Source organism: Furipterus horrens, unplaced genomic scaffold (genome assembly GCF_987537825.1).
Source record: "Furipterus horrens unplaced genomic scaffold, mFurHor1.1.pri manual_scaffold_12, whole genome shotgun sequence".
Lineage (NCBI taxonomy): Eukaryota > Metazoa > Chordata > Mammalia > Chiroptera > Furipteridae > Furipterus > Furipterus horrens.
The window spans coordinates 75,105,846-75,250,024 of NW_028327182.1; the positions used below are offsets into that span (position 1 = coordinate 75,105,846).

Genomic DNA, 144,179 nt, shown 5'->3' on the forward strand with positions numbered 1-144,179 from the left:
ATACTATACTCACTATGACATTCTATCTACATCCATGTGTGTTATCCCATTTGATTCTCAGATGGACTGCTCGTCAGGTTTGATACCCAGTTTGCATAAGAGGAAATCGAAGCTTGGAGTGCTGAGGACACCTATCCAAGGTCAAAACGCCTTGTCTTCCAACCGTAAGTCCGAGGCTGTGTCTACTTCCTGGATGTATAAAGACCTGAAAGCTATAGAGGGTACAAGAGGACCACATGAAGTTCTCGAATCAAAGACGTACAGATTGGGTTTGAAATGTGGCAGACGACATGGACCAGCAACAAACTACCAGCACTGTAGAGGAATCCCTGGATTTTATCAGGCTCAACCTGGATGAGTGAATTTCTGTGAAAATGAGAAATGACAGAGAGCTTCGAAGTAGATTACATGCTTATAATCAACATTTAAATATGATATTAGGAGATGTGGAAGAAACTGTGGCTACTATTGAAACTGATGAAGAAACATATGAAGAGATATACAAATCAACAAAATGAAATGTTCCAATGTTCTCTGTCTGGGGAGATGGTGTTGGACTAGTTGGCCCTCCATTGAGAGTTGGCTGAAACAAAGAATTTACCTTGTATGGAAATGAGGAAACTTTGTATAATTGTGTCTTTAAGTGTAGAAGGTATCCAAAAGAGAAACCTGCATAAAGCTTGATATTAAGAAATGACCAAGGATTCTTCCACTCCTGAAATGAGCTGATTTGACACAAGTAACAAATTGTTAAGCTAAATGGCATTTTTATTTTTCACCAACCCTTTCAATAAATGTTATCACTAAGAAGCTGCCCTCTTTTTTAAAAAGATGATTTGCTCTGTTGATTTTTTTCAGACAACTTCCAATTTTTAAAATTTAAATTAAATTTGACGTTTTCTTTTTTTATTTTTTTTTTTAAGACACATGATCAATGGGTTCCAATGCATGATTACAGCAAACACCATTTTTCTTGGTGTGGTTTCTGCTGCTTTGTAACTGAAGGTCAGTGTCCCTGAAAGGGGCAGACATGCCACAGCCAGACATACTCTTTTAGGCCATTTCCCAACCACATGTGAGGACAGGACTGAGACATTCAAATTCCCAGGGCCTTTCCTGGACATTCCAAATCAGCTGGGCAGCAAGTGACCTTGGAACGTGCCTGGTTAATCAGTGCCCCAGAGCACTGGGAGCAAACAAATTTGCCAAACAGTGATTTTAGAAGCCCAACTCCATTTAAATCCTAGTGTTGATCATAAAGACATTCATTGGGTTCTGTAGTTTTTCCTTCTCCCACAAGTGACAAAGATTCAAGAAGTCAGGGAACGCAGGCTGCAGAGCTGGAACAAAGCTGCAAAAGGTCTGGGCATCCTTCCCAATGAAAGAGGGGGCGATGGCGGGACCCTCAAGGTTTCCCATGGCCCCTTGGCATCAGCCCCGTGGCATCAACCATGTGGCTGTGGCATTTGTGGGAGGGTCTAACATAATCACACCTCCAAGGGCTCTTGGGAGAGACCCTGCTCTAATGAATTTGCTAAATCACTGCCGCTATGTCCTGGAGAGGAAAGCAACGTTGCACTTGCAGGTCTAGACTTAGCTCTGCTTGGGCCGGGACCATCACGTGCCAAGGTGGAAACAGCCAGGGCAGGGCACTCTGTGCCCGAACTGCAGGGTAACTGTAAAGTACAGTGCATTGCTCAGTGAATGGCAACTTCTACCCTGAGAGTGGGAAAAGGGTGCAGTGTGCTTCTGTGGTTTGGCTTGCCTGGCACTGATCCTTGCCTTCCTCTGGTAATGTCACCAGACTTTTCTAAGGGGAAACAGCCCTTTTGCCATGTTTGATGGATCTAGTGCAGACAGGCTGACCCCACCCCCAAACCCAGGTGTAGATGAGTGACACAGTCCTAGGCCCATCTGTGAATGCCACCTCTCTGGTCATGTGATAGGTTAGTTCAGGGATGGGCCCAGGCTCACTTCCAGCCAATGAACCAAGGACCCAAGTTGTTCTCAGTAGCATCTCTCTTCTTCTCTAGCTGGAGCTTTCTTTGGCTGCTACAGCCATCTTGCCACAATGAGGGACACCTGCCTGAGAAAGGAAGCCAGTGGGAAGAAAAACAGATCTGGGAGATAGAGGGAGAGCAGGATTGAATGGGTACCATTGCTTCAGGTCCAAACCCAGCCTTTTCAGGAGACAATGAAACCTTTTTGTCTTGAGTCAGATTGAGTTGGGTTTCTGTAATTTATAATAGAAAATATAAAGTAAAAATATATACCTTGTATATCTAAGTTAAAAAAAAAAAAACCTCTTTTTTTGCTTATAAGCTGGCTCTCCCAGGGATCCCACAACATGGGGACACAAGGGGGAAGGGAGCTACCCTGAGTTAGAATTTCCCAGCATTCTCTTCCCTTGTAACCTTGACCTGAGAGTTCGGTCCTACCCCTTCTCTCCCTTCATGCCCCAGCTCTCCACCCTTAGCTCAGATGGCCAGGTTGTAGTGGGCCACCTTTAGAGGCAGAAAGGGACTGGATTGTTAGTTCTGATTCTTGATCAAATTCCCGATGAGACAGCACCTGGCTCTCCTGGAGAGTGATGCTGCAGTTCCTTGGAGGGTCTGCAAGCTCAGGCTGTTTAAAAGAAGATCCCTGGCCTATCTGCCCCACCCCCAGGGGTGAGGAAAGCCTCACCAGTCCATAGCCCTGGAAGAGCCCTGGACTGGAGCGACTTGGCCCCTGGCACCTCCATCAGCTGCCAGCGCTGTTCTGAGAAGAGCCTGCAGTGGGGCTGGGTCCTTCTTGCCGTTTAAGCTGTGCTGCCCCTACAGTCCCAAAGCGGAAGCTGCTCGGAACAACCCTGTTCCCCCTTACAGGTCTAGGAGTTTCCTATCCCAAGGTCTTGCTCAGGGCATCCTCACTTTTCCTGATGCTCCTCTGTGCCAGAGCCCCACCTCAGAAGCCCTGGCCTGTCCCCTCCAATACTACTTGTCCCTCTTTAAAGCAATGAACCAAAGACTGACCCTTCCTTAGGCAACACCAGCCTTGGGTGCAAATGGGGCGAAGACCCTGATTGTACAAGTGGGAAGAGAGCTTCAGGTGACAGCCAGGGGGAGGGGCCCGCTGGCTTCCAGACCCCGGTGTGCAGGTCTACTGAGGTGTCCTTGTCAGTAATAACCCTCTGGGACGGGGCACAAGTAGCTCATTTTCTTTTAAATGTTTCTTTCCTCTTGTTTCTTCCAGGGAACAGCACCTGTGCCTGGACAGGGACAATGACTTTGGAAGTGGTGCAGGAGGCCGCTCTTCCTGCCTGTGGAGCTTTGGCCTGCCTCCCCCACCCCCTGCAGCCAACCCAGAGGGCATGCATTCAAAAGCCCCTCATTAGGCCTCTCTTTACAGGCAAACAAATATCATTAATCTTGGTAAAGTGAGTGAAAGCACATTCACCTGTCCAAGCAAGAGAATTAATGTTGTGTCAATAGGAAATTAGTGTTTACCCCTGCCCTTTACATCGCCCCTTTGCTACGGAAAGCGCAGGGCAGACCGGCCCAAATGTACAGCGTAGTCAGAGGAGAGAAAAATACCCCATCCCGCGCAACACAGGTGCAGGCGTCGGGGGTGGGAGCTGGGGATGGGGTGCCAGGGGACGGGAGAGGCCCTGATGCAGGGAAGGGACAGGAGTCACCCCAGGCCTCAGACAAGGTGAGTGACAACAGCAGAGCCTCACTCAGAGATTCTCACTGGACCATGAGCCCTAGGGAGACATGTCCTCCAGCCCCAGGCAGTCACACAAAGGTGACAGAAGACTCCCTCTCCTTTCCGGGGCAAGTGGCCATGATCTCTCGAACCAGGCAGGCTGTGCACGGAGCTGCACAGGCTGAGGGGGTGATGTTACTGGCACAAGCTGCTGTTTACTGAGCACCCACTAAGTGCCGGGCTCTGTGTGTGATGACTGAGAGGCAGTCTCTAAAAAGCCTATGGAGCAAGTATCCTGCCCTTTTCTCAGATAAAGAAGACACTGCAATGCAGAATAATTCCATAGCTTAGCTCAAGGCCGTACACAGGGAGGAGGTGTATTTGAACACAGCCTGACTCCACAGCCACACACTTCCACACCAGGAAGGATCAGCACGTGAGGTCAAGTGCAAAGTCAGGAAGTCTCTGAGAAAGCCCTTCTGAGTCTTTCTCCACTCCCCCCCACCCACCGGGAATGACTCCCAGTGGGAAGGTCAGGGAGAGGCAGGGCTGGGCGGCCAACTCAGAGTGTGAGGGTGTGTGTGTACGAGCCTGTGTGACCCAGGAAAAGAAACCAAACAGGCCGATAAGAGCTCTTGTTTCCAGAGCAAAGCACCAATGAAACACAAGGCAGATGTAAGCAAATAAAGCTGTGGCGTCCAGAGAGAAAATCAATACTAGATTATAGGTCCTAGCCCAATCATATACCAATTAATACAGAGCGGGTGGGGCTGCAGGCTGGGGAAAGGTGGGTCTGGCTTGAGAGCAGGAGCTGACCTGCCTGCCCCCAGTTTCCCTACAATCCGGGCTGTCCTCTGGTTGGGGGCTGCAGGCCCTGCTTCTCTCTGGGGGAAACCTGTGTGAACAGTGAAGCGGGGAGGGTTGGGGGAGGAGGATAAAAGGAGCTTCACCTCAATGATGTCGGCATCTGGGAGCCGAAGGCAGAAGGGCAAGGTGAATGAGAGATGCTTTGGAAGGCTGGTACTCACTGGAAAGGAACAGACAGCCCAGACCAGACAGAGAAGCTGCTTGATATTTAATTTGCTACAGAAACAAAACAAAACAAATAAGTAAATAAATAAAACAAGGGGCTTGCTTTTAGAAAGTGATAAAAAAAAATTGGCAAAAATGGGAAAACTGGGAAACAGATTTCTACCCCCAAGAAATGATATGGAAGCCTCTGGTCATTCTGTCCATGTTTTATTTAATTCAGAAAGTACAGCCAAGAAGTTAATAAATAATTTTCAAGAGAAGTGGTAAAGGCAGCACAGGACTGGGTGACCGTGGGGATGGAGTGGCCCAGAACCTTCTGTGTTGGGCCTCAGCCTCATCACTCGGGTGGCAGGGGTGAGGCACAATGACACACAGCCACCTGCCGACAGCGGCCAGGCTGAATGGATCTCCAACCCAGGGAGGCGGCTCTGCCTCATCAGGATAAGTCAGAAGTGCCACTGACCAGAGAGAGGAAGTCTGGCTGTGGGAGCGAGGGCCCACGGGTCCGGAACGAGCACGCCCTTCCTCTAAAATCCCCAATACTCTTGGGGAAAGGAGACCCAATGTTGTTCGGGAAGCAGAGAACAGAAGTGGAAGGAAAGGTGGCAAATCAGTGAAAAGAAGGGCACCTGCTCCCATTTTCCTCCCACAGGAAGTCCCCCTGGCCAGAGTCCCTCCTGTACCCTGGCTGCTCCTGGCGCAAGCCCTGGCGCAGAGGCCCTTTCCACGTGGGAGTCCTGTGGGCCAAGGACTGTTGCGTGCCAAAGAAAAACGAAATTTGCTAGCCGAATATTTTTTAGACATTTTGCAAGATGCACGGCCTCCCTGACAATTTTTAATGTACTAACTGCCTGGTCCAGTGAGCTGATTAATTGGTGCTGGAGAGATCAATAAAAAACAGAAAATTAAAACAATTTTAAAGTGATTAAGTAGTTTAACACCTGTCTCCCGTCACGTCAGCGCAGGAAGAAAAATAAAGCAGGTGTCGAAGGGGCCTCCTGAAGCAAGAGAAAACAGCGCCTGCCTTGGAGAAATGACAAATCACAGCTGGTGGATCAATCTGCGTGCAAGCAGCCCTTCGTCGGGCCCGAAGCAGCGGGAGCCAGGGACCCTGAGTCTCTGGGCACCTCCCTGGCCACTCTTGTAGCACTGCTCCTCCAGCCAGGGAGGCAAGTGACTGTCCAGATCCTGAAAAACAGGGCGGGGAGCAAGGTGAACCAAATGTCTTGGCCTAGAATTCTGGATGGGATCAGATGTGAAAGTGTTAGCTAACCTTCTGACCTCATTTGCAGCCGTTTGGAACTCAGTCTGCAATATGTGGAGAGGTTCAAGTGCAATGAAAACGCATTTTTGGAGCTGTGGGGGCAACAGAAGGAAATAGTCATGGTTCTCTAGAGTCACCAGAGCCTTGGTTCTGGAAGCTTCAGGTCTCCACCCCTACTCCCAAGGGAGACAGAGCCTCCCAACCTCCACCTTCCCTCAGCCTCCTGCAGCCTGGTTGTATCTACAGGTGGAACAGGTACCTGCTAGATGATGGCCCAGATGCCCCTTGTGACTCTTTTGTGCCAGCCTCACTCCCCTTGCCCCCACCCCCACCACCAGCAGCTATCAGGAAAGCTGCACAGCCAGCGTCCCTCCTTTCCCATAGTTTCATGTACGTGACTCATTCACTGGAAGTCAACTCATAGAGTGCAAGCAACTCTAAGAGGATTCCAACTTCCCAGCCAAAGTTCTAACAAAGCAGAACGAACCTGGGCAGGGGAAGTGACGTGAGGGAGAACTGACGAAGGGTAGAGGTAAAGCCCCAAGGGAAGCATTTCACAGGTCTCCTGTTCATCCGTGGAAGTGGACTTAAATTTGGCATGGGTTAAGTGCAGAGCTACTTAATGTGACTCGTGTGTCAGAAAGCCGAGCTGTCCTGCGGCTTCCCTGCCTGGTACACCACTGCACCTCCCTGGGCTGGGGGGTGGGGATCAAGCCTTAGGAGAAAGAGCTGGTCCTTGACCAACTCCCTGCACACTGGGACGGAACGGGCCAAGCTCCAGAAAGTCGCTCTGTTAATACTCACCTGCTGGGCAGACAGTCACACGTTTGTTTTCTGCTCTCCAGCGTCCTGTTCCCCTTCAAGGCCCCCTGATGCAGCAGCTTTCACCAAGCCAGGACAGAAAAGGAACTCCAAGCAACAACACAGAAACCTTGCGGCTGGTCTACAACATGTCGTTTTAAAATGCGATTGAAACATTTAATAATGTGAAATGCTGGACAACGCCAAAGCCTCTCGGCTGAACTTACTAGCACTCCACTTTGAAAGCCCTCCTGTCACACTAACTGTGAACGGAAGTCATCGGCCGAGGCCTGCAAAAGGGCAGGGCCAAGGAGGAGTTCCAACTAGTGTTAGCTTTAATAAATACTTTAATAGCCAGAGTGTTTCCCTTTCTCGGACTTCCCTCTGGGAGCTCTGCTTCTGTAGTTAACGCTTGGGTCACTTGATGTTCCTGTTTGGGGCCATATTAGTCTCATCGAAAAGGTGTCAAAACCTTTATGGACAATTTTATGCCAGTGAGTCTCACAAAAAAAGATTTCCAATCTTTGGCTATTGGCTCGCTTCTTAAAATAATCCATACAGCCGAATTTCCACGTGACAAAATGTAGTCCATCTCTTGGCATTTCCTGCCACAAGATGTCACTTTGGTGACTTGGTTAGGAAGCTAAAAGGCCCTGCAGTCCCACTTGTCTCACGGATCACAAATGTCCCTTTGCCAAAGGTACCATTACCAGGGCGCACCTCTCAGCCAGGGGAGGGCTGGCCAGTGGCCTGTCTGCTGCCCAGGTAGGGCCTGAGCTACCTAGAAGGCAACAGACCCGGACTGGCGGCAGTCAGGGTGGGGCAGGGCCCAGCCCAGGAACCTCACCACTCTCAGAAGCAAACACAAAGTTCTTGACACGGTGCCCTCAGGCCTGCTGCTGCTCCCCGTAGAGTAAGCCTCAGACTGACGGAGATAAAGTTTCCCCGGGTCCAAGTTCCAAACTCGGCTGTTTTGTTTCTGTTAAAATGCAATTGTTTTTCTCTGGAGTGTGTGGTGACTGCTCAGCGTCAGGAAGATGTATGAAAACCTCCACTTCAATTCAGCATCCCTTTTCTCCCAGACAAACACGGTCGGATTTTAATAAATCAAAGAGCCACACTGTTTAATAAAAATTTATTGACTTACAAGTGATTATTTATCAAAAGACCATTAATAGCCGGTACTGAAATGATGTGTTACTGGGTGGTGCTGGGAGACTAATAGGAAATCAATGCAGCTGGCCAGCCAGAATGCATATGAGAAGCCCACCCCCCGACAGCTAACGCAATCTCACCAGCAAAATACACCAGACGCTACCCCTGGTGCAATGAAAAGTTCCCCCTTTTTATTTATCGTTTACAAATGAAATGATCAATACTTTTAATCTAGAGCAAAATTTATTAACTTTCCCATCGGAGAGAGACATATTGACTGGGGGAAAAGGGGGTGTTAGTGCAATGGAAGATGGATGGCCGGATGGTCGTTTCTTAACCTGTCCCAGAGTCAGTGCATGCAGCTGCCCCTTCAGCCCCAACGTCCCAGGCCACACAGGGCAAGTGTGACTGGAGAAACCAAATCTGGCCACCCCAGCTGCGCAACAGGCAGCTGGGGACCTACGACACCGGGGACTCATGTATCAGGGACCGTGGAAAGCACGATTCCTCAGACCACTGTTTTTGGTCAATTCCAGGAAGAAAGCGGCTGGATCTGCAGTCCCAGAAGACCTCCGCGGGGCAGCAGAGCCCACCATTGATTGGTAGGGAGCTGCTGTGAAGGGTAACGCCAGATGGTGCCTGCGGACGCGCCACGGGCCTGGTTCAGGTGTTCAGGACTCTGCAGAGCTCTCCCCATGACCTCACATAAAGCCCTTTTTAATCTCTGATGGGCAGCAACAGGGAAGGGGGTCTGGCACAGTCAAGAGCCAAGTTCCAAGCTGTTTCTACTATGTCACAAGGATATCATCTCAAACCGCTCCATCAAGCTTAGTGTGCTGAGCACTGGCCTGGCTGACAGCCTTCTATGGAGCTTCTGCTGGCTGGGGAATTTTACTAGCCTTTGTGGAAAGTTCCTTCTCTTACTGGCTAAAAAAAAAAAAAAGTCTCACGTTTGAATGTAAAGTCTTCCCAAGATTCACAATCAAACCCACCCATGCCCACAATCACCTAAAACACTGGGGACTCTGCTTCACACGTGGGACAGCCTCTAGTGGAACTGAGTTTCACTAGCCCCATTGTTTTGAAGGAAGCAAATCATTTTAAACTGACTTCTCTTATTTCTGAACACAGATGACTTGAGAGCTTAAAGCCAAAGCTTAAATTATGGGTTTAAAACTTACAGAAATTGCAGAAATGAAAAGGGCTTAGTTCTGGATGAAGGAATAGTTACAGAGAAACAGTCAAAACAGCAAAGGCGACATAGCAGGTTTGGAAGTGACATGAGCTGGCCAGTGATATGCCACTAATTAATGCCACATGGTTTTACTCTAAGAGCATCCTCATCACTGCTGGGATCAGAAGCGGGAGCGTATTTTGTATTTTACACGCTTCTCTGTTGTTACCCCTAAGTGCCATGAAGTTTTACCACACAAGACCAACTTAAATTATCCGAAACCAAATATTGACTTATGGATAACCTGGGGCCTGCAGGGTCCCAATTAACATGATGCAGCAGTCTGATGCATCTGCATGCTTATAACAAGTACTAAGTTAAAATTTTAGAGATTTTATTTGGGGGCGGGGCTGTGATTCATAGCCCCTCTCCTCACCTAGTAAAGGAGGAAACTAAACATTGCTTAGACCCCACAAGTATTCCTTTACATAGCAGTGATTCTAAACCAGGTTGTTCTCATCTTTTGTTATCAAGTAAACATTTGTTGAAAAGAATGAGAAACATAAAAATATTAAATACCTATAAAAATAATGAAATAAATGTATTGATCAGGTTTTTTAAAAAAGGGAGTTTAAAAAGGGAACGTGGTCTTCAAAATCAATTTTTAAAGATCTCTGAAAGCTTCAAAACTGTAAATATTACTTCTTATAAAGGCTGATAATCCCTTTGTAAAACAGTTCATAAGAGGCTGTTCTTAACAGTTGGAACAAGTGTTTTTGTTTCAGGGGAAAATGCTTCACTGGGTAAGCAGATCAGAGGAATGGAAGCTATCCCGGGAGGCCGAGCAGCGCGAAGGCTGTTGGGGCGAGAGGCATCCTGGTGTCAGGCAGGACAGAGTGCTGCCCACGCAGGAGCCAGCTTCATTCCCACATCCCCCAGTCGCAGCCTGGAGGGTGGCCTTGGAGAGGTGACACTTACCATGGCTGCTGCCAAATCCTGCACGGTGTGCGGCCTGTGCCACATGGATGGAGGGGAGGGAGAGACGGATAAATAGTAGAGGTGAGGTAACCCTCTTCTGAGGAATTTGACATTGGTGGTGGCCCCTCGAAGCAAAAAGCTGCGAGTGGGGCTTGGCTTCGATTGGCCTTCGGTGATGGTAGGTGGGCGCAGGGGGCCACGAGAGCAGCAGGCTCCCTCTGGCTGTGTGGAGGCCCCCGGTGCATCAAATACCCACTGCCAATCCTGCCCCCTTGCTCACCCTCCCAGGGCCTCGGCTCCTGCCTTGCCCCATGTTTCCACGCGGATTTCTGCTGTCCTTTCAGACGGCCCTGCCACACGGCACTCTCTCCCCCACCTCAATACACACCTCTGACACCCAGGCACCTACCTGTGTAAAACCCACATCTCTGCCTGTGCGGGGGAGTCTGAATTAACCAGCGACAGGCAAGAAAACATTGGATGTGACCACTTTACCTTCTTGGAACAACACTATTCCTCATAACAGAAGTCAAGCAGACACCCTTCAGCCCCGGGGTTCCCTTAGGTAGCTTTGATAAGAAGCACGTTGCTTAGGGCTACATCTAGGGGAGAAGGAGTGAAGGGAAAAACCCCTCTATTCATTCACCATCAAAGACAAGTTTATTTACTCACAAAGCAACTCCGAAGCCCTGGGCAGCTGCTCAGAGCTCAGACCTCGTCCTGCCACAACTCGGGCCTGTACACGAACCCTGAGCTCCACTGCCCTTTCCCAGGAGTAGCACTTCAATCCCCACAACAACCCTGTGAGGTAGGTATCACCGCCCTTCCCCCCTCTGATCCAGGTCACAGATGGGGAAGCTGAGGCACGTGCTAACAAAGAGCAAGTCACGCGGGAGTCTGAGGTGCACACTGGCACTGGAACGTGGAATGACTGGGTTCCCACCACACGCTAGTCACTGGTCCATCTTGCCTCGTCCCTCCCCTTTGGTGACTGCCTGAGAATTTAGAACTTCTTTTGCAGAAAGCCCCTGCAGACGAGTTTCCTTTTCATCAGGTCTGCAGAGCTCCAAGGCTGGGGCGATATTCAGGCAGGCAGGCCACATCGCCGGGAAGTGCTTCTCACGAGCAGGGGCCCTCCCCCAGCCCCGTCCCTGGCACGTGGGTGACTGGAACAGGCTAACGTGCAACTGGCCGGAGCATGGGACCACAACCGATTCTTCCCAACCACTCAGCCCCTTTGTGCACAGGCACAGAGTCCACTTTAATGGCATTCCTCCAATGGACTTATTGTAAAAAAAACAGGAAGTCAACGTGCCCTGGGTCGCGACACTCCACAGTGCTCTGGACGGCCAGCCCAGGGGTCCAGGGTGGCTCTGAAGAAGCTGACATCCTGGGACCCAGAGCAGCGGAAAGACCGGAGCCTGGAAAGAATGCAGCAGAGGGGGCGGTGGCAAGGACTCCAGCTGGCCCCCGTGTCAGGATCCGGACGCAGTGGCTCCAGCAGCAGGAGGCACGGGCTCAGGACCGGCTCCTGTCCTCATGGTTCCCAACAATCATCTTGCTGTACAGCTTCTGCTGCTCCTCTTTGAACGCATCCTTCACCTTCTCCCTCTTCAGGCCACCGTCCCTGTGAGAGAAAGGCTGCATGTAACAGCGAAGAAAGCTTCCCGTCCACTCTCACATCACAGCCACACTCCCTGCAGCTCAGAACCAGGAAAAACCTGCCAGACACAGGAGCTCCTCCACAGCTCTCCCATCAGCGTGAGCTCAGGGGCACCTTCCCACCTCCGAACTCTCACGGCTGCCCGGGGTCAGAATTCACGGCTTGTGTTCAAGGCTCTCTGTAATTGCTTAGACCTACCAAGGAGATTAAAATTCTTTCTACTCCAATATTTGTCCTCACCTTAAAAAAGATAAAGGAGGTATTCTTGCACCATGGAAAGTGCACCCAGCTTTAAGAAATATTGAGACTTATAACAAATCTGTAAAATGGATCTGTGAAGAAAACCTGTAAAATTCAGACCTAAGAATTTTCCAAATTCATGCAAACAATAAACACAAGGGGAAATACGTGTTCTTACTTCTTCTATGTGCAGGGATGGTGCTGGGGGAACCCCAGCACCTCCCTTCATCTTCCCAGAGAAACCCTCTACACTTGGTTTGCTCCCACCCACCCATCACCCCAACTCTTTGCCTACAGGCTAGAATTATCCTCATCTTCAATGACTAATGAAAACCCACGCCCAATTTCCATCTTTTGTGCCTCCCACCCTTTCGGTGTTCTGGGGGTGGCAGCGGTGGTAACGCCCCTGAAGAGCCCCAGCGCCAGGCAGACCTTACACTGAGAGACCTGACGCTTGGCCATGCCCTTTCAAATCCACAGCAAAGGCATCCTGTCAAAAGCAGCCACCTCATCCTCAGGAGGCCTCAGGGAGAGGGAACTTGGAGCAGTGGCTAAACATTCTAGTTCCTCAGGCCAGTCAGACCAGAGTTCAAAATCTGGCCCCAATGTTTCTCCTGTGACTTGGGGAAGCAGGTGCCTAACCTCTGAGTTTCAGTCTGTCATCTGAAAAATGGAAGTAACAGATTCTGTACTTCATGGACCTCCTCTGACCATGAAGGAAGGTCACTGCACAGAGCACCAGCAGTACTGTGTCTATGTGACTGAGGGCCACGCTATTACCTAAGAAGCCACAGGTCAGCTGAAATTTGAATATTCCGACTTTCCCCACAATGCCCACTTCAGTCTAATGTCCTCCAGAGCCGACCCCTGCGCCTCAACTTGAAGGACCTGAAGACGCTGGGGTCGTTTCCCCTGAGCCAGTGTTCACCCCCAACCCCTTACTGAGTGTGACTATCTCACTCTGGTATAAGGGCCGGTAGACTGGCCACAGGCCAAGTCCATCCTGACACCTGTTTCTGTAAATAAAGACACACTCATCTGTTTATGTGGTGTCTCTGCATTTGCTTTCAGGCTACGATGGCGGAGTTAAGCAACCGTAACAGGTGCCACATGGTCCGCAACATCTAGGATGTTTATTAATTAACTCTACAGAAAAAGTTTGCCAATTCCTGCTCTAGTAGATAATGCTGTAAATGCAAAAATAGAAACTTTGGCCTTTCTAAGGATGATGCAATTTTGTCAAATATATGAGATCAGAGAGCCCAACACTCCTGTGAGGCTTGCAGATCAGCAGCAGGGCTCCCCGACCTAAGAGTCGGGATTGCCTGGGTGTCCTGGCAGACTGGGACAAACCCCAGGGAGGTTCAGTTCCAGCCTCCTGGGCTCCATGTTTCCCAAGATCAAGCTAACAGCGGGCATGTCTGAGTTGGAACTAGGAGACAGCAGTCAAACTGCTCCCTCTCCAGGGCTGGTGAACTGCATTCTCTACACCAGGGAGAGCAAGAATCTTTGTGACTGGAGTCAACAGTTCAGCATTTCCTTCAGAAACTCACAGTCTCCTAGGCTCAGCTGGTTAGACCTGGCTCTTGACTCACCACAGCAGGTCCACGAGTCCTCCCTGCCTGGCAATGGCGGATTTCACCCTGTTTGCAAACTGGACGGCATCTTCATCTGTCTGCAAGGAAGTGAGGGAGACCACTTAGCCCAGGCTCGTGGTCAAACCGAGCTGGGTGAAGACCTCTGCATGTTGGGGCACCCACCTCTCTGGTCATGGGAGGCAGGTACCAAACGCTGCAGACAATGGCCCAGCTGGTCATCATTCTCAGCAGGTATGTCACCATCCCATATTTGCTGCTGTTAAAGAAGGCATCACCGAATTGAGGGTCATACTGAAAAACAGTGGAAAGCTGATGGTAAGAAGTCAGCAGTTCGAATAATGACTGCAGTCCCTAGGGCAGCATCAATCACAGAAAGATGCTTCCAGACCCCTCCATGAACACTGCTGAAGTAACACTACGCCCAGGCAGTTCGGACCTCTAGGAATGTTAACCTCCCTAATCCAAAATACTGCTGCAGATCCTTGGGGATGACAGCCTTCCTCAAACAAAAGTGTCCTCCAGCTTTGATCAGTTTCACACCTTGCTCACTTATCAGTACATATATTCTATTACTTAAGTTTTCAAGCATATCCCAAAACACATTATCACACAGGCTAATATAGACTGCCATATACCCACCCCCCAGACTCACAGCACTTCACCATACTTGGCGCCTCTACCCTCTTCCCCTCTCATAAACCCTACCTCTTCACGCTCTTCACTCATAGAGAGATGTGTACCTCCCCCAGGTAAAGACATTTTCCTACATAACTACCCGCAGAAAGCTTACGATATGCTTCTGTACCTAGGCTCCCAAGGAAGCTAATGACCCGCTGAAGCAGGCGGCTTTGCTCTGATAGAACACGGTGCGCGTCACTGAGTGGATGCATGTCGCCAGCGCAGGCTCCATCTCACCGGTGCTGCACTTCCGGCCAAGAAGCGGACTTACCAGATACCTTCGTTTGCTAACGGCTCTCATGGAGGCCACGGGCTGTACTTCAACAGCATTTTGTGGGAAACGTGGCCAAAGCTGTGATCCTCTTTCTCACCAAACAGAATAATAATTTAAGTGGCAGATAAGCACAGTGCGAGAGACTCTGGGCAGTGTCATGGGACTGTTATCAAATGTTTGAAAGGCTGTCATTACAAATCATTAGACTGACTTTGTGTAACTATAAAGCAAAGACCTCGGATCAGAAAGAAAAATAAAAGGAGACAGAATTTCAAGAGCTGGACCATGGAAGCAAGCTGTCACCAGCAGGGATGATGCCCCTGGCCTGGAGGAGCTCACAGGATCACAGGTGGGAGGCTATGGTGGGGACTCTGGCACTCAAGGGGGTGAGTCTGACTTGTATGATCTTTTAGGCCTTTCAAGCCTGAATTTTATAATTCTCAGAACTGGAGTTGGATATTTATGCCTAGTTGAGAAACTGACTACTGAAACGAAGACGTTTAGATTTAATTACAGAAACTAAGACATTTAGATGTAACTATAGAAAGGGTTAATGACTTGTAATACCCAAAGGAAATAAGGGAGACGAATGAGTTTTAAACAGAAGCTAATGGGTATGATTTGAAGAAAGTGTTCCTCTATTTTGTAAAGCACTATATAGATTAAAAAATGTGATATTTGTCAGAGAGTGAGAGTCCTTTGTTTGGGGCTAATTCTATACTCCATGCAGGGCAGACCCTACAGAGAGAAAAATAAGGCAAAAAGCTCAAAATAGCAATAAATTGCTCAAAATTAGATACTGACAATTTTAGTGGAAATGTAGTAAAAGTCATGAGGTTGCTAAGGTTATCCAAGTTTGGTTACCAAAAACTTTATAAAAACTGGAACAGTATCTGTGAAGTAGAAGTTCTTAATCTTATGTAGGCTTTAATTTGTGAATGGAATGAAATTATATGTAAAATTTACATGCCTTTTCCTTTGGAGAGGAGTCAGAACTACCCAAGGGCCTGGGTTCCAACTGGCAGGGTTTGCACAGTGACCAGCAGCAGCAGCAGCAGCAACAGCACCCAACAAGCCAAACACCTGCCCGGTCACAATCCGTCCAGGTGATGCTAACATGGCTAAGATTCAAGAACCGTGCTCTGGAGTGAGCAATGAGGGCCTCTGTCCAGTAGTTTGCTTTTAATAAACTCATACAGGAAAACACTGGACTCTCAGGACATTAAAATGCAGGATGGCGTGCATGTGGCACAAATGCCACTCCTCATTCCTACACCCACAGCAGACACTGCTCAGAGACTGTTCTCTTTTTTGTTGTTTCCAGACAGAGCACCACAGTATCCCCACAAATCTCTCACGCAGCCCTGACCCACAGCTCAGTTACCTGCAGCCACTATTCACCAGCCATCCCTGCCCTGGTGCTTTGCCCACCTGGTAAAAGCGGAGGGGCCGCTAAGCCTTTGCTCAACAAGGAGGAGCACCCCCTCACCCCTCACCAGCTGTGCTGGCGAGATGAAAATAACTATTTCCACAGAAGGCTCTGCATACAACAAGCAGACCCTTGCAGAGGTATGGAGACTAAATTCTAAGCACAGCTTTAATTTACGTACTCCCTGTTTAACCCTGATTTCTACCTAAATACTTTAAACATACTGACAATAACCGCGCCTTTTAGACGTAATAGTGTAACAGCAAGCTTTTAGAATAATACTAAGTATTTATAAAAACAGATGAATGTGAAGGGGGAGATGGAGGAAGGATAAAAAAGGGAAACTGAATGGCTAACTGAATCCATTTCTCTAGGTAAGTTGAACGGTTACAATTTCCTAAAAGGTGGCGGGATAGACCAGACAAGCTCATGAGGTCCATTTCACTTTTACAGGGGCCCCTCCCTGGTGCACAGACGAGACCACGGCCCTAATCAGTGGAGCTGTTTCTTCCTTCAGGACTAAGGACACATCTGCACCCATCCACCGGGCAGCCGCACAGCCCCTTCCTGCATAAGTCACCTCTCCAGGTGGCTCACCTCACATGCCAGTGAGGTTTACGAAGACAGAGGAAATAATTAGGGGTGGGGGGGGGTAAGGGAGTGCGGTATACAAAGCTCAAAAGTGGACTCCACTTCCTGAATCTGGTGGCGGTGGGGAGGTGTGGGTTGAAATCTGGCCATCCCATGGTCCAGAACTCCCAGTCCTTCCTCACAGGTCATGAACAACGTAACGTTCTCCTCAGCAGTCGACCCACACCAGCCCAGCCCTGCTGCTCTGCTGGAGGATCAACCCGCTGATGGTGACACCAGCTGCTTCCCCATCTTCTCTCGCTGCATCCGGGGTGCGGCAGCGGCCTCAATGACCAATGTACCCTCGGTGGTCTGGTACCTTGATAGCAACGGGGTAAACTGTGGCTCCAATTTCAAAACTTCCCTTTTTGAACATCATCACTGATGTATTATTGATGCAGGTTCCTAAAATGCAGGAGAGAATAAAATGCTATTTCTTTTGGTCCTTTACCCCACAGATTAGGAGTTTAAGGACTAAATACAATAATAACAATTCTTATGATTCTTCAAACAGGATAAATCTTTCATCTTCCTGATTAACCCATGCCAGCTGAGACGAATGGTCAGAGACACTCAGCAGACTTGGCAGGTTTCGGTAAGAATGCTACAAGAAGCTGAAAGACCCTGTCAACACTAGAGAAGAGATTTCTTCGTTGGTCAAGTTCACACGGTGGCACTTAGTACGATTTCTAAACTTCTATGAGTTTTAGTCCCACGACCAATCTGAAAGAACCTAACATTATCTAGTGAAAATGCACAGCCCCAACAAAGGTTGAGGAGCTTGGTTCCCAGGCCACACCAGAGTCCCCATCTTGCATGGTCTCCCCCACAGCAGCTCTGTGGGGGCTGGCACCTTCTTACCCTCTGGGAAGATGAGGATAGGTAGTTTGCTTTTATCCTGCACGTGCTCAGTCAGTCTTTAGAAGAGAAAAAGAAAACAAAGGGTCAGACAGCCTAATGTCCCTTAGCACCAAAATGCATTTATAAATAACCTACAGAGATGCGACACTAGATGTTGTATAAAAACAAGTGAACAAATATGACCCTATCTTTTATAAACCCAGAATCTAAGTCTCACAATGACACAACTTAAAAGGACAGGGAAAAGCAGATGACTACTATTTTGTTTGTGCAGTTATTCAATCAAGTATCAATGTCTGTGTACAGAGAACACTGCTCAGATCTGGAACTGTCCACAGGACACGCCTGCCACAGAGCACCCTGAATAAGCACCTGCTACCGAACTTCCTAACTGCCTTGCTGGGCTGGATCTACAGCCCACCCAGCTTCACACTCTGTCCCTGAGAGGTGCAGCAAAGGGACTTTAATGGCAGGTTCATTTGTCCCCGTGGAAGACGGTCTCGGTTGGATCTGGATTCCTCTCAATTATACTGCAAAGCTTGTGCCATTACTTGCATGATTTATCCTTTTTTCAAGCTTGAAAATAGAACACTTTGTTACCGTGCCTAAAGTTTGTTTTTGTCATATGAATTGATTTTGAGACTTCAAATGGCAAAGTGCATATCTTGTTTGTTATAATGGGTACAAGAAATAAGAGGATTGAGTTTTGGCCTGCAATCCAAGTGTTGCTGGTTTGATTCCCAGTCAGGGTACATGACCAGGTTGCACACCAGGTCCCCAGTTGGGGGCACATGAGAGGCAACCACACAGTGATGTTTCTCTCCCTCTCGTTCTCCTTTCCCTTCTCTCTAAACAAACAGATAAATAAACAAACAAACAAACATATTTAAAAAATGCAGACTTTAAAAGAAAAAAAAGAAATAAAGGTTTAAGAACACTACTAACTTGGTAAATAATATTAGTGCTTCCATACTTTTCATATTCCATGTTTTACAAAAAACGTTTTTATTATGAAAGCAGTACAGGCTCAGTGTAGAAGACACTATAATTCCACTGTGGGAGGGATAACTACCTCTAAAATGCATACCTTCTCTGTTATTGGTCATATAAACAGCATTTTGTTGATTTACCTTTTAGCCACCAGGTGGCGATCTTTCACTTCAGACCGCTCAAACCAGACGTGAGGACAGGCCTTCACCATGGCTCTCTGAATCACACCCATGAGTCCCCCGTGCGCTTGACCCACCTAATCTCAGACAAAGGAATAACTGGTGGTGATGCCAACCTCACACAAACCCCCCACTCTGTGGAGAAAAGCCCAGATCCCACAAGATAAACACCCCAACCTCTCACACTCTACTGCTAACCACAGGTTTCTTGCTATTAAGAAAACTTGAATCTTAAATTTTATCTGTTTAATCAGTGATACCAGAGGTGTACAATGTAAAACATAGTTGAAAATCCTAAAACAAAATAATGAAGCTGAACAATACCTTGTGTAAGAATGCCCGCACTCCTGCCCTGGGCAGATTCTCATAGGCCCTTGAACGCAGTCCTTTCAAATCCTCCTTCCTTACCTTCACCCCTTTCCGTGTCGCCTAAATATCCAAAATCTAACCTTCAACCACTCTCAATTACTCTGCTCAGAATGTGCTGTTAAAAGTCCCACGGAGTTCTCAAAAGCAACAGAAACAGAGGCAAAAATCTAGGCTGGGGACCATACATTAAAACATGTTTACCTGTTTATACCTTTAACAAAGAGCTCAGGGAAGGGTCCCAAAGCCTCCCAGCCCTGACCAGTCTCTGAAGTAAGAAGTCTCGCCCCAAGAAAGCAACAAAAAGAAGTCTTACCATGGCATAATAGCCATCACTGGCCAAAATGATGACATCAATAGGAGAGGTATGATTGGCCACACAGATGCCACCGTTCCTAGGCCTGTTTTTCCTGTTCAGAATGTATGCAAAGCAACAAAAATTTGTGTGAAATGATTCTTTTGAACTCATCCCTCACCTCAGCTTCATCACCTCTAGCTGAAAGCTCCGAAGAGCCCGGTTGGCCGTTTGCAGCTGGGTTATGTTTTGCCAGCGCCACCTCCCTCTGTATCGTCCCAAGTCGCCTCACCTGTCATGGTAGGTAATGATGGCTGTCAGGGCTCGCACACAGATCCGGTAGCACATTAAGTGAACATGTTTACTCATGAACTCCTTACACCTGCAACAGCAAGACAAACATTTTTGGTTTTATTTTACATGTAGGAAGACAGGAAAAATTGCTGACTCCAACAATTTATCAAAGCCTACAGTCCTTTACGACTGCAAAATATTTTTATAAATATTAGTGTATATGGTAAAACCCTGCAATTATTAATATCTTTATGCCTACATGAGGAAACAAAGCAATAATGAGAATTGCTGAAACTCACATAAGTAGGTGGGTTTAGAATTCATAGCTCTAGAATTTCCTGCACAGGTGAGTCTGCTAGATTCCTCTCCCTTCTAGTCTACACCTAGAGGGAAGGCAAAGGCCAGAGTCCAACCTCCTAACTACCTTGGGCAGAAGAGATGTTGGCCTGCTCCGGAATTTCCCAGAAGGAGCAAATTTCTCCTTCAAAGAACAAAACAAAGAATCCCTACCTACATTTCTCATCCTCTTACCAACTTATCAACACAGCAGAATGCTCGAAACTAAACAACATGTTGTCAAATCTGCTCGCCTTGAACTCCAGTTTGTGGTTTCCCCCTTTTGTCTTTAAAATGGGAAGCGTGTGAGGGCTGGAGGGCAAAAAGGACAGTCATAGATCAAGATGGGTAAAAAAATAAAAGACTTGAATGCTGATGCCACTGTTACCATGGGGTTGTTTCATCTGTGGTTTGGCTGCACCCAGAGAAGCACCTGGCCTTCAAGGATCAGAGCCCCCACTGTGGAGCCCTTCAGACACGGACACTCCTGCTCAACTCACCTCCCGTTTGGCAAGTATCCCACCATGGTCGTGCCCACCACCAGAAGGCTAATCCCTGTGAAAGCGAGAGCTATCCTGTAATAAGAAGACAAATTAGAACACAGCAAACAAATCCTTGCACTATCTATAGAACTGACTGTATGAAAATGAAAGTGGGCATCATGAAAACACCCCCAAGACCTGATCACTTAGGACAGTGGTTCTCAACCCATGGGTCGCGACCCCTTTGGGGGTCGAATGACCCTTTCACAGGGGTCGCCTAAGACCATTGGAAAACACACATATAATTACATTTTGTTTTTGTGATTTATCACTATGCTTTAGATATGGTTGGGCGTCACCACAACATGAGGAACTATATTAAAGAGTCGCGGCATTAGGAAGGTTGAGAACCACTGACTTAGGACCTAGACTAGAGTTCCAGCTAGAAATGCAAGCAGCCCCATGAGAGCTGGAGATCATTTTGATTCCAAACCAACCACCACTATGGATCTGGCTCTCAGCTGACACCATCTCCTCAGGCATCAGGCAGCCAGGATGGAAAATCCTAATGCTGGCTGGTTATTCTGCCCTCAGGCACCTGCAGTCCTGCTGTTACCCTGCTTGAAACCTGGGCAGAAGCCCAGCTTCTCTGTGAAGCAACAGGAAGTAGAGCCTGAAGGCACCAGCATCTGGCAAGGCCCACTGAGAGAGCAAAGGCACAGCAGGACCACAGCAGGGCCAAGAGATCAATGCTGCCTCTGTAACAGAGTGGGAGAGAATTAGCCCTGCCCAGGGAGGAGTGGCCAGAAAGTGCAACGTGTCTTCTGTCCCCGTGTTTAGTCCATCTAGACAAGCAATTCGTCTTCACAACCTAAGTACTTCTGTGTGATATATGGAGAATCTAGGGCCTTTAAAGGACAATCCCAGTGTTAGTGTACACTTGCAAGGGTCAAAGGGCTGGCCGATGAAAGGGTCATACTATCCCTCCCAAGATAGGCAGACCATGCAAGGGGCTCCAGCCCCTTAGCCCCCTTGGGCCCTGCCCTCACCTGAGAGGCAGGAGGAAGCAATACCGAATCAGCACTCCTAAGCCCCACAAGACAGTGAGCCGGAGGCTGATGTACTGGAAGTTGTAATTGGTTCTGCTCAGCAGGTTCCAGGACTCCAACTCCTCTGCTGAGAATCTCTTTGTCACCTCATCATCCATAATGGTTTCCATTCCTTTCCGGCAAAAGTAGAAAATGTCAGAGAGCTCAAACTCTGGAGTATTATCCAGAGCCTTACTGCTACCACTTCGGCGAATTTCTTTGATCTCTTCTTCTAGTGAAGTGGGATCTTTTGCAATAATTCCTGCAAAAGAGAACACGCTGTCAACGTGGAAGAAAACAAGTTAAACATACTCAGAGTACATAGCCTACCTTTTATATCGTGAAGAGTCTGTGCGGAATTAAAAGCATTCAGAAACATATTTCAAATGAACCTTTTATGATGAGGATCAAGACCCAGTCTTACCGTTGGTATAGGGCTTGTAGAGTTGGTGGTTCTTTTCTTTGGCTCCTCTCTCCATTCTCAAGGTCGCCCACTGCAGGGGGGAAAACGGTAACAGTTAAGAAGGACCACCTCCGTTTCCATTCTGTGAAAGCCTCAAGGCCTCTCTCATCTGAGATCAGATTGTAGCCAAGAAAGCACCCATTCTGAAAGTCAACTCAAAGCTCTCTCCTCCTAGAGCAGCCCCCCTCCTTGATAACCTAGACCAAGAGTTAAGTCACCTGTAGTAAACAGCTGGAAACTGAGGAGCGTGGGTAAGCTTCTAGCTTCTCACTGCCTAACACTCTTGGTCTCCGGTTCCTTAAGGAACTCCCTAGCTGACATCACATGGATGTTCTTTCTTTGCTACCAAATAGCAGCTATTCGCAAACAGCAAAACCAAGCATCCTTTACGCTACTATCTGCCACCCAATGCTGCCCACCTCCCAAATTAGTCCAAGAAAGTGACTATTGTTTTCAAGTAAAAGATTTAAATAATATAGATGTCTAGACTGTCCATTTACCTCTAAGTAAAACCTTTCAACGGGAGAACCCTAGTTGATATAGAAAGTCCTAAGTGGCTTGGTGTTAAAAAAAAAAATGTTAGGAAGAAAAGAACACTATTTGGAGATTTAAAAAAAAAATCTAGGTTCGACATGGGCGCGCTGCAAGTGGCTTTGCTGTGGCTGATGAGATTTTCCAAAAAATAAAAATAAATCTAGGTTCAAATCTCAAGTTTGACACTTACGTCCCTTAAGTAACTCATTCCAACACTCTGAATGTTAGTCTTTTCTATCTACAAAGTAAAATAATGATATGTCAACCTTCTACATCACAAGATCACTCAAAGTCAAATGACGCTATGTATGTGACAGAACTTGGGCAAGTGCATAAAACCCTAACTGTAGCACTGGCTGATGTGGCTCAGTGGATTGAGTGCCGGCCTATGAACTGAAAGGTCGCTGGTTTGATTACCAGTCAGGGCACATGTCTGGGTTGTGTGTTCGGACCCCAGTTGGGGCACATGTAAGAAGCAACCAACTGAAGTTTCTCTCCCTCTCTCTAAAAATAATTTTAAAAAAATTTAAAGAAAAAGAGAGGCTCTTCCTAGAGCCTCCCCTTCCTTCATTAAAATCCTTTTTATTAAAGAGAGAGTCAGAGGCCAGGGTCTCCCACTATTAAATACTGAGAGGTAAATACATGACTTTATTTATTACCTACTGGAATATGTTACCACCAAAGAAAGTTGTGCCCACAGTGATCAAAGAAATAGAACAGTTATCTTAAAAGGTGTCTTTTCAAACTTGTTCCATTAAACAAGGTGGGAAAACCCTATCACTCCATGACACAGCAAAGTCCACATGGCCCAAAGCATTTGGTGTGTTTTTTTCTGGTAGAGCCTGAAGTATTAGCAAGACTGCTCTGCATGGTCTAGCAGAACCAAAGGCAGGACACAAGTTTAATTAGTAATCTGACCTCATCTAGAAATTCCTTCAAACTCCACTGCCTAGAAAAAACAGAAGGCAAAGAAAGGTCTAAGGCAAGAAAACTCACAAATACCCATTTTCTGTATTTCAGATACTTAGCCATTCACGTCTTTTGGCTCTAAGCACGGATGATCTTCTCTAGAAGAAAATGTAAATATAACTCCTAAAATGGGGGAAGGTGAATTTCATCTGGGAGCTCTATCCAGGGAAGAGGCGAGTAAGGGGCTAGTGAGTTCACAACAAGCCTGGCATACAGACAGGGAGCTCAACGAGAGTTCGGGGCTTTCCGATTTGACCAAGACTCAGTGTTAGCATTACAAGTGTAGTCAGAACCAGAAAACAGCACACAATCAGAATTGGTTCTGTACTGACAATTCTGATCCTTAGATTAGGACATAACAGGTAGGTACTATATGCCATCAGGCCTCCTGGATGCAAGACTCTAAGACTGTGAGGGCTGCTTTGCTACGCAAAGTTTAAGACGGCTGTGGATTTCTGTTGTCATTGGACCGGTACTGCTTAGATGAGACTCTATGTCTCCTAGCTCTACATGTAACAAAGCTGTCGCAAACATCCCCTTGCCTTCCTGCTTTACCTTGCTGAATTTCAGGTACATTACAAAATGCTTCTGTGTTTGAGAAAGAACTGTCCACTCACAGAAGAAAAGAGGGCAGGGTTGGAGGAAGCTGGTTGTTAGCCGCGACAGCCTGCTCAGGCATGGCCAGGCTGCTTCGTCCCCGTGCAGAGGACTGACCGAAAGGGTTGCTGCACATCAGCAACGCCACATAACTACACAACTGGCTTCTCTGCGCTGTCACTTTAAGAAGTACAGCGCTCAGATATCCAGAATAAAACTGAGAATCCCAGGTTCAGAGTTCATTTCTCTATAAACCTCCTCTCACTCACCCCGTGAGATGCCATTTACTACACTGTCCGTATCAGATCACTAAATTATTCCCTTTTCAGCGTCTGCCAGACAGAGAAGAGACCACTTAAGGGCATTAGCAATGCTGCGCTCTTGGGTAACATTAACCCAACACACACCTTGGCAGGTGAAATGCAGGCCCAGCCCTTAGGAATGCAGATGGTTTGATGGTGCTTTTAGCTATTCATTCTGTTGGACACTACAGTTTAGGAACTAATCACACGATTAAGGTCCAACAGTCTTAGCAACGCTAATCTCAGCAGAAACTGCCCTTTCAGCCAGCTTCCATTGCATTTTCCCATGAACTAACTAGATATACCCAAAGAATCAGACCCATTAAAAAACTTGGCTCCCAACATCCATGACCGTCTATGTGCCAAGCGAAGGCTACGTCTTTTAACAACTTTTTTCTCTCCCCGCTTCAGTTATAATCTCTAAGTAGCTACTGCCAAATCTACAAATCTTGACTGTGCCAACCTCACATTTCCAGTCACCCGCTGCTCACCTCCACACCAAGTCCAACCAGCCCTCACCATCCAGCAGGCTGGGGTTTAAAGGCAACATGCCTTCTTCCAGCCTGCAGTGTGCACTCCACCCTCTGGGCCTCCTACTGTGGCTCTGGGATCACTCTCACTCTGTCATCCAAGCTTTCAGGCTTCCCATCTGTCAACAACTCCTATTAATCTTGCCCTGAAGTGGCTGTCTTTTACTGCAGTCTCTGCTGTCATGCCACTACCTTCGTTCCGCACTTCTCCTGCCCATACTATTAATGCAGCAGCTTTATTAATTGTTCTTTCCTTCCTCCAATCCATCTGAACATATGCTACCGATCTCACCATGTCACTGCCTTGCTCAAAAGCCTTCAATGGCTTCTCAATGCCTAAGGAAATATTCGGCTTTATAGTCTACCTCATTTCCTCCGTGCACCCAATGTTTTTGCTCTACAGAACTACGTACTATCTCTAAACAAGACTGTATTTTCTCATCTGCACTTCTAGAATGATTTTTGCTCTTTAAGATGCAGTTCAAATGCCAACTCTTACATGAAAAGTTATCTACCCAATTCCTGCATTCAGAATTAATCTTTGTATATTTTAACTGGCATATTATGAATCAGTTATGTAAGCATATATTTGTCATTTTGACTAGACTATAAATACCTTGAGGGGTAGGAGCCAGAACCTACCCATATTTGCATTCCAACCTTGCACTTAGTAGGCAGTCAATAAGGGCTGCGTTTAATTATGTTATTTGGGCATTTAGTGCTGACACATTATGGTGGGAGTAGGTGATTTTTGGAAATATGCGCACAAATTTTGTTTTTACGTAAAATCACTATAAATGAAAAACTACTTCGAATCTTTTAATGAAACTTTGATTTTCTTACCTTAGAATGTATTCTTCATTATTATGAGAGATAAAGGCATTGTATGCAGATTTTACGAAAAACGTAATTTTACGTGGCCTGTCAACAATGTGTTAACCAATTGAAGGTTCATATGAAAAGATAAAAATCTAAAATGATAAAACCTAAAACTACTTCCAATCACCTTCTCTGTTACAATCACATTCTCATCTTCTTCATTTCGTCCTGTAAGCTACTCCAGGTTATGTTAAAATCACCCTTCTCATGGGGGCAGAAAGGACATATCTGATTCAAATGAACTCTTTCACTTATAATCATGAGATAGTAGGTACTACTATTCCAATTCTCTAGATGAGGAAGCAGACTAGAAAGTCTGATGACTTCAGTCGAGTTTTGGAGCTGGCAGGAAAAGCCCTTGATTTAAAGCTGAGGGCCACTTGACTCAAATCTCATTCCCATCCCACCACATTTCCCCTACCTGTACAGTCTACTCAGTTTCCTCAAGGCTCCTATGACTCTCCACCAATCAATTCTGCTTTGGAGGTTAGCACCAAATGACAACTCTCCCATGTTCTCAAACCTGACCTGATCAACCCTTTTCATATCAGGCGAGAACACTCAGGCCACTTACTTTCATCTTGGTCCTTTATAACCAGACTTTCTTCTCTCTGCCTTCCCAAACCATTCTCCACCCAGTTTCAAGCCCACTCCTAGCAATTCTACCCCAAATAATACCATGACCACTGTCTTGAGGTAAATCTGAAGCACAAACATTAAGAAAACTAAAACTTTCAATAGCATGCTGCCCTCTGCACATATTTTCTGTGACTCAGAATTAACAGGACCAGCAACTGAGTTAAGTCTTCCAGGAAAGGGAACAGAAAAAGACACTGACCCACCCATATTCCCTTTATACTCCTTCCTTGGCAGGTATTATATCAAGGTTCCTTTACATAGAAAGAGGAACTAATCATGGGAAACTAGTTGTTATGTCAGGGCTTACTGAGGTCCACCAAAAACACAGGTATACAGACTATTAGATATCCAATTTTAATAATCTTTCTGAAGATTATCTAGTACAATGCAAAACTGGCTGATAAAAATACAAAATTTTATGAACATGCTATTAGCACAACCATAAAATATGAATGTGTATTGTTAAAGGCTGAAAGGTAATGCAAAAAAAATTTAAGGTGTTGTAAGCTGGACAACATGAATGAATGTTTAAAATTCTTTAACATTATATTGTCTGGTTATCTATTGCTACATAACAAACCACCCCATTAACTCAGTAGCTTAAAGCACTATCATCATTCGTTTTGCTCAGGAATCTGCAAATTGCAGAGTTTGGCATCAGCTGGGTGGCTCAAAGGCTGGGGGCCGGACCCCGCTGAAGGCTCGCTCATTCCTGCGTGTGGCGTTGATGCTGGTTGTCAGAATCTCATTGGGGCTATGAGCTGGAACACCTACCCGTGGCTTGGGCTTCCTCACAAGATGGAGTCTGGGTTCCAAGGGCAAGCATCCCGGGAGTCAGACAGCAGTTACACTGCCTTTTTTAAACCTAATCTCACATGTCACACAGCATCACATACACCACATTCTATTTGTGAGCAACAAGTCATAAGGCAGATCCCCATTCAAGAGGAAATCAATCAAACTCCATCTTTTGATAGCAGACATAGGAATCACTTGGGGAGTTTAAAAAAATAATGCCCAACCAGACCAATTAAATCAGAATCTTTGGGGACACTCTAGTGCTCCCAAATAAGTATTTTTGAAATGCTTTCTCAGGCGATTCAAATGTGCAGCTGTGAGAGAGAGACACACAGAATTAAGATGCTCTCTGAGCTTTCTTCCAGCTGCAAAATTGTACCTGTCAACCCAATTCAGGAGGTGAAGAAGAGGCTTAAAAAAAGGCAAAATAAAGATCGGTCCTCTACTAAAATACACCGACCAGAACAGGTGTATTTTAGATGTTTACACGGATATACAGATGTATGCTTTCCAAGACCGAACACAAGCTTGGCCAAATCCAACTTATAGCTAATACTAGTACAGTAATGGTTAAAAATAGTATTCAGTTCTTACTGTCCATTAAGATCTACTCAGAGCAATAACCCTTTGTTAGAGGGTGAGAAGAAATAGAGCCACCCTATGTCCTTGCTGGTACATATCAGTTCTTCCTAGCCTACCCCTTACCCTAGCTTGTTACCAAGTAGTAACTATCCATAGATGCTCAACAGGGCAGAAGGCACAGAGCCCACTGAATGCCTGACACATACCTCTAGGTAACAAGATGTACAAATCTAGTTCCTGAAATTCTAAATCTTGAGGTCAAAAATGAGCACTTTACCATGATCACTTCTAAAGTACCTGTGCCCCAACCCGGTGATTTTCAAGATGTAATCACAGTCTCTGATGGCTTAAGATTACCTGTCCTATGGATTGTTCCCACAATATATATTTAATGAAGCTTCCATTATAATCTACCCTAAAAGTTGCAAGAATGTACATTTAAAAACATAGTTCCAATAAGAAGGATTTACCTGGCTGTGAACTTGAAAATAGTAATCTTGGGGGATATTTTCAAAATGGAATAGGGAATCATACTTGGATTCCAGGCCTCTGTCCCACCCAAAGTGATCCAAGTTAAAAAATTTTAGCTACTATAGAAGAACCCTAGGCTGATAACTACTATTCCTATGTTTTAAAAAATGAAAATTTCCATAGGTCTATGAATCAATCACTTGCTTATAAACTTGAATAAAAGCTGGACATCGCTCACTGTTGTGTCCTGGAAGTTTGTCAGCTGTTCTACTGATTCTGCACTGTGAGATATATAGTCCACAGGAACCCTGGGATCTACTGAAGATTTTCTTGGACTGAAATGTAAGAAAATTAGGTTTCCCGATTAATTAAAATAAACACTACACATCAGTAAAGCAACTAGTCCAATACTGATTAAATTACCACTTCTCAAGCTCTAATGTGCATATAAATCACCCGGATCTTATTGAAATGCAAATTAAAATTCAGTAGTAGGTCTGGAGTGGGCCTGGGACCTCCATTTCTAACCAGCTCTTAGGTGTACTCATGCTGCTGGTCTCCAGACCTCTCCATGAGTAGCAAGGAACTAGATAACCCAGGAGACCATAAGTAGTGCTCAAAAACCATACTGAGAACAGGTACTCAAACAAGTGAATATATACACAGCAGCACTATTGACAATAGCCAGAAAGTGAAAACACTCTATTAATAAATAAGAAAATTATAGTACACACAATAAAATATTATTCAGCCATTAAAAAAAGTACTGAAACATATTACAATGTGGATGAAACTCAAAAACTTTATGCTAACTGAATGAAGCTAGTTGGGCACAAAAGAGCACATTTTATATTATTCTATTTATGTGGAATATCCAGAACAGGTAAATCTAGAGACAGAACAGACTCCTTCCTGGTTACAGGGAGTTGAGGGAGGGGAGAAGGGTGGCAACTGGTTAATAAGTGTGGGGTTTCCTTTTGGAGTAATGAAAATGTTGTGGACCTAGGTAGAGTTGAGGGTTGTATAACACTGTAAATACAGTAAATGCCACTAAATTGTTCACCTTAAAATGGTTAACTTTATGTCAAGTTCACCTTAGTTTTAAAAATGTAAAATAATCAATTTTCATAGAAACATTAAATAGCAGAAGACAGCACCCAATATTCAATAATATACATAAAAAAATTTCCCACTGTAATGCAACATTTCATATAGCTCACCATCCTTCTGAGTCTTTATACCTTCATTGATAAAATGTAGGTACCCTGTCCACTGCAGAATTATAAAGAACCAAAGGAAAATGAATAAAATTATTCTCTGAACCATTAGATACTATATGAATAGATAAAACTGTGTTGTTTTAAAAGTACCTAAAGATCTGGGGATGACTGAAAACAGATATTGCTAACAAATGACCAAATCTTTGGACAGATATTAAATCTTGGAGCACAGATCAGCTTCCAGGAAATATACTTCTCACCCATTTCTTTTACATTATGACCAGTTTAGTTCAGCAGTATAATTTCTTAGGTCCTGACACATGTTAAGAAATTTATTATCCATCTCCTCTAAGAAAATAAAACAATTCATCAAATGCCCTTTTTCTGTTAATTAATTTCGCCTGAAATGCAAGAACCTATCTAAGATAAATGTTTGAAGGAGAGAAAAAAAACTCTCCCACATGTATCATAGGACTATTTCAGCAGCTGCTTGTGTCTCAATATCTATTACATAAAAAGTGGGTTCTGGCAGTTCTTTTTTCCCTTCAGTTTTAAGCCCCTCTCTTAGAAATAAAGATGGAAGATATAGTCATGGACTAGATTCCTTTGCTGAGATGAATCAAACATACAAGTGCCTTGGCTCAAAAGAAAGACTTCTAAAGGGTATCACACATGCACGTTTATTCTTTTTACTCAAAATGCCACTTCCCATTCTCCCAACTTTCCTCATATCCGATAGAGGTAATAATCAATCACAGAAACACAACTCTTTCCCGCCTCTGTGAAGCAACCATTTGGAAACAGCACAACTCACCGCAAAAATTTTTAACAAAGTTTTCATGTAGAGCTTTCGAATACCGAAGGAGACGCCAAAAATAGCGGGCACTATGATGAAAACGAGGAGGAGGGTGAAGAGGACAGTCAGGGAGATGCCCAGGAGGTTGACAATCAGGCTATCAAAAGGCAGCAACAGGAACATGGTGGAGGATCCAGGCCAGGCCAATGCCTCCTCCCCAAGAACAAAGCACAGCCTTCAGATGGGCCTCTCAGACAGTACCAGCCTGGGAAAGGAAGCGAGTTCCCAGCAAAAAGCAGACTCCATTCCAAAGTTCACATCATTCAATGGCTTGAGAGTAGACTGACGGCATAAAGAGCCACAGCAGGCAGCCCCCAAAACACCCGATCTCCCAGAACAGATGGACTTTGGGGGTGAACGAGGCAGGATCAATCTTCACTATGAGCATTCGAGTCCAGGCTGCCTTTATGTGACCGAGTAGTGAGGAAGGGATCTCTGCTCGGCTACCCTTATACTGCTTCCAGAAGTTTTACTTTATTTTCCTGCCCATGAGCATTTAGCAGATAAATCTGTCTTGAATATCTGTCATTGCCAGAAGTACCAAGAAGAGTTCAACTTGGTGCCAGAAAAATCCTGATAACTCCTGTGGAGGGGGTGTGACTGCTGGCACTTCACACAGAAGGCTACTGAACTTGCATATGTGGAAATTAAATAAATGTTTTACTTGAAATTCCTTCATAAGCTGAAAACTGTGTTCATTGTAGAACGTTCATATCTGGCCCCATCTTCCTCTAGAGGCTTCCTGGTGCACGCTGCTTCCAGGACCCTCCTACCTGGAGAGCTACAGTCTTTGCCAGGAGGACACAGATGCTGGCACGGAACGTCTCATACTGCCTGTGGTGAGTGTAATTCCAGACGCTCCTGGCACTGGTTTCCTCTGGAGAGTCTTCTCCCTAAGGTTCCCTTTCTCAGCAGTGACTGGAGTTCTTGGCAGAAGTTGCTTACATGCTGCCAAAGCTGGAGGTGGAAACAGAAACACCATCAGTCACAGAAATCAAGAGGACAAACAACAATATCCTTTGGGGGTGGCGGACTGTTTTAGGGTAAGCCCAGAGTCAGTGCCAGCTTCTCAAGAAAGCAAGGTCAATGGGACTGGGCAGAGCAACAGGTAGCAGACACAAATATGGGAGGAAAACACACAGGTGTTTCGTAAGTTTTCAATTCCGATGATATGATCTGTGGCCACTCAGGCTATAGAAACAGAAATCTATGGATACAGGACACATCTGAAAAGATAAAGAGGATATACTGTGAAAAGTAAATTTCCCTCTTACTTGTCCCCCAGCTACCCAGAGTTCTTGTCTAGGTACACTCATTATTACCAGCTTCACATTCTTCCTGCTATCCTATGCTTATACAAGTAAATCATCATCGATCTTTCCTATCCCCCACCTTCCAGTCTGGCCACAACACTGATGGCACACTATGAACGTTGTTCTTTGCCTTGCTTTTTGTTTTGTTTTTAGTTTAACACATCATGGAAGAGTGTTGAATCAACACATATGTAGCTCCCTCACTTTTTACAGGTACATAATTTTTAACTGTAAGCATGTGCCATGATATAGTTAACTGGTTTTCTGAGGTTGGACACCAATGTTTCCATTTTTGTGTTGTTATAAATAATGTAATGAATAACCATGTGCATCCATGATTTAGCACACAAAATGAACAAGCAAATATATTAGCAGGATAAATTCCTAGAAAGGGAATTACAGGGGAAAGGAAATACATAGTTTTAATTTTAAAAGATATTGTTACATTTTCTACAGAGATTAAACTACTTCGGCTTATCTCCCCACACTGGCCACTATTTATTTTTTTAAGACTACTTTTTAGAGCAGTTTTGGGTTCACAACAAAATTAAGAAGGAGGTACAGAGATGTACCCCACTGGAGAGGTAGATTTATTACAATTTATGAACTTATATCAACATACCATAATCGCCAAAAGTCCACAGTTTACATTATGACTCACTCTTGGCGTACATTCTATAGGTTTGGACAAATGTATAATGACATGTGTGTCCATCATTACAGTAGCATACAGAACATTTTCACTGCCCTAAAAATCCTGTGCTCTGATTATTCATCCTTCCCTGCCCCAACCCCTGGTGATCAATAATCTTTTTACTGTCTCCATAGTTTAGCCTTTTCCACAATCTAGTTGGAATCACATAGTATGAAGCCTTTTTAGACTGGCTTCTTTTGCTTAATATAGCCACTCCCTTGTAAAATTCCACTATTTCATATATCTTTCAAAACTATTCCAGTTTTATAATACCATCCCTAATCACAATTTACCAATGCAAGTCCTGAACTTGGGAGCATCCTGACAAACATTCTGGCTTCACACATGTCAACTTCTGGTTCTGCTCCAATACATTAAGAAGGTCAAGGAGAAATAAAAGGTTACTAACTTTACTTTAAATTTTGTACAATGCTTTTTAGAACTCAAAGCCCTTTCACATGCCCATTTTACCATTAGGAAACCGAGCAAGGTAGACACATATCCAGTTCTGACTCCTAACCCATTACTGCTCCCATTATATTCCCAAACATCTAACAATCAAGAGACATGATAGTTCAGTGGCACCAAGTCAGAAATACCAATTTCTGTATTTGATCCTCGACATCTTCCACTTTAACATTACCATCATTATTGCTAACATTTATCGAATATTAACAATACTGTGGACACTGAGCTAATATAGTAAGCATTTTATATTATACTATACTCACTTAATTCTCACAACAACCCTATGGTGAAGTTGTTATTATCATTACTATTTATAGGTGAGGAAACTGAGGCTTAGAGGATGAAGTAAGTTACCTATGGCCACAGCTAGTAAGTGGCAGAGCAGGAATTTGGACAAGTATATTTGTCTCAGAGCCCAGCTCTTTAACCATTATGCTCTCCAGCTCCCAGGCTACCTTGAAATCCATAAACACTTCCTTCCTGCCAGTCCTGCTCTACAGAACTTCTTGTGATCAGAGAAAAACCACAAGGCAAATCTGGACTCGTGTGTCAGAATCTGGTGTTCTCAGAATCCAAGGGACAAACCTGCTTTCATTTTTATAAACTAGCCAAACGGATTATACATGCCAGATTTCTTACTACATCCCAACAGAGGTTCAGGAAATTAGATACATTTCTGAGACAACTTAATTTGCGGTCTGGGTTACTGGATTCCCTAAATCTGTGTAATTCTAGTCTAATTCTTGGGCCACACCTCGGTTCCATTCTTCCATCCCAGTTACCCTTGGCCAGCTCTCCCATGGGAAAGAGGCAGCTTGATGTCTCTGTCCCACTAGACAGCTGGTGTCACACTGGCCAAGGTTACCTTAAGTTGCATGGAACCAAGGTGACTGACAGTAGGGTCACTTTGACATCTCACGCCAGAGTTTCTTTGGATTGCAATCATCTGAGAATTTCTAAAATTATGCTGGATTCATGTCCCCAAAACATTAAAGTAAACACTTTTTAAGAAATCAACTAATTTCTTCACCTCGTTCAGAGGTTGGCAAATCATCAGGGCCTATTGGCCAAATCTGGCTATGGTTTTTATAAGGCTCACGACCTAGGGACGGTTTTTACATCTTTAGAGTTGTAAAAACAAAGAATAATACGTGACAGAGATCAGAGTCCGAAAAGCCTAAAATATTTACCATCTGACCCTCTACAAAAGTAAGTTTGCTGATCCATGACCCAGCTGCTCTTCCTCCTCTGAAAGGTAGTGAACTTACCCTTTGTCCCAGCCCACCCCTGAGTTCTTGCTTACCAGTGCCAGACTCCAGAACAGAGAACAGTAAAACTAGCCAAACAAGTTATCTGGCCAACACTAAACAATCCTCATATTAATTCTTAAAAGCAGAGAAAAAGCAAGCAAGCTACAGTTATCAAACAGGATTCCAAAACATCTTGCTGCATGAGCAAAGCAGTCATTAAAGCCAGAGGTATTAATAACCGTACCTTAAGGGCCCCTTAACACAGACCTTGATCTCTAGAAATATCTGAAAATTGCTCATATCAGAACTCAATCACACCACAATTTCTAGATAACTGCTCATTTAGGAGAGAATATCACTTTGTCTCAAGTAAATATAACCATGACTCCTTAAGCATGAGGCAGGGGAAGCCATTAACTACAACGAATATGTATTCTTTCTCTTCCACAGCTTTCAGCCAAATTCAATGAGTCATTTGGACCAAAGTTCCCCCAACAGCCCACGTGGTCCAGAGAAAAACATAAGAACCAACTAGTTCTGACCTTTCAGGAGGGAAGATGGCTTAACTCTAGGGATGTGACAGAGCCCATTGCTAAGCTAACTAAGCTCTTCAACCCTCTGGGCAATACGGGCTTTTAGGCCCCCAAATAACCCAATCTCCAGTATACCTCAGTTCTCAGACTGACTAGTTCATGCATTTAACAAATACTTACTGGGCACATACTGTATGCCACATATTAAGTTAGGTGTTAGATACTTAGTGGAGAACAAATATGCCTAGAGACAAGTATTTAACAAATAAGCATTCACATAGTCATAATTTCATATAATGATTAATAAGGAAGAGAGGCCTGGAAGAATAAATAACAGATGGAACTTACAAACACTGATGTGAGAAACATCAATCAGTTGCCTCCTGCAACCAAGCATTATCCAGCAATCAAGGTATGTGCCCTGACTAGGAATTGAACCTGCAACCTTTTGGTGTTTGGGACTGAGAAACTCAAGAGTTAAAAAGATTTTAGCTTTAGTTATAGCTCACAGGCTTAAGTGATTAATGCATGTGGAAAGCTGTTATTCCAGGAACTGAAATGTATGACCTATGTGACTCCATGACTCCAGAAGGTCAACAAACAATCCAACCTTTTGTACCCGACAGGGTCTGCAAGCTATCAAGACGTTCCAGGCCCCGTGACACAGATAAAGAATTGTTGATCAGCAGATAAAGAAATACTAGGAAAATCACTGCAGGACTGCAACTCTTATCCAATTAACCTTCTTTCCAACCCCCTTACCTACCTTTTCTTCTTATAAAAAGGTCAGCTTGAGATGAGATGTTAAGACAGTTTTTAGGGCACATAACCAACTGTCTTCTCAGATCACTGGCATCTGAATAAAGTGCCTATAAAGAGTCAATCCTTGTCTCTACTTATTGGTTCTGGTAGTGACAGGCAGCATGAACACATGGTGACGGGTGGTATACCTTTGGAACCCTCCAGTGTGGGTATTTAGTGGGGAGTCCCATTGGCTGCCTGGACTAGCGGGGCCTCAGGGTGAGGATTTGGAAACTCCCTAGCCAAGTGATTTCACTTGGGGACTGTCCTCAGATTCCTGACACTCCCTGTTGCCTTCAGTTTCAATTGAGTCACTGTGCTTTCTGGTTCAGGATTACAGTCCCAGTTATAACTTAAAACAGTTGTCAGAAATTGAGGTGCTTTCTGTTTTGTGTGATGTTACAGAGCTCTGTCTGGTACAACGGGTGGGGAGCCTTCATTCCAGGAAACAGTCCTTTGGGGTGAGTTCTGGCTGATTGTTTGACCAATGCTTATGAACTTATGACTAAAAATGAAAATTTTTTAAATTGAAATACTGCTTGGCTTATGTATAATCTGGACTCAGGAGAGCACTGACCGCTGAACAGGACTTTAAAGTACTATACTATACTGCAGTTAGAGTTGTTTTGTCAAAGATCAGGGAAATGGGATGAAATACCTTATGTACAGGTGTTTATAACATTACATAATAAAGATGCAGATGCAGGCTTAAAAGGAAATAGAGTGATGGCCCAGTGAAAAGGGAATGTACTTCTAGTAGATAGCAGAAGCTCTGGAGAGAGGGATCAGGAAGATCAGAATGCCATGGCTGCTGCGGGCATCATCAGGATTCCCACAGCCCCTCTAGCCCTGCGGGATCCTCCTCCTTACCTCGCTGAGGGAGCCAAAGGAGGTGAGGCTGAACTGAACTCTTCATCTCGAACCCATCAGGTGACCAAATTTGGGGAAAGACAAGCTCCTCCCAGGGTAGGGCAATGTCCCCTGCAAAAACTTCCAGTGGAAGTAGGGCCAGAAGGCCAGTCTGCTGGATTTTACTGGGCACACACTCTGTTTTCTACATCATATATATTAAACTGGAAAAACTCAAATCTTTCTTTTTTCTTGAATGTGCTGTGGGAGATATGGTTTTAACTCATAAATTTTAATATATTCCTAAGTGTCAAATTCCTCTTCTGAGAAGGGACTTGCTGTCAAAACTCTGTGCTCAGATCACTTACTTTCCAGAAGAACAGCAGCTCCACCTATAGGTCCCTCCAGAGCATGCCTGGCAGTTCCTTATTAAACCATGGGAAGAAATACAACAACCCTGGCCAGAAGAAATTAAGAATCAGGTAAATACCATTGTGTGGGCTGCTGGAAGACCAGGAAGGGCTGAGTCTCAACTGTTAAAGGTGAGCTCAAACCGGGAGTGGGGACTCCCAATGAGGCAATATCCCTTGCAAAAAGACACCCTAGAGGAATACACCCAATTTTTCAAAAGTTTCAGGTGTATGGATTTATTTGGCCCTGCCACTTCCCATACAATACACCCATATTGCATGTTAAGAAAAACCACTCAAGTATTGATTTATATAAGATTTAAGGGTCATAAAAGACATTGTACAGAGCATTCAATCCACTGTCCCAAATCCTTATACTTTGGTGAACAGTATACCTAAGACAGCCTCTGGTGTTCAATATTGGACTTAAAAGATGTCTTCTTTTGCATCCCAGTTGACCAAGACTCTCAGCTGTTGTTTGCTTTTGAATGGCAGGATCGGGAATCTCAGGTCAAGACTCAGTATTGATGGACATTCTTACCACAAGGGTTCAAGAACTCCCCCATGACTTTTGGGAAGACCCTGAGCCAGGACTTAAAAGAGCTGAAACTAGGAGAAACTCTGTTACAATATGTAGATGACCTCTTAATTACTGGGGCATCATTTCAGCAATGTTGAACTAATACTGTATGCTGTTTGCCAGAAAAACAACCCCAGACAGATCTCCACCAGAAGAGGGGAAACAATACCAAGGGGGGTGGCTGTTTGATGACTGACAAATAAGAGTTTACCCAGATGCCAATGGTCCGAGGATGGAAATATTTGTCTTTGTTGATAGTTTTCAGGATGAACAGAAGCCTATCCTACTAGAATGGAGAAATGCTTGGAGGTAGTGAAAGTCCTACCAAAGGAAGTAATTCCTGGCTTTGGCCTACCCAGCAGCATCCAGAGTGATAACAGCCCTGCTTTTGTTTCAGAAATTTCACAGAAAGTTAATACATTTTTAGGAATCAGATGGAGAAGCATGGAGACCTCAGGCTTGTGCGAAAATAGAGAAGATGAATCACACCTTGAAGAAAAATACAGCCAAACTGTGTCAAGAAACTCACCTTCATTGGGATCAAGTTTTACTTACTGTCCTGCTCAGGAAAAGGGTGGCTCCCCAAAGTTGAATTCGATTGATTCCTGAAGTTGTGTACAGGCAACCATTTCAGGCTTCGACTGGGGTGGGAGAATGTACGTAGATCAAGAAGTGAAGGTAAAGAACCATGTACAACACCTAAGTCAGACCTTACTATAATGAATGACCTTGCTTGTATTAGAGATCTCTCCCCAACAGGTTCGCTACATTCCTTTGAGCCTGGAGATGAGGTGCTACTCAAGATCCCCAGAAAGCCAACTAGAAGAAAGGTGGACTGGAACCTATGTTGAACTTTCATGTCTTGCAGGCATCTATACTCCCTGGGAAAGATAACTGGGGACCTATGGTAACTCTAAAGGTCAGGGAATTGTTTTCTTTAAAAGTCACTAATGCAGCCCCAGCTGGAGAATATGCAATTTTTGTCAACTGTACTAAAAACAGTTTTAGATAAACTGCAACACCATCTTACTAACGTATCTTATACCTTTTAGCCACGTCAAATTGCCTGCAGGATAGTTTCTAATACATGGGAGGAATGTTTATTCAATAGCAAAATGATTACTTCCATATGAAACTAATCTCATAGAAATGAAACAATTAAAAACTGTGGGGAATGATAGGGGAACTCCAGAGTTAAAGATTTTAGGCTTAATTATAATTGATATGTTTAAGCGATTAGTACATGTGGAAAGCTGTTACTCCTGGAATTGGAATGCCTGATCTACATGACTCCACCAGCTTGATAGCAATTTAACCTTTGTGCCCAAGGGGGTCTGCGTGTGATCAAGATGGTACCCCAGCCACTGTGTCCCAGGGGAGGAAGTCTGTAATGCAGATAGATCAAGATGGTACCCCAGCCACTGTGTCCCAGGGGAGGAAGTCTGTAATGCAGATAAAGAACTGCTGATCAGCAGATACTAGAAAAATGACTGCAAGCCTGCAACTTTTATCTGATTAACCTTTTTTCCAAATCCCTTCCCTACCCTTTCCTTCTCCTTATAAAAAGGTGGGTGAGATGAAGTGTTAAGATAGGTTTCTAGTGTACATAACCCGGCATCTTCTCAGATCGCCAGCATCTGACTAAAGTGCCCATAAAGATTCAATCCTTGTCTCTACTCACTGATTCTGGTAGTGACAGGCATTATGAACACTGACTTTTTCCAGTTTCAGGACAACACTAAACTAACTGAGCCACCCAGCCAGGGCAGGCATATACTTTTTGGTAAAAGGCTTACCTTTACCTTAAGCAAGCCCTGTCTATTGATTCTGTGCATCTTTCAAATGCCCCCTTTCAGATCCCAACTTCAAAAGAACACAATCTTAACTATCCCATAATCTAACCCCTGCCTTGTTTTCTCTTACCTCCATGTAATCTATTTTACTACCCTCCTTAATCTCAAAGGCATAAAAGAAACTGCAAAGTGTTATTCTCCTAAGCATTTTTCTTAGTCTGTTGAGATCTTGTTTCCAGAAGTATCCTTTGTTTGACGCAGATAAATTTTTATAAAAACTTAGGGGAGTAGTGCAGTGCAAGAAATTTGCTTGACTAGGTTTTTCTGTTCCTACACTGACAAATGGAATATTATTCGGCCATAAAAAGGAATGAAGTATTGATAGTTGCTACAATATGGATAAACCTTAAAACTATCATGCTAAGTGAAAGAAGCCAGTCATAAAAGACCATATATTATGTGATTCCACAATATAAATTTAAAGTAGAGACAGAAAGTAGATTAGTGGTTACTTAAAGTTGGGAAGAACAGGAAGATAGAGAATGGAATAATAGCTTAAAAGTATGAGGTTTCTTCTTGAATTAATAAAAATATTCCAAAATTGACTGTGGTGATGGTTACATATAGCTGTACTATATTAAAAATCTGAATTGTATACTTTAAATGGGTGAATTATAGAGTACATGAATTGTATCTCGATGAAGCTGTTAAAAAAAAGAATCTCAGATGACTTGGTCAAAAAAGAATATATTGTTTAGGAAGATATCCACTCGTATCTGGACTCTGCAGGGTGGTGGATACATTATAGTGGTTAGACCAGACGTTTTAAAATTCCTTTCTAATTCAAGATTTTACTTAAAATAGCAGAATGTCAGAGAAGCAGTAAAACATGATGGCTCAATATACAGGGAATCAGACAAGCTGCATGCAAAACCAGCCTCCATTACTTTCTAAATGTGTGACTTCAGGAAAATAAATCAATTTTCCATGTTTTCAGTTTTCTCATTGGTGAAATGGAAAGAATACACACCCTGTGGTAATGCTGTGAAGACAACAGGATGCACATCAACTGATCAGTCTAGTGCTCAAAGCTGGAGGCAATAACAATAAAACAATAAACTGCAACTTTATTAATCAACCATTGAGAACCTAGACCAACCTCATTTTTACAGCTCAAATAACTGAGCCTTGGAAGGGTTAAGTAACTGGAACAATTTAGAAAAGTGGCCAGTAACAGAGCAGAACTAGAACTCAGATCTGCTGCCCAAGCTGACCTCTAATTTGCTTTGGGGTGCATTATACTTTAAGAGGAAAGCCATCCATTTTTCTTAGTGTATTGTCAGGACACAGATGCATCAAATGCCCCAATTCTGATGTGCTGGTAACAAACAGATGTGTAAGACGTGTACACAAACACAATAGAAATATGTGTGGTGGTATATTTAACATCAAGCGTATCAGAGTAGTGGCGTGTAAGAAATTTGCTTGAATAGGCTGCTGCTGCTTAGGAGGAAAAGGGTAAAAATGTTTCCAAGGAGACAGGGAAGCACTCAGATCTACTAGGTTAAAGTGAAGCAAGTGCTGAAAAACCAAGAATACAGATATAGCTGACATCAATCCTGGATAAATTAAATGGTCCAAGACAAAGCCAGGCTAGGCTAGGCTAAAGGGACTCAATTCAGTAGGAAAAAACAGGAGTATGATCAGTTTCAGGGTCCTGATCTTCTCTGCGGTCACTCTGACCTCACCTTTGCCTAGGAAGGCCTAACTTGAGTTGGAACTAGGTAATAAGTAACATGGTACCAAGTTCACTGCAAAGCAACACAAATCTTCAAAACTGGCAAAGAAAAAAAAAGGGACAAAGAATATAGAACATTTTGATTATTCTGGACCATTAGTTTAAGAAAGAACAAATTGATTTGCTGGAGTTGTAAGACTCAAGACATTTCATTACCAAACCTGAACACAGCTCTGAGAGCTGAACTTCAAAACTGTTGCTTTTACAGTAGAGTACGGTATATATGCAATTGGGAGCAATTTCCTGGCCCTTTTTAAAATATCTTTTTTTTTTCTGGTTTATTTTACTCAGCATAATTATTCTGAGAATCATTTAAGTTGCTACATGTGTCCACAGTTCATTCCTATTAATGGCTGAGCTGCATCCTATTGTATGGATACACCACAATGCTCACCCCTTCACCTACTGATGGACATCGGGGTTGTTCCAGCTGAGGCTGTTACAAATACAGCTGCTATCTACAAGGTCTGTATGGACATATGCTTTCATTTCTCTTGGGTAAATATCAAGGAGTGGAATGACTGAAACTAAGGTAGGTGTATGTTTAGCTTTTTATGAAACCACCAAACTGTTTTCTAAACTGGTTGTACCATTTCGTACCCTCAGGAGCAGTGTATTAAAGTTCTACAACTTCACCAACACTTGACATGATCAGTATTTTCATTAGACATACTAAATGATGTGAGGTGGTATCTCATAGTTTTAATTTACATTTCCCTATCATTATACTGGGCATCTTTTCATTTGCCATCTGTATTATCTTTTTTGGTGGACTGTTCAGATCTTCTGCCTATTTTTTATTAGGTTATTTTATTATTGAATTTTGTTACTAGCCATTTTTTAAAAGTCAAGCCCCCCCCATGACTAAGCAGTCTTATTTAAAATGAGAAAGCATTACTACTGAACTACTTAAAAATGGTTAAGATGTAAAATAACGAGGAGACTAATCCTACAGACACCAAAAAAAAAGAATGAGAGCATTTTGTCACAAAGACGCAAATCTTATGAAATAGATTTGCTTGTTCAACTCACCAAAAACTTGAAACAATCGTAACTGTGCAAAATCACTAGATCATGAAAGAAAAAAACCCAATGACCACAACCACAAACTCGAACCTCAGAACTGAGTGTTAACAACATAAAACACTCAATCTTTATGTTCAGCTGACGGTGATTTGGTGCTGTCCAACACAGCAGCCACTAACCCCAGGTGACTCCGGAGCACTTGAAATGTGGTTACTTTGAACTGAAATGTACTTTAGTACACCCTGGATTTCAGCAACTTAGGATAAAAATAAATAAATATAAAGTCCTCATTAATAATGTATATATCGATTACACGTTGAAGTGATATTCTGGAAAATATGTTAAATAAAATGTATTATTTTTTAAAAATAATACATCATCTGTATATTGTTTTGTGTATTCTTAAAATTGTCACCTGTTTCTTTTTACCTTTTTTAAAGTGGCTATTACTATATAGATGGCTTATATTTCTATAGTCTAGCACTGATCAAGTACTTTTAAAGCAGACCCTGAAAATAATATGTCTCCAACTGGTAAGCAAAATATATATATAATATTCGGTGCCCCCTCTCCCCCCAATGCCTCCAAGGTGTGACTAAAAGGGTACAATGGAAAAGATTTACACACCTGGAATTCAGGAGTTGTCTTAGGTTTGAGCCACAGCTATTAGTCATTCAGCTTCCCTAGATTTAAGTTTCCTCACCAGTTATTGATTTTTCATTCAAAAAGTCAACCAAAATGGCCCTGGATGGTGTGGCTCAGTGGATTGAATGCCAGCCTGTGAACCAAAGAGTAGCTGGTTCGATCCCTAGTCAGGGCACATGCCTGGTCTGCAGGCCCCAGTTCCCAGCTGTGGGTGTGCGAGAGGCAACCACATATTGATGTTTCTATTTCTCATTCCCTTCCCCTCTTTCTAAAAATAAATAAAATCTTTTAAAAATATGTATTATGCTCCTACTTTTTACAAAGCATTATTCTAGTATTGTAGGTCTTGAGCTTATAGTTTATTAAAGAGGTAGACTCCAAACACACTAACAACTATTATAGAAGACAACTTTTTTAAAGGCCCCCCAAAAGGAGACAAGCCCCTATGATTACGGGACAAGTGCAAAAGATGTGTGTGTGTGCATTTTAAAGGAGAAAAGAGTACCTTAGAAGAGTTAGGAAAAACTCCAGGGACTTGTAACTTTCCTTACTCTAAAATGCTGTGCTCTTATAAAGCAATCATCATGCTATAGTAAGCACTACTGTGTAACTTAGTGATACATGGAATTGATGATATTTGGTCAAGTCCTCCCCATAAGCTTAATGATACAGTAAGATGTAAATGACATACCACAATGAGGCTCTTCTATTTGAAGAAACAATTCTGCAGTCCAGTTCAAGCTTAAATCTCTGGATTCTATCTCCAAAAAGTACGAGATTTTTCAAATAACAGGTACCCTTTTGTGATGTGCATGCAGATGAGAGAAATGGTTTATTCTTTAGCAAAATAACATCAAGTCAGGCTAGAATCCTGAGAGACTAACCACAGCATTGTTTTTAATACCAGAAACACGAAACAAACACACAACACATAACCTTCCCCCACCCCTTTCTCTTCAGGGGTGATTTTCCAAGATACTCAGATGCTGCTATTTCAGTGGTACTTGCATAAACTAGATGTGTGTGGTAACTACTGTTATTTAGATCATAAACTCACGAAAGTCTGCCCTGAAAGAAAATTTATGAACAACTGTCACCTTATATAAACTGAACTCAAAGAACTCCGTATACTAATATTCCTTTGGTCACAGCATTCCTTTGAGGGAGACTAGCCCCATTTTAAGGGTAAGAAAACTGAGGCCCAAGTGCAAGTACTGAATTTACCTGTCTTTCTTGAGATAGGGAAATTTAACAGCATAAAGTGTGCTAGGAAATGTATACCGTGCTTTTTGTTAAAAAGAAAAAGGCCTACATCATAATTCATCCACCCCAGGATCCTTATGTTAATGGCAAGAAAGAATGTTTTACTGGAGAGTGCTACAGCTCTCCCTGCTGTCAAAGCAAAACTCTGGGGCATGCTGCAAATCATTCTGGTTTCCCTTCAAAACTATTAAACAGCAGTGAATGATATCTATATCTTTTAAAAGCTTATTCTTATTCTCATTCTGGTATTCTATCTTTAGGTCACAATTTTCCCATGTTTCTGAAAATATTTGATTAGACATTTGTTCCAAATGTAGTTTAAGAAATAATTTAAGGCACAGTCCCTAGCTCTATTATTCCAGAATTTGGTGGAAAAGGTTTTCGTATTTACCTGTTCAACCCTTCACTGTAAGAGCTTTCAGTCATAGCCCTTCCCACCCATTTCTCTTTCCCGAAGATGACCTAAAGACAAGCAGTATGGTACAGTGGAGTTGGGAGATGTCTCCCCAGCCTCAGTGCATCTTCTTACTCCCTGGAGATCTGGACAAGTCACTGAACCTCAATGGACCTTGAGGGCTCATCAAAAATGAAAGTTAGACACGATGACCTGGAAGTTCTCACCCAGATCTCAAAGACTTTGTTTTAACCTGCTCTCCAGCAGCTTAATCATTTACATACCTTTTTCTAGTCCTTCTCCAATGCTGTTATGTGTTTCTTAGCTGAAGGAGTTATAACAGTAGACTGTGTCCCAATAAAAGTACATTATGACTTTATTTGATGGCGAGATTTTTATTTTGAATCTCAAGCTACTTTTGACATCAAGGGTTTATCCCAGAGATCCAGGGGAGGGAGAAATGGATGGGGATGGGGACGTGGGCGGGAAAGGCTTAGCCCCACCGTGGGCTGTTGAGGCTGGATGATAGGTACTTGCTGATTCACTATTCACTCTATCTACTTATGTATATCTGAAATTCCCCATAATACAAAGCTGAAAAAAACTCTGTCAAAGCGAGAAAAAGAATACTGAACTGGCATTATTACAGGACTCCTTTCTACACAGTCTGGCATAAGGATAATTGCTTTTCACACCAAATCCCTTGGGTTGAGATAGAATCTACCAGGCATGAAACTAGGAGGAGCATCTGAAATTCCAGCCAAAATAAAGGAAAATGAACCAGAAAGGAAATTCTTCAACTGATCTCAAGGTTATCAATGAGAAAATCCATGGCACGGGGGGCATGAGCAGTGTCAGGCACTAGTATGTGTATGTGTGTGTGTAAAATAGCGTGGAACGAACTTCCACAGAGCTATTATGTTTCCTATGGTACATTTTCCCTAACTTTTCAACTGCAAACGTGAAACGGGTAGTGAGGAAATAAACAAGATCCTCTGGTAGGAGGATGCCACGCAGGGCGTGAAATCAAAACGGAAAGGCAAGGAATTTCGGGGGTAAGAAAAAATGGGGCTCCTTTAGCGAACAAGAGAGGAGAATCTACAGCCTAGGGAAACCAAAGAACACAGGAAATTACAGGCGAAGGCACGTCCTCGTGATGTCTAGGACCCCCTGCAGCTCTCCCTAGCTGCACTCCTCGGCGCTAGCGGCGGGAGCGCCGCCCAGGCCCCTGGGATTCGCAAGCACCGAGAAGTCCACCTCGAGGGGCCGAGGACAGAGCCAGGAGGGCCCGAGAGGGCGCGGCGCCAGGCGGGGGACCAGGCAGCCAGCGCCGAGGCGGCGGAAGGGGCGCGGACTGTTCCACTGCGGCTGAGGGGGCGGAACGCTCCAACCGGCCGGGCAACCCCAGGGAGCGGCAATGGTGTTTCCTGACGGCGGCGCGGCGCAGGAAGGGCATCCCAGGATCGCAGGCCCCTCCCGGGGCACCTGGCCCCGAATCGCACGCTCCGCTGTCAGCTCCCCTAAGGCCAGTGACCTTAGGAAGGAGCCTGCTCGGTCATACTCACCCACCGCGAGGACCCGAGACTCCAAATCCCTGTGGTGCAGGTCCCTCCTGCCCTGGCCCGCCGCCGCCGGCTGAGGCGTGCGTACAGACGTGCGCGCGCCCGCCCTTTGTCTACGCCGCTTTGACGTGACCCCTCGCGTCCATCCCCACCCTCCTGTCGTCTAATCTCACGCCCCGCATCCTCGCGCCGGGCGCGCACCAGGCCGTGTTGGGCGGGGGCTTCTTGGGGCGGGGCGGGTAGTGCTGCCTCCTCTGCCTCAGTTGGGCGCGCATGGGAGCCGCCGAGTCCCCCTTGTCGAGCGAGAGGGCGCTGCCCGGGGTGGGCTAGGTGCCACCGAAGCTAGGACTGTGCCCCTAGGCCCCAGTCGCCTGCCACTCGCCGTGGCGCGTGCCCCTGTGACTCCTTCTCTGATAAGGGGGTCGCTTTCGAAATAGGGGTCTCCATGTTTCAGAGCTGCACCAGGGCCCGAATACTGGCAACCTCCCCAACGTCCCATACCATAAATTCTGGGGAGGGTGTCATCAGCCCTGATTAGTAAGAGGAGACTGAGTCACTGAGTTACTTTGTCATCATGTTGTGAAATACAGTTCTGTATGTAAAGAACTTAGCTCACGGTCTGGCGCTCTCAAGAAATGTTAGCTACCATCACCATCACCACACCATCATCCCTGAGTCTCATCTGCCTTACTAGTGAAGCCAAGGAGTTCAAGGGGTTGGTGTACACGATCCCTCGCTGCTGCAACCTTCCAAAGTCTTCCTAAATTTGGAACTGATCTCTCTACTAAAATCTAGCTGATGCCTCCGGAGTTTGCACGTGAATTTCTCATCAACTCTTCAGACTTCAAACGCCTAACCCAAGCTTATCATCTCTCCTAAAATCGGTCCTCCTTAAAGAGAAAAGTAGTCCTTCTTCTTGTTCTTAAAAGACGTTTTTGCCTCCAGTACCAAGCCCTCCCACCCTCCCCGTTTATTCTACATACTCTTGTCATATTGTTATTCCATGCTAAATAATCTGAAAATAAATCTTGAGGATAAAGTCCACATTCTCAGACCTCAAAGTCTGACTATAAGTTTGATGACTGCTCCAAAACACTGAACCACTCATCCCCACACTAAATGTTGTCATACCTATTTAGGACTTCCCACATATTCAAGAACTCAATCATGTATCAATTCATTTAATAAACTTTCCCTGAGCCCTCATTATATGGCCATTTTTTCCAGCGTCTCAATGATACAATGTTGAATAATGAATGCATGTCCATGTTTAATCTTCAACTAGATTAAGAAGAAACGACATCATACATTTTTGTGTCCTTCCCAAAACTAGGTAGAGGGTTTTAAAGTGGCCACCACTGTCTTAAATACTCTTTAGGTTCTTATATCTAGCCTTTGTTCCTGCCCCCAAACCAGTCAAAACTTGCAAGTAGTCCACCATCTGCTCTGCTCTCCTGTGTATTCATGTTTACATTTTTTTTGCAGTCTTTACCATTGAGTATAATTATTTGTATATAATAATTTTGAAATTAAAAAAAGATGTTTCATGTATGTTAGAGACTCAACAAAAATAGTGTTGATTGATTCTTTGCCCAATCAAATAGTGACTGTTATTGGGTACACACAGAAACACACACACACACCCAGTATACAAACATTTACGGGCACATTCTTTAAACTTCTTTAGCACAGGAAGACAATCAAACGTCCTCTGCAGAGAAAACCAACAAGAACTGGCCTAATATGGTTTCCTTAGGCTTCAAAGTTTTGTTTGCAAAGGTCAATGGTCAGGGCAGATCTCTGTCATGTTTATTTCTAGGCACAAGTAGTACAAATGGGAAAGATAACATGAGCAAGTAATGCTTGAAAAGTTAGACACGTATCTATAGAAAATGTCTACAACATGACCAGGCTCATCTTTTTCACTGTGAATCTGAACTCTCTTTAGATTATTTTTATAAGTATTTTCATATTCTAGAATGAAAATACTCTTGTACTATAAAAACTATGTGGATAATTTTTTTAAACCTGGTGTAGGATAGTGCATTCAAAGATGGGGATCATAGTACTGCTTCTCAGGAGGTGTGGATACTTCCTGGAAATACTTTCAGAAAACTGTGTTTGGGGTGTGGAATTTCATCTCAGACTGTAGCATCCTGCCTTACTGCAGGCAGCAGGATGAACCCAGAGGAAAACTGCCATTTTTAATTTCCAGGTTTTGAAGATACTTGCTTAATAGCAAGGAATAGAACCAGTTGTACTTCTTCAAGTTTTTCACTTTCCAACTCCTTGTATGTCTTCATCTTGGGACAACTATTGCTTGGAACAGGAGGAACTCCTCTCTATACCCTGGAAACAGCCTTTATTGATGATTCTGTGCCCACCCACAAATCTTCTCTCTATATAGGAATTGGCTATTCTATGTCAATATTAGGCCCTGCTATTGGCTATGTGTTGGGAGGACAGCTATTAACCATGTACATAGATATCGGTTTGGGACAAAGCACTGACATCACTGAGGATGATCCGCGATGGCTAGGGGCATGGTGGATTGGATTTCTTATGGCTTGGTTCTTTGTTTGGTGTCTGATAGTACCTTTTTCTTGCTTTCCAAATCATTTACCAGGTATAGCAAAAATTCAAGATGGAAAAACTTCCCAGACTCATCAGAGTAATAGTTCCTTAGAACACACAGATGAGAATTTTGGAAAACAGTTTAAAGATTTTCCAGCTGCTCTAAAGAATTTGATGAGGAATACTGTCTTCATCTGTTTAGTTCTATCAACTTCTTCAGAAGCCTTAATTACTTCTGGATTTGCTACATTTTTACCTAAATTTACAGAATATCAGTTTGGATTGTCATCCAGCTTTGCAGCTACACTTGGAGGGGATATTTTAATTCCTGGAGCTGCTCTTGGTCAGATTTTAGGTGGCGCTCTTGTTTCCAGCTCAAAATGACATGTAAAAACAATGAAGTTTGCTTTGCTCACATCTTTAATTGCACTTGTGTTGAGTTTTGTATTGGTTTATGTCCCCTGTGAAAATGAGCCATTTGCCGGTGTGTCTGAATCATATAATGGGACAGGAAACCTGGGAAACTTGACCACTCCTTGTAATGCCAATTGTAACTGCATGCGATCACGTTATTACCCTGTCTGTGGCAGACATGGAGTCCAATATTTTTCTCCCTGCTTTGCAGGTTGTAAAAATTCTGTTTCAAAAAGATAGCCAGAGATATATTACAACTGTTCCTGTATTGAAATGAACACAGAAATAACACCTCCTGTAGCAAGTTTTGGCTTTGAAGCTAAAGCTGGAAAATGTGAAACTTGATGTACAAATTTGCCCGTATTCCTTGGTGTTTTCTTTGCTGCAATTGTTTTTACCTTTATGGCTGGTACTCCTCTAACTGTGTCCATCCTAAGGTGTGTTAATCAAAGGCAACAGTCTCTAGCATTGGGAATACAGTTTATAGTGCTTCAATTATTAGGCTCAATACCTGGACCAATTATATTTGGTGTCACAATAGACAGCACATGTGTTCTCTGGGGTACTAACGAATGTGGAATTAAAGGAGCTTGTTGGATTTATGATAACATCAAGATGGCTCATATGCTAGTGGCCATAAGTGTTACTTGTAAAATTATTACCATTTTCTTCAATGGACTTCTGGTCTTTTTGTATAAACCACCACCATTAGACACAGATGTATCATATTGAAATGCAAATACAGCTGGGATTACTGTTTCAGTGGAATGTGACTTCAACAAAGCAGGGAATGAAGGATAAAATAGAAAAATAAGAGACTGTTTCACAGCTGGAAAATTGGCCTCCACTGTTGTGCTTTGTGGTAGAAGGCACGCAAATAATTCCAGCGGACAGAATGGGCCGGACAGAGGGCTGCCGCACGCTCAGGCAGGTTAGCACTGAGAAGAGCAAGCACCTTCCTTTTATTGAAATCTGAGGGTGGCAATTACAGGATACACATCCTATTGCTTACAGGGAAAACAGGATACCGGGGTTCAGATATTAACTGCTTAGGTACAAAACAGAACTGTAAGTCCTTAAGGCTAAGTTCCAAACAAGATGATAGGACAAGGGAGTAATGGAGTACTCAGCAAAGTCTCTTTGTTCTCAGGATACCATAGCTCAGTGGCCTGAAACAGCTTGCAAGGAGCTGCTGGCATTAGCAAGTCCAGCTTGCTTAACTGAGTCACAGGACACCTGGACAGGGGGACATAAAGCCCCTTCCCAGAGACTTGATTTCCACCAACACTCCACTTATAAGAATGCACATGGCCATCACAGCATTATCTACTCAATATGGACAATCATTTAAAAAATGGATGTTTTATAATTCAGTTTGTTCTGTATATCTATGGACTCTTACTTGTTTTGTTTTAATGTAAGAAACAGACCGGTGCCTTCAAAATCCACCAAAAGCCTGAATACACACACACACACACACACACACATGTGCGCGTGCACACGTGCACACAGACATTTCCCATTGTCTAGGTATGAAATTACCAACTAATAAACTAAGCCAGAAAAAAGAAAAAGCCGATGATTAGTTAAAATTTATGGTGTAAAAATTTAATTAAATTTATGTGTGATGATTTTCAAAAACTATTATTGAAAGCCCATGAATTTAAAACCAGCTAAATGATATACTTTAATTTACATATACTAATACGCCTTGATCACAGAAAATTATAGAACTATTAGAATATAGGTTAATTATCTGCTTTATGCCCTGGTATATAGTGAATTTAGAAATATCAGCATTTTATATACATATTTTCACTTTAACTCAAAAAAATCCAGGAGGTTATTTGTTGATATTGCTGATTTATAACACTTTACCTCTTAATATAAATCTGTGATAGTTGTATTCAGTTACATAGCTTCCAGAGGAAAGTACTAGCTCAGGTACTTTTACTGGTTTTCTTTGAAAAGATGTTTAATACATAATTAATGTTTAGATACTCAGTAGTTTAATTATTATCATTTAAAAACCTGATTGCCTGGTACATTACTTATAGCGTTAAAATAGTATTGTGCTTATAAGTTGGCCTGCTCTATTATTGTTCAGTTAAAACAAACTCTACTCTTTAACTGATCCATTTATTTGATAGATAAAGTGCTTCAAATGTCCGATAACATTACAACACTCCACTTATTCAGGTCAGACCTCAGCCAACTTTTGTCTACCCAGAATGTGAAGAAAATAGATCAGTGAACATCAACAAAAATAACTTACACCTGGTGAAGAATTTTACTGATTAGGAAAAATGTACATTCATACCCATTTGAAATTTTTGTGAAATAAAGTTACTAATTTAATAAGGTTAGCTTTTTTACAAGCGGTGTGTTATATACACTGTCATCAGAATAACGAACAGAGTAAAAGGTTGGTAGGAAACCAGGATCAGAAGCACTAATAATTCACAGAATTTGAGATTATGTTTCATGCTAATCTGTGGCCAGTGATGATTCAAATAACTAGTAGCATTAACTAATTGAAATGCAAGAAGGAATGAATTAGGCAAGCAAGCACACCTGGCTAGTAGAGAATTAGAGAAACAGTGGGTCAGGAATCAGAGAGACAGGCAAACTTAAACCAGGAACATATAAAATCAGAGGTTGAGGCTAAATGTGTAGTCGAAAACCCAGGAATTTGGGAAGCAGGAAATTCATAGCAACCAAAGAGACAGTGAGTGCAAAGTCGACAGGAACAAACACATGATACCTCTATTCAGAATCAATCCCTTCCACCCGACTAGACGCATTTTAAATCCTGCTTCCTGTTGAAACCAACCTAAAGCAGAGTTTAGGCTTTCTGTGTCTATATGTGGAAGTGGGGAATTGAATAGAATAATTTTCTAGATGTAAAATAATGGGAAGTTCCGAGGAACTCATTGATAGAGATGTGAAACAATAGCAAGAGAGGAAACAGAATAACTATGCAAATATTCCCACTTCAGAAAAGAAAATAACCCTGTACCTAAAAATAGTTGGATGAACAAGTCACTAAATAGTTGACATTCTTAATGGTTTTTAATTATCAAGAGTTTTATTGTATTCTGTGTACTCAATTTTATAATACATTTTACAAACTTTTTAATAACGGTCAAAGTGAAAATTTTGGCACTTGAAGGAAGTCAGTCTCTTTTATTTATAATATACATATTTATAAAGAATATCTCCTTTCATGATAGGACACTACTGTAATTTATAAACATTGTTTATATTTTTGGATATGGGTTGGTATAATGCTACTTTTAAAAGACAATTTTTCATTATGTGTATTTTTTACATTTTGTAATGATTTTTAAGTAAGCTTGAATTGATAAGTTGACTTGCGGTGATTTTATATGTAATTAATTGCAGAACTATTTCCTGTGTTGGCAATGTGTTATTTTTAAATCGTTGAACTGTGCATATTAAAATAATGCATTTGCTATAAGTAGAAAAAAAAGGGGGGATCATAGTGTTTAAGGTCTCAGTGAGAAGTTTAACAACCCTCATCCCATTTTAACTTGAGCTCCTTTCCCAAAATGTGCCTCAACAATCATCGTGTTTGCTGTGTGTACGGCACACAGTGCTATTAACCTGTTCCGTCGCTCCTTTCGTAAAATACTCCTCCCTCAGTAGAGTATTAATATAAGTGTGCTTTATAACATCTCTCCCTTCCACAGTCACCGTTTACATGTGCAAAACCTTGACATTCATTAAAAGGTAAACCCACAATTGTTTACTACACAACCAGCAACAACAATGCTCATTTCCAAGCACCAAGAAAAAAAAAGCCAGATTAACTAAACGTGTGCTATTTAATTTTTTTTTTTAATTGCGGTAAAGTATACATAAAATTTACCATCTTAACCATTTCTAGGTGCACAGTTCAGTAGTGTTAAGTATATTCACATTGTTGTGCAACCGATCTCTAGAAATGTTTCATCTTGAAAAGTGAAAACTATACCCATTTAGTAAAAACTCTCCATTCCCCCTCCTCCCAGCCCCAGAAAACCACTGCTCTTACTTTGTTTTTATGAGTTTGACTACTATATCCTCATACTCATAGTCATATCTTACATACGTGAACTCGTACAATATTTGTCTTTTTGTGACTGGCTTATTTTACTTAGCATAATGCCCTCCAGGTTCATCCCATGTTGTAGCATATGTCAGAATTTCCTTCCTTTTTAAGGCTGAATAATGTTTTATTATATGTATATACCACATTTTCTTTACCTATTCATCCTTGATGGACATTTGAGTTGCTTCTACCTTTTGGCTATTATAAATAATGCTGCTATGAGCATGAATATATAAATATCTGAGATCCTGCATTCAATTCTTTTGGATATATACCCCAAAGTGGGGCTGCTGGATCATAGGGTAAATCCATTTTCAATATTTTGGGGATGCTATTTTGAGATGCTACTCTTTGATATATGAGTCTAGAGTTGGGAGGAGAGACTCTGGCTAACGCTATAAATTTGAGAGTCATCAGAATATGAATGGTACATATGTTGAATCAGATTCATATAAGTACACTCAGACTTAAGAAGTAGAGACTTCATAGTAAAGGAAAAAATGAAGACAGTTTTCAGTCCATTCCCACACTATAGTCCTCAATTTGAAAATACACAGATTCAATTTTGCCAATTCGCAGCAGGATGATCTGGTTCTGAGGACTGATTTGTAGTAATCAAACCTACAGGAGACACTAATAAAAAGAGAGGGCTTAGTTATTAATTCAGGCAGATGATGGAAAATGCAAAACTGACTGTAATAATAAAATCTGTAGGTCAGTTTATATCCTTAGTAGTAGGAAAGTCTATTTAGGAAACCAAATCAACATCAATAGGTTTGTTGACTATAAAAATTTTTTTAAGAGAAAAGAAATTGTATACTCTAAGGGCTCTGGCAGTTTAATACACCCTCAAAAGTTCTATTTGTATAGTATTTTACCTGCCAAGCAGCCAAAAAACAAATGAAAACAAAAAACAAAAACAAAAACCCACAACCAGCCAATCATACAAGCCAGAACATCCTCTTGAATTAATATGGTAAACTACTTCTCCTTACCCAGCTCCCTATTTTCTAAAAATCACTTCCATCTTCCTGGGATTCTCAAGGAAAGAAAAGGGGAACTTCCAATTACTTTAACAGTAATTCAAAATCGATAGTGGAAATCACATATATAAAAAAGGACACTTAAGCTAACTAAAATGTAATTCCTTTTGTTGTTGTTGAGGAAACACTGGTTTATCACACTATATAAATTTCAGGTGTATAACATTGTAATCTGACATCTGTATCCACTGCAATTTCTGTCTGTTGCCATACAACTGAATTCCTGTACCCATTTCACCCCCCACCCCCCACCCCATCTACAACTCCTCTGGTGACCACCAACCTGTTGTCTGCATCTATGAGTTTGCTTTTGCTTTGTTTGTCCTTTTTAAAAAAAAATACATATTCTGCATATGAGTGAAATCATATAGTATTTGTCTTTACCCATCTGACTTATAAACTGTAATTTTTGGCAAACATTCACTTATCTTTCAGAAACTCACTTTGGGGCTTAACTCCATCAGGAAAGTTTCTCTGATTTCCCCCTAGGGGCTTATTCTCCATGTTTCCCTAATGCTCTCTGTGTGTCTAACATTCTTTATTTTTAGGGATTACCTATGCGTATGTTTGGCTCCCCTCACGGGACTATGAGTTTTGTTTTATTCATATTTCTGTCCCCAATAGTTAACATAACATCTGGCACATAGTGGTGGCTCAATAAATGTTCGTTGAGTGAGTGAAAACTCATGATGACTACCAGAAACTTGACAAATGATGTATGTGTTTAATAAAATCATGAAATGAACTAGTACTTAATGCATGAAATTTAGTAGACAATACATGGGCTGTGGGGGAAAATTAGTAAAAGTGTTCTTAAGAGCAAAGAATGATATTTATCAGAGTTCACTGAATGAAAACATTACTCAGACAGGAAAGAATGTCATAAATTAGACCACTTTATCTTAGTCTGGATGTTTTAGAGGTCAAGGGAGTCCCAGGACATTTTTGTCTTTTTGAGATTATCACTGGTAAAAAAACAAAACAAAAAAGAATTACAGGATTATAGTTGTGGCATATAATACATAACAATTTTAACAAAAGAGGGGCAATAAACACAGTGTGGCATTTACAAAATAAGGCTTTATAAAAATATTAAATATTACTTTAAAGTGCACTGCAGGCAATGAGACACAAATGTGAAATTCAAAGATGACTAATGAACAATATTCTTTTCAATCCTGTTAGCTATCTCTGTGATTGTACGTGTATGAACTGAGTAGCTCAGTTGGTTAGAGTGTCATCCCAATACACCAAGGTTGTGGGTTCTATCCCTGGTCAGGGCACATTCAAGAATCAACCAATGAAGGCATGAATAAATAGATCAACAAATTGATGTTTCTGTCTGTCTCCCTCTAAAAATCAATGAAAAAAAAAAAAAAAAAGTCTAGATTCCAGGTCCCCTGTAACTGTGAGAGCTGACCTATAAGGTCTTCCAGGACTTTCCCTTCCTTATAATAGGCCTTGATTTAAGGTCCTTTTCTTTTTTTTTTAGGGACTCGTGGATGAGATTTCAGAATCCCTAGTTTCATTAGAACTATGTTACAACATATGCCAGGGGTAGAGTCACCTTTATAGCTGGAGACTCATGTTTTCTGTTGATTCCTACCATCTTTAATTTCAGAGAACAACCCCAATCCTGGTAGCACACCTTGTGGGGACCGCCCATCCTATTCATGATCATCCTTTAATGGAGTCAGGACTAGAAGGCTGGACACAGAGTGGGGGGAAACAGGGGTGGTTTCAATAACATCCTTGTCAGATGAGGAAGCTGCCCTGCGTTCCTACTGTCCCTGGAAACAGGCATATTTGGCTTCCTCTGTCATTACCCTGTTAACTATCTGACAACACACAGGGAGGTGGCTAGGGCAGGCCCTATAGGGAGAAAAAGAAATAAAGCAATGTTGCTTGCTCACCCACTGTAACTGCATTTATTAACCTGCCACTGGCACAAACAAATGTAGCCCAGGAAGTCAAGGATCAGAAGAGATAAGAAAAAGTTTCTTTTAAATGACACTTCTATTTAAAATCTGTTGTCCATGAATAATAATCTGAGATAATGAACAATCTTTGAAACAAGGTTAAAATCTTCCAAAGACTAAAAATCCTGGAACACTGGAAATTAAAGCTAGAAGCATACTTGGCACAATTACTCATGTATTATTCCAACCCATTCATTCTGGGTATCCTAGGTGTGGCCAGCCAAGGGGCCCGCAGTTCACATGGCAAGTCCTGCCCCAGCCTTCCCAGAGCCTGAAGCAGGACAAATTGTTCAGTATGCAATTTCAGTGTGGGGTGATACATATAACAGGGGAAGTATAGGAACAAAAGTTTTGTTGTTGTTCATAGGAACAAAAATCAGGCTTCTGGGTCTAGGTAAACTACACTCCAAAAAATGTACTAAACTGCAAATATGTGTGTATATATATATATATATATATATATATATATATATATATATATATATATTTAGGTAGACAGAGTTTTCCAGACTCTTTTCTGATAAAGAGAGGGGACGGTCAAATTCTTATAACATGAACAGTTGGAGATGCTTTAACAAACATTCCTTTTGGCAAAAGGTGAAGACCAGAAACCAGAAAACTAGCCCTTTCCAGACGGAGAGGAAAGCATAAGAGCACATTTCTTTACCACCTCCTACACAGTCCTTACAGACACTCTCTGCCAGGCTTTAAAATTTTTTATTATTTATTGATTTTAGAGAGAGAGGGGAAGCAGGGGAGAGACAGACAGAGAGACACACGCATCGATTTGTCTTTCCACTTATTTATGCATTCATTGGTTGATTGCCAGGCCATTTAAATCATATTAAAGCTTTGTTAACATTCGTTCTGTTTCTGTGTTCTACAGGCTTCCCTGCAAACAGTAAAGGGCACCATTCCCAGATTTCCTAAAGGAAACCTAATCCCTTTGGTCAGGAAATGAGCCTGCCGTTGTGAGAGAGGAATGCAAGGCATTCAAGGCCTTCTGGGGGGCTAAGAGTTGTGTGAATTCTGTCTCCCCACTATGCATTCAGGAGCAAGAAGAGTCTGAATAAAGTTCTAGAGGAGAGGAACTCATACATCCTGGGCAAGGAATTCAAGCTTTGCCTATGCAGCAAAAATAACCCCAGAGGACTCATCCTATCTCTGGGCCCTCATGGAGTTCAGTGTCATTCTGATGAGCAGACCTGTGAACTGAGTACCAAGCAGTAGTTTTGTCCTTGATTACTGTGCCCCAAAAGTTGCTGAGCACACTCTAAAGAGAAGCAAAAGGGGATGGTGCCCCATCAGGCTTGGGGGACTAGGCAGCAACACTGCCCTGAAAAGCGAAGCGGTCAGTCTGGCCTCCGTAAAAACTGGGAGTGGGAACACAGTGCACTTCTTGAAGGATCTCCACATACCAAAGGTGATTCTCCCCAGACTTGTTACTGCCTCCTAAGTGTCTGTGTTGATTTACTGTTCTGTACATGTGTGTGTGTGTGTGTGTGTGTGTGTGTGTGTGATCCATAGAGAGAAGCAGTCAGTGGGTGTGGCACCCATTGACCAACATAGAGAGCTCCCACAGGTCCTCGGGCATGGATCTCTGGTTCAGTCTGTTTGTGGCCAGAGTGACGGGGTTACAGGATACCAAGTCCATCCATAAGGAACCCCGCCCGGTGTGAGTGCCTGGATGGCACTGCTGGGCTCTATAGCCTGTGTTGCACATGATCAGGTTGTCTCAGGAGGTGGACAGCTTTCCTGGTGTTCTTACCTCTGGCATCTTTCTCAGTCTCCTGCATCGACCCAGTTCGCTCTCTCTAGCCTTTAAATCTCAATGCACCCCGAATTCTTGGCCCTCTACATTTCTCACTTTATACCTTTTCCTTGGATGTCCTTATCCAATTTTGACAACTATTCAGTTACTTTCTTATGCTAACTCCCAACGCTATATCTTTAGCATAGACCTTTCTCTTGTGCTCCAGGCTCCTGAGTAATGCTTCTATTTCTTGATCTGGGTTATGGTAGCAAAGGTGTGTTCCCTGTGTAATTATCTGTGTGTATGTTTTACTTCAATCAATCAAAAGTTTACTTAAAAAACAGCAAATAGGTAAAATTGTGAACTGTGTAGTGATTTGGAGATTTTATTCTTCTAAAAATGGCCTCAGAATATACATACATACATACATTTATAGTACATTTTCACTTACTATATAGTGGATATCTTTTCATATCAGTATATTATAGCTGTAGCTTATTCTTCGTCATGATGCATGGTATTCTGTCATATGAGTCCACAATACCCTTACAGACATTTAGGTGGTTCTCAATTATATTGCTAGTAAAGTAATGCAAGTAACGTTCTTGTGTATATACATTTGTGAGAACTTCTCTATAATAGATATTTAGAATGAGGGTTATTAGTTCAAAGTATATGCACATTTAAAATTCTGATAGGTACATATAACAGGAGATCTTCTAATAGGTACATATAACAGATTTTATGCCAGTGGATGACATCTGAATTTCCTCTAACTTCAACCTTTTAAAAGTGCAGATCCCTTTGATTCACCATCTGAAAAAGATGTGGGGACAAGTTTTCAGGTGGGTAGGACTCTACATTAGAGCACGAGGGTAGACCAGGAACCCCCTATAGGGCTGGCATTGTCCTCTTAGTCAGCTGGTACCTCCTAGGAGGCGGCAGACCCTGGTGGACAGAAACTGACTTTGTGGGTGGGGTCTCTGAGCTTCCTCGGGACCCTAGGCTAGTGATTCTGCTTCAGGAATCAGTTTCCTTAAATGTCAGACCCAGGTTGAGTCAAATTGGAGTGTTTTTTTCAAGTGTTTCCTTTATTGCAATGGACCTCATTGTTCAGCTGAAACCAACACTGCAAAGCAGATCTACTCAGTAGAAATGGGAATAGAGGACCTAGGTGACAACATGGGAGTCCCCTTCCTAGTCTCATGGAGACCTCAAGGTCAGAGGATCTAGTGAAAACTCACCAGGCTGTTTAGATCTTTTGGGTTCTCAAATAAAAGGGATCTGCATTCAAACCCTTTTACAACATTCCCCAAATTTTCCTCCTTTCCCCTCCTCTCAGGAAGAGCTCTTGAAAACTAAAAAAGCTGAGCACCTAAGACCAGTGCGTGAGCAGGAGCCTGGAAGGAAGGGAGGGAAGAAGGGAAGAGGGATAGGGCAGGATGTGCTTTGGTTAGTCTCTCACTTAAAGTTTCTCTGAAAAATTCCAGTCTACCTTGTTATGATTGACAAGAAGAGTGAGGTAGGTTTTACATGGGCAGGTGGGGACAGTTTGGGGGGTGTCAAGAGGCCCTGGTCATGGAATATAGGGGTGTTGCTGGGCTGCTCCAGGAGGGTGAGGAGCTGCCAGAATTAGCAGGTGGTGGTTTCCATGTTGGTCCATCTGTCATCCTCCAGGCTCTTGGGGGAACTGGGTGGATGGGGTTCCATTGTTCCCTAAATCAGCCACCTCAGGAGATGAGAGGTCTTGTACATCTTAGTGATGAGTGAATAAAGGCCCTGCATGAGCCACCTGTCTGGTTCCCTGGGCTAGTGAAGTTCAGAGCTGCCTGACCACAGAGCTGAGGAGGCTGTGTCTGAGCTGGACTCAGGCTCTGTTTTCTAAATCAGGAAGCACACCAGTGGGTGAGCAGTTCTTCCTGCCATCAGAGAGGGTTGGGCTAGAGTGTCTCTCCCCTCAGCTCCATGAACTCCCTTTGCTGGAGCCTAGAACTGGGGGCATTGGACAGTTGGTACTGGGATCCCAATTCCACTACCCACCAGTCCTGTGACTGGTGATTCATCTCACCTTTCTGATACTTAGTTTCCTCTTCTGTGAAATTGGTGATGCTAAATGACTTCTCTCATGTCAGGGACAAATGGGGTACCATTGATTGTGCACTCAGCCCAGGGTTCGAGCACAGTGTAGTAACAGCAGGGAGGAAGACTATGACCTGACTCTTTTATTCAGCCACCAGGCCCCTGAAACAGATCCCAGCACCTATGGCAGATCCCACTCTTGAGACCAGCTCAAGTACAGCCCCTTCTTCAGTAGCAGGGCACAGCTGGGACACTTGGGGTGCATTGGGTCAGCTCCTCCCAACTCTACTGGGAAGAACATTATGAACCTCTTAGCATTCCCTGAAATTCAAGAGGGAGGGTTAGACCTTAGCCTATCTCCCTGATGTGTCTACCCCAGCAGCTGTTACATATTGGAGAGGGACAATATTTATTTGTTGTTAATAGTAAGTGTTAAATTTGAATGTTACATTAAAACCCTGTTTCTTCTACAGTCTAGGAGTTGTGATAGGTTCATTCACTTCCTGTGACACTGAAATGGGATTCAGAATCTCTCATTCCTCCTTGAATTAAGAAATCTTGCAAGGTCATCAGCTTGCTGTATATGGGAGAAGGGAGAAGGGCCAGCCCTCCTCCCTGGCTCTTGACAGCCCCAAGTACCCCTTACTCAGAGGACAGGTCCATTTCAGTATCCTTCAGCACTCCTGGGATTTAGAGGTTGAGGGTGCTTTCACAGGCACTGAAGACACACCTCTGGAAATGTGTCTTTAAAAATAACAACTGCCAGGACTCCTTCCTGCTCCAGGACAGTGGCTGCCTTTCTACAACTCTGGAGGCAAAGGGAACATATTCTTCTTCTCTTGTTGAGATCTCTTTTGACCAAATAGTAGGAACTTGTGGTTTTCTAGTTCAATCTCTGGAAGTGCATCAGCACTAAGTAGGGAAAACAATGTAAAAAGACAAAACGTGCATGTGAAGAGGACAAGTCCAGAGGAAGAGCGTTGACAGATGGACTAAGGGCAGGCAGGACTTTCCACCCTTAGGCCCCCTTTAAGGCTCTGTGATTATCCTTCACCTAGATTTGAATCCTCCTGGGATCCTTGTCCATGACCTCTGGAATCCTTTCCTGCTTGTTTATTGTTAAGGAAAAGATTTGTGATACAACTTTTAAGGCTATAGCTGGGACTTGTTCCATAAACACTGCTCCTTATGGCCTAGAATTTTCACAAGTCCTGCAATTTCTTAGACAATAGTTTTTTAAGGCAGAACTTTCCTAGAAGGCTGCCAGCCTCTCTATCAGGTACATTGTGGCCACTCCTAACTGGCTGGGCCTCATGGATTTCGGGTGAGCTCTGGGTGGCCAGGATGAAATCACAATCCTGGCCAGTGAATGAACTTAAACTCTTCCTTGCTGCCCCGGATAACTTCTGAGCCATTGTGGTTCTGAGGTCCATGGTCTTGAACAATCACTAATTTACTCACTCAGTTGTGCTGTTGCCAAGGAGGTCTGGAGGGGCAGCTTAGCCCAAGCCCACAGAGATTGTGGCCTGAGATGGCTGTGTTCATTTCCACAGTATTGTGCTGTGAGTATGTCATGGGGGTGGAGAGGGAGGATGGGGAGTATCAGTATTAATTGAAATACTGAATGTTTTCAATCTGTGTGAAAAACAGGCACTGCTCTGAGTTCACTCCCAGTACCCAACTGATGATCAGGAGCTGCATTTTGAACATCATCTCTTGGAAATATCCCGTAAGAGCAAGGGCCAGATGAACTGCTTGGCACTTCTGAGTGACCTCCCTCTTTTCTGATGACCGCAAATGTCACCGAGACACTCAGTTGCTGGACTCTTCCAGGGAGGCCCTTTCAGGACAAGCCAGAAGCTGAGGATAAATCCTGGTTCCTGGCAGCCCAGGACCTTCCTGATGTAGCACAGCCATCCAGGAAAGTGATTATCTAACATAAAGACAGATAAGGCTGTACTTTTCCTACAAAGAAAAAGAGAAGTGCCAGTTCCCAGGGCTAGTCCAGGGCCAGGAGGAAGGCATGGGTGCCTGATGGGTTTCTCTTGCCAGACTATGAGGCTCCTGAGAGCCAACCCTACATGTAGGAATATTTAATAAGTCTTGTGCCCACCATACAGCCAGGAAGGATAATTTATTGTATCTTTGGGTTTCCAATGGCCAAAAATGCACTGATAGTCTACAAGAAGGGACCCACATCTGCAGCAAGCGTGTATGTCAGCAGTCTTTTTTTACTTTTAGTTTTTACATTTCATATATATATATATATATATATATATATCTCTGTGTGTGTGTAAATATATATATAGCACTGAAACTTATTCATAACAGGGTAAATAAGAAATACTCATAACCATCAAATATTTTTTTGTAGCTCTTCACCTTTTCATAGCTATATTTGTAGCTACCTTCTTCCATTTCCCATTTTATGTTCCATTTGTCCTCATCAAGCACCTCAGCAGTTTGTGGTTCTTTGCCTGGTTGGAAGACTCTAAAGGGTCTGGCTTATTAGTCACACTGCTTGCATTGTTTCTTGTTTTTGTTTTTTGTAGTTTTCCATTGACATTGATCACAGGGCATGGTGATACTAAGGAACACACTAAAGAATCTCCTGAATTCCAGACACAGTCTTCCTAACCTCCATTGCAGAGTAGCAGAAGGGAAGCCTAAGTCCCCAAGTATCACCAAGGCTATAAAGACGGTGCCTGCTTTGGATGTAAAGATGAATAAAAGCCAGGGGGGAAAAAACCCCGTGGGAGAAACAATTCAGTCTTTTTTCCTCCACTTTCCTCTGCATTGAATCCGACTAGACGATTCTAGCAAGGGCTCCTCAACAAGCAGCCCGGCACATTGCAGGCATGAGCAGGAGGTGCTGTTTTGCTGTGGGTCTGTGGGAACAGACTGCAGGATCTCTACACAGAGGACCACAGGTGAAGATACTCAAGGGCTAAGAATTAAAATTAGACTAATGCTACCCACTCACACATTTTTGGTGTGAGCTTCACACCCTCAGTCATTCTCTAGGAATGTTCTCTCTAAAGATTATAATAATGATAACAATTAGCTATTATTATTATTTTAAAATTCTATTTATTTTTAAAGACAAGGGAAGAAAGGGAGAAAGAGAGGGAGAGAAACATCAATGTGTGAGATACATAGATTGGTTGCCTCTTGCACGCCCTCAGGCAGGAACCTCACCCACAACCCAGGCATGTGCCCCGACTGGGAATTGAACCAGCAACCTTTGAGTTCGCAGGCCAGCACTCAATCCACTGAGCCACACCAGCCAGGACAAGCTATTATTTTTGACTACTTAATATCTGCTAAGCAATGTGATTGGCAAGCCCTCCATGCATTATCTCAGTTATACTCATCATTTTTGAGGGCTTTATTCTAATTTTATAGCTAAAATTAGGAGGCTCAGAGGTATTAAATACCAAACAAAACAAAACAAAACAAAAAACTGATTAAGAACCTAATTTAAATACCTAGCCAAGCTACCTGTCAAAGAAAGAGATAAAAACATTTTTAGACAGTCTCAAAGTTGACCTTCCACAGGCCTTTAGTAAGAGAACCAATAAAGAATGTACATAGGGGCTTCCAGCCAAGATGGAGGTGTAGACAGACATGCTGCATCTCCCTCTACAACTAAGAAGGAATAAAACTACCTCAAAACTAGAGACATCCAGAAGTTCCAGAAAATCAAGCTGCATGGAAGCCCAACAAACAAAGATATAAAGAAGAAATACTCATTCAGACAGGTAGGAGGGGCGGAGCTGGGGTGGAGAGGATACGGTGTGGTGGTGGCAACAGTGCCAGGCCTGTGGAAAGCACAGTTACACATTTTAAAAAGTTGGGAGGGACAACTGGGCAGTGCTTCCAGCACAGACCAGACCACGCAGAATATGGTCCCAGCGCCAGGGAAAAATAGAGCCTCCTTGCTTTTGACTGTGCAAACCAGTGGGGGTTGGGGCGGAGGAAAAAGCTGCCGATCTTTCAACAGAGTCCACTTGTTCAAAGGGCCCCCACAGTCCTAGACCGTCCGCAGACCCACCAACTCTGGGAACAACAGCCAGGGCAGCCACTAGAGGGGTGCCAGTCCCATACAAAGTGCGAGAAGTGCTGGAAAAGGGACGAGTGCTGAGCAAGCAGCATTGTTCCCTCTCAGACGGCTCTCCAACATACAGCGCCACAACGTGGTGAAATGGGTTGCCCTCTACTAACGAATACCTAAGACTCTGCCCCTTACAATGTAACAGGTGCGACAGCTCTACCTAAGACACAGAGGCAAACAAACACAGGAGCCTATCAAGATGAGGAGACAGAGAAGTATGGCCCAAAAGACGGACTGATCAAGGTTCCAGTGGGGGAACTAAGCGACAAGGAGATAGCCAACCTAAGAGACTCAGAGTTCAAAACACCTGGTGATAAAGATACTCACAGGCTTGATAGATATGCTTGAGTATGGCAAACACATAAGGGAAGAAGTGAAGGATATGCTAAATGAAACGAAGGAAAATCCACACAAAACCAATGGTGAAGGGAAGGAAACCGAGATTCAAATAAAAGATTTGGAATGTAAAAAAGAAAAAAACAGTCAACCAGTACAGAAATAGGAAACAAGAATTGAAAAAAATGAGGAGAGGCTAAGGAACCTCTGGGAAAACTTTAAATGTGCCAACATCCGAACCATAGGGGAGCCAGAAGGAGAAGAGGAAGAGCAAGAAATCGAAACTTATGTGAGAAGATAAGGAAGGAAAACTCCAAATTTGGTGAAGGAAATAGATATTCAAGTTCAGGAAGCACAGAGAGTCCCAAACAAGCTAGACCCAAAGAGAACCACACCAAGACACCTCATAATTAAAATGCCAAAGGTGAAAGATAAAGAGAGAATCTTAAAAGCAGCAACAGAAAAGCAGAGAGTTTCATATAAAGGGGTGCCTTTATGACTATCAGCTGATTTCTCAAAGGAAACTTTGCAGGCAAGAAGGGACTGGCAAGAAGTATTGAATGTGATGAAAAGCAAGGACTTATAACCAAGATTACTCTATCCAGCAAAGCTATCACTTAGAATGAAAGGGCAGATAAAGTGCTTCCCAGACAAGGTAAAGCTAAAGGATTTCATTATCACCAAGCTATTATTATATGAAATGTCAAAGGGACTTATTTAAGAAAAAGATGAAAATTATGAACATTAAAATGACAACGAACTCACAAATATCAACAGCTGAATGTAAAAAAATAAAAACAAAATCCAACTAAGCAAACCTGAATAGGAACAGGATCATCAATATGGGGATCATTTGGAGGTTTATCAGCCAGGAGGGGGAAGGGGGAGAAATAGTGAAATGGGGCAGGGATTAAGAAGCATAATTATTTGGTACAAACTAGACAGGGGGAAGTTAAGAATAATATAGGAAAGGGTGAAGCCAAAGAACTTATATGCATGACCCATGGACATGAACTAAGAAGGGTGCAATTGCTGGAGGGAATGGGGTACTGGACAGAGAGGAACAAAGGGAAAAAAAGTGGGACTACTGTAACAACATAGTCAATAAAATATACTGTAAAAAATGTTACATAGGCAGAAGAAATGTAAACCTAGAAAAAAGTAACAGTAATAATGAGGAAAAAAAGAAAATTAGTGTATCTAATCAATGTATCTAAATTAGCATTAATTTTAACATAAAACATTAAAAAACATTTTAACTAAAACTCCAGATAGTTAGGGTTAGGGACAATAGAGGAGAAACGATTCAATTACAAAATAATTGAGTCTTGGCTAGGTGGCTCGGTTGGAGTGTTGGCTCAAGCACCAATAGGTTGTGGGTTCCATCCTGGTCAGGGCACAAGTCTAGGTTTCATCCTTGGTTGGGGTGCGTATGGGAGGCAACTAATTGGTGTTTCTCTCTCACACTGATGTTTCTCTCTCTCTAAACTCAATAAAAACACATTCTTTAAAAACAATTTAATTTTAGGGGAGATATAAATACTGTAGATACCATATCATTTTTAATGCATCACTCAGAAACTGATAGATCTGTCACACAAATTTAGTATGATAAAAAGGATTTGATAATACAACACACTTGATCAGGCAAACAGACAAATAAATCGCAAAAAGCAGTAGCTTATTGCTATAGCAGTGATGCTGAAAAGAGTCTCTTGATCCCCAAACGGCACGTCAAACTTCATGAATCAAATTTCAAACACACATAAATCTAAAAAACGAAGGAAAGTCTGGCATTTCATGATAAGCAATTCTGAATTAACATGCAACAAAGGATAGAAAGATAAAGACCCAGAAGTAGAGATCTTATTTTAGAACATAGATATGAAAAAGCACTTTAATAAAATATTATTTTGGAATCTACTGGAATATTATACAAAATGAATATCCATTCTGACTAGGTAGGTTTTACTCTGTTACTGTGAAAGCAAACACTAAATAATCCCATGACTTTGATAACTCTCTGTTGACTTTAAAATACAAATAACACATATAGCAAAGAAAAATGTGAGCATAACGTGAAAAGATCTTTTCTCACCTGAAACCAAATCTCTCTCCTCAAAAAGATCACTGTCTATATATTCTATATCACATGAGGAATTTTAATAAAGAAAAGAATTGGTACATTTAAATAAAACACTAAAAGCAAGAAAACATTATGGACACTGCAAGGAGATATTAATAAAGTGCCATGCTCCATTTCATCTGTACCACCTTCCCTTTTCTTCCTAGGGGTTTTCAGGACGTCCTGCTTGGTCCCTCATTTTCTCTGCTTCGCTAGCAAGTCTGTCTGCAATCAACGCTATCGCCAATCTCTCTCTTGTCATCTTCATTTTCCTTTCCTGTTTCCTGATATCTTTCTCAGTTACCAGGAACTGTTTGCAGGGGAGCTGTGGGATATCCAGACCAGCTCCTGGAATCATCTGCGCCAAATGTGAGGACCCGGCAGGGCTGGCCATGGAGCTGCCATGAGGACAACCTGCGAGAACACCTGGCAGGGACTCATCTGTGCGATTAGGCACAAGTTTTTGCAAGGCTTTGGTAAGATCGAAAGGACTTAACAGTTGTCCTGTGCTGCTGCAGGCCTGGAGTTCTTGAAGTCTCTTTTGCCAGCACAGCTGTTGGGGCTTGTCCAGTGTTTCCTCCCAATGATGGTATCTGACCTCATTGCCTGGGTGGGATGTGATTTTCGTAACTGGCCTCTTGAATATGTAATTGGACATCCTCAAAGGGAGGGATGTGCTTAAACCAGGCTTTGGCTGGGATTGGTTTACCCACTCGCGATGCTTCCTCTGTGAAGTCTTGACCATCATATTTCTTTTCCATTTACTGTATAAAAAATAAATTGTGACATTGGATCTACATGATAAATGAAGTCTGCCTTCTTAGGACAATTGCTTCAGTGCTATCTTGTACTTTCGCCCTCCCTCTGGGAATAGATCCGACCTGTATCCTGGGACATCATTAAGCATATTTGTGTCAAAACCCAGAACCTATTCCAGATAATTTCTCCTCCAAATATTATAAGACCCTCTCCTTTATGAATATCATTTTATTCTCTTTTTGCCTTTGTCACTCTCAACTGCACCTGATTAAGTCTTGGTACCCTCTCATGATACACAGTCCCCAGTCTTTTTCTGTCCAAAATCCTACCATTCTTCTATGTTATGTAAATATTTATTTAGTTAATCTATTGACCACTTGTTTTTTAGAACTACAATCATTAGTTACATTACTAACCAACCTACTTTTAGTGACTCACTCCCATGTCCTAGAAATATGGTCATGTTCAAAAATAAATAATTCAGAAAACATATTCACACACTACAGATTTCTGATTTGCAATATTTTTAAAACACTCTTACAACAGATACCTGTTCTTCAAGATTGCAAGTTATGCAAGATCACCATATTCTTATATTAATTTCTCTATTCCTATTCTTATCAGTGAGAAGGCACAGTTCTTTGGAAAAGACAATAATATTAGGGAAAATAGAAGGCAGGACAAGAAGAAGAACGTATAGGAAATGGATTGACACCACAAAAGAAGCTAGAGGCATGAGTCTATAGGACCTGAGCAGAGATATTGAGGACAGGACACTGTGGACACCACTCACTCATAGGGTCACCAGCACTCCGAGCTAAATGACACGTATCACACACATTCTGATCGCTCCTGGATTCCGTGGACTATGATCTCAATAATTCCCTGGAATAGCCCAAAATTCCTTACCACTCATCATGTCTGCCTTGTAAAACTTCAAATCCAAAGATTCTGGTTATCTTCCATGCCATAGCTACTGCTGGTCTTAAGATAACTACATGACATTTTGGTGCCACTGTAAATACAAAATCATCTGGATCCATCGGGAAGCATCCATAATGCCTGAAAATTTTACTTTCTTTTTATGTGTTGGCATATTTACTCCTCAATTTTTCCTAAATCCTGTTTCAGATTTTCTCCACTTTTCTTCTTTCATATATATTTGCTATTCCTTAATTTGTCTGCTATTTCATAGCAAAGTTGTGAAATACAACTAAATTGAAATTTTAGTGTTATAGGTGACAAATCTACAACTATCTCTCATAAGCTTCCATTGCTTCCAAATTTTCTGTAATTATATTTAAAGAAATTTCTATAATCCTCCAATGGTGATCTAGATGTCATCCTTTCTTCCCCTGTATTAAGCTCATTCCCTCAATATTCTCATATTGCCCCTGTACTTCTAATCTCTTTATGAGCTGAATCCCTCCCTCCCTAACTACACAGAAATCTCTCACCTGATCTTCCGGGACCCCTGTTCAGCCACTGTTCTTTCTACTCTGACCCCTTAGCTGTGAACCATTGAGAGAAGTCATCTATGTCATGTTTCTCTCAGGCCTCACCTTCAAGCATCTCCTCAGACTATCCCACACTATGCCATCTGCCTTCAGCATTCTAGGGTCAGGTCACAATGACTCCTTTGTTACTAGACATAATCCTTGTTCATTGTTCATCTGACATGATTTTTAAGTGGAAAGCTTTTAAATATATTTAGACAACTTATTTATAAGAATATTATTTTACAGCTGTGAGTCTTTTCAGGGAGAGTTGTCTTAAACACCACTTTACCATTATTCTGTAAAAATATACAAAATATGTAAAGAATAATTACTCTAGCCAAAAAATGAAAAGGAGATGGTAGAACATGAATATCATCATTACTAAATCACTACTGGATTAGTGCGTCAGTCAGGGAACAGATGACACTGGATTAATTTGGACCTCATTAGGCTAATTCTGATTAGAGTACCATCATATTAATTGTTGTATGTTAGGAGTTCTGAAAGATGCCAGCCCCACCTACTATTTAACTTCCAAGGCCCATCAAACAGCCAAGTCCTTGCTGACAAATCCTCTGGCTGCCCCATTCTGACAACACATGGAGGCTTGTTGAAAATTCTACTTTGTCACAACACTTCTACCTGCCACAGGCCAGGGAAGCATTTTCTCCAGTGTTCATGCTCTGTGTTGCCCAGCTCTGGGAGTGACATTTCTCCCTTGGGTGAAGGAGAGATAAGGGTGCAGACCCAGTGAATTGCAGGAATTAGCACAAAACTGGGGTTTGCTGAGAGAGAAGAGAATCTTTAGTGTGCACAGCTACCAGGGTCCACAAAGCCCCAGTGACTTCTAGATGGCATCAGAAAAGAGGATGCAGAACAGGGCAGGTACATTTGCATGTGCTTGTGTTTGGTAACGCCTGAAGCATGACATATGAGATACTGGTAATGCATTCAACAATGTTGTTCATTGATTTATTCATCCCGTGTTATGGAGTGCTATCAACATATATTCAGGTACCAGTACGTTTATGGCTTATAGCATCAGAAGAATTTTTACATTTTATAATACGTAGAGATACAGCACCTATGGGAGTGTCCAGCCAACAGACAGAAAGGAACTCAAGACTCCTAGTCCAAATTGAAGTCTTTAGAGAGCAAATATCACAGTTAAGAGCATAGAATAGGGAGCTTACAGCTGATGTTCATATTCCTTCTCAACCACTTACTAGATATTTGACTTTGGGCAAGTTATTTCCCTTGTTGATGTCTCAATTTCTCCATCTGTCAGCTGACAATAATAATATGTATATCTACTTTGTAAGGTTATGGAAAGTATTAAAGGAGATTATGTTTGAAAGATGCTTGGAACACCTGATATGTCACAGGTGCTGGATGTATAGTATATATAGGTTCAGTACTATTTGTGGTTTCAGGCATCCACTAGGGGTCTTGGAACATATGCCCTGTAGATAAAAGGGGAAAACTGTACTGCCAAATTGTCTCCAAAAAGGCCAAATAAATTTATAATTCCACTAATAACCTTTAAAAATTGCCATTTTCCCATACTTTCACTACCACTAAAAATGGATCAAACTTGAAAATATTTGTCAATAAGATAGGTGAAAAACAGTATTTGATTGTTCTGATTATATTTTTAAACAAAAATGGTAATATTAAAAAATATATTTATTGGTCATTTTCACTTCCTTTTCAGTAAAATGTATATTAAAATCTTTTGCCAAATTTTAAAGTAAACCATTTGTATATATTTTAAATAAAGCAATAGTAGTTCTTAGGTTAATAAATGATGTTGCACAGTGGGCTATCTACTTGGAAGAAAATAAAGATAGACCTCCACCTGACACCAAAAATATCTGAAGAATTTAATTAAAAACTATACAATATAAGGAAGAATTATAAGAAAATGTTTGTATGGTTTTGAGGGGGAAGAAATTTTGTATGGCTAAAGGCACTATAAACAAAATCAGTCAACAAAAGACTGGGAAATGTGTTTGTAAATGTTGGACCAACCAAGGTGATGTTACTGCTTCTTGAGTTAGTTTTGACCCTTGGAGTTTTCTTTAAAAATAAACCATTTCTTCTAAACTTTAAACTTAAGGATATGAAGTTAAGCATAGTGTTTTCTTAACTTTAAGAAAGCTCTGTGTTATCTCTTGTCTTTTTACTATTCTTAATATTCTTATTTGTGCTTTGCATTTTTTTCATGGTCAAACTTCAGGTTTTCTTATTTAATTTGTTAGGTACATTGATGCTCTCATTGTCTAGTTTATTATTTTCTGTTTTCATTTTAGGATTTCCCCTTTGACTTTCTACTTTCTGTTTCTACCTTCTTCAGTGGAATACTTTATCTCATTTATTTTCAATCTTTTATGTTTTCAAGAAACACATTTAAGATCGTAATTTTTCCACGAAGAAAACATGTACATTTTTATACACAGCACTCTTATTTCTAAATAGGTTCTAATTTCCACTTTAGTGTTCGCTTTGACACAAGAATTATTTTTAAGACTAATTCAGATTTCTAAGGGATTATATTAGGGAGGAGGATATATTTTTCATTTTGCTTTTGAATTGTGGTGTGGGTCATCCTTCTATCCTTCCTATGTAACAAATACGGATCCCTACAATATGCTAAATGTGTTAGGTGCTCAGGTGCAAAGGTCAACAAAACCGGTAACGTTGCTGACCACATGGGGTTTAAGTTCTAGCATTCAGAAAATGTTGTCTTTACAATTTCTACTTTAGGGAATTTATTGAGATTTTCTTTGTTGGCTAGCATGCTAACAAATTTTCCTTACAAAAGAAGTGTTCACTTGAAGTTCTCTCACTTGATCTTCAAATTCTGAGAAAGGAGTGTTCAAGTCTCCTATGATGATTATTTTCTCAAATTCATATATTCTCTAACAGCTATGCTTTATACAGGTGTAACACTGTCTTATTTGGTGTGTGAAGGCTGGGTGCTATTCTCTTTTCTTGGTGATTTTATCTTCAATCAATGGTAAACCTTTTTATCCTATTTAATCTTTTTGCCTTTAAGCCTGTGTTGATAATTCTATCAATACCCCTACTGCACATTGTTGGTACCAGTCTGTTACAGTTGTGTTTATCTCTCTATTATCTACTTGTCTGGTATTTTAAGTGTGAAGTTATTTTGGGTGAAGAGAAAGTAACTGGATTGTGTTTTTCTAGATTTTTCCTCTTTTTCTCTTGTTCTTGGTACTTTCAATTAGCTCTAGAATTTCAATTGACCTACATTGTGCAACAGTATGTTTTTCAATATTTGTATTGGCTAAGGCCAAGCATCTAGATCAGCATGACCCTGGCACCATGATCAAAGCTAATGTAAGACCAAAAGAGCAATTTCTCAGGCAATTATTTAGACCTTTTATGAGGATTGTGTATATTTATCCTGCACACATAAACCTTCCAAATCTGTTAAACACAGAAACACACAGGTGCATGCACATATATGCAGAAGTCTCAAAGATTCTAAAAAGTTTTCACCCACAAAGAGACCTTGAGTCAGAAGAACATACTCAACCAAAGTCAGAACTGGAAAAGATCTCCCACAAACGAAGTAACCTTACCACTTAACATAGTTGGAAACGGGGCAGTCGGGCAGGGATGGCGTCTGTCAGTGCCATCTGAAGGGTGCAAGGCCAGAGCATATTTCTGCTTGACAAGCAGTGGGAGGTCAGGGAAAGATAACTGATTTTCTGGGACAGAAGTGATAGGTTCCAATCTTGGCCAAATCACTTCCTGGTGATTATGGAAAAGCTATGATATACCTCCAATAGGACAGTGGTATTTGTCTACATCAATATATTGCAGAAAAAGACAATAATGAATTAACCATTTATATATGCAAGATATTTTAGAATTATCAAAATCCTTGCATACCTCATCTCACTTTTTTTCTTGCAACAACCTTGTTATGTTAGTATTATTATCTCTATTTTACAGAAAATAATTTATCCAAGGTTCCTGAGTTAATAAAAATGTGGATTCAGGACTTGAGCCCAGTTTTCTGACTCCAAATACCAGAATCATTTTATTGTACTCTGCTCCTTGTCAAAACATTTGAAAAATGAAAATCACATCACAAATATAAGGAACTGGTGTTAATTTTCTGAAAGAGGTATGTGTGGGACTGTGCATCAATCTGCAAAAGACTACTGGGTTCAGGCAGACTGGAAACTGGAAGAAAATTCAAGAGATTTTCTGGTCCAGTCCTTTGCATGTGTTAGCCAAGCAAGTGTTTAAACCTTTCAGGACCGAAAAATATCTATTACTTTTTTGGCATTTCTAAGACCATAGCTTCTACAATCTTCTTTGGTGGACCATTCCAGGGCTTTGTTATCTGAATGACAAAGAAAGCATTTTCTTCATGATACAATATAGGTCTACCCTTTTCATAAAAAGTTCTAGGTTTGGCCTTCTTTGTAACTTGTTGCTTTTCTGACTCTTTTGTTCTCTGTATGTTCCTGAATATGCCAATTCCTGCTTTAGAAAAGCAGCTTGATTTTTATGAGATTCCCAGTTTCTTTTCCATTGCTTTCTTCTTACTAATCATAATATTAAGAAATTTGGTCTTTTAAGATTCATTCATTAAAAGATATTCAATTCCTTCCTTCTTCCTTTCAATTAAATAATTCCCTATCCATTTCCTCCTGAATTATTTATCCCACAAAACTAATCTGTTCCTTAAAAACCAGGATCAAACTGAGTCATCAGATCTAGTGTGTCTCTAACTACCACATACAAACTGATGGTTTCATCACTCATCATCATGTCCAGACTCCTGGCTGTTATGGCTAATTCACTAAAGTTAAGCTGTTTCATCTTAAAGGTCACTGGAGTCTAAGGCATCTTGGTTGGTTGTGAATGACTAGCGGCAAGGGAGGCGCAGCTTCCCTCTGAAAGAGGGCAGAGCAACACCTTTCCCAGAGTCTCCCAGGAATGGAAATTCCATGGATCCCTTGATTGCTGTCTTAGTTCAGACCACTATACAAAATATAATACCATAGACTGGGTGACTTAAACAGCAGACATCTGTTCATTTCTCACAGGTCTAGAGGCTGAAGTCTGAGGTCAGGGTGCCAGCACGGATGGGTTCTGGTGAGCACTCTCTTCCTGGCTGTACCTGGCTGCCTTCTTGCTGTGCCCTCACATGGTGGAGAGAGAGATGACTTTGGTCGTGTCCTCTTCTTAGAGGGCACTAATCACATTATTGCGGTCTTAACCTCATGACCTCATCTAAACCTAATTACCTCCCCAAGACCCCACCTCCAAATACTCTCAATGTCGGGGTTAGGATTTCAACACGTGAATTTGGGGAGGGGATACAAACATTCAGTCTATAATTGCCTCATTTGCTATTTTTGTCTTCTAGGTAGTCCAGAGGCTTGCCTCATGTTAAGAGCACATTTCTTTTGACATAAACAATTTTATTCTTGCTAGGCCTTTTTATTTAATTATTTAAAAAAAGATTTTATTTTTATTTCTTTTTATAGAGAGGGAAAGGGAGGGAGGGAGAGAAACATCAATGTGGAAGAGAAACATCAATGTGTGATTACCTTTCACATGCCCCCAACTGGGGACCTGGCCTGCAACCCAGGTATGTGCCCTGACTGGGAATTGAACCGGTGACCCATCAGTTTGCAGGCCAGCACTCATTCTACTGAGCCACACCAGCCAGGGCCTTACTAGGCCTTTTTTAAAAAATGAACTACTGTTTGGTATTATTCTAAAAATTCTTTATTCCTAAGAACATATTTTTTCTGTGCTCCCCTATTTAAGCTAAATAATTTCTTTTTTCATTGGGCCTATTTTCTACACATTTTATCATTTTGCGCCATCATTTAACTGTAGCATCAAAAAGTAAACATACACACTACATTTTATTGGTGGTTATCTTAGAATGGTGAGAGTTTAGGTGATTTTTATTTTATTTTTTCTCAGCTTTTCTTTTCTTTTCAAACTATTTAAAATGACATATTTTAGCAATTTAAACAAAGTTAAAACAATAGATACTGTAATAAAAAGTGTGGTTTTAGAACTAGAACAAATTAATAGACTAATGAGGAAAAGAATAAATAGGCTATTCAATAAATGATACTGGAACAACTGGCTATCCATATGGGAAGAAGCTTCAATTCCTACATTATACCACATCCCCAAATTAATTTTAGTTGGATTACATACCTAAATATAAAAAACAAAACTTTAATGTTTTTGCAAGAAAATATTGGAAAATATACCTATGTCACCAGGGTGAGAAAAGGCTCCAAAGTAATACATAAGAAGCACAAGCCATAAAGAAAATTGGCTATGTATTCAACTGACTACTTCACATGATAAAGGACGCAATAAGAAAAGCCAAAAGGCACGGCACAGACTGGAAGGATATACCTGCGCATACGTGTTATAGTTCTCCTATAAGATTTATAAAAGACATAAGTGGCTCTCCTCTCACACCCCAACTCTTATCCTATGCTCTTGCCATTCCCACCTCCTTGGAGTGCCCAGAATGCTATGTGTGCCCTATAGCTTCTGAGCCTTTGCACATGATATTTCTGCCCCAAATAGCCACCCACTCTTCTCTCCTTTGGACTGGCTCCCTCCTCTAGTGTTTTAAGTCTTGGCTCAGGCACCATCACTGCTGGGAAGCTTTTGTGATTTCATTATCTGGAGTCCTTCCTAGATTCATAATACCACATGCCTGTTCCTGGTTTTTGAAAAGCGTATTATTCCGTGATTTGTGTTCTTGTCGGTTTCCCTCATTAGACAATACACTGCTTCATGTCAGAGGCTTTCTTCCTCTAAATGCACAGTACATACCGCAATGTCTGACTCTATGGTCATTTACCAGACTGAACGGAGTTATGCTCAGAATATCACCTTTTATCGTGATTTACTTGATCTATTCATTCTTTCTTAAATGCTAGTGATAAGACACTTCAACTCTTGCCTTCACTACCACTTTTGCTTATGTACCTCACTTAGAAATTTGTCTTCTGTGAAACGGCTCATTCCCATACATGTTTTAAAAACTAGGAACTCTAGATTACATGTGCCCAAATTATAAACATGTACTTTTCTATCCTTTACCTAATCTGGGTTATCTTTTTAATTAAGACAAAGTATTAAGACAAAATAAAATAGTAAAGTTGTATAAAAAGGAGATCAGAGAGACTTCTGGCCAATATGGAGGCCTAGACAGACACGCTGCATCTTCCTCCACAGCTAAGAAGGAATACAACTACCTCAAAACTAGAGCCAACCAGAAGTTCCAGAAAATCGAGCTGCATGGAGGTCCAACAAAGAAAGATATAAAAAAGAAATACTCATCCAGACAGGTAAAAGGGGTGGAGCCAGGGCAGAGAGGACGCGGTGTGGTGGTGGCAGCAGCGGCAGCAGTGGCAGCTGTGGCAGTAGCAGGCCAGCGGAAAGCGCAGTCACACATTTTAAAAAGTTAAGAGGGACACCTGGGGAGCACTCCCAGCACCAGACCAGACCACGCAGCTCACGGTTCCAGTGCCAGGGAAAATCAAGCCTCATTGCTTCTGACTGTGCAAACCAGTGGGGGTTGGGGCAGAGGCAGAAACTGCCAGTATCTCAGCAGAGTCCGCTTGTTTAAAGGGCCCCCATGGTCCAAGAATGTCTGCAGACCCACCCACTCTGGGAAGCATGACCAGGGCAACAGCTAGAGAGGTGCCAGTCCCATACGGAAGTGGAAGAAGTGCCTAGAAAAGGGGCAAGTGCTGAGTAAGCAGCATTGTTCCCATTCAGACACCTCCCCCACATACAGCGCCACAACGTGGTGAAACGGGTCACCCTATACTGACAAATACCTAAGGCTCGCCCTGTACAAGGTAACAGGTGGGACAGCTCTACCTAACATACAGAAGCAAACAAACACAGGAGCCTGTCAAGATGAGGAGACAGAGAAATATAGCCCAAAAGAGGGAAGAGATCAAGGTTCCAGTGGGAGAACTAAGTGATGAGGAGATAGCCAACCTAACAAATGAGATAGCCAACCTAACAGACTCAGAGTTCAAAACACTGGTGACAAAGATACTCACAGGCTTGACAGATATGCTTAAGTACAGCAAACGCATAAGGGAAGATGTGAAGACGATGCTAAGTGAAAGGAAGAAAAATCCATACAAAGCCAATGGTGAAGGGAAAAAGACTGGGATTCAAATCAATGATTTGGAACATAAGGAAGAAAAAAACAGTCAACTAGTACAGAATGAGGAAACAAGAATTGAAAAAAATGAGGAGAGGCTTAGGAACCTCTGGGAAAACTTTAAACACGTCAACATCTGAACCATAAGGAAGCCAGAAGGAGAAGAGGAAGAGCAAGAAACTGAAAACTTATGTGAGAAGATAATGAAGGAAAACTCCCCAAATTTGGTGAGGAAATAGACATACAAGTTCAGGAAGCACAGAAAATCCCAAACAAGCTAGACCAAAAGAGGACCACACCAAGACACCTCATAATTAAAATGCCAAAGGTGAAAGATAGAGAATCTTAAAAGCAGCAACAGAAAAGCAGAGAGTTTCCTACAAAGGGGTGCACTGATTTCTCAAAGGAAGCTTTGCAGGCAAGAAGGGACTGGCAAGAAGTATTCAAGGTGATGAAAAGAAAGGACCTTACAACCAGGATTACTCTATCCAGCAAAGCTATCATTTAGAATGGAAGGGCAGATAAAGTGCTTCCCAGACAAGGTAAAGCTAAAGGAGTTCATCACCAAGCTATTATTATGTGAAATGTCAAAGGGACTTACTTAAGAAAAAGAAGATCAAAACTATGAACACTAAAATGACAAAAAACTCACAACTATCAACAACTAAATCTAAAAAATAAAAACAAAATCCAACTAAGCAAAACAGAATAGGAATAGAATCATAGATATTGGGGTCATTTGGAGGGTTATCAGCTGGTAGGGGGAAGGGGGGGAAATGGGGAAGTGGTGCAGGGATTAAGAAGCATAATTAGTTGGTAAAAATATAGAGAAGGGGAAGTTAAGAATAATATAGGAAAGGGTGAAGCCAAAGAACTTATATGCACGATCCATGGACATGAACTAAGGGGGGTGGGATTGCTGGTGGGAAGAGAGGTGCTGGGCAGAGGGGGGCAAAGGGGAACAAAAAGAATTGGGACTACTGTAACAGCATAATCAATAAAATATACTAAAAAAACAAAAAACAAAAAATGAGATCCGAGACTATTTAAAGAAAGACCCAGGGCAATGTGACAGGAAGCTGGGGTGAGTGAGGTATTGAGCATAGTAATTAACTCTGAGCTCCCTCGTAAGAGCTAAACAGGGGAACCAACAGGATTCCTCTGATAAAATAAATCATAGAAGTTTGAAAATAAAAAATTTTACTTGCACTAAATTCTGAGAAAAGTTTATTACATGGATCCTCATAAAGAAAACAATAGGTAATGTAATTGATAATTTCAGTTGTAATTTTTGGAAGACATGGAGATATTATTCACATGGCTTTTGTTTCTGCTAAAAGAAGCTAATATATTTGTCTAGGGATACTGCTTTCTGGGATCAAGTTTGATACAGAAATAAAACTTGGGGAAATAGGAGAAATGGACTGGTGATACACCCTTAGTTCCTCTCTTTTTTTCATTTATTAAATTGTTGACATGCTGTGGTTAGAAGCCCATTCACGACTGAGTGCACTACAGTGTAGACATGTGATGTTGATTGGAGACTAGAAAGCTTTAGATACAAGATGGCAAAGTTGATGACCTATCATAAAAAATGAAGAAGGCAGAGATTGAGGACAGCCCCATACCTGCAAACATAGCTGAGTGAGCAGCACACATCTGTGTTTGTTAACAAATGAAGTTAGATGAGGCACATGCCATTTTTCATTATCTTATTTTTATGATCTATTTTGGAAGTTAGGTTGCAAACATGCCCAAATCATCTAGTGTGTTGCAGTATTACAAGTATGAAATTATGTACACCTTACTTCATTCCCCAAATATTTTGGTGGGATTTTAATAAATCCGTATGTCTAAAAAGGAGATGAGAAACCATTAAGGGAAAGAGAAAGGCCAATTTGACCAGGAAGCTGGCGTAAATGGTGAGGCCAGTGCATACCTCACAGAGTTGTTATGAGGATTAAAAAGGTAATTTGTGGAGAGCAATTTGCCCACTGTCTAGGACACAGATGCTCAACGACTATCAATCTCCTTTACTCCTTTCCTTTCCTGTAGGCAATGGGTAGCCACTGAAGATTTTTAAGAGGCAATTAAATGGTCAGAATTATACTTGAAGAAAATTATAGGTTCAGAGATAACAGGAGCACTGACTTGAGTTTTAAAAATTTACATTTGAGCTGGGACTTCGGGTCCCCATTTAAGAGGCTTAACACATGTTCTCATCTACAGCACGTGGAACCCAAGAAAATAATTTCCTTTCAACCTTCTTAGTCCTGTTAAGACAATTTTTGTTTTTTTTCTGAGCCAAACAATCTCCTATTTTTAGATTTACACTTAGGGAGTCTACTTAGGATTCATTGTAAATTCCTTAGGGGCAGAAGTAGTTCTTTTTTTGTTCTTATTCTCACAGAACCTAATATAACTGGACAAGAGGTAGATGCAAGCAATTGTGTGCTGAGTGGTTTTCCTTGTATTAACAAGTTAGGTAGCTTTGGTAAGCATTGTGGTATGCAGAACATGATCTGCTTAAAGCAGAAACTACTACTATGTTAAGAAAAATGCCACTTCCTCTGAAGTAATGTGAGTGGTAGTGGTTACTTCCTCTAAGGAGTCTGTTTAAAAGACTGAACCTTACTCTGTGCAGCTAGCATTGCACAAAACATGTTTGAAACCTCTTTCCTTTTGCGACATTCACTTGCGGAATACTTCAAGGTAATCAAGAGGAGAAACTCTGGAGCTCTGATCTAACTGGACTTTGAATCCCACCTCCTCTACTTAGTAAGCTATATGGCCTTGAGTACCTTGGTGTGTTTTCTCTTCTACAAAATGAGGATACCAATATTACCTTCCTTATAAATGTATAGAGATTAAAATTTACTTGTAAAGACTTATACGGCAGGAACTGTTGACTCTCATGCAGATATAAAATGAATGTGTGCCAAAAATTTTATTTAACTTACTATTTAATGTGAGAACCAGGAAAATGTTAAAAAGAGCTTCAAATGAGGATTTGATTTTATTATTCTCTACAGGACAAAATTCATTTGCAGTCCCATAAACAGGAATAATTTACATAGCAACAATGAGGAAATATTCTGTTATCAGTTTTCTATAAATTAATTTCTACCTATATAGTTGTAAAATAGTCTATTCAAAGGTGTGAGCACGCACCCTACAAGGATCAAGCATCCAATTGAGAGGATAATCCAGTAACCTTTTTCTCACTCCAAGTCTTTACGTTTTTCTTACAGAGTTGTGAAGATATACAAGTTTAAAGTATAGAAGAACAGTCTGATTCATAGTAAATACTTGTAAACATTAGACATTATTATTGCCTTCAGAATTTACAGTACATTCTTTTGAATACCTGTAGTAATTGTATTCCAGCCAAGGAAGGAATATTCAATTTTTTTGGAAGAGCTAAGTGTTTTGAAATCAAGTTTGTTAAAAAAGAATATTTATTTTGCTTTTTAAAAAAGTTTTCTTTTAGTAAGATGAGAATACTTTCAGAGTTAGATACATTTAAAATATCAATTTTTAGAGGATTATGGGGAGATGATAGAATAGGGAGCACCAGGAATCTGCCTCTCCACCTACACAAATGCACTGGCAGAATCTGTTTTGGAACTCTGTAATTTATTGAAGGCTTACAACATCCAGGGGAAGATCTGAATGGTAAACCACAACTAATTTTGGTCAATTTCAACTCTTAGCACAGTAGCAGCTCCCCATTCTCCACCACTAGCCATATGGCAAGTGTTTCTGGAGCAGCTTGCACACAGCTTGTGGGAGCCAGGGTGGGCAAAAAGAAACCTGCCCTTCAAATTGAGGGTCTGTGCTCTGACTGCTGCTTCTAATCACAGAGGTGGGCAACCATTGCTGCTGCGCCTCCTTCCATTGTTCTAGGCCCCTTCCCCTCTGGTTGAAGTGACTTCAAGGGATTTAAGGGGCTGGTGCCCTTTTCTCTAACCTTTATTTTTTGCCTTTCCCCCATTTAGGAGTCAGACTTAAAAGACTAGGACATTATAAAAAAACTGCATACAGAAAAAATTAGAATGTGATTCATGTGTTCTGGGAAAGACTCAGAAAAAGCCTAAGAAGACATTAAGTTTATACCTAAGGTTGACCTGGGCATTGAGCCTACAACAATCAAACAAACAAAAACTAACAAAAACAGCAAACCCTGAAGAGGGGGAGAATTTGATTTCCAGAATTACTATATTATTAGATTTAAATGTCCAGTGTTCAACACAAAATCACAAGGCATACAAACAAGAAAGTATAACTCTTTTAAAAGAAAAAAATCGACAGAAACTATTCTTGAAAAAGACTTGATGGTAGATATACCAGACTTTTAAAAACACGACCTTCCAAATGCTCAAAGAAGTAAAGGAGGATGTGGAGAAAGTCAAGAAATGATGTGTGGACAAAATGTAAATATCAATAAGGACACATAAAACCTAAAGGAAAACCCAAAAGGGAATCCTGGAGCTGAAAATTTTAATAACTGAAATGAAAAATTCACTAGAGGAATTCAAAGATGTATCTCAGCAGGCAGAAGCAGATTTAGTGAATTTGAAATGGAGCAATGTAAATTATCAAGGCTGAGTAACTGAAAGAAAAAAGATTGAAGTGAACAGAGCCTTAGGGACCTGTGGCACACAATACCATCGAGAGGATCAAAATATGCATTGTGGAAGTCCCAGAAGGAGAAGAGAGACAGAAAGGGGCAAAGAGAATATCTGAAGAAATATGGCTGAAAACTTCCCTAATTTGATGAAAGACAAGCAACCAAAAAGCTTAACAAATTCCAAGTGAGATGAATTAAGAGACCCATTATAATTGCACCTTCAAAAGACAGTGTTGAAAACAGGAATACATGAATCATTATATACCAGGGATCCTTAATAAGAGCATCGTCAGATTTCTCATCAGAAACTTTGGAGGCCACAGGACAGCAGATTGATATATGTGAACTACTAAAAGAAAAAAACTGTGAACCAAGAATTTTATATCCAGCAAAACTGTCCATCAAAAGTGAAGAAGAAATTAAGACTCTGACAGACAAACAAAAGTTGAGGGAGTTCATGACCACTAGACCTGCCCTGCAAGAAATGCTCAAGGGGGTAATGCAAGGTGAAAAGAAGGACCCTACACAGTAACTCTACACATGAACAATCTGAAAAGGAAATTACAAAGTTTCATTTAAAATAGCATTGAAAAGAATACTTAGAAATTAAACTAAAAAGGTGAAAGACCTGTACAATAAAAACTATGAAACACTGCCAAAAGACATTAACAAAGACCTAAATAAAACACAATCCCATGTTCATGGACTAAAATATGTATTTAATATTGTTAACATGTCAGTACTACTCAAAACAATCTATAGATTCAGTGCAATCTCTATCAGAATCCCAATGACGTTTTTTTCCAGAAATTAAAAAAACCTCATCCTAATTTTCATATAGAATATCAAGGGACGCTGAATAACCAAAACAATCTTGAAAAAGAATAAAACTGGAGGACTCACACTGCCTGGCTTCAAAACCTAATACAAAACTATAGTAATCAGAACAGTGATAAAGTGATAAAGACAGACATAGAGACCAATGAAACAGAATAGAGAACTTAGAAACTCTTACACATATGGTCATAACTTTTGAAAAAGATGGACAAGACCATTAAACAGGGGAAAGGAAGAGTCTTTTCAGCAAATGGGGCTGGGAAAACTGGATAGTCACATGCAGAAGAATGAAGTTGTACCCTTACCTAATACCAACTACAAAAACTTAAAATGAATCAAAAACCTAAATTTAAGACCTAAAACAATAAAATTCTTACAAGAAAACATACCACAAAAGCTTCACAATGTTAGACTTAGCAATGACTTCTTGACTATGACACCAAAGACACAAGTGACAAAAGAAAAAATTGACAAAACTACATGGTATGAAAACTAAAAATTTTATGTATCAGAAGATACTATTCACTGAGTATAAAGACAACCCACAGAATGGGAGAATATGAATATCACTTACCTGATAACAGATTAATGCCCAGAATACAGAGAGAACTCGTAAAACTCCAAAACAAAAAACCCAATTAAAAAATGGGCCAAGGGCTTGAATAGATATTTCTCGAGAGATACAGGAACAGCCAATACACCCATGAAGAAATGCTCCAAGTCACTAATCATTAGGGAAATGCAAATCAAAACTACAATGAGGTAGCACCACACCCAAAAATAATAGAAAACAAGCAGAGGCAAGGATGTAGAGAAACTTGAACCTGTGTGCACTGTTGCTGGAAATGTAAAATGGTATAATTGCTGTGAAAACCAGTATGGTGGTTCTTCAAAAAATTAAAACCAGAATTACTATAGGATCCAGTGATTCCACTTCCAGGTATATACATAAAAGAATTGAATACACCCTGGCTGGTGTGGCTCAGTGGATTGAGCACCGGCCTGCAACCAAAGGGTTGCCGGTTCGATTCCCAGTCAGGGCACATGCCTGGGTTGTGCGCCAGGTCCCCAGTTGTGGGTGTATGAGAGGTAACCGCACATGGATGTTTCTTTCTCCCTCCCTTCCCCTCTCTAAAAATAAATAAATAGTGCTTGCTTCGGCAGCACACATACAAAAAAAAAAAAAAAAAAGAAAGAAAAAGAATTGAATACAATTTTAAAAAGATATTTGTATACCCATGTTTAGAGCAACATTATTCACAATAGAAAAAGGTGGGCGCAACCCATTCCCATTGACAGATGACTGGATATACAAAATGCAGTATACCATAGATACCGTGGTATTATTCAGCCTTAAAAAGGAAATTCTGACAGATCCTACAACATGGATGGACCTTGAGGACATTATGCTATGGGAAATAAATCAGTCACAAAAAGAGAACTACTACGTGGTTCCACTTGTATGAGGTATTTGGAGTAGTCAAAATCATAAAAACAAAGTAGAATGGTGGCTTCTGGGCACTGTGGTGAGGGGATCATGGGAGGTATTGTTTAATAGGTACAGTTTCAGACTTACCAGATGAAAAGTTATAAAGATGGGTGGTGGTGATGGTTGCACAAGGTGAATGTATTTAATCACATTGAACTGTACACTTAAAAATAGTTAAGATGGCATTTGTTACATGTATTTTACCACAACACACACAAAAAAAGAAAAAAAAATCAATTTGAAGAACTGCAAATGTTTGGGATGTTTGGCCTCCCATGATAAATTACTTAAAAATAATTACCTGAAGAAATGAAAAATGTGCTTGCTTAACAATTCACTCTGAACGCTTTATGGTTAACTTTATACACATCACAGAAGGAAGTTTGATGCATATGAAGATGGCATGAAAAGCCTTGTTGCCGGCTGGGGCCTAGATGGAGTAAACACAGTTGGGGTCTGGTTGCCAAGTCTCAGCTGATACACGATCACTGCGGCTGAGGAAACACAGATATGCACCCGCAAGCAGGAACAGCAACCGTGCTTGTGACAAGCTTATGATAATAAAGTAGGATGCAATTATTTGAAGAAAATGTTTTGCCATGCTTCCAGTGACGAGTTTTTAACAAGATAACAAAACACCACGAACTGAAAGTCAATGAATGCCACATTAAGACACACTATTTCCCTTTCTACTTGGTTCTGAAATTCAACTTCCCCTTTATTTTAAATCCAGTCTTCCTTTGAAGAGGTGACTAGGAAATGGAGCAATTTACTCTGTGGCTTTAGTAGAGACTTTAAACTCTGTGCATCCTGGCTTGCACGACAAGAGCTGGAGACCTGAAAATATTGTCCTCTCACTGAAGCGTGGTCCCTGGGTCAGTAGCAACTGCATAGCCTAGGATCTCCTCAGAGCCTTGGGCTTCACCCCAGAACTGAACCAGAATCTGCATCTGAACAAGGTCTCCAGGCAACTGGTATGCATAGTAAGACTTAGGAAGCACTTACAACAGTGCGATAGCCCCCATTCCTCTCCTTGCTGCTTAGCACAATGCAGGCAATGGTGAGTGAGTGTGCGTACTTACGACTAAGAGGAAGGAGACTTAGGTTCTAGTCTCAAACTTATCACTGAACATTCGCTTTGTTTCCTGCCTATTACACACTACCAGCCCTGCCTGCTTCTCAGGACTGCTGAGGACCAACTGGGATCTCTGCTAACAAACCCCTAAGTGTTCTGGGACCAGCCTGCCCCTCAGGCCTTATCCGGCACCATTTTCCATGTTGTACACGGTGTAGCCACACCGACTGCAGGCAGAGCTCATTTCTACTTCAGGGCCTTTGCACAAGCTGCCTTCTCTGCCCGGAGTGGCCTTCCTTTTGATCTCTGTGTGTCTGGCATCTTCTTTGTTATTCAGATCTCAGCCTGTTACAGTGAGATTCACTGAATTCAGTGAGAACCTCTCAGAACACCCAATCTAGTCAAACTCTCCAGTGAGGCACCCTGTTCTAATTCTCTGCAAGGCATTTAATCATCATGTGAGCAGAGTTTCCGTCTACTGTGGGTCGAAGCCTCAGTGCCTTGAACTGCCGTGCCACACTAAAGGCTCAATACATATTTGTTCAAATGGCTAGAGAAGGTAAATACATTCTGAAAAAAATAAGCTACTATACGAAATATAAAATGCTTTTATTCATAAAACCTTCCTTGCTTTCACTTAGAGACTTCTCTTGAAAATCAAAGCAATATTACATCGATTACTCAAACAGCCTATATCATAAACATAAAAATCTCCTGCCTTTTCATTAAGCAAGAAAAGACTGGAATGCAAGCTGCTTATCATGTTTCAAGGAGACGATTCATTCACTGTTGACATTCCCTCTTCAGGTGATAGTCTCCACTCACACTGGTTTAATTTCATCCATTTCCCTTGAGAAAGTAGTTTAAAAAAGAAAAGCTGCTGCTGCTGAGGTCACAGTACAGGATATTAATGTCACTCTGCTAACAGAGCCTTGGCCAAGGATGACCAGATGGCCTGGAGGCTGGCTTGGCAAAGCTGCCCGAGATTCAGAAACGGCTGCGTGCAGGTCAGCAGCAGGGAGAATGTGCCACATGCTGAGAACTGTCCCGGGGTTCCTTCTGCTAAGAACGGAAACTTCATAGTGATTTATTAGTTTGGTTTTGATTCTCAGTTAAGCATGACAGAGACTGGTTGTAAGTCCAATGTTAGAGGTTCCAAAAGGTTTACATAATTTAGAAACGTATCAAGAGAAGGCCACCACAGCTGTTTTCTTTAATCTTTTTACATTCTTTTTACCAAGAAGGTTAAATGAACTCTCCTGCCACAACCAGGTAAGTGCTAACTACAGTCCTTTAATTACAGGCAGTGCTCCCTTTTTATTAGGTACCTTTGCCTCACTTTCCTTAGTCCAAAAAATACCATTAGGGGAAAAGGTGCACAAAGTGAAAGTCACATACTTGCCCATTGTGCAGACTGAACAGAGCGATGGCCCCATCTGCTGATCTTAGCCAAAACAGCAGAAAGTTAGGATTTTTGGCAAGTTACAAATCCTGCCTTGAGTGCCTTCTCAAAGCCCAAGCGATCCACAGCACTGCTGAGAAGTCTTTTGTCCGTAGGCACAAACTGATATGCAGGGTTTTTAAATATTTTCTCTAAGGTTCCATGTCTTCATTGTTTACTTATTTTGGGTTTTAAATTAACTGCACGGCTCCAGAAGCAACCAGAGGTGCAATGGTTTTATATCGGATCAGGTGCTGTGAGCCTTCTTCCAAGTCAATCACGTAGTCCCTGAAAAAGGAGGGAAAAAAATGTATGTGTAGAGCTTAGCTGGTGCTCTAGTGGGAGCAATATTTCCCACGGTCAAGGTCACACGTCACTCACCTCTGCTCATCTATTTCTGGTTCTACCAGTATGTTTTCTTGTCGTTCTTTCACTCTCAGAAACACATATGAATCTAGATCTGGTTTGGGAACTGCCAGAAAAACAATAATATCGTAGAAAATGGTTAGCTAATAAAATCAATGTGGGAAAAGTTGGGATTAATTGTATCAAGCACTAAGGGACCTGTGATGTAAAAGCATTTTTGGGGTAAAATGGTTTGAGGGGAGGTCTGGCTCCTTCTAGAAACAGCTGCATACTTCTCAGCCATGGTTCCACAGAGCAACCGGTCATGCAACCAATGATAGATATTTCAGACATGCAGGGAACTCTGCTCCATATTGTGGAGGATACAAGCAGGCAGAACACATGCTTGCTGGACAAGGTGGTAATAGCAGCACTTGATGAAGCCTCATGAGGGGCACCCTCAGTGACGTGGAGAGAAAGAGGTTGATGTGTGCTTTGAAGGGAAGAGGATTGAAAGAGGAAATGTGAGCCTGGTAGGTAATGGCAAGGGTCACAGCAGAAATATGCATGACTTTTTGGGAGGACAGAGTGTATGAATCTGGTTAGGAAATATTCCTATATAAAGGAGTAGGAAGAGAGAGGATAGTAAGTCCTCAATGTCATCAATAGGTTCTGTGACTAAGTGAAATGATGTGCAACAAAACCAATTTTACTATAGGCTGATTGATACAAACAGGAGTTAAGTTCCTATAGCATTTCATCAGTGTTATAATGAAAGGACATCGAAGGGCCTGCTGTATTAGAAAGACTGACTCATGGTGATTGTCTTGAATGTTAGACTAAGGGGTCCCTCGCTGGTTGACTACAGGTTAAGAAGTTGCTGTCATTCCTCCTCTTCCACCACCAGCCAGTATTTCAACTTAAGCAAGTGTCCCAGGCTGGGCTGTTCTTCGATAGCTCTTGGTTCCGAAGTGCTCCATTTGTACTCGGAGACTCTGTCAACTGCAGGGTCCAGAACCTACTGGATAAACTGTTCTAAGAGCCCAATTCAGGTTTCACATCGCCCTTGATTCCCCTATTTATAGAAGGGGATTAAGGGTAACTGGTTCCAAAGGTCTAAGGAGGGTCTCCTCGCTGCTCCAGGGTTCTGGGCTTGCCAAGGAAACTCCAACTATAGGGTCATGACCCCACTGAGGAGCTACTGATTCCAGGAAATCTAAGCTTATTCTAAAGCTTACATTTCAAGATGCCTTCCCCAACCCTGCCACTGGGGTCTCTGGTGCTCCAGAGGCTTGAGGGGGACTCATGGCATCTGGGCTAACCAAGCAAGACTCCAGTTTCACAAAGGCAGGCTGTTCCCTCCGTCCTCCAGCTTCCAATTCCAAGAGACCACTCTAGTCCTTGTAAGGAATCCAGGACATCAATATGTGTTTCAGGAGATGTCCACCAGCATCAAGCAGAAGCTCTGGGACAACAGCTTAGATCCAGTCCCAGGAATTCAGATGAATGCCCATCAGTAGTCCCGTGGCTGCTTTAATCCACTGGTCGCAATAGCAGTGGTTAATGATTAGGATCATGGTCCTTGCTCCATTCCTATTCTTCTAAGGTACAGACAAAAGTGGCTGAACTGGACATGAACTGGGCCTTCTGTTTCCCTCAGACAGGTTCACCAAAATGGCCAATCTGGTATGGGTTTGGCTTGCTCCTAGGATTACAGGCTACACTGTGTCCCCATCAAATTCATGGTGAAGTCCTAATCCCCCAGTACTTCAGAATGGGCATGTGCTTGGTATAGGGCCTTTAAAGAGGTTAATTAAATTCAAATGAGGCCGGCAGGGTGGGGAATAGTTTAATCTGACTGGGGTCATTGTAAGAAGAGGAAGACACGGGTGTGTGTGTGTATAGAGGGGCAGCCATGTGAAGAGGCAGAAGAGTGGCCATCTGTGAACCAAGGACAGAGGGCTCAGAGGAAACCAACCCTGCCAGCACCTTGATCACGGACTTCTGGCCTCTGCATCTGTGAGAAAATAAACATCTGCCTTTGATCCCCACCGCGTGTGGTACTTCGTTATCGAAGCCTGGGCTAAGACACCTGATGAACCATGTCTCCACTCATTCTGCCACAGCTTTCCACCTGCCACAGGGGTCAGCATGGCCCAGCACAGGCTGGGTGGGAGATAAACTCCCAGGGCCCAGGTGGACCTGCCCTTGTGGCTTTAGCACACTAAGCTTAGCTTGTGAACAATGTGGATTCCAGTCCCCGGAGCATTGTTGGATTTGGTCTGGCAATTCTGCCTGGCAAAGGTCCGACTCAGATATGGCAAGCTGTGAAAGACAGAGCGGTATGGACTTTAACCTAAATGCTAGGGGTCCCCAATTAGCTGATCCAAGGTTAGGAGCCGCTATAAGTCGCCCCCTCAGCTCAGCAGAGTCTGAAGGAGAACTCTGTGATGAGGGGACAAGGGGGCCCGCTGGCCATGCTCTACTTCCCCCAGCGGCCTCTCCCCCTCCATACTCAGTCTTGCTCTCCCATCCTGCAACGAGCAACTGCTCACCACCGAAAGATGAGGAGCCTTTACTATGGGTAACGAGGACTCTCTGAAGGTTTCCTTAGCCTCCTTTAATCCTCCTTCGTAGCTAGACAGTCCCTGCACAGTCTGCAATCTGGGAGGAAAAGACTGCTAGCTCTTTGAGAGCAGAGACCCTTGTACCTTCCTTCGGTGCTCAGAGGAGTTCAGTGCCGTGCAGATGCCCACCGGAGGGAACAGGTGGCTGCATGCATAAAGGAGTCTACGTTTATGTCAGTCACAAGAATTTCTCCCTAACCTGAAGAACACATGGCTACCCTTACACCTGCTCTGAATTCTGAATGACTTTTTGTTTTTAACTCCTCTTCTTTTTTCTTTCCTGTTTATCTACATACTTATTTTTCCCCGTTTGCGAGAAAAAGAGTAAAGGTAAAGATATTATTCTAAAGCACTTCAAGATACTTGGAATGTAAACTAAGGCCCTTCGGGGTGACTGAAAAGAGAATGTTCTTCTTACCTGACCTCAAGAGGTCCACTTTCTGTAAATTAGGAGGCATGTGCTTTAAGGCAACATTCTTTAGGTAGGTCTCTGTGTTAGTCATGTACCTGAAATACACAAATTAATATCATTGTGGCAACCTGACTGGTAGGAGCCACCAGAACCATGGGACAGACAACAATGGCTCTGAGACCAGCTTCAGGGACACAACCACCACAACCCTGCTCACCAGCCAGGGAGAGGAAGGCAGGTCCCGCCCTCACTGCTTACTCACTCTTTGGCAAAGACAAGCTCTGCTGGAGAAAGGAGAGAAGGCTCCTCCTCCTGGCGTGTTCTTTCCTTTTCAAGGATATGTGGAAAAAACTTCTCTATCTGTGAGGATAAATAAAAACCATCATGAAAATATCTCTCAAGAGTTAAGTGTCAAACATACTCATCTTCTGAAACAGATGGAGGTTAATACAGAAACTGATTTCAACAATGGCAAGTCTTCATGGCCAAAACTGTTTTTAATAATAAGACCTATACTCTGGACTTCAAGAAGACAGGCTTCAAAGAATGCAGAGGAAGGATAAGGTCTCTGAAAAGAATGACATGCTTTTGTGAAAGATAACCTGAAGCCCTGGCCAGTGTGGCTCAGCTGGTTGGAGCATCATCCCGTAAATCAAAAGGTTAAGGGTTTGATTCCCAGTGAGGGCACATGCCTGGGTTGTGGGTTAGGTCCCCAGTCAGGGCACATGGGAGGGGCAACCGAGAGATGTTTCTCTCCCTCCCTTCGTCTCTCTAAAATCAATAAGCATGTCCTTGGGTGAGGATAAGAAAAAAAAGGTAATCTGAATACAAAAGTAAATGATATTTAAGAGGACGAGAAGGAGATATCACTTAACATATTTATGTAATTGTACAGGGTGTTCTTCTATGAGATGAAACATATACAAAAGCTGGAAAGAGGCATACAGAATCAGAGAGAATAATGACATATAATTATAAGAATATAAACATGAAGAATAGTGATACATAATTATAAGAATATAAACAGCAAGGTTTAAGCCCACAATGAGGTGAGGCTTATAAAAAAAGTGTTAAGAACTACCAGGAGAAAACAAAAAGCTAACAGGTACAAAAAGACAAAAAGGTGTGTGGTCAAGAACCTGAAAGGGACTAGTCTGTTGTTTGAAGTCAGTGATGTTATGGTTACGTCTGTCAAGGAAATACTCCTTGTAATCAAGGAAATGACAACAGCAAGGAGCAACTGAAGGTCAAGATAAAACAGCAGTTATTGCTATAAAGGAGTTTAAAACTTTTGGCTTTCATCAATTATGCTCCAGGATATATTAAATTAACATTTACATGGGGTTTAAGTACACAGAGCACTTTCGCCTATTATATGTAAATTGCTACTACTACTTTATTACTTAATGTACTAAAATATATATATAGTTTTCTAATATCAGAAGAATTAGTTCAAAAGAGGTATGAAAGATTAGAAATAGGCAAACTTCTGAATTTTCAGAAATACAGAAGATGGAGAATATTCAAATACAGATTAGTGTCCTTAACATAGGTAACTTAAAAGATGGTTTGTGAATTCAAAGAAAAGTAAGTTAGTAAATACGAAGAGAATTTATCCAAAAAGCAAGTGTCCTGGTAGTTGAGGGTGGAGTGAAGAGGCGTGATAGTGCCTTTATGACATCTTTGGGGCCAAACTGTAAACCTGGGGCAGGGTAACAATACAGAGTGGGAGACTCATGAACAGTTAAGCAAAGACTACTGATTCAACTGCAGGGAAGTCTTTGGTGGAATATTCTATCATTGGCCCAGTCCTACTAAGGAGTCAGATAAGGCCGTTGATGATATACTTTTCAAACCTGCTGATAACATCAAGTATTGAGACAGCTAATATATTAGATGACAAGATCGGGATCCAGAAACCAGGGAAATGACCAAATTTAATAAAATAAAGCTAAAGAGGGATAAGCATCAAGCCCTACACTTATAGGAGTCAAAAATCCAGCCATACAAATACCAGACAGTGACAGGATGGGGTAATGATAACTTAAAAATTTCAGATCAAGTTAACAATGAGTACAGAATGAGCTCAGTGTGACATGCCTATCGAATATGCTGATGTAATACCAGGTGGCATTACTATCATTTTAATACCCAGAATAAGGGAAATGATCATTCTGCTTTTCACAAATGTGACCAAACTACAACTGGAACAGTGTATTCAGTTGTGGTGGTATAATGAAAGCATACTGACAAACTAGAACTTTGCAGGGAAGAGACCAAGTGAATAAATAGAAATACATGGTTGAAATGTTTAGCTGAGAGGATTTCAGTAAGACTCATGAGCTGTCTTTAGATATCTAAAGCATTCTCATGTAGGAGAATGTATTTGCTTTGTAATAACTAAGGGGACAAGCAGAGCCAATGAGAAGAAACTTCAAGGAAGTAAGAACTTTCCAGGGTTGAAATAGGTATCATAAAATACGAATGTTTTGCAACTTCATTTTTATAAGTTAGAGCTATAATTGAATGTCAAGTCAGCATTGCCAAGCTGGAACATCAGGGGGCACCATTCATAGCAAATAAATAGATTAAAAATGTGTCCCCAGAGATGTGTAATACACGTTTCACCTGTGCTTCTCCGGAACAGTCTCTTGCCCTCCGTACTCTTGAGCTACCCTGATATTGGGCCTCAACAGCACCTTCAGAGCCTGGACCCGATCAGGCCCCAGCCTAACTTCTTCATAAGATCCTCAAGACCATATTATACACCGCACTGCCGTAATGCCCACAGGCACCTTGTTCACTTCTACTCCAGTAAAAGCCATAAAAATTTAGTTGGTTTAACCATAAGCTGTTGTGTATATACCGATGTGTGAGTGACAAATACCCTACAGTTAACGTTATGTAGATTAAAAAGCAAAGAATTTTCATATCTACAGATATATCCTACACTTTTGTCAAACCTTCATGAGCCGACACCGCAGGTAGCTGCTGAGGACATAGCGGATCCTCTCCATCTCCATTCGATGGATACTGACCTTCAGATCCCCCTTCTTTGCTCTCCTGAGATTTTCTTCCTATTAAAAGGGACAATAAAGCTTATAAAAAACATGAACCCTCAAAACTAAGAACCTTCTTTGTTTAATTTATACACAGCCCACAAGGGCCATCATTGGCCATGTTGAGGATTCAAACGTTACATTTACGTCCAAAGCGAACAAAATAGTCGTAAGAATTCTCATTTTCTATTAATTCCTTAATTACACAAATAATATGTGACTAGAGTCTCATCATATAAACTTCAAACAATACTCATTTACAGGCATACCTCGGATATATTGCGGGCTTTGTTCCAGACCACTGTAATAAAACAAGTCAGAATATTTTTGCTGGTGGAGGGTCTTGCCTTCAATTTGTAAAACAAACCCAACATCTGTGAAATGCAACAAAGTGCAATAAAACGAGGTGTGACTGTACTTTTAGAAAATGACCCTTTAAATAGAATCTGAATGACTGGTCAGAAGGGCATACAAGAAGTCCAACCTGGTTGTAAAGGAGATAATACAGCAGCAGACAGAAGAAATGTCTAAAGGGTCTAAAAAGTAGTGTTAAATCACCAGCTGAAAAATTGTAATGTATCAATGTTTTAAAGCTACTTTGAGGCTGATAATGACTTAAATCAAGCTCATCAAACACAAGGGCCGCAAACTGGGGCCAGGCAGGGCAGATGTATGAGGAAGGCGAGCAATTTGGGACTGTGGGGACTGGAGAGCACGCTGAAAGGGGGAGGCCCTAATCTTGCTTTGGTTGGCTGCTGTCGCATGAAAACGTGGGGCTGGCGATGACAGCTCCGACTCCTCACGGGAAGATGATATCCAGATAGTTACAGGTACTCTCATGCTTAGCATATGTTGATAACTTACTCAATATTTAAAAAACAAACTAGGCTGGGCCAAACGAAATCTATCTGCTATCAGACCTCTCACTATACTGACAAACTCTTAATGTTCTCTTTCTTGGTAACCCTGGGAAAAGTAACTCTTACCATGTGATCTAGCTGTTCCATGACACATTCTACAATTTCAGGCTTGCTCTCCAGAAGGTCAGGGGCAAACTTTTCATTCATCCAAGCCTAAAAAACAATCCAAAAAAGAAAAAAGAAAAAAAGAAAATTACACACACCCTATTCACAATGTAGCAAAACAATCCTGTATATGTCAGTACATACCTCATAGCTCAGGAAAATCACAGCTGTCTTACACAAAGAAAACTGCCTACCAGTTGGAAACACTGAAAATGTGTTGAAGGCAAGCTGTTTAATAACAGCCTTTCCATTTCTTTTAATAGGAAACTGTGTTTACAACCTTATATTTAACCAACATCACAAAAAAACCAAACTGTTCACTTAAAAAAATGTTGTCGGTATACTTGTAGCTGAGAGTACCACCACCTGGTCTTCAAACAGTACCTTTCACCAGTAGCATCAACACATTTCCTGCATCTGCTATTATTCCCCACCAGAGGGCACCAGCACCCTTCTATTTGGGGAGATGAAGTAACACTACATAAATGTCTCCATTTCTGAAGCTCAGAGCACTTTACAAATACTTTTTCATTCATCATTATAGTATCTGAGAAGAAATGAATAGTTACCCCTCATCTTATTGATGAGCAAACACAAATTAAGTTATTTACTAACCGCCCAAGAGCATAAAGAAGTGGATATTCATCGATTAAAATTTTGGAACAAGATCTTTAAATCCCTAATTTATGACTCAAGCCCAGATGCTCAGTACATTTCAGAAATTATCAAGGCTCAGAAAACTGAAGTAGCCACAGGTGACGGAGGAAAAGTATACTTATCTTTCAATTACAGGAAATTTAGTTTTAGAATAGCTCAAAATTACTTGACAATTAGGCTCAATTTATTCCTTCTGACATCCTTGAGTCTCTGCTTCTCCAAATATCACTATCATGACACAATATTAAATACTAAGTATTGTTACTATCATAAATTTTTTCCAGGTTCTCCAGCTTGTGAACTAGTGTTGGAAAAGTTAACCACAAAAAAAATCTGTATTTTTCAAGAAGCATAATGAATGAGAAAAGGGCAAACTGTCATAGAGAATTTATAAAGCAGGAATATTTCTTTTAAAGTGATTTTATTAAATATTAATAGCTACAGAATTATAATACAAACATAAAGAACAATGATATAAATATGTGTACATATAACTTCATTAACAAGTATTATCATTATTTTAAGTCTCTATGTGTCCCTCTCTCCTCAGAAGCAATCATTAGCCTGAATTTAGTGTTTAATATTCTGTAGTTTCACTACATTTGTCTTTATCTCTACATCGTGCTTTCCAACTTTTACATGACAGGCATTACAAGAAAATGATAGCACTTGTATGGTACACTGGGGTAAAATGGAGTAGATTGCAGGAGGGGAGATTTCTCATCTATAGTACATTATGAAATTTAATAAAATACAAAACAGGAGAAAACATTAGTATAAAATTTTAAAATTCTTACAAAATTTTAAGTGAGAAACTACGTTTAAATCGATGGTGTGTGTGTGTGTGTTTTTTAATCAGGCTCTATATTTAAACTGGCTACATCTTGTCTTGATCAAAAATTTTAATGAAAACCTGTTCATTTTATTAATTATGCTATTACAATTGTCCCAATTTCTTGTCCCTTTGCTCCCCTCTGTCCCGTATACCCACATTCCCTCCAGCAATCCCACCCCCCTTAGTTAGTGTCTATGGGTCGTGCATGTAAGTTCTTTGGCTTATTCTTACCTTCCCCATCTATTTTGTACCAATCAATTATGCTTCTTAATTCCTGCACCATTTCTTCATTTTTCCCCGTTCCCCCTCCCAGCTGATAACCCTCCAAATGATCCTATGATTGTTCCTATTCGGGTTGTCCACTTAGTTTGTCTTTGTTTTTATTTTATTTTTTTAGGTTCTGTTGATAGTTGCTTGTTATTTTAATGTTCATAGTTTTGATCCTCTTTTTCTTAAATAAGTCCCTTCAACATTTCATATAAGGACTTGTTGATGATGAACTCTTTTAGCTTTACCTTGTCTGGGAAATGCTTTATCTGCTCTCCCATTCTGAATGATAGCTTTGCTAGATTAGAGTAATCTTGGTTGTAGGTTTTTGCTTTTCATCACCTTGAATACTTCATGCCAGTCCCTTCTTGCCTGCAAAGTTTCTTTTGAGAAATCAGTTGACAGTCTTATAAGAACTCTTTTGTAAGTAACTCTCTGCTTTTCTCTTGCTGCTTTTAAGATTCTCTCTTTAACCTTTGGCATTTTAATTATGATGTGCTTGGTCTGGTCCTCCTTGGGTCTAGCTTGTTTGGTACTCTGTGCTTCCTGGACGTGTATGTCTTTTTCCTTTGCCCAATTTGGGACATTCTCCTCTATTATTTTTTCACATAAGCTTTCAATTTCTTGCTCTTCCTTTTCTCCTGGCACCCCTGATTTGGATGTTGGTATGCTTAAAGTTGTACCAGAGGTTCCTAAGCCTCTCTTCTTTCTCTCTTCAATTGTGTTTCTTCATTCTGTGCTGGTTGACTGTTTATTTCTTCCTTATGTTCCAAATCATAGATTTGAACCCTTGTTTCCTTCCTCTTCACCATTGGATTCGTGTGGATTTTCCTTTGTTTCACTTAGCATAGATTTCACTTCTTCCCTTATGTGTTTGTCACACTCTAGCATATCTGTCAAGTCTGCGAACATCTTTATCACCAGTGTTTTGAATTCTGCATCTGTTACTTAAGTCTCTTCGTCGCTTAATTCTCCCACTGGAACCTTGATCTGTTCCCTTTTTTGGGCCATACTTCTCTGTCTCCTCATTCTGACAGGCTCCTGTGTTTGTTTGCTTCTGTATGTTAGGTACTGTCCCACCTGTTACATTGTAAGAGGAAGAGCCTTAGGTATTTGTCAGTACAGGGTGACCCATTTCACCACGTCATGGTGCTATTATGTGGGGGAGGGGTCTGAGAGGGAACAATGCTGCTTGCTCAGCCCTCGCCCCTTTCCTAGGCCCTTCTCCCACTTCCTGTATGGGACTGGTGCTCCTCTAGCTGTTGCCCCGGCTGTAGTTCCCAGCGTGGGTGTGCCTGAGGATGTTCTAAGATCGTGAGGGTTCTCTAAACAAACGGACTCTCCTGAGAGACCAGCAGTTTCTTACGCCACCCCAGCCTCCACTAGTTTGCACAGCCAGGAGCAATGAGGCTTTATTTTCCCTGGTGCTGGAACTGTGAGCCATGTGGTCTGGTCTGGTGCTGGGAGCCCTCCTTAGATACCCCTCCCTACTTTTTTTAATGTGTGACTGCGCTTTCCACTGGCTGGCCACAGCTACTATCACTGCCGCCACACCACATCCCCTCTGCTCTGGCTCTGCCCCTCCTACCTGTCTGGATGAATATTTCTTCTATCTTTGTTTGCTGGACTTCTATGCAGCTCGATTTTCTGGAACTTCTGGTTGTCTCCACTTTTGAGGTGGTTGTATTCCTTCTTAGTTGTGGAGGGAGATGCAGCATGTCTACGTATGCCTCCATCTTGGCTGGAAGTCTCTGTTCAGCATGTTATGGGCTAAGTTGTGTGCCCCCCCCCCCCCTTCATATGCTGAAGTCCTAACTCCCAGTGACTTATTTGGAGACTGGGTCTTTAAAGAGGTGATTAAGTTAAAATGAGGTCATTAGGTAGACCCAGACCTAGTATGGCTGGTGTCCTTTTAAGAGAGGTAAATTAGAACACAGACGCACAGAGGAAAGATCATGTGAAGACACAGGGAGAAGACGACCCTCTACAAGTCCAGGAGACAGGCTTCAGAAGAAATCAACTTGCCAGCACCTTGATTTAAGACTTCTAGCTTCCAGAGCTGAGAATATAAATTTCTGTTCTTTGGGCCACCCAGTCTGTGGTACTTTGATATGCAGTCTTAGCAAACTAATACAATCACTAAAATGAGAAACTATATACTCTAGGTAATAACTTTTAAGTCATTTTTCAGACATTCAAGAATATTCCACATATACTTCTGGAGCTGTGTTTATCAGTGGTCCTTGTCAGGTTGCTCCTTAGGCCATGTTATACAGCCTGAGTCTGTGTCCAATTGCTCCAGCTACCCAGGTGGTAGACCAACTCCTTGGTTGCACTCTGGGGCATTGCAAGAGGGCACCAGGCATGAGGTGTAACTCATGCTCACCCATTGCCAAGCTGAGGCTATGCTGTCAGATGCAAGTATCCTCGGGCTGCCTTCAAGGAGCCCCTGAAAACACCTGTAAGAGGCAACCAGCCTAGGGACCCTGGCTGCCCCAGAGGTGAAGGGTCAACATCACTGAGGTATCTGTAGCACAGGAGTGGGTGCCACATCATCCAAGCTGGCAAGCTCTTCCTTCAATGATAGTTTTGTAAGTGTTCGGATTTTATAGTTTCTCCAGCAACTTATTTTTTGTTGTTCTACATTATGCTCCTCCTGAGAGTTATCCATGCTGTTGCAGGAGCTATCTTTTATTCATTTTATTGTTTTTATTCTCATGTGTATATCCTGTAATTTTTTATCCATTCTTATGTTGAAGGATATCTGGGTACGTAGTTTTTAACCATTGCAAGCAATGCTATGAACATTTATGCATGTCTCCAAGAGTACACATGAGTTTTCTCTAGGGTATATACTGAGGAGTAGGATGACTGGGTAACAAGATGTGTGCCTTCAACTTAAGTAGATAATAATAAATTATTTTCCAAAATGGCTAGATCAATTTACATGCTCCCTGTAGTATATAAGTGTGCAAACTGCTCTAGATCCTTCCCAATACATTATATTGTTTACTTTTCTCATTTCTGCCAACCTGATAGGCATGAAGTGATATTTTATTGGGGTTTAAATGTTCATTTTCCTGTTTACTAAAAAGGTTGAACACCTTTTTTTATGTGATTGTTGGCCATCCTGGTTTCTGCTTCTGGGAGATGTCTGTTAAGGCTTCATTTTTCTGCCGGTCAGTTTGTGAAGTTTATGTATTGTGGATACTAATCTTTTGTCAGTTATATATGTTGCAATATTTCCTCCCAGTTCTGTGGCATGTCTTTTTACTCTCAGCAAGGCATAAAAAGTGTTCTTAATTTTAATGAAGTTGAATATATCAGTTTTTTCCTTTATGCTTTGTGCCTTTTGATTTTTGGTTAATGAATCCTCTCCTAATAAAGCAGTGGCTCTTAAACTGGGGTCCACAAACTAGGTAGGCAGGTTTCAGGATGTCTGTGAACCTTCTGAAATTATACACAAAATTCTGCATGGGTTTATACTTGTATTATTTTGGGAAGAAGGGTCACAGTTTTTTACGAGATTTTCAAAAAGGTCTGTGATATAAAAACAAATTAAGAATCATTGCTATTGTCCTGGCCAGGTAGCTTAGTTGGTTAGAGCATTGTCCCAATATGCCAAGGTTGTGGGTTTGATCCCCAGTCAGGGTACGAAAAAGAATTGACAAATGAATGCATAGATAAGTGGAACAACAAATCAATGTCTCTCTCTCTTCCTTCCTCTCTCTAAAATCAATAAATAAAAATTAAAAAACAAAACAAAACAAAAAACCAGTGCTATATAGTTAGGATTAGCATGTAAGATATAATTTAAAATTTATGTTCCTTTGGTTTCATCTTTCATGATGGCATGCATGGTAGCAAAGAATGAAGAACACTAAAGTTATAAACATAAATGAGTTCTGGAAAGGGACAATTAAAGGCAATAGACAAAAATAAGGCAGTAAATATAGTGGATTAAGAGCATGCACTTTAAAGTCAAAGAGATCTGGTTCATATCCTGGCTCTGCCGCCATTGTGACCTTGGGCAAGTTACTTTACATCTCTAAGCTTCAGTTTCCTCATCTGTACAATGGAGATAACAATAATAGTTGCCTCATTAGGTTAAGAATTACTACTATTCTTGGCTAACATTCAGTGAGTGCTTATTATGTATTAGATAATGTGCTAAGTACTTTATATGTATATCACTTCATTTAATCCTCACAACTCTGTGAGGTAGCCACTATTATTAACTCCATTGTACAGCTAAGGAAGTGCTTGAGACAAGCTATATAACTTGCCTAAGGGCCACATAACAGACTAGTGAAATGGAGGGATTTAAATAAAGATACTCTGAGCTCCTAACTACCGTAGCCTCATGAGACAGTAACTATAAATAACAGTTAGTGGCTCACAGGAAACACTCAAACCATAGCTATTATGACTAAAAGGAGAAAGAGCTTAGAAATGATTTTAGATATGCACTGGAAATACAGAGAACAGTTGAAAAAAGAGCATATGGGAAGATCTAATTTTTATGAAAAATTATATATTTATTCTTACATGTTTAAACTTCAGTAACCTTCAAAAAAGTACTCTCCATTTAATGCAATACACCTATTGAGACGTCTTTTAGTGTGTCTCCTGTTTTTTGTTTCACCCCTTCCATATTGGCAAGGCAAAATATTTTCCTTTGAGGACTTTTTTCATCACGGAAAACAAAACAAAAAACTTGCTTAGGGCAAGACTGGGTGAATAGGGAGGATGGGGAGTGGGGGTAATGCTGTTTTTTTGGTCAAAGACTGAACATTCAATGCAGTGTGCGTAGGTGTGCTCATAAATTACCCATTGTGAAATGGGCAAGTGCATTGAAGGAGTCTTTAAAAAAAAATTCACTGAGGCCGAACACAACATCAGCTGGTACAGTGATACAGATGGGTTCCTAGAACACTCACCCAATGGGGGAAATCTGTACTACAAGGTGCTGCCCTCCAGAAGATAATTCTGGGTTTTTTGTTTTGTTTTGTTTTCCTCCTCCTCATCTATGGGAGGAAAAAGAATAAGACCAGCTTTCTCCTAAAAAAGGCATTTCCGTACTTTCTTGCTAACCTGGGCATTCTACAGGGAAGCAGCAAATGCTTTAAGGGACTAAGGCATAAAACTTACAAGTCACCACAACACCTCTGTAGTCCATGCAAATACCAAGTAGCAAATCCTTGCTCTGTGAACTCCTCTGGAAAAGGTACCCAAAGCTGTCCCTTACTGGCCTCACTTGAGGATTTTGTTTTTGACATGATGAGGTCTCTAACAGGCTGGCCCCCCTACTTTCTTATGTCTGTGTAGATGAAAAGATCCAATCACTCTTCTCCTGAAATAAGCCATGAATTCCATTTCTTCATTTCCTGATTCCTGACATTTGCATAGCTGGACTAAAACAAAAACAAAAACAAAAAAAAAGCTAAGATTGGAGCTAGGGGATTCTATTTGGGAAGCTTACCTGCTCCAGCCTTTCAATGAGCTCTGCAGGTGTCAGGACGACCTCCTCACTACCGCCATCAGAGTCCTGTCCCGTGAGATCCAGTTCCTCTGTCATCTTCTCTGAAACCTAGAACTTATTAAAAATAAAAGAACCAATATCCTTCTACGTGTTTTCCATTGCTTTGCAAGAATAAGGAACTACGTATCTACAACTGGGGTTGTAGAAGCTTATTGGCAGTGGCTGAAGAATTCATAAAGTTTGCTTTTCAATTTTTTGCCTCTTCCTTCACACCCTACATCAGGCATCAGTTTCCCAAAGAGGTCACCGCGTGTACCTGGAATTGAGCACCTATCACACCATGCAATAATTATTTGTCTTCCTGGTAGAGGTGCTCCCCTCGAGGGCTGTGTTCACTTCAGCTTGAATTATGAATCACGCATCTTCTCCGTGCTTGCCACTTCTAAGTACTGGTAACATAATTACCCGTGCAGTCCCAGCGCTTAGCACGGTTCTTAACTTATAGCAGGCACTTAAAATAGTTGGGAGAACTAATCAATGCCTAATTTTCTCGGGCCGCAAGGCCCAGCAACATCAGACCACCGATCCTAAAGGCTTAAGAAGGTGGGTGGTAGGGACGAGGGAACGTCTCGGGGAGACAGGATATTTCTCTCTTCTCTCAGTGCCACTAGCAAAGGGTGACCCCTCCCCCATCTCTCTCTCTACTAGAGGTCCCACTGGGATGCTCACCTGGGCGCCTGAGAGGCTCTCCGAGTTAGCAGGCGGCCAGGACGAGAAGCTCGTGGGGAAGGACCCGGGCTCTTACAAGCAGCACCGCACGCCGAAACAATCTGTAATAGGCCTTAACGACCTACCACACCCTGCACTTCCCAGCTCCCGCGCTCCTCTTAGAAACATTCCGCCCGGGCATAACGTCATCGCGCACGGGCGGCGCCGACCAATCACGGCCAGGCGGTGCGCTGGCCCCGCCCTAGGGGGGGTGGGGACTTGCGTCTTGGGGCTCTTACACCCGACTTCCTTTGTGGAAGTGGCGGGAAGCTTCTCCAGGCTAGCCCTGCGCACCTCGGCCGTCAGCACCTGTGTGAGGTCCCGGCTGGCACCACCCAAGGATGGTCGGGAGGGGGCGCCTCACCACCGCGGTTGAGAAGACGCGACGGTGTCTGTCTTCCGGCCACTGGGGTGCAATCACCCCAGGATGCCCTGCTGGTAGGGGGTCCCACAGAGAAATAGGCTTTGTTAAAACCAAGCCAGTGCATCTCTTGGGTCTTTTCCAACTCACCGCTGTTGGGTCCTCTGGTTCCTTCATCTTTGGCGGGGCTTCAGGTCTAAAAACCTTTAGGTTAGTAGTCCTTAAAGCGTAGTGCCAGACCACCAGCGACAGCATCTTCTAGGAACCCGTGATAAATGCAGATTCTCAGGCCCCACCCAGACCTGCTGAGTCAGAAACTGGGAGTGGTTCAACAGACTCTCCAGGTGAGTCGTCTGATGCAGGGGAGTTGGAGAGCCACTGCTTTAGGCAGGGCTTCCATCTCAGCTGCTTGACTCTCCAGATTGTCTTGACATTTACTGCTTATGCCTCCTACCTTTGATGTTGGCCAAGTTATATATATATTTCCCCTCTGAATTGCAGATGCGTTTTTTCTCTGCTCTCTGTTTTCTGTGCAAAGTGTTACTTTCTGGCTTCCCTCGAAGTGTGTCTTCTCCGTCAATCTGAAGACTTTTCTTTGTGACGTTTCCTATACCATATTGATTGATTAGAGGGGAAAAAAAGTTTGGCTAATTGACAAGTTGATAGTACCTGCCTGATTACAATCATGTTTTAAAAATAATTACAATAGAATATACGGAGTGGGAGAGTGGGCATCAAAGAGGGATTTCAAAAGGGACGAACATTGGAGCTGCAGCTTGCAGAATGAGTTTTGTTAATGACAAATAGATGGCCCTTTTAAGGTCTATTTCAACTGTGTGATTCAGTGGTTTGGTAATCCAGTGGTTTTTAGTTGTGGCAGATTTTATTTCCAAAGACAGCTGCTCTCATACAGATCTCACCCTGCCTACCCTTCCTACATTAGGATCCTGACATTCCTCCATCAAGAGGTGTTGGTGGGGGCAGTCTATGTACTTGTCTCTTAAATCTGAGAAGACCTTTGTCACTGCCTTGACCAAGAAAAGGTGGCTAAAGTGATGGTGCTGTATGATTTCTCAAGCTAAGTCATAAAAGGTGGTGCAGCTTCCGCCTTGCTCTCTTTCTTGAGCCACGTCCCTTGGGAGCAGTGAGCTGATATGTAAGAAGTCTGGCTGCCCCGCAGCTGCCATGCTGAAGGGTCCATGTGGAAAGATCACATAGAGGTAGAGAGTGATGTCCGAGGAACCCCAGCAGCCCTAGCTGTTTTGTCCCCCAGGTGACTTAATTGAATGGGCCTTCAGATGATGCTAGCTCAGGCTTTAAGTAGTCCCAGCTAACATGGAGGAAGTAGAGCTGTCCCTGCAGAACTCTACCCAGACTGCAGATTTGTGAGCAAAATATTGTTTTAAGCCCCTAAGTTTTAGGGTGGTTTATTATGCAGCATTAGGGGACATTAGATCACTGGACTATGTTTGAGCACAGGCCCATTCTTCTATAATTCTCATTACTACCTAGCTTTTCAATGGTCCTTATTAATATTCCTTAAGAGGTATAGATTTGAGTCCAACACCAATAACTTCTCCACACAATTACTAATTACTTAGTTATTCAGAGACTTCCCTTCTCTGGTGCCAACTGTCTTTCCTCCAATCTCCTACTGCAACTCTTGGGCAGGTGAAGTCCATCCATCTTCTGCTTCCTTACTTAATAGAGGTCTGACCTTAAATAGGTCACTTCTCTGGGCTTCGGTTGCACTACCTGATAATTGAGAACAACATGTGTCTCCCTGAAGACAAAGGGATAGATGAAAAATTGAGGGGAGGGGCTTTCACTTCTAAGGTCTTTGATTTCAACTAACACTCATTAGACAAAACCACTTCAGAGTAAAATGAGTTTGCAGAGAAAGATTTCTGCTGTGTAAAGAAGGAAACTTTAAGGAGATGTCCAGAAAGAATATATTGACTTTGCTAGGGGAAGCAGAACCAACTTGTGGTGAAACTGTTGGTCACATGGCACTGTAAAGTTAGAATGACCAGAAAATCAGGAACACCTGATTAATGTGCACCCACAGTCAAAAAGTTTTAAAAATAAATAACTGCCCTGCCCGGGTGGCTCAGTTGGCTGGAATGTCTTTCTGTACACCAAAGGGTTGTGGGGTTCGAATCCCAGTCAAGGCACATACCTAGGCTGCAGGTTTGATCCCCGGTCAGGGTGCATTTGGGAAGCAGCTAACTGCTGTTTCTCTCTCTCTCTCCTCCTCCTTCTCTCCCTCCCTCCCTCCCTTCCTCTCTCTCTCTTCCTTTCTCTCTTTCTCAAATCAATAAACATATCCTTGGGTGAGGATTTTAAAAATTACATAACCATGTAAATGGAGTGACATTAATTAAAATAATCACATAAAAAGAATTACATAGGTTATGATAGCAAAAGGATGAGTTTGATGGTGATAAATGAAACTGCAGGACAGAATTTGTAGGCAAGTTGTGATGATTAAAAGAGCAAAATGAACATGCTAACATGAATTCAGACAAGTTAAACATGAAGGTACTAACATAGCAAGAGGAAAAAGCTACTGCTTAAAGTTGAAGAGGCTACAGAAAATAGAACCCTATGAAATTGAAAAAAGTGAAGTCAGCACAATGAAGAAATTAACTGCGGTTAAAGACACAGCCAACATATTTGTGGATAGCTATGGAAATATGCATTAATAAGAATGAAACTAATTCTTTTCAATCAACAAGGAGAAAAGATAAAATATACCTATCCATACAATATTGTGAGTCTTTTTGCAGAAAGATGCTTTTGAAATACAAGGTAATATGATCATTATTGTTTTCATATCATCACTGCCCTTGCTCATTTGGTCAACAGCTGTTTCTCACTGTTTCTTTCCTTTGAATGTCATCACATTTTTGGTCTCACTATCCTAAGAACCAAAGCATTAAGTTTTGGGGAGTGTACAATTTAAGCAAAGTTTAACCCCTAGTTGTTCTGAATAAATGAAGATTTGGAGTAAAGATAGGAAAGTAGGAGGGCAACATGGATTTTAAAAGAAGGTGGAACAGTACTCTTACAATATTTTCTTTTAGCCTCACAAGGAATCTATTGACTAGTGAATAGGCAAGTTATTTTTCTGGCCAGTAGTAAAACTTCATACTTGTATGGCTGAGATGCTGAAAAACTCAGGAGGCCAGGGCCAGACTTGGATCTTCTTGACAAGTATAAAATCTGGGCAATTCATGATATTCCTAATTCCTTTTCCCCCACAAACTTTAGCTCCTCATCCTTTACTCAAATCCCATCTTGATGTCAAGCATATTAAATTAACCCACACATGTCCCCAATAAAGATGTAAACATTTCAAATCTAAGTTTTGATATCACGATTTCAAGAGTTTTAAAAGATAAAGATGAAGTATGTGGATTTGTAATATTGTTTAACTAAAAAAACAAAAAAAACCAAAACCATGTCCAAAGCTTAATGTGATGTTCACTTTTTTTCTACCTGCTCCCTTGTAGGAACATGGTATGACACCCCTTCCCTTCATTGGGTCTTAATGTGTTCCCAGTTTCTGGCACAGACATATCAACCCTACCTCCACCTCTGTATTTCCTTTTCTCATGGTTAACAAAAGGATGCTCCCCCCCGCCTTCAAGTAAAGAACTAGTCTTGTTGTTGTTGGCAGCCGTCCGTCTCGAGAGACGATGGTGTAGCTTCTTAAGAGTCTATCTGCACCGCCGAGAATGGCTGTGCAGTCCGACTCGGGAGTGACACGGTATCTGTCTCCTCCCGTGTTGAATCGACATCTTGCGATGAAGCTACAGAGCCTGGGCAGGGTGATATGGAGGGTCTGCTGTTGCCCATGCAGCAGACCCCCCCTCTCTTCGCAGCTGAAGGGTCCAAGGGAAAGACGGAGTCAATACAGCTTGGCTTCAGGTGCGCCGCAGGAGTTGCCGGTGTTGACTACAACGTCAAACCGCCTTAGGGACTCCGGCTCCGGATTTTCTGTCGGGGTTTACTCCCTTAGCCTTTCCCCTGAAGAGGTATGCCGCAAGGCAGCGGAGGTTTTTTGGAGTCAGAGTTTTCCTTCTCTGAGAACTAGTCTTAGGAATTAAAAAAAAGGAGGGGGGTCAGTTCGCTATGGAGGAGTGCTCATATCTTCTGAAAAGGAAGCTGATCCAGATACCTGGCTTCAAATTCAGCTCTAACAAAGGCTTCCTAAGCCTGGACAAAGACCTGTAGATGCCATCTCTCCCCTTTGTTTCAATTTTGTCAGTAAGGAAAGCAGGGGCATTGATACCTGTCAAAGACTACTGGCTCCTCAAGCAAAGAGTAAGGTGATATTCTGTCATTCCGGTATTACTGTTTTACACTCTAGAGATTTTCCTTGGCAGAGAGTAAACAGAAGACCTGTAGGCTAGCACCCCACTGCCCTCAGGCTTGCACAGCTGCACCTAAAAGAAGACTATTGAAGGATGGAGTTAATTCCCTTGAGAGAAGTAGGGAGGCCATCGGACGATGGTGTGATTTCAGTGACTCTGAAAATAGAGCTGCTAATTTTCTGCTAGTTTAGGATTTCCTCCCTTACACTGCTCCGGTCGTGTCGAACTACTTAAGGAGATGAGGTGTTTGTCTCCTTTCTTTGCACATGCTGTTCCCTCTTTCTAGGCTTTCTCTCTTACTCTTTAGCCACCTGATGAGCTCCTATGTATCCTTTAAGACTCAGCGAAGTAACTCTTCCTCTATGAAGTATATCCCATACTCTTCTGATAAAACATTTATCATGCTATATTGGAGTTTTAACATATCTGTTTCTCCGATTAATTATGAGTTCCCTGAATATTTCCCCCAAATCTATCACAGTGCATATCATTCATGCACACATTTCTTTCTTCATTGAACAAATAGTTCCTGAGCACCTAGTGATATTTGAGTATCTACTGCCAGACCCTGTGTAGGTGCTAAAGATAAAGCAGTGAACAGGAAACACAGACCATGTGGTGGGAGATGGACCATAAACAAATAACAATTCTTTGTCAGGTGGTAATAAAATAATGCTGGGTAACAGAATATTGAGGCTGGGGACAGGCATCTGTCTAAGTGCATTTGGGCTGCTATAACAAAATACCATAGATTGGGTGATTTATAAACAACAGAAAGTTATTCCTCATCGTTTTGGGTTGTCCAAGATCATGGCACTGACTGATGGTCAGTGTCTGGTGAGGGCACACATCTCAGGTGGCCATCTTTCCACTTTAACATCACATGATGGACAGGGCAAGGGAGTTTTCTGGGCTGCTTTGATAAGGGCACTAATCTCATTTATGAGGACCCTGCCCTCATGAATTAATCACCTCCCAAAAGTCCCCCACCTCCTCATACTATCAACTTGGGGGTTAGGATTTCAGTACTATATGCTTTTGGGAGGAACCACAAACATTTGTCCTATAGCAACCTCCCTGAGGTGACATGTGACATAGTTTGCAGGAATAATGAATAAGTTCCAGGAGGTAGATGTGAAACATCGAGGAGATACAAAACTACTGTCATTTGCTCATTGCAGAACATACGGCCATCAATTTTGCTTTTTTAAAAAAAATTAAACTTCTGAAAAACTATTGTCAGCATCTAACAAGTAGAACAATTTTCTTAATGATTTTTTCTGGATGTGAGTCAAAGAGAAATGTGACCTTTCCATCAAGAAATTCATGTGCCTTTATTTCATGTGCATCTGTGAAAAGCTCATGCCTAAGTTCTGGGCAAGTCTTCATGTTTATTAGGGTCCATGTAATTAACTCTAGGGAACTGTCTTTAGGTCCAAATGAAAACCAGGCCACATTGAGTATTTCTAAATGCTTACTGCTTAGGGCAATGCTCTTTTTAGTTTTTAAATATATAGCCATAGGAAAAGGTTTGACTACAATCATAGGAAAAATATAAAGGGAAGCCTTGCCCAAGAGTGTACTCTGTATGAAAATTCTACTCATTGTTCTTCATTTTAATGTCTCACCTTTCTTTGTGTTAATGGATCATGGATATGGCACCATTTTGAGAATGTCACATAACTGACAAAATGGGTCATTCCACTTAAGACCAAAGTTCATTGAAATAATTTTTCCATGTAGGGAAACTCTTAGAATATAATTGAGATTCATCTGTATATAGGTAATGGTTTCCTTGAGCTGATGATATATGGTAGTATTTATTTTAAAAAATTTCTTAAGTTCCAAACTTTCTAATTGGTCACAGAGATGGAATTGTTTTATAATTACCATTTTATTTTCATTTCTACATGAAGCATCTATAAACTATAAAACTCTTGAGGTGTCAATACTTGAAATAATAAAAAGCCTGGATTAATATAAAAATGTGAAATTTAAAATATTTTGACATCTTAAGAACTGGCATTACGTCTAGGTTTCTTCATTCAAAAACTTGTTACAGATTTCTCACTGATGAAACTAAACATCTTATTTGAATTTAATACCCACCCTCTATCTATCAGAAGGCTAAAGAATGGGATGATTATGTTCCATGTCACATAACATTAGCTGGCTGTTTTACTATTTATAATAATTCTACCTTTAGAGAATCCCAAAGTGAAAGAACTATTCAGTTTTTCACTTTATGTTCAATTCAGTTATGAAAGTATTTTCAGGTGAAGATACTGAAATATGGTCACAATATTGTGTTAATTGGTATTTTTTTGAATCAAGAACCAGATGCCCTGGGTCATTTTGTCTATCATAGCTGATCTTGCTGTGAGCAGCTGTCATTCTGAATTGCTAACTCGTTAGAATCAGTAAGATTCGGATGTGACCCATGGAGCTCCATGAAGACTGAAATTACTTTGGACTTTCCCTTGCTTGTGGGGAAGTGAGATCATAAGTTCCCCAATCATACTCTCTTTGTTTCATCTTAGACATGTTTACTCTAAGTGAGAAATTCAGTTTGACCCTGAACTTTACCCTTGGTTACATGCTAATTCTAGGCTGGAAGTATGATATTCTTTTATTTTAGAGGTCTACTCATATACCTGTAAGCAGGAAAAAGCCATTTGTCCATATTCCCCCCCCCCCCTTTTTTTTTTTATGAGAACAAGTAGAGCTCAAAGGCTAGTGACTCTTAATGATCAATGAGACCAACTAGAATACCAGGTCTGAAGGCTTAGAGGAAATTGTCAATAGAGATATGAGTGAAATCCCAGGAGATGGTGGGAATTATATCCAAATTATCAAAGTCCATCATGATACTAAAGATGTTAAGTGGTGTGCATAGTATTTAGATAATGGTCATTTATTTGACAAATACATGTGGTTGTTTTTATAAAAATTTGGGGGCATTTCAAAAAGTATAGAAAATAAGAAATTTATTTGCTTTAAGCCCTGTGCTCCTTTCTGATCCCATTTCTCTTCCCCCCTCTCTATAGGTAACCACAACTTGGTGTTTATTGTTCCTAGGCATATTTACATATCTTACAACATATGTATGTGTCAATAATAAATGGTGTATATATGTATGTATATAACTCATGGAATGTAATCATAAAGCAACTTTATTTTTGTCTCCAATTTTATTTTTGTCCCTTTACATTTACTTACTGAGTATAATTCTTCCCTTGTCCCGGAATGAAACTGAGCAAGGTCCATGATTATTCTTGTCATTCTTTGATAGAAAAAAAAAAAAAATTCTGTGTTCTCTTTAAGTCACAAAACATGGTCCCAATTCAGTAATTAAAATGTCCCATTTTGTTGTAATCAAAACCCCCCTGGAGAATGCTGCCATATTGGTTGTCAATATGGTTGCTGTTGGGAATTATGGTTACCTATAAGATTTTTTCTATCATGAAGTAGTCCCTCCATATTATTAGATATTAAGATCTTTCTGCAATGTTAAAAATGCCCAAAACATGCTGTTAAGCCTTTTCTTTTCTAATTGTTTAACTGAAGCACTCTTCATTTTAAAATTAGTAACATGTTCACTAATGTTGCTTTTTCAAGCACATAATCCTTCAAACATCTAAATTAGGACTTGGACTAAATAAAACATTAGTACTTTGTATGAGATGCACAAAGGTGTGTAACAGTTGTGTACACTAATCCTTTAATTGGTAAGAAAAGGTTACATTACATCTATGTTTGAGTCCTTATTTATCACAGAATCTGACCTTCTACAGTTGTGTAGTTTGGCATTTAGTTGTTCCCAGAAGACTAATTGCCGAAATGTTTTGAATACAAATTATTATGTTCATTTCCTGGCAATAAACTGGTCTGTGAAAATATGAGGTAGGAGAATATATATATGAACAGGAACGTTAAGATCAAGAACAGATCTGGCAGTCAATGAACTGATACTTAGCCCCCTGCCCCCACTTTTTTTTTTTTTTAAAGAACTCTTTGTAAGTAAAAAAGAAATTTTTCAAAGACAAGGCGATTTAGTAATCCGAAGGTTAAAGATTTCACTACCAAGACAGAAAGTGACAGCACAAAGTCAAATAAGTTCTGACAAGGTCAATACAGTGCTCATATACTATTAAAAATACTGCTGGAAAAACTTGTTTTACCTTGACAATGACCCTTAGTCATAAATCTTTGGTTGTCCCTGATTTATGAAATAATTTCTCTATGTGAAATAGAGGCTTGGAAAAATTAAAGAAAAAATTTTTTTAAGGCTTTAAAAAAAATTGAACTTATTGGGGTAACATTGTTTAATAAAACCATACAGGTTTCAGGTATACAACTCTGTAACACATCATGTGCACACTGCATTGTGCGGTTTTAAAGTAGACATTAAGTTCTCACAGGGCTTCTGAGTTTTAGGCAGAATGTTTGCTCCATTTGAGGTATATGGAAAGAACCTAGACATTTTCTAGTTTTGAGTACTGTGGAAGAATAAAACCCTTCACAGTTTTTAAACATTTGCAGATTAAAGTTGGTCACTGTGTAACAGGCATATTTATTGATGTTTATCTTCTAACCAAGCACCAGCGAGGATGGGGGTCACTGGCTTATTTAAATTATTAACTGTACTATGAAAGTCTCTGGTGATTAGGTCACAAGACTGATTCATTTTAGCTGCTAAATGTGTGACAAGCACATTTTTCATAGTTTCTTATAACTTTGTATGTAGAGAAACCTAGGAGTAAGGGCTTAAACGAATACAAAGTATCATTCACACTTAATTATTAGGTCCTAGAGAACTTTGAAAAGTGAAACTTTCTAAAAGTGAACTTTTACCTGAAGATTAAATAAAAGTTAAAATTAAGGAGAAATATCCTTTAAAATGTTTCCTAGCTTTAACCATAGCTAGATTTAACATCACATATTGGCAATGTCAATGATACACAGAATAAAAGGACAAAGTATGAGTAGGAGGCATATTTGTTATTTACATGACCTCTTTTCCTTTCCCTAGGAATTACTCATATACGGAAGGTCATTCCAGTCCTCAAAAGTGGTTATCTTTAGGCAAAAATCCCCTCCAGCGGAGTTTGAGCCACAAGACTTTAAGTCACTATCTTATTAAGTCAGATTAAACACTACTTACTAATCAAGATGTCGTAAAATAACTGTTACTGACCTGTCAACATGTATTTCATGCATTTGTTCACCTAACAAAAATATGTGAGTGCTAAGAGTATGTAGCACCGCGTATGATAATGCTTGGAGTTAGGGATGAATGCAAGGATATGTAGAAACAATATCTATGCTTATGGAATTTACAATCTCCATTGTTGGGGTGAGGAAGGAGAAGCATGGCAAGAAGAGGAGAGAAGTATATAAATCTAATATTCCAACCTTTATATGAAATCAAAATAAATAAAACAAGAACCAGAGCATATTACTCTTGACAAACTATGACTTGAGCTTATACCAGGAGCCAGGGCCAAGTGGAATATAGAAGGAACTTAATTTGAATCTAATGACCTCTTTTTTGACTACTGGCTATATACGAGTATTATTTACTATTAATTTATTTGGATAGGAAAAAAGCTGAAAATCTTACAAAGAAGAACAGTCTCACAAAAGCTGGATTATAGATAAAACTATATTTTGCAAACTGTTAATCTCTACAAATGTATTTCATTTTTAAAAAGGAAGTGATCAGATTATTCAAGAAAGTAACAGTAACTGATAATTTTTCCTAATGAAACATTCCAATCTCTTATTTTTTTAGTTGAATACAGTTTTGACTATTAGGGACTATTTCTTGGTTTTTACCTATTTAGCTAACATTTGCTCTTATGAGATAAAGCATGTAAAAAACTGAAAAGTGTGACAAACTATATAAATGTCAAGATGTCTGTTTAAAAATACAAAGCTATACTGTACCAGTGAGTCTAGTACTATAGTATTGTCTATCTGCCAAATTTAATGTCATATCATTCATTATGTTACCAAATCACACCAAACATGACACAGAGACAATTTGTTTAAGAAAAGTTTTACTAATGTGTTAATATTTCAGCAAAATTATTGCAATGGGTTTAAAAGGCAAACACATTATTATAGCCTATAAAGTAACAAAGATGTTTTATACAATTAAAATATTATACAGACCTATTTATTAACTAACACACCCATAAAAGAAATTAAATTTGAAAGATTAAATCCAATATTAGCACCTACAATATCTCTGAAAGTAAAACTTCTTCCTGTTTCATTCTCTCCTAATATATTTAACTCTCTCCCAAATATGGTGCTCTCAAAAAACCTCAGAGGAATGAAAAGGATAAGAAGCCTGATACTAAAAACATACAGCCAAAAGAACTACAAATATTGACTCAGACTTGAGAATTTTAGTTGGAAATAACTTACTGTACTTGAACCAATCATGAGATTTCTGTGCAATGAATACTATATGTGTGTGTGTGTGTGTATACATACATGTGTGTGTATATATATATATACAGTCTATGAATTATAAGGTTTTCCAGTAGGGATAGTTAAAAATTAGCGAATACAGTATTATTCCTATCAAATTTTTTTCTCATAAGTTATATTTATAACAAAACTGTAATTAAAATATTTATTACACTTGCTCATTACACTTTCAGGGACATAGCAGGGGCTTTTATGTGTTTGATGGTTTAGCATCCACTTTATTGTGCTTACTTATTTTTGTAAGGAACAAGCAACACATACCACATCTTCCTAACATTCAAGGTAATGCAATAAGAACAAAATTCTCCAAACAAAAATAACTGGAAATTGTATTAAATACTGCTTTATTAGAAATAATTGCTATAATAAAACAAATAACACATTTTTCCAATGAACTTCAGTTTGAGAAACTTAACAGCAGAAATAGATCTTTAAGATTTGAGTTATGGCAAAACTGATAGTTCTTTGAAATTTGGGAGATGCAGTAACAAAACCACATACACAGCCTACTCTATACTAAAATCCTAAAGAAAATCACTTTATTATTTTGGGGAAAGAAGACTGAACACTGGCTAAGATATGACCTTGACATCTATAGCCACCTGGTAAGCTGGCCCAAGGAAAGAAGAGAACCATTGGTACTGGCGGCAGATAAGAAATAAACTGCGTTGGGCTGACCAACTGCATATTTCATTAATGGCTTTGAATAAAAAAGGTGAAATGCTTCATTTTCTCAGAAACTAATGAAAAGGTTACAGAGTTCTACACAATTTGGAGACACAAAGTGGATGCTGAGCGACTAGAGGTCACTCCAGGTGTGGAATTTTAGAAAGTTAGTCCTTGGAGTAAATGGCACCGTGGCTCTGGCAGCAGATACAAAGGAATGACACTCTGGAGAGGAGGTAGGGGACGCTCTGCGGTTGGCCAGTGGATAGATGATGGTCCCAGTTGGAGCTGGGATCTATAATCAGAGGGGAAAAGTAAAGATTTTAGAACATGCTAAAATAACCTCTAAAACATCTCTCTTAGATCAACTGATATGACTGCACAATATGTGTGCTAATACTTCAATCTGTACTATGTGCCTAAGTGCCTAAGTACACAGCCCAATAGTCTACAAATCCAAGCCCAGTATATTTTGATCTTGGACCAATTGTGTCATGAGAGGCAGTACAGCACAGGGTTAAGTGGCAAATTGGGGCCAAGCTGCCTTTATCACTACCTACTAGTTTTTAACCTTGGACAACTGATTTAAGTTCTCCATGCCTGAGTTTCCTCACCTGAAAAATTGGGGTAACAATATCTACCTCTTAAGAGTTGTTGTGATGATTAAAATTAAGCATTTGCAATAGTGCAGGTACATAATAGGTGCCAAAAATTTCGCTGTTTTTACTATCATGAGTTTATTGTGAAAGAGTGATTTGTCCCATTAAAACAAAGAAAGCACAATCTTAATCCAAAGAGAGAAAACAGCATTAATACATTTAATGACACAGATATTTTAAAAATTCAACTTAAAAAGAGCAATATACTTCTGTTTAAAGATCTCTTTTAAATAAAGGCCATCTCCATGATTTGCGTACTCTCTTTGTTAAATCATTAATTTAATTCCCATATAATGCTTTATCAGCAGACACCCTGTAGATTTAAGAATTAATTACTCTTATAGTTTTTCCCCCCTCCAAAACTTCAGCCTATACTGGATCCTGGGCCTGAGAACACAGCTCTGAAAATTGCGTTGAACAAAAATATTTGCATTCATGAAACTATCCAGAAGTTCCTAATGTAAATCTTTCCCATTGCAAAATTTCACAGTTGTTTGAATATTGATAGATTAGTCTCTGGTGTGTAATTGCTCAAAACCCCACACCACTTCAGAAAAACATTATATTTAGCAATAATAGCTGCAAAATGAGTCATGACAAATGGGTTGTGCCAAGTCAATGCAGCTGCAATTGATAAAACAAACTTATTCCAATGGCACGTAACAAAAACCACACATAAGGTTCCTGACTGCTCATTTGAGAAATATCAGTTTGGAAATTGTTCATGAGAAAGTGTATGGACAAGTAACACTAAGTGTTCCAAAACAAAGCCTTTTTAAATGAAAAAAGAGATATGGCAGATGCTGCCATCATTTAGTTCTTTGACTTCCAAAGAATTCAAGTGACACATTCACTAGTGCTAAAAGAAGGCAGCCTTGGGTGCAATAAATGGTACAGGGGTAGACAACTGTACTTTTAAAAAGTATTGGAAAAGAAAAAAAGGGTATAAATACTTAGAATAATCTGATGAACTCTTAACTTTCTCTATATTCTTGCTGCTGCAAGTATTTACAGGAAGTATTGTGTATAAAACAGGTTTATGGTCAATTAGTGTGACTTTGAGAACATCATTTAACCTATTTGTACCATGGTTTGCATATCGGTATTATGGAAATACTTGGCAGAATTCTTGTGAGGATTAGAAATACCATTTGTTTAATAATAGGAGGTACTCTCGAAACAGTAGCTATTATTAATGTTTCCCTGGGAAGGAATATGTTTGCTTAGATGGCTTCTATCTCTGTGCTGTCTGCTAATTAGTGATAGATATTTGTACACAAAGTTAATTAGGAAAGCACAGCAACAGAATACTATTGTAGAGAGAGTAAATGAATGAAATTGGCACAACAATGGAGTACAATTTTCTGTCACTTAGAAGACTATGCTAATATACTATGGCTGCTACATGATTTTGCCTATAAATTTCTATGGTATTACCTAATTTATTTCTCACTTACTAAAGATCATTTTATAGATAAATAAGATCATAAACATTCTAAACAAAAGAATTAGATTTATGCTTCTACCCACTAGAGGTAAGGTTTCTTTTACAGGGCTATGAAATACTCATGCTCTCCTCCCTCAACTCTGAAATGCTTCTTTAGTTCTTAAAGCCATTTGTCATATAGGCAGGGAAATCTCACAAAACCAGTCTGAAAACAATACTGAGGGGAAAGAAAATCAGGCTTAAATTCTGCATCACCAAATAGGACTTCACTTAAATACTCATCTTAAATAGCAAGCCAATACAGAAAATATGCCACTACATAACTATTTATTTACCATCCAGGGAGGAAAATTCATGCATCCTACAAAATTACAAAAACCACACATAAATCATAATTCCATATTTACCTTTAATTCTATGGTTTATCTTCCACTGCTCATCCCTCTGTCTTCATAAATGGTAATTTCAATCTAAACAGCATGGCTGTTAAGAAAACACACTATAGAATATAATATATAAAAGGGGACTATAGCAAGATGATGTATATGGTCTGCACAAATTTCTCAATTTGCTTAGCTTATTTTTAAATATGAAAAATTTCTCCTACTTAAATGAAATACAATGCTTTCTCCATCTTGCTGAAAAATTTGAGAAATGTAATTACCTGTAGTATTCCACATGTAGTTCCTCCCTAAACATTGATTATTTATCAAGAAAAAAATTTGAAAAAGAATGCTTTATTGTAGCACTAGGAGGTTCTTAACTGACAATCCATGAAGGGAATAAATTCAGGGGTTCAAAATACTCTGAAATTATTGCAAACTTTTTCTTGGGAGAGGGTCTATGATCTCTAAAAGTTTCAGAATCACTGCTATAGAGTATAATAAAACTGCTGAAATTATTATCAGCAGGAAGGCCTGAGATTATCTGACCTAGGTTTTTATTTTAAATTATTTTATCCATTACTCAAGTTATCAAGGTGTATTAATTTTTTTTGCAATTTCATTTACCAAATTCACTTAGTGATTTTCAAAGCTTACTGCCTCTAAAAATATGCACAATATGTCAAAGGTAATGAAATTATACATCTGGCAGCTGCAACTGATTTCAACTAGTCAGATGAACCCCTGGAACTGCAATTCATTTGGATGACAAGTCTCACCACACATTATGAGTTTATGCATTTCAAAGGGGCTTTAGGTTCAGAATTTCTGCAGCTGAAATGCATTACTCATACCACCCCCGTTATTACTGCAAGATGCCCTCAGAACCACCAAGACAGACAGTAACCAGAATACTAAACAATCCAGAGACCTGCACAATGCAAAAGGAAACATCCTTTAAGAAAAAATGCTGGAGAAAGGAGGCTTGTGGCAGGTATGCACTTCACAAAGACAATTCCTAGGGCAAATACAAGAGGAGTTAAATTCTCTTTAGCCAATGCCAAATAATATCATCAAAATTTTCATTTATAACCCTGGCTAGTATGGCTCAGTGGATTGAGTGCTGGCTTGCAAACCGAAGACCACTGGTTCGATTCCCAGTCAGGGCACATGCCTGGGTTGTGGGCCAGGTCCCTTGTTGAGGGCACATGAAAGGCAACCACCCATTGATGTTTCTCGCCCTCTTTTTCTCTCTCCCTTCCCTTCTCTCTAAAAATAAACAAACAAAATCTAAAAATTTTTTTTTAGTTTATAGATTTTTAGATCTTATGATCTAGACTGAAAAGATACAACTCGAAGTCCTCTCTCAATGGGATCTGTCAGGAGGAGGCCTTGGGGAGCATATATCTTCTCATTCTGCTCTTGAATGTATTTGGAGATTTTCTTCAGAACCTGACAGAAAGAAACACCACAACTTTTTACAAATAACATCAGATTTTCCTTTAAGTGCCAGCTGGATCTCAAAATCCTCAGGCAATGTAATTAGTTTTCATGGATATTCATATGGAGGGATGCAACTATGATTATTTGTCTCACACTAGCTGCATACAACATATAGCACAGCATGATGGACTAAGTTACAAATACCTTCAATGCAGTGTAAGCAAAAATGCATATAAGAGCCTGAGACCCAATCTCCCTCTTTCTTACCTCCTAGTCACCTCAATCCTGGATTGAGAAATAAATAGATGACTCTATGCACAATGGTTAGTTATGCTTTTCTCTTTTCCTACTCATAAAGTAATGTGACATCTTCTAATATCAAGGGTACTTCTTGGCCATTCCCTTTAACACTTAAGAACTGCTTTTCTCTCTTTTGTACAGTTTCATCAACTTTAAGTAATGATACAAAGTTGGCCCATAACAAAAGGCAGTCCAGTTAGTTTAAAACCAAACAGTTTATTTCCTTTGTAAAGCAAATGAGCTTTAGCTGCCATGAAGTTTCTGATGACTACGAGTGACTTACATTTCCATGACTGCATGTAGTGCTACTCTGTAGTTTGCTCTTGTGTCCCAGACAGGAACCTCAATTTATAAGTTTAGTATTAAGGTTGTAAAAGTCAAAGCAAATGTAGACAAAAACCAGATAAGATACAAAGGAACTTCTGGAAATTGCCAGATCTCCAGCTTTAATAAAGGCAATTCTGAAACAGATAAGCTAAAAGAAAATAAATCTTATTAGCTATATACAAAATCAAAGAGTTACATGTTTTATTTCAGATTCAAAACCATCAGAGCCCTTTTCTGGCTCCAACGTTCAAAGAGCCTTTGATCCAGTTCTTTAATTACTATATATTTTCTTAAATTCACACTATCAGTATATGATAAAGTCACAGATAAATGTGATCACAGCTTAAAGGAAAAAAATGAACTGTATGAAAATAAAGTTGGAAATTAAGAAATGATTTAACAGTGTGTCTATCATGTACTAGGTCAAACAAATACTCTAAGATGTTACAATTTAGGTGCTTTAGTATAAACTGATTTAGAACTTAAAACTATGTGGTTTGTATGACAAGTTTTCTTATTACAGAAAAATAATTTAAATAGTTTATTCAGTTTACATCTTTGGAAATAATACAAGCTAATGTTTTATGCTTTTTAAAAAAGTATGATAGTATTAAAAGAGCAACCTTATGTAGTAAATTAAGAATACTTTTTCGTTCTTCTATTTTCAACTCTCAAAGAATTTGAGCAGTGCTTAGTCTTTATGGAAAAACAAATCTTAGGTACCCTCTATCAGAATTTGTCAATCATGCTAAAATAATGAATAGAAGGAAGTAGCCCCTTAAGGTACCCAACTCAGAACTCTCAATCTTCTCTCCAATTTCCTTCTCAGCTCACCTGCCAGCACTGGAAATCGGAGAGTCAGCCTCCCCTCACTGAGGTCCATTTACACTAAGAGGACACTCAGAAAAATGCTTGCATGGCTGGTTTCAAAGAAAGGATTCCTTCAGAACAGCTTTCCTCCTTCTCTCCTTGCACAGGTTATAGCCAAGAAATAGTATTCCTTTACTTGATTCAAGCACAACTTTGTTGTACAGGTTTTTATCTAAACTTTAATAACATTCATGTGCACTTGGGTATCAGTTTAGAAAGAAAACAGTTTTCTTTTTGTATTAGCTCCAAATCCTCTTATACTATTTTGGTGAAGGCAGCACTGTCCTAAACAAGATGCTTTTAAATTCTTGAGTCTCTTTAGCAATAAGAAAGCATTAATATGAGTAAACTCATACTGCATTGCAGACAGGACAAAACACCATTCTCACCCCCAAGAAACGTTTTGTTGATATTTTACTCATACTTTATATCTATTATCTTCAAACACTCAATAAACCCCTATTTGTATAATATTTACAAAGCTAAACACAATCAAACCTCAGGAAAGACTATTATCCTCCTTGAGAATATTAAACTAGAGAAACCCTCCTAGACCCTTGAGAAAAAAATATTTTAAATGACTTCTGGCCAAGATGGAGGCGTAGGTAGACACACTTCTCGCACAAACATAAGAAGGATCACAGCTAACTTCAAAACAAAAAAAACCCCGAACTGCCAGAAAACCAAACTGTACAGAAGTCTGACAACCAAGGATTTAAAGAAGAAATATTCATTCAGATAGGTAGGAGGGGTGGAGACAGGGAGCCTGGGGAGAGAGGATGTGGTGGGGGAGCAGACAGTGGAACATGGGTCCCACATCCACATGTGGCAAATAAAGGCCAGGAGGGACACTTGGTGAGCGATCCCAGCCCCAGGCCTGACTGCGTAGCCCAGGGTAGTGCCAGGAAAATGAGGCCTCATAGCTTCTGGCTGTGAAAACCAGTGGGGGTTGGGGTAGCAGAAGAAACCGCCCATCTCTCAACAGAGTCCATTTAGAGGGCACCCATGGTCCTAGAACATTCACAAACCTACCCACTCTGGAAAACATCACCAGGGCAACAGCTAAAGGGGCTCCAGTCACACATGGGAAGTGGGTGAAGTGATTGAAAAAGTGGAGAGTGCCAAGCTAGTAACATTGTTCCCTCTCTGACCCCTCCCCCACACGCAACACCACAAAGTGGTGAAATGGGTTGCCTGGCACTGATAAATCCTAAGGCTCTGCCCCTTACTACAAAACAGTTGTGCCAAGGCAGGGAGTCAAAGCAGCTCTACCTAATCCACAGAACAAACTCAGGGAGCTGCCAAACTGAGGAGAAAAATATGGCCCAAATGAAAGAACAGATAAAAACCCCAGAAAAAGAACTAAGCAGAACGGGGAGAGCCAGCCTATCAGATGCAGAGTTCAAAACACTGGTGATAAGGATGCTCAGAGAACTCACAGAGTATGGCAAACGCATAAGGGAAGAAATGAAGGCTACACTAAGTGAAATAAGGAAAAATCCATAGGGAACCAATAGTGAAGGGAAGGAAGCCAGGGTTCAAATTAATGAATTGGAACATAAGGAAGAAATAAATAATCAACTAGTACAGAATGAAGAAACAAGAATTCAAAAAAACAAGGAGAATAAGAAGACTCTGGGATACTTCCAAAAGTGCCAACATCCGAATCATAGGGGTGCCAGAAGGAGAAGAAGAGCAAGAAATTGAAAACTTATTTAAAAAATAATGAAAGAAAGCTTTCCTAATTTGGTGAAGGAAATAAGACATACAAGTCCAGGAAGCAGAGAGAGTCCCGAAAAAGTTGGACCCAAAGAGGACCACACCAAGACCCATCATAATTAAAATGCCAAAGGTGAAAGATAAAGAGAGAATCTTAAAAGCAGCAAGAGAAAAGAAGAGAGCTATCTACAAAGGAGTTCCCATAAGACTGTCAGCTGATTTCTCAAAAGAAACTTTGCAGGCAAGAAGGGACTAGCAAGAAGTATTCAAAGTGATGAAAAGCAAGAAGCTATAACCAAGATTACTCTATCCAGCAAAGCTATCATTAAGAATGGAAGGGCAGATAAAAGTGCTTCCCAGACAAGGTAAACCCTTGTTATATAAAATGTTCAAGAGCCTTATTTAAGAAAAAGGAGAAGATCAAAACTATGAACAGTGAAATGACAACAAACTCAACAATCCACAACTGAATGTAAAAAACAAAGTAAGCAAACAACTAGAACAAGAACAGAATTGTAGGTATAGAGATCATAACAGAGGGTTATCAGCTGAGAAGGGGAAGGAGGAGGGTGGGGAAAAAATGTGCACGGATTAAGCAGCATTAATTAGTACGTACAAAATAGACAGGGGATGTTAAGAATAGTAAAGGAAATGGAGACGCCAAAGAAATCATATGCACAACCCATGGACATGAACTAAGGGGGGAATTGCTGGAAGGAAGGGGGATACCAGGTGGAGGGGGGCAAAGGGAAAAAAACTGGGAAAACTGTATAACATAATCAATAAAATATACTAAAAATAAAAAATAAAAAAATAAGTGAGGCTAAGTGAGAACACTGGGATCACAGCTATTTTCAGAAAATATCTAAGTTTCTTTTGTGTTCCTTTTACAGATTACAGCACATAGGCAGAAGGGATGTTTTATAGCTGATGAACAAGGCGGACAGCTACTGAGAGAACCTCTACAATCCCATTTGTTCCCTAATTATAATGGGCAGCAACAATAGAGAAATAACACTGAAGTCTTTATTTTCATTTTAAATCAATAAAAACCACATTATAGGAAAAAAATGCATGATTGTTCTAGTGAGTTTTAAAAAGCCTATTTACAATTTCAAAAAATTTAACCCACATGACAAAGTGTAAGCACTATTACATTTGGCTTACTGTTTATAAATCAGATATTTTAGTGTTTAAAACAATAAAGACTAAATGATTCAATCCTGTCCTTTCACAAAGTAGAAAATAATAGCACAAAAATTCCTAGGAGACAAACAAGGGAGAGGGAGAAGGTAGTTTTTCTATATTATTTTATCAAAAATGCAAATACACATTTAAAAAGTTTTCTTTCATAAGTACGGGTACATTATATCTTAATTATCACCATTCCAGTTACTAACTTTCCATTATCTAGTTATTCATGTCCAGTTTCTAAAATAAAATCACCTATTTAAAAAATGTGGCCATGCCTTAAAATTTTGGTTTGACTAATTTTATTTGGTCTTTACTTGCTTTGTAACAGTTATTCCGTAAAGAGACCTCGATTAGACTTATAAAGTAGTACCTTATATACTGTCTATGAACCCAAGTTAAAACATATATTGGGATCAATCAATTTCCACTGTTATTTCTGATACTGAAAATTGCCTTCCAAGATTAATAATCAAAAGAATTTTAATTAAGAGCTGCTAAATGTTTTAGAATCTAAATAAACTACCAGAGGCTAAAAAGGATTACTTGTACTTGGAATTAAAAAATTGTCTGTCAATTCACAAATATCTGATTAAAAAATACATATATGCTAACTTAATTTTTAAATCTATCTTAAGAAAACACTCTTTGTAAGCATCTGCCTTATGTGGGGCAGTTTATTAATGCTAAGACTCATTTAAAGTTGAAAGCACTCTGACTTAAGAGTAACTTTCTTGTCCATGATCCCATAATTAGTAAATGACTTGGCTGTCACCCAATTACCAATTTCTTTTTATAATGAACATCAGTAGGAGCCACCTGTATCTATTTCAGCAAATGCACATGGTTAAATTAAAATCTTATTAACAAATTTAAAAGCAGTAGTGAAATGACAACTCAAGTATATAATACTCAACTAAGCATGAATAGAACAATCTGGAGATAGCTTTGTAATTTAAATGGGCAGTATTCTATACTTCTTTAAATGACCTCCTGTAAAACCAAGTTTTTATCCATATGAATTCAGCCTTACCCTCCCCTTCTACATTCAGCTCATCATCAAGTCTTGGTTCTGTCACCAACATCTCTCTTAAATATGGTCACCCCCTTCCATCTTGACTACTCTGCTCCTCGTCCAAGCTATCATCATCTCTTGCCTGGACTTCTACAGAGCATCCTAACTGGTTTCCCTACTTTTATAACTTTTTCTCACAGAGCAAAGAGATCTCTCTATAATGAAAATCTGATCATATCCCTCTCTTGCTTAAAACCTTTGAGTAGCTCCTCCTGCACTAAAAAGCTAAACTTCTTTCCATGAGCGATATAGACTCCTGCATGATTCAGCTCCTCCTTATCTCTCCAAATTCATCTCTAGACATTTTCCCCCGACTCTTCTCCTTTAATACTGGCCTTATGTTAGCTCCTAGGACTCAGGAAGCAGTCTGGGCCTATGCACAGAGTACTTATCTCTCTGCCTGAATGATTCCAGGCTTTTCATCCTTCATGCAGCAGCTTAAATGTTAACTCTTCAGAGGCTTTTTCTGACCACACAATCTAAATTAGGTCTCTCCTATTATTTTCTATCACAGGAAGAGTTTGTTTTCTCCAAGGCAATTATCACAATTTACAATTTTGTTGGTTTTGCTTCCTTAGTATCAGTTGTTACCCTAAATTATACATTTCACAAGGTCAACCACGTTTGCCCTATTCAGTTATATCCCCTGCATACTGCTTAGCACATAGTAGGCTTTCAACAAATATTATCGAATGAACAAATCCCTTTCCTTTCATTGAGAAATGTATTATTAAAGAGAAGCTGCCACGACAAAACAGACTGAAAGCTGACACTGATCCTTTATAACTTCTGATTTTGAATGTTAAATAGGAATGAAAGGGAATTGCTTCTCTGTATGATAAGTAGAAGGATATAAACTATTTTATTATTTAAATATACCGTTTTGTAACAATAACTCAAAATATTTCAGCTGCAATGGTATCTGCTTTCTACTATGCAGAGTACAAGACAATCACAGGGACATTTCTATTGGGTGGAGTATAATATAGATATCATTATAGCATTTCATTTTCTAAACATAAAATTTAATGATATATTAAGGGCGTACTGTGATTAACTTAAATTAATTCATTTAACACAATTCAGTGAGTGCCTAAAATACCATGGCTTGGTATTACGCATGAAGTGGGACATAAAGTGGTTAAGGTGCTGTCCTTGACTTCAAGAAAAATAAATACTTGATAGGAAAATAAGGAAACATCTACATTCCAAAGTAGAGTGGTAGGTGCCAGGAAACAGATACAAATAAAATGTTGTGGGGACACCAAGGAAACAAAAGACTTTAATTAGAAGAGTAAGGAAAAGTTAGATGAAAGTGGGATATACGGGACTGCTGAGATTTGAACAGGGAAGAATGGCATTCTAGGTGGAGAAAAACTTTGTGGAGGCCATGTTTGGTGACCGTGAGTAACTGAATTTGGATGAAAGATAAAGTGAGGACGGGGTGGGAGACTGACCCAAAAAGGTAAGCTGGAGGTTAGCTTGAGAAGGGGCTTGAACTTTACTAAGTGGCAATAAACGGAAAGAGAGGGAAGGTCTCTTGACTCAGAAGGAGTGGTAGGGGAAATAAAGCCATGTCTTTATGAAAACAGCAGCAGACAGGTTGGAAAAGTAAAACCATTGAAGAAATGAAGACTTGTCAGGAGACTATTTTAGTAATCTAGGAGAGAGGTAATAAGGGCATAAATTAGGATAGTATTGGAGGAAATCATGAAAAGTTAACGAAAGGGAAAATGGAAGATATTTTAGTCTCTGAGAACTGATACATTTTTCTCTCTTCTTTATCTCCCCACCTAACACAGTACTAAAAAAGATAAGGTACTATTAAAATAGGGAGGGGTGAGGTTTTTGATCTAAGTTGAGAAGCCAGTAGCTCTGGGTCTAACAGGCAGTTGGAAAGAACTCAGGTGGAGGGATAGAACTTAAGATAGAAATTTACGGAAATAAGATTCTCAGAAAGCTGGGTAGAATGAATATAGATTTTTTTACATTCTTCTTAAGTGTGAGCCAATTTGAACATTGATACATCAACTCTAAGTTGACATATAAATTTGTTCTATTTCTGAAAGATTCAAGACTCTTTTTCATATGTTCCAGATACGGCAGCAACAAAATAATTCAAATTATTATTATAAATGCCACTTTAAATTTTATGGTAATTGTCATATTATAAACTTAAACATGTAATAAACACCCCTTATTTATGATTTTAAGAGGTTTTATGAAAACAAAGGTAGCCTTACCTTCTCATAATGAGTTTCCATACATAAGAAGATAGTGTATGCTGTTAAACAAGCCAAACAGCCTTCAAGATATGACTGACCCCCAAGTTTCTCTGCTTCTGCATAAAGGTTATTTAGAGTTCGAACTGTTTCTTCAAACTGCTGCCTATCAATCTGTACAGGAAAGAATTTAAAAATAAGTTTTGGAAAAATAGATTGGCTACTCACTAATGCTTGCTATCACTAATTTATTTTCTGTTTTGTCAAAATTCTTATTTAATAATTGGCAAACAATTTTTAGGTGATTAAATCTGGACCTAAGTTACTGAAACTGCTAATGATGGTTTTTAAAAATTCTCTATACTGAATTTCAAGTAAGTTAAATGATACAACTCTTTGACCTTTCAATTCATTTATATTCACATTTACTGAGCACTTACCATTACATATTATGAGACCTTACATAAAGATGAACAAGACAGTCTTAGTCCTTGAGGAGTTTACACTCACATGAGCAGAACATGTATGTAAACATAAAACTGCAATAAATTGACAAAGCACTATAACATAGGCATATACAAGCATATAGTATGGTGGTGTGGGGGGGGGAGAAGCAGACCTTCCCTTTATCTGGAAAGATCAGGTAATGTTAAATTGGGGTACCTAAACACAGGCATTTATGAGGCAAAAAAGGAGAGTAATGACATTTTAAGCAGAAGGATCAAAGGGTATAAGTATATATTCTGTTTACTCAATATCCCATTAATTTTATTTATTTATTTATTTAATCCTCACCCAAAGACATTTTTTCCCCCATTGCTTTAGACAGAGAGAAAGGGAGAGAGAGAGAAACACTGATTGGTTGCCTTCTCGTACCTGCCTGGGGATTGAACATGCAACGTGGGTATGTGCCCTGACTGAGAATCGAATCCATGATCCTTTAGTTATGGGACAACACTCCAGCCAACTGAGCCATGCCGGCCAGAGCTCCCTTCAGTTTTAAAGTAACTATTTGATACTAAAAGCTCACCATGAACTCAAAAATCTCAAACTACCACAAAACTCTTCACAATAAGTCATTCCCATTATTTCTTTCTATCCAGTGACACCATTATCTTACATTTACACTAATATTACTATTGTCATTCATTTTTTCACTCTAATCACCTGTTTTTACTTTCTTCTGCCAATATCACTTTATTTTCTTCTAACAGTACTTTATAGATTTTACATCTCAATACTTTACCCTAGGACTTTAAAGGCCCTTTTGTAGAGTTTTTCACACAATACTATCATTCTTGGTAACAAAGCACAATTAATATGTCCTTACTTTAGGCCTTTTCTATCTCCCTTATTCCTGAAATAACTACTTATATACGAATTCTCTTTTATGAAGTCTTTTTACAGAAAGACTCAGAAAAAAGGGTCAAAGAACCTCAACATACAGTTTGAGACAAAATATATCCAGGCATAATTTTTTAAAGTGTAAAATGATTTATGATCATCATCCTTAAACTATTAAAATTGTTGGGTCAGAAGCAGTTGTAATCATTGTTTTATGCTTTGTGTGAAAAACTACAATGATACAATAAGCCAATGGCATGAAAAAGTTCAATGTAAACTTTAAAGTGGTGGCGGCGGCTCTACCTGTTTTTCAAAAGGAGCTACTTTAATTTCCCAGAATATTAGTTTCTGACAAGGGTTGGATGGGTGTTGATGGTGCTAAGAGCCAAGGTAGCCTTCCTTCACTGAGCCACCACTTGAAGATGTGGTTTGTTAAGAATTGTCATCTGCGGAACCTATGTCAAAATTCTCATTCCCTGGAAAGACTTGAGACAACAGCTCAGTGAACAAATATTAAAGGTAAATTATTCTCTTTATCTAATTATGCCTAAGTTAATGCCTTCAGTTTGTCTATCAGTAAACCCACAAAAATCTAAATAATTTCAAACACTCACTTTTGATTTACCTACAATGTTATGATCTGATAAAGAAAAGTTCTTTTAATTCTTTACATTTTTTTGGACACAATATGATTCAAAACCATGGGATCCAACCAAGAAACACTTCTTTCAGATCAGAATCACTGATCATACCAGCAACATTAATTCTTCAAAGTTTTTCCAGGACTGCAATGCTTTTGCAAAGGCAAATCATAGATCATTAAAACAAACAAACAATCCAAAAAAACTAAGGTGAAGAACTTTTTTAAAAAGGGTTAAGAAAAAAGAAATAAAGGTAAAAAACCAGTCAAGAATTTCTTTGGAAGGTTATTTTTTAAAAAGTAAAAAGCACGGTGGACAGCAGTAAAGGCATAACTTATGTGCAAGGGCGCAACGGAACAATCGTGGGCATTTTCACCTCTCCCTTTGGGCCCTATGAACAGCTGTCAGTGTTCTCTCTGGTTACTTGGACACTGATGGAGGGGCTATATCACATTTGGAGATACGTGAAGTTGGAGCCAAATACAAATTTGGATCAATAAATATTTAAAGTGACAATGAAAATAGGAATCAGGCTCACTTTTCCAGAATTTTTGTTTCTTGAACTATGTGGTAGAAACCATGGGACTGAAGCTTCAAGTAATCACAAATCAAAGGTAATTTCTACTGACCAGATGTAGAGACATTTTTAAAGGTATATAGGGGAATAAATGCCTCAATTCTAGTTCATTCATTTCTCTTTTCCCCAGACCAAGGGTGTTTGTATTTTTGGTAAAGTGAGAATAAAGCTTGCTTTAAAGAACTGTCCTGGCAACAAAACACTTACACATCAAAGTATCACATTCGATCAGGCAGTGTAGAAAGTAAACTTGTTAACAGACTGAATTTGTCTTCACCCCCAAATTAAAGGGCACAAATGTGTGTATGTTTAATGCTTTAAAGTAATACAAAACACTTGTGCATTAGTTTCTCCCTCTATTAAGTTGCCAAATGTGATGTTCTCACAAAAGGAAAATCAGCCTTAGTGGCAGAACAATCAGTACAATTTCTAGGGTTAGTTGAGAAACAAAGAGAGAAACTTTTCAATCTTCCATCCAACAAGCAAGGAAAATTTAAACCTGTAATTTAAATTTAATCTCAACACAGAAAAAAAATTAAAGCTTTCCCAAGCTGTTTAAAAGTATAAGCTAGTGTTCTAACACATTTAAAAAGAAAAAGAAAAAGAAAAAAAATCAAAGGCACTATTGAATAGCAGCATGTAACATTCTATATAGTACTCAGAATCACAAGCAGTTCTGGGCTCCATGAAATCAAAGAAGTAAGTGGACTCCAGAATTTAGAAACAGCAATTTCCTGTAAGAAACAGTGGAATACTGTGACTATATTGTGATTCTGTGTTTCAATTATAAAATAAAGGCTCTACCACACATAGTGCAAGACTAATGCCTGATTATGCATATATATCAAATATGAGTTTAAAGTTTGACAATGGAATCTTGTAACATCCAAGTAAATGTGGCAGAAAAAAAAGTTTACATTCTGATTCGAAACTACACAATGTAAGTCAGAGTTTCCAAAACAGGCTTAAACACATTTGACCCATTTCACCTAAGTCCTAACATGTAAAACATGCTAACTGCGATGTTAAATTATTTTAAAAACAATATCCAGTAGCTTTAGACAGTAGGCAACTGGCTCAACTTCTAACTCTTCAAACCACTGTGGAAACGTCCATCTGGTGTCAGGTGAGGTTAACTCATAACATCGTGACAACAAACCGCAGCATTCATATGGTATTTCACAAGCAAACTCATCTACAAACCGTCTTTATGGGACATGTCTGATCTTTAATTTGCATTTAAAGAAACATACATGGGCCACCAACCTTGGGCAGGTTAGTGGCCCAAGGACACTGTAATTGATCACTGTTGACTTTCCAAACTTGGCAATCAGGTAAAACCTACCTTGCTACAAGCTGGTTTTAAATGACTGCTACACATTTTTCTAGTACAGACTCATTTACACCCACTTATTCCATGACCAGTATTTCTCAATCCCACACCCCAAAGCATGCCTAATCACCTTTCAGTCTCTCACCGCCCTTGTCAAAGAGGAAGGCCACAAAACTTGCTCTCATCTCACCAGAAACCGACTTCTGAACAGTAAACAGATGGAAGGTAACACGGCTCAAGACCAAAAGAGTTTTGCTTTGGGTGGGTGAACAGATGTGGGCACAGAAGACCCATTCAAATGGCTCACTTCACTGTACCTTTAACATAAGACACAATGACTTTTTTGTGTGTGCTAAGTGTGAAGAAAGGGGAAACATCCCATTCTTCCATTTCTGCATGCAGGGTTGCCCCTAGGACTTATGTCCTGATGACAATTTTCATATGCAAGCCAACACAACACAGGTGGCTCCCGGTGACCATAATTGGGAGTGACAAAGTTTAAGGCCTTGTTCTTAATATTTCCCTGTCCAGGCCCATCTAATGCTCTACGTTTTTCAGGTTCCAACAAGGCCTGCCTGCACTGCCTAGCACAGCACTTAATAAATACTTTCTGCCGTACAGCGCGGCCAGCTCAGTGGCCACAAACGCCAGTCACGAGAATGACGATGACTCCTTTTCCGTGGCGAGGTAAGAACGCATCGCTCAGAACACTATGAGTGAGGCGGCCTGGAGCCTCAGGAATTCGTTCCTCATCACTGCTGTCAAGAACCTGGGGCGGGGGTGGCTGACAGCAGGGGAAGACGACGACTGGGTACAGATTCCCGGCACTGGGCATCTCGGAGTTCTAGAAGGTCCTCACACCCAGGGGCTTGGCCTTACTCCTCCTCCTCCGGGTCTTGCCTAGGAGCCTTCTTGTACACCTGCGGCCAACGCCCCTGCTTCGACTGCCCCCACCCAGAGCCGCGAGACACTCGGCAGCCCGGGTTTCAGCCCATACCCCTTCCCTTCCATGGCAGTCCCTCCCTCGCCCCAGAGCAGGTGCGGGGAGCCAGGATGCGTACCCGGTTCTCCAGCTCCGCGGGGAACTTGGTCTGGAACTGGCAGCGTGTGCCACTGCTGTAGTCTCGCTGAATGAATACCTTCCCAAACACCGGCGCCTGCTGCGGTCTCATGGCGAGCACAGGACCGGCCGTGCTGCGGGTTCAAGGGACACCAAGCACGGTCAGATCCCCGGCCTGGACCCAGGACTCCAGCCCGCCAGCCCCTCAGACCCATCCACCGCCCAAAACAGTCCAGGGCCTTCCCTGTCCCACTCCCCTTCACCCATGCTGTCACCGCGGGCCTTTAGCTACAGCCCGGGTTCAGGCCCCGCATCCCCCCCACAGCCCGGTTCGGCCCGGGAAACACAAACCCGCCTCCTCCGCCCTCCAGCTGCTGTCGCGCCGCCTGCGCCGTCACTTACGACTTGCCCCAAAATGCTTCTTTCCCCGCCCCTCAGCTTGGCCTCCTGCTTCAAGGCTAGGATCCTCCCTCTCCTCCGGCCGTAAAGCGACTCCGCCGAGGCTGCGCGCTGCTGGGCGGTGACGCGCACCGTGGGCGGGGCCCGGTCCAACTGCGCTTCCCGCCCCGCCCCGAGGAGCGTATCCGGAAGGAAAAGGCCCGGCGGGGCTGGAGGGCGTGGCGTGGCGGGGCTGGCGGGCGTGGCGGGCCGGCATGGGGAAGAACTGTGGGGCTGTGGAGCCGAGTGGACTTTGCAGGGGTTTCAGACTGGGGATATCCCGGTTGCGTCATTTCCCTGCTGACAGTGGCTAGGTAATTTCTGAGCCCCGGTTGTGAGGGGTTACTTTCTCTCTTGAATGAATGTCGCAGCTTACATATGGGACACCACCCAGTACAATACGAACTGCTTATAGAAATTTAGAAATAGAAAGCCTGCTCCTGGGGATCCATTTTAACAGCAGGGCGGAAGTAAGGGACGACGAAGAAAGTGTCAGGGCTTCACTGTCAAGCATCTCTTCTCCAACTCTTCTCCGTGGGGCCGTCTTTTCTCCTGCCCCCAAGGTTTTCATTCAGTCCCCCAGCCTACACCCCTCAGCCGACCTGACGAGACTAGCACTTCAGCTCCTCCCCATGGCTGGCGCTCTCACTTAGCTCACTGTATCTTTGCAAGGCAGCCAAAGAACCCTACCTTACTCTTTATTTGGTGGTGTCTGGCTAATATAACTTGTTAGCACCTCGGTCTGATTCTGCCTTTTATGTATTTTAAAAATATTTATTGTATTTTAACAACAGCTTTATGAAGGTATAAACAGCATACAATAAACAACATATTTAAGGTGGAAAAATTGATAAGTCCTGACATGCATACAACCAGGAAACCATTCCAATCAAGACAGTGAACAATTATCACTTTCAAAAGGTTCCTGGTGCTCCTTTGTAACCTCTCCTCCCTTCCCAGCCCCTTTCCTCAGGCACTGATCTGCTTCCTGTCACTATGTATTAGTTTGCATTTCCTTGAATTTTATTTAAAAAATGAATAATACAGAATGTCCTTTTTTGGTCTGGCTTCATTTACACAGATTATTTTAAGATTCATCTGTTATTAACAATGCATTCCTTTTTGTTGCTGGATAGTATTTCATTATATCAATATCCCACAGTTTGCTTATTCATTCACCTGTTAATGGACATTTGAGTTGCTTGGTTTTGGGGACTATTACAAATAAAGCTGCTATTGAGTATTCACCTACAAGTCGTTGTATGCACGTATGTTTTTATTTCCTTTGGGTAAATACCCAGGAGTAGAACGGCTGGGTCAAAATGGAGTAAGTATATGTTTACCTTTTTGGGAAACTGCCAAACTTTTCCACAGTGGATGTGCCATTTTACATTCCCATCAGTAGTGTATGAGAGTTCCAGTTGAATTACATCTTTGCCAACACTGTGTTATATCCATTGTGGTTTTACCTCTCATTTTTCTATGACTAATGATTTCCAACATCTTTTCATGTACTTATTTGTCATCCGTATATCTTTGGTGAAATGTCCAAAACTTTTGCCAGTTTTTTGTGTTTGTTTTCCTATTACTGAGTTTTAAAAGTTCTTTTTTATATTCTAGAGAAAAGTCCTATATCAGATATATGATTTGCAATCAATTTTTTCCTGGTCTGTGGCTTGTCTTTTCACTTTCTTAAGCATATTCATGGGTTTTGGGGATGCAAGTGTGAACATCTTGGGGAGGGTGTTAGCCTGCCTACCACAGGTATGTATTAAAGTTCATTTCCCCCCATATGATTATCCAATAGTTCCAGCACTTTTTAGTGAAAAGGCTGCCTTTCTCCTCTGCGTTGCCTTTTTGCCTGTGTCCAGCCTCAGCTGTTTATGTGTGTGTGTGGCTGTTTCTGAATTTTCTACTGTTTGTCTTCTGATCTTGTTTTGCATTAAATGTCTACTAGTGCTTGTCTATGAAGCTGATGCTTCCTTACTAAGATCTCCAAAGAGCTGTTTTCCTATAAGATATATGAGTATACATATGTTTTATGTATCCATGCATGAACATATTCTTGTATGTATGACGTTTTCTTTTTTTCCTTTGTTTTAAAGAGACAGGGGTGGGGGCGGAGAGAGACAGAGACAGATAGACATTGATTTGTTGTTCCATTTATTTATGCATTCATTGGTTGCTTCTTGCATGTGCCCTGACTGGAGGTTCGAACCCCAAAACCTTGTCATATCTGGACAATGCTCTAACCAGTTGAGCTAACCAGCCAGGGCTTATACGATATTTTCTTTATCCATTTATCCATTGGTGGATACTTATGCTGTATCTGTATCTCAGCTATTGTGAATAATGCTGCAATGGCATGGGAGTACAGACACGTCTTTTAGATACTGATTTAATTTCCTTCAGTTATGTACCCAGAAGTGGGATTACTGGATCATATACTAGTTCTATTTTTAATTTTTTGAGGAAATTTCATACTGTTTCCCATAATGTCTGTACCAATTTACATTTCCACAAATAATGCACAAGGGTTCCCTTTTTCTTTATCCTTTCCAACACTGGTTATCTGCCTTTTGATAGAAGCAATTCAGACAGGTGTGAGTTGATATTCCATTGTGTTTTTGGTGTTCATTTTCCTGATGATTAGTGATTCCCACAACTTTTTTATGTACCTGTTGACCGTTGTATGCTTTGGAAAAATGTCTGTTCAGGTCCTCGGCCCACTTTTTAAACAGATTATTTGTTTGTTTGTTTTTCTTTTGCTATTGAGTTTTATGTGTTCTTTTTACAGTATTATTGTATTGTCTATTTCTTCATTTAGCTCTTTTAGTATTTGCTTAACATATTAGGTGCTCCAACATTGGGTGCATATACAGGGTGTCGCAAAAAAAATGTATCCATACTTTAATAGCTGGTAACTTGCTGAATTTTTGTTTGTTTTAGATTTAACCATTGAGAAATAATGGCTGAAACTAGGTTAGATTTTTAACAAAGAAAATTTATTTTCAAGTGCTACTGGAAGTACGAAAATGTGGTAGAGGTGGAAAGACAATTTAGGAGAAATTTTCAAATTGATCTGCCTACTAGACTTAATATCAGATGAATCAGAGATAATTTTGAAACAGAAGGAACTGTTCAGAATGTCCATAAACAACGTTCCAGAAAACCAAGAACATTGACGAGCACTGCCATGGAAGAAAGGGTATTGGAAACGAATCATCAAAATTGAAGAACATCTGTTCGGCAGGCTTCTCATGAATTGGGATCGCCAAAGGAAAGTGTTCATCTCATTCTGAAGTGCTTCCGGTGGAAAACTTACACTCCAAGATCATCCAGATAGGAGAGTAAGAGAATGGAGTTTTGTGAGTGGTACTTAGCGAAATGTGAAGAAGATCAGCGGTTTCCAAGATGATTAGTTTGGAGCAATGAGGCCACATTCAAATTAAATGGTACAATTAACTGCCACAATTGTACTTACTGGGCATCTGAAAATCCGCACAGCATGGAGAAACATCATGTGAATTTACCAGGACTGACGGTGTGGTTCGGCTTATCTATGCATGGATTGATTGGCCTTTTCTTTCTTGCAGGTACTGTAACTGGTGCCACTTACTTTAATGTACTGCAAGAATTAGCCGTGCCACGTATTCACAAAGATTTTCATGATGAGGACTTTTATTTCCAACAAGATGGAGCACCTCCACCTTACCATCATGATGTAAGGACCTATCTTAATGAGAACCTGCCAAACAGATGGATCAGGTGAAGAGATCCTGTAGATAACACTGAGCGTTCACCAGACCTCATACCACTACACTTTTTCCTTTGGGGATTTCTCAAGAATAACGTTTATGTTCAAAACCTGAAACCATTGACAAATTATGAGTAGCTATTGAAAAAGAATGTGCTGAAATACCAAATGAAATGATTCTTGATGTTTGTGATTCTGTTGCTTCATGTTACCAACAATGTCTAGACCAGAATGGTCATCAGTTTGAAAACAGTCACTAAGTATAAAAAAGTACGTTTATAATGTTTATTGTGAATGTTGAAAGGGAATTGTATGCTAATAAATACAAACTTTATAATCATTAAAATTGTGGATACATTTTTTGCGACATCCTTATATTTATGATTTTTATATCCTCTTAATGAATTGACCCATTTATCATCATATAATGACCTTCTTTTGTACTTTTTACAGTTTTTAACTTAAAGCTTATTTTGTCTGATAGAAGTATAGCTACGCTTGTTCTCTTTTGGTTTCCATTTGCACGGCATATCTTTTTTGTATCCCTTCACTTTATGCATATGTGTGTCCTTAAAGTGAAGGCATGTCTATTATAGGCAGCATAAAGTTATGCCTTGTTTTTTTATGTTTATCCAGCTACTTCATGCCTTTTGACTATCATTTAATCAATTTACACAATGTAATTACTGAAGGGTAAGGACTTACTAATGCCGTCTTATTAAATGTTTTCTGGCTGTTTTATATTCATTTTGTTTGTGTGTCACTGTTTTGTTTGTATATTGATTTTCCGTAGTGGTATGCTTTAATTCCCTTTTGCTTATTTTCTTTGTATCTACTGTATGTTTTTCCTTTGTGGTTACCTGAAGCTTATATAAAATAAATAGTACTCTGTCTGGTGTGACTCAGTGGATTAAGTGATGGCCTTTTAACTGAAAGTTTGTCAGTTCAATTCTATTAAGGGCACATGTCTGGGTTGCAGGCCAGGTCCCCAGGTGGGGGCATGTGAGAGGCAACTGAACAATGTTTCTCTCCTTCTCCCTCCTTTCCCGTCTCTCTAAAAATAAATAAAATCTTTAAAAAAATTTATAGTTATAACAGTTTCTTTTCAGTTGGTAACAGCTTAAGTTTGATCATATACAAACACTCTACCCTTTAAACCCTTCTTTGTGTTTTTGAATCATTTTTTATTTTTAATTATAGGTGATATGCATTATTATATTAGTTTTAGGTATATACCCCAGTGATTAAATACTATATAACTTAATAAGTGATCATCCCAATAAATCTTGTACCCATCTGACACCACAGATAGTTATTAGACTGTTATTGATTATATTCCCTATACTGTACTTAACATCTTCATGACTGTTCTGTAATAATCAATTTAAATTTACTAATTCCTGCACCTTTTTCACCCATCCCCCAATCCCTCTCCCATTTGGCAGCCATCAAAACGTTCTTTGTATTTATGATTCTATTACTGTTTTGTTGGTTAGTTTTGTTTTTTAGATTCAATTGTTGATAGCTATGTATTTATTGCCATTTTATTGTTCATATTTCTTATCTTCTTAAAGAAGACCCTTTAACATTTCATATAATACTGGTTTGGTAGTGATTAACTCCTTTAGCTTTTTCTTGTCTTGGGAACTCTTTATCTACCCTTAAATTCTAAATGATAGCTTTAATGGTTAGAGTAATCTTGGCTGTAGGTTCCTGGTTTTCATGATTTTGAATAGTCCTTGCCAATCCCTTCTGGCCTGCAAAGTTTCTGTTGAGAAATCAGCTAATCGTCTTATGGGTGCTCCCTTGTGGGTAACTAACTGCTTTTGTCTTGCTGTTTTTAAGATTCTTTCTTTGTCTTTAATCTTTAGTATTTTAATTATGATGTGTATTGGTGTGGGCCTCTTTGGGTTCATCTTGTTTGGGACTCTCCACACTTTTTGGACTTGTATGCCTATTTTCTTCACCAAGTTAAGTAAGTTTTCTGTCATCATTTTTTCAAATAGGTTTTCAATTTCTTTCTCCCTTCCCCTTTTTGCACCCCCATGATATGAATGTTGTTACACTTGAAGTTGTCCCAGAGGCTTCTTACACTTTCCTCCCCCTTTTTTTATTTTTTATTTTGTTTTCTTTTTGCTTCTTTGATTGGGTATTTTTTCTTCCTTACATTTCAAATTGCTGATTTGATTCTCTGCTTCATCCATTTTATTGTTGATTTCCTGTAAATTATTCTTAATTTCAATTAATGTATCCTTCATTTCTGACTAGTTCTTTTTTATGCTGTTGAAGTTCTCACTAAGTTCATTGAGCATCCTTATAACCAATGTTTTGAACTCTGCATCTAGTAGATTGCTTGTCTCCATTTTGTTTTGTTCCTTTTCTGGAGTTTTGTAATGTCCTTTCATTTGGGCCATGTTTCTTTGATTCCTCAGTTAGGCAGCCTCCGTGTGTTTGTTTCTATGTATTAGGTAGAGCTTCTATGTCTCAGATTTGGTAGAGTGGCCTAATGCAGTAGGCATCTTCTAGGGCACAACCTCCCCAATCACCCAAGCTGGGTACTTGAGGTATGCCCACTGTGTGGGTTGTGTACGTCCTTCTTTTGTAGTTGAGCCTTGATTGCTGTCCACAGGTCAATGAGAGGGATTTACCCAGGCCAGTCAGGTGCAAGGACTGGCTGTGACCACTGACCACCGACCTTGGACCACTGTGGAGGATCAGATGTGCTGGGGCCCCTTCCATAGAGAAGGACTTCCTTCAGCAAACTCTGGTGCCTGCTGAGTCTGCCTCTTGAATGTATTGCTTTTGGAGATGGTTGGGTGGTAGTGCTTCAATGTGAACTGAAGCTGTGCACTAGGTGCTGTGGCTCTGGCCTTTTGGAAGGTGCAGGCCAAGGTTAGTCATCACTTGTGTTCTTCCCAGGGCCACCTGGCATAAGCTACAAAGCAATCTGTAGATATCTGTTACTTGTGCTGGGTCTGGAGGTGGCCGGGGGAGGCCTAACTGCAAAGCAAGGCCTTCTGTTGCTAGTGCTGGGGCTGGGGTCACTTAGCACGAGGTATGGGGTGTGCTGAGGCCAGATGCTGTTTGTTTGAGAGAATTTAGGAAAATTTGAAGCATGAGCCAAGACAAGCCATGCATATGGAATAGGCACTGGAAACAGCTTGGATGGGTCTGAAAGTTGGGTGTGGCATGGCCTCAGGGAATCACCAGGGCTGGGCAAACTGTGTGAGACAGGTTGATGGAGTCTTGGATATGACACCCAACTGCTGACCATCTGGGAGGAGGGCTCAGCAAAGGAACAGTGGCCTCTGCCAGAACTTCTGTCTGGGAGAAAGCTCCCCCTCCAGCTTTTGCCCTGATGCCATACAGTTCAGTTCCTTCCCAGTGTCTCTGGTGCCTTTCAAGCTGATGCCCCTGTGCTGGAGCTCAGAGAATGTGAGTGCGAGTAAGTCTGTGCACAGGCCCTTTAAGAGGAACTGCCTGGGACTCCAGAAGTTTCTGTCTTCCTCATCCTCAATCCCTGTTGGTTTTTACAGTCAGAAGTTATGGGAACTTCTCTTCCTCACACTGGAATACGGCTCTGCGGAGCCTTGTGTGAGACTCAAACCCCTTGCTCCTCCAGAGGTTTCTCTGAAGCCAAGATATCCCTCTCAATTTTTACCTGCAACACTCAGGCGTGTTACCATCCCATTCATTGTCTCTGCCCCTCCTACCCATCTGATGTGGTTGCTTCTTTAATTCCACAGATGTAGGACTTCCCTTCAGCTTTATTTTGGGTGCTTCTAAATGATGGTTGTTCTATGGTTAGTTGTAATTTTGGTGTTGTTGTAGCAGGAATACAGTGTTGACCTACACTGTCTTCTTGACCAGAAGTCCCCATTCTGTCCTTGATGTCATAATTTTTATCTTTGTATTTGTGTAACAATTAACAAATTATTGTATCCATAGTTATTTTTTTAAAGATTTAAAAAATTTTATTTTTAGAGAGAGGGATAGGGAGGGAAAGAGGGAAAGAAACATCAGCCACACAATACACATGCTCACTCATTGGCATCTACTGCCCCCACTGACTAGTACAGTGAAATTGTCGTTGTTCACACATGTGCATTCCAGTTCACTTGCCTTAGCGGTCAGGTTACATCGATGCTGCATTAACCGTTCTCGATATATTAACATTGGCTGCACTTTTTCCAGACAGACCTTGCTTTGTTTTTCTGGAGAACTCTGACAAATATACCTGGAGTGACCACAGTTTGTATCTGCTTTGGTGAGGGTGTAAGTAAAAGATCATTACTAGAAGAGAGAGATAGTAATAAAATTCTTCCATCCTTTTACATCCACACCCCTTTATTATTTCTTCTTCGAGGTAAATGAACCAGTTCCTTTTGTATGATAGGATTTTTTTCCCCCAAAGCTTCAGTCTTTGTATGGCTCTTGAAAACTTAGCATTTAGACACAGAACTCCAATAAGAGCATTATTCTGTGCTGAATATTATCAGAGACTGGACTTTAGTCCTTTCATTTTTAACTTTTTTTTTCCTAATCAGAACAAAGTGAGCTTTTCAATACAGGGGCCTGTTCTGTATCACTGAATCATGTTCAACTTTTGACCCAGAGATCCTTTTTGCCTGGCTTACAAACAGCTTTCCAGGTTTTAGTTTATTTCTTTTCTTTAGCTACTGTCCCTCCTGAATTTTGTTCTATTTGTGTCCAGTTACTTCCTCCCAGGTCCTTCATAAAGATTTGGACTGAATTGAAAGATGTAGTTAACTGAAGACATTTTAAACTATCTTCTTGGCCATCCTTATGTTACTCGCCAAGCCTGCATTGCATCTAACAGTTGTTTCCTTCTAAAGGAAGAGGCGGATGGGCAGAGCAGATGCATTTTCTTAGTTCTCATTTCTTGTTTCTTGGGTGTACTCGCACCATGGACAGAACTCCAAAAATTATCGTCTCTTTGTTTTCACGCAGTTGTTGGCAATTTCAAGTGAACTTCTATTTCAGAAGCTGGGTGTCTTTATTGCATTTTGAGATAAAATTATTAACATACCTGAGTTGACAGCATCTGTTCCTTCCCATTTAAAGCCCACCATCCAAAGCAACATGTGTCCCAGTTTTAGGAAACAGGCTGAACAGATGCTTAACAGTTGTCCTGAACACTTTCCTCATGAAAGAGCTGCTCTTACCTGCATTTTTGTTTCTTTCATTGTGGGGGAGAAGAGTGGATTGAATGTTATCATTAATAGAGGTCCTTGGCCTTTATTGTTTGGGCTAATATTGCAGACCTTTTATATCTGAAGTGGCTGGTGGTAGCAGAGAATTTGGAGATTTCAGGTTTTCTCTTCACCAGCACAGCGCAGAATCATAAAGCTGGAAGCAAGGCTGGCTTTGTGGGCCTGTGGCCTGTGCAGTCGCACGGAGCTCTGCACTTACAACGACCCTGTGCTTGGCTTTATGTTCTGCTGTTGTCATGCTTAATTTTAGAACATGAGTCTGCTTTTTCATTTTGCACTGGGTTTCACATACTATGTAACTAGTCGTGGTTGGGAAGAATAAGAGGCATCTGGTGGGAACACAGAATCACTATTGGGATAAATAATTAAGCTCCCATATCTCTGTGGAACCTGGTTCAATGTGAGTTCTGACAAAAGTAAAACTGAAGAAGAAAGGTAATTTTCCTTAAAATTATATGTATCTTTCTAGAGTTGGAAGGGCCTGGCAAATATGTCTCAAGCATCCTTCTTAAAATAGGGCATTATTTAAACTATCTTTGTGACTTCTAGGGATGAAGACTTCATAACTCTCCCAGAAGATCCTTTCAAGTCCACTGCAGGTCATGCCTGGTTCTCTAAAAGACAAATATCTGTCAAGCACACAGGATTAAGCACTGCAGTATCTTGACAGTAATATGTATTTGTATTCTGGGCACTGGCAAAATGGAAATTGAGGTTGTGTGTATTACAATTTAGGATTTTTTTTCCTCTGAGAACTAGCATTGTTGAAGAAGTGATGCATACTTAGATCTTCGCTATCTGTGGAGTAAAATTACTCTCAACATTTGGCCATGGAGAGTTATTTGTAGAGAGGGAAGGAGTTGGACAACTCAGGGCTAGGAAAGAATGAAGAGGAATGAATGCAGTGAAGAAGAAGCTCCTGATAAGGAAAAGATGGATGTTTTCTGAGAAGGCTACATTAGTGGTCACAGACTCAGAGCTCGGCTGATTATGTTTTAAAATTCTCTCTGCTTTATAAACCATCCATCCACACATGTTATTGAACCCTGCTTTGTATAAAGCACTGCATGCTCAACTCACCCTCTGAACCCTCATACCTTCCCTGCTGGGAGATGCTGAACCATGTGATCTCCATATTGTTTGTGGTATGTTTTTAGTTTTTTAACGTAAGACTTACATAATGTCCCTATTAAGTTCCATCTTACTCTTAGAAATCAGTCTCATTTGTGCCGAGTCTAATTTAGTGACTCCCCTGCATTTAACCAGCAGGGTTTCTGCTCCATCATTTAAGGCAGAGTCATTGTGTAATAGAGGTTAAAAAGAAATCACTATGTAACTAAAGAAATAGCCCAAGGCCCTCCTACCAAAAATACATTTCCACTATTAGATTTACTTCTTTGATCTCAGACCTCTTAACCAGGAAGCCACAATTGATGAAATGTAAATTTCTTCTCTGGGGCATATTTATATTCATAAATGTGTTAGCCTAGACTGAATTTCTCTTTTTCCCAGAAGCCTGGAGGGCCTTGTAGGTTACAACAGGATGTGAATGAGCTTTCTTTCTATGGAGAAGTATGGAAGGAAATAGTTGGGACACAGAGAATAACATAAGGTGGCTCACAGAGTGTTTCCTTAGGGTCTCCAGGCTGCCTAGAGTTCCTGGGAAAGCCCAGGAATAGGTAGAAGCAGATGCTTATCTGTGATGTCATCACACATTCAAAGTTTGCAAAGAGCTAGTCCAGGACAAGACATTAGCCCTATACTGTGTTGAATCTGCAGAGAAGTGACATTCCTCCACTGTCCCTTAGTAGCTGTCAGCTTAGTTGGTCACCAGGCAGGGCCTTGAACTATAGGAAAAAGGCCAGGTGAGCCTGAACTAGGCAGAGGAAGAAGGGAGAGGTCTAACGTAGGGATGGATTTGGTGTGATGATCTCTAACAGGTAGATGGGGGGAGAGGGACCAGGGAAGGAAAAGTGGATGGGAGTCCTTAAGAGAGATTTTTTTCTGCTTTTATTGGCATAATAGAGCTACAACTGATAGGATTTCTTTAAAAAGAAAAAAAAGAAAAAGTAAGCTGTCAGAACCACTGCTTTAGAATTTAATGGAATTGAAGCAGTTGACCAGGTTTGAGGATGTTAAAAACCAATTGTTCTCTGGTATGTCGTACATCCTGTGGGTTGAAATGTGTCCCTGAGGAAAATGGACCCTTCATTCAACACTTCTGGCTTCTGAGGATGAGGAGAGTTCTTCCCTTAGTCTGTCTCTAAGCTATACCTCTCTCTAGATTTTCCCTCCGAATCCATCCAGCATGTTTCAATAGGCAAAAACGTTATACCCTTAATTTCCTTGTATGAAATCAGTGATAATTAAATTGCTCTCCTCACAGGTTGAATGAAGATTAAATGAGATAACTCAGGTAAACTTACTAACTCAGCTTCTGGTAACACACGGGATGTTGGTGTACTTCCCCTTCTAACATTACTTTTACATATTGAGTTAATTTTATCACAAGTACTTGTTGAGTGGCTATTATGTGTCAGGCACTGTTCTGAATTCCTGTAAATAATTATTGCCTTGAAAAAAATCTAAAGTACTAGATTTCCTGTGGATTAGTTAATATTATGTCAATATTAATCACACAACCAATTAATAATACAGTTGTTAATCATGTTAATTAATAATTAATAGTATGAAAGATATATGACTTTAAAAAATAACTTTATATAATTATTTCAAAATAAAAAGTTAAAAAATTGTAAGAAATACTAGGGTCTTGTTGTTAAGTAGCAATCCATGTGTGTTTATCCCTTTGTCATTAGACGATCCTGGATCGGGGCATTGTAAATTATTCTGGATTTTATTGACTGTGTTGACATCCAGACAGACAAATACTGGAGTGCAAGATACCTCAAACCCTACAAGCTGAATATTGAACTTTAATTTTTTTCTTCTTTTACCTGCTCCTGTTTCTGCAGTTCTCTAAATTGGTAAGAGGAGTTCCCCTCTCCAATTAGTCACCATCAGTTAATCATTGTGTCTTTTTTTCTTTTAACAAATTTTATTTATTGATTTTTGAGAGGAAGGGGAATGAGAGAGAGAGAGAGAGAGAGAGATTGAGAGATTGAGATTTGTTATTCCATTATTTATGTGTTCATTGGTTCATTCTTGTATGTGCCCTGATTGGAGATCAAACTCACAACCTTGGTGTATCAGGATGACACTTTCATCAACTGAGCAACCTGGCTAGTTATTGGGTTTTTGCCTGTATATGTCCAAAATCTCTCTGAAACTATTCTCTCTCCATTCCCAGTGCTACTGCCTTTGTTTGGGACTCATTACCTTTCTCTCCTGGACCTACTTCTGCTTCCTTCCTTAGTCTTGAATGTTTCTATTTCACCTTTCACACCTCTCCCAGAACGTTCTCTCCAAAATGCAAATCTGATTGTGTCACACTCTTGTTTAAAGGGCCTATCTGCCTGCAGGATAAATGTCAAAGTCCCTAGACGAGTGTTTTGAGCTGAATTGCTTTCCTCCCTGCAAAAGATATTTTGGAGTCCTAACCCCCAGGACTTCAGAATGTGACATTATTTGGAGATAGGGTCTTTACAAAAGTAATCAAGTTAAAATGAGGTCATTAGAGTAGCTCTAATCCAATTGGACTGATATCCTTATAAAAGGGGGTACTGGACACAGGAAAACAGACAGACACACACAGTGAATGCCAAGTGAAGGTTGGACTTATGCTGCCACGAGCCATGAAACTACCAGAAGCTAGGGGAATACTGGAACAAATTCTTCTCTAGCATCTTTAGTAGGGGCATGGTCCTGCTGACACTTTGATCTAAGACTTCTAGCTTCTAGAACAGTGACACAATAAATTTTTGTTGTGTAAACCTCCTAGTTTGTGGTACTTTGTTATGGCTGCCCTAGCAAACTAATGCCAGGAATCTTGATCTCATCTTTCAGGACTTACTTTATTTATTCATGCCTCAAATTTTTGCTGAGAGCTAATAATGTTTCAGGTACTATACTAGATTTGGGAATGTAGCTGGAAATAAGGCAGGTGGCTCCTGCCTCATGAAACCTGTGTGCTATTGAGGGCTTTGACAAGTGTCCAGACCATCAGGATGAAGTGTGAGAAGTCTCTGATTAGCACAGTAACGGGTTCAAAAAAGCAGGGCATCCAATACTTGGAAGGCTAGATGAAGCTTCCTGGAAGAAGCAACAGTAGAGCTTCTCCTTTTCTCCTGCAAAATGTTTTAGATGAATTATGAAAAGAATGAGAAGAGGGGAAAAATAAGGCAAATGGTGCTAGCCATTACCAGCCATTCATCTGAAACTTCTGTATACTCCCTGAAATGAATTTTCCTACATGGTGTGAGAAAGCTGTTTTAGTACTTTTACCCACACCTTGGGTGTATATACTAGACATTTGTACTGAGACAGGACTGTACTATACACTGCTCTCCCCTTTCCCCCCCAACTGGCCGCCCTTCCATACCTGCCCTTCAGGGGGTATGCTTTGTGATTTATTTTCCCCTTCAAAGTTGACCTTGTTCATTTTAACCAGATGTTGACTATTTTAAAAA

The 144,179-nt window shown here is 40.8% G+C and overlaps 4 protein-coding genes and 2 pseudogenes across 6 annotated transcripts; 2 read left to right on the plus strand and 4 right to left on the minus strand.

Annotated features, from left to right (window-relative positions):
* Positions 1-284: 284 nt before the first annotated feature.
* On the plus strand, positions 285-587 carry LOC149996413 (U6 snRNA-associated Sm-like protein LSm3 pseudogene; annotated as a pseudogene).
* A 10,141-nt stretch (positions 588-10,728) lies between these two features.
* Positions 10,729-45,823, minus strand: GPAT4 (glycerol-3-phosphate acyltransferase 4). Its single transcript, XM_090258914.1, has 13 exons — positions 45,717-45,823; positions 30,293-31,291; positions 21,919-21,988; positions 21,456-21,756; positions 20,425-20,499; positions 19,587-19,676; positions 19,316-19,409; positions 18,595-18,710; positions 17,465-17,520; positions 16,923-17,008; positions 13,755-13,883; positions 13,590-13,669; positions 10,729-11,718 (listed from the first exon to the last, which is right to left on the minus strand). Exons 2-13 carry the CDS (start codon positions 30,455-30,457, stop codon positions 11,610-11,612), a joined length of 1,371 nt encoding a protein of 456 aa, XP_090115040.1. The 5' UTR covers positions 30,458-31,291; positions 45,717-45,823; the 3' UTR covers positions 10,729-11,609.
* On the plus strand, positions 36,198-49,433 carry LOC149996415 (solute carrier organic anion transporter family member 4C1 pseudogene; annotated as a pseudogene).
* A 16,974-nt stretch (positions 49,434-66,407) lies between these two features.
* Positions 66,408-66,992, minus strand: LOC149996416 (methyl-CpG-binding domain protein 3-like 1). The gene has a single exon (XM_090258218.1). It carries the CDS (start codon positions 66,990-66,992, stop codon positions 66,408-66,410), a length of 585 nt encoding a protein of 194 aa, XP_090114344.1.
* An 18,341-nt stretch (positions 66,993-85,333) lies between these two features.
* GINS4 (GINS complex subunit 4) lies at positions 85,334-101,721 on the minus strand. 2 transcript variants are annotated; one of them, XM_090258125.1, is made up of 8 exons: positions 101,625-101,721; positions 100,896-101,003; positions 93,616-93,702; positions 92,534-92,647; positions 89,833-89,930; positions 89,577-89,665; positions 86,568-86,658; positions 85,334-86,474 (listed from the first exon to the last, which is right to left on the minus strand). In XM_090258125.1, the coding sequence occupies exons 2-8, from the start codon at positions 100,989-100,991 to the stop codon at positions 86,378-86,380; spliced, it is 672 nt and encodes a 223-aa protein (XP_090114251.1). In that variant the 5' UTR covers positions 100,992-101,003; positions 101,625-101,721; the 3' UTR covers positions 85,334-86,377. The 2 variants fall into 2 exon arrangements, with proteins under 2 accessions (XP_090114251.1, XP_090114252.1); XM_090258126.1 differs by having other exon boundaries at positions 100,896-101,009.
* An 11,510-nt stretch (positions 101,722-113,231) lies between these two features.
* GOLGA7 (golgin A7) lies at positions 113,232-130,571 on the minus strand. 2 transcript variants are annotated; one of them, XM_090258550.1, is made up of 6 exons: positions 130,513-130,571; positions 130,163-130,295; positions 125,228-125,380; positions 117,410-117,511; positions 116,084-116,146; positions 113,232-113,865 (listed from the first exon to the last, which is right to left on the minus strand). In XM_090258550.1, the coding sequence occupies exons 2-5, from the start codon at positions 130,271-130,273 to the stop codon at positions 116,099-116,101; spliced, it is 414 nt and encodes a 137-aa protein (XP_090114676.1). In that variant the 5' UTR covers positions 130,274-130,295; positions 130,513-130,571; the 3' UTR covers positions 113,232-113,865; positions 116,084-116,098. The 2 variants fall into 2 exon arrangements, with proteins under 2 accessions (XP_090114676.1, XP_090114677.1); XM_090258551.1 differs by having other exon boundaries at positions 130,517-130,552.
* Between the last annotated feature and the right edge of the window lie 13,608 nt (positions 130,572-144,179).

Excerpts from the sequence above, each read along its gene's own strand:
- GOLGA7 (XM_090258550.1), bottom strand. The coding sequence starts at position 130,273 with ATGAGACCGCAGCAGGCGCCGGTGTTTGGGAAGGTATTCATTCAGCGA. Across the intron at positions 125,381-130,162 it reads CCGCGGAGCTGGAGAACCGG|ATTGATAGGCAGCAGTTTGA; the intron begins GTACGCATCCTG and ends TTTCCTGTACAG. Across the intron at positions 117,512-125,227 it reads TGGAAACTCATTATGAGAAG|GTTCTGAAGAAAATCTCCAA; the intron begins GTAAGGCTACCT and ends TCTTTCTGTCAG.
- GPAT4 (XM_090258914.1), bottom strand. The coding sequence starts at position 30,457 with ATGTTCCTGTTGCTGCCTTTTGATAGCCTGATTGTCAACCTCCTGGGC. Across the intron at positions 17,521-18,594 it reads CGCCACCTGGTGGCTAAAAG|ACTGACTGAGCACGTGCAGG; the intron begins GTAAATCAACAA and ends TCTCTTCTAAAG. Across the intron at positions 17,009-17,464 it reads TATCCTCATCTTCCCAGAGG|GAACCTGCATCAATAATACA; the intron begins GTAAGAAGGTGC and ends CCTGCATTTTAG.
- LOC149996416 (XM_090258218.1), bottom strand. The coding sequence starts at position 66,992 with ATGATGGTCAAGACTTCACAGAGGAAGCATCGCGAGTGGGTAAACCAA.
- GINS4 (XM_090258125.1), bottom strand. The coding sequence starts at position 100,991 with ATGACAGAGGAACTGGATCTCACGGGACAGGACTCTGATGGCGGTAGT. Across the intron at positions 92,648-93,615 it reads TGGAACAGCTAGATCACATG|GAAGAAAATCTCAGGAGAGC; the intron begins GTAAGAGTTACT and ends CCCTTTTAATAG. Across the intron at positions 86,475-86,567 it reads CCAGAAATAGATGAGCAGAG|GGACTACGTGATTGACTTGG; the intron begins GTGAGTGACGTG and ends CTCCTTTTTCAG.